The sequence below is a fragment of the Vitis riparia genome, chromosome 4 (assembly GCF_004353265.1).
Source record: "Vitis riparia cultivar Riparia Gloire de Montpellier isolate 1030 chromosome 4, EGFV_Vit.rip_1.0, whole genome shotgun sequence".
NCBI classification, from domain to species: Eukaryota; Viridiplantae; Streptophyta; class Magnoliopsida; order Vitales; family Vitaceae; genus Vitis; species Vitis riparia.
In genome coordinates this window covers 12376683-12520861 of record NC_048434.1, presented here as the reverse complement: position 1 = coordinate 12520861, position 144179 = coordinate 12376683, and the positions used below count along the sequence as shown (strand labels likewise).

General features: G+C 36.2%; 2 protein-coding genes, 1 long non-coding RNA gene and 1 other non-coding gene across 6 annotated transcripts; 1 reads left to right on the top strand and 3 right to left on the bottom strand.

Moving 5' to 3' along the window:
- Positions 1-58261: 58261 nt before the first annotated feature.
- On the bottom strand, positions 58262-98799 carry LOC117912501 (bifunctional TH2 protein, mitochondrial). Of its 3 annotated transcripts, none has more exons than XM_034827092.1 (7): positions 98364-98798; positions 97830-97938; positions 71406-71705; positions 70847-71261; positions 70461-70727; positions 58670-59319; positions 58269-58551 (listed from the first exon to the last, which is right to left on the bottom strand). In XM_034827092.1, exons 1-6 carry the CDS (start codon positions 98729-98731, stop codon positions 58907-58909), a joined length of 1872 nt encoding a protein of 623 aa, XP_034682983.1. In that variant the 5' UTR covers positions 98732-98798; the 3' UTR covers positions 58269-58551; positions 58670-58906. The 3 variants fall into 3 exon arrangements, with proteins under 3 accessions (XP_034682985.1, XP_034682983.1, XP_034682984.1); XM_034827093.1 differs by having other exon boundaries at positions 71406-71696; XM_034827094.1 differs by lacking the exon at positions 58670-59319 and having other exon boundaries at positions 58262-58551; positions 98364-98799.
- Positions 98800-113939: 15140 nt separating this feature from the next.
- LOC117912071 lies at positions 113940-114952 on the bottom strand. Its single transcript, XR_004650970.1, has 3 exons — positions 114833-114952; positions 114344-114638; positions 113940-114219 (listed from the first exon to the last, which is right to left on the bottom strand). It is a non-coding gene; the product is annotated as an uncharacterized LOC117912071 (long non-coding RNA).
- A 1046-nt stretch (positions 114953-115998) lies between these two features.
- On the top strand, positions 115999-117883 carry LOC117912098 (microsomal glutathione S-transferase 3). The gene is made up of 4 exons (XM_034826563.1): positions 115999-116214; positions 116393-116468; positions 116953-117125; positions 117547-117883. Exons 1-4 carry the CDS (start codon positions 116102-116104, stop codon positions 117620-117622), a joined length of 438 nt encoding a protein of 145 aa, XP_034682454.1. The 5' UTR covers positions 115999-116101; the 3' UTR covers positions 117623-117883.
- A 3619-nt stretch (positions 117884-121502) lies between these two features.
- On the bottom strand, positions 121503-121584 carry TRNAS-AGA. Its single transcript has one exon. It is a non-coding gene; the product is annotated as a tRNA-Ser (tRNA).
- Positions 121585-144179: the final 22595 nt, after the last annotated feature.

The window sequence follows — 144179 nt, the reverse complement described above, 5'->3', positions numbered from 1 at the left end:
GACCACATCTTGTCTCATTCCTCCGCTTTTGTTAATTTCAGTCATTACAACCGCATGTCATTCTTCATTCAGTTTTAGGTGATTTATATCTTTGCAACCATGTCCCATCTCTATCCTCAATTTTAGGTCTTCTGGGTCATTATGACTGCATCCCGTCTCATTCCTTAATTTTAGGTGATTTTAATCATTACAACCACACCCCATCCCCTTTCTCAGTTTTAGGTGATTTTAGTTATTATAACCTTGTTTCATCCTTCCTTCAATTTTAGGTGATTTCGGACATTGCAACCATGTCCTGTTTTGATCCTCAGTTTTAAGTGATTTCGATCAATGCGAGCACATTCCGTTCTTCCCTTCAATTTTAGGTGATTTCGATCATTACGACCATGTCCTATCCTTCCTTTATTTTTAGGTCATTTCGATAATAACATGCGTGTTTCATCTCCTTTCTCAGTTTTAGATGATATCAGTCATTACAACCGCGTCCCATCTACTTTCTCAATTTTGGGTGATTTCTATCCTTGCGACCATGTCCCATTTCCTTCCTTAGTTTTAGGTGATTTCGATTATTGGGTCTCATCCCGTCTCCTTCCTTAGTATTAGGTGATTTTGGTCACAATGACCGTGTATCATCCTTCTTTCAATTTTAGGTGATTTTGGTCATTATGGCCTTGTCCCAACTTGATCTTTAGTTTTAAGCAATTTCGGTCATGGCGACTGCCTCTCATCCCTTCTTCAGTTTTTGTTGATTTCAGTCATTGCAATCGCACCTCGTCTCCCTCTTCAATTTTGGGTGATTTTGATCATTATGACTGCGTCCCGTCTCCTTCACCGTTTTAGGTGATTTCGATTATTGGGACCACATCCCATCTCCTTTCTCAACTTTAGGTGATTTCGCTTATTGCAACTGTGTCCCATTTTCTTCCTCAATTTTGGGTGCTTTCTGTCATTATGTATATGTCTCGTCTCTTTCCTTAGGTTTAGGTGATTTCTGTCATTGCAACCTCATCCCGTCTCCTTCCTTAGTTTTAGGTGATTTTTATCATTATGATTGTGTCTCATCCTTCCTTTAGTTTTATGTATTTTTGGTCATTGCGACCGTGTCTCGTCTCGATCCTCAATTTTAAGTGATTTCTGTTGTTGCGATCGCCTCCCGTCTTCCTTTAGTTTTAGGTGATTTTGATTATTATGACCACATCCCATCTCTTTCCTTAACTTTAGTTGTTTTAGGTCATAACAACAATGTCTCATCCTTTCTTCAGTTTTAGGTGATTTCGATCATTCCGACCATGTCTCGTCTCCATCCTCCGTTTTAGGTCATTTTGGTCATTATGACCATGTTCAATCTCTTTCCTTAATTTTAAGTGATTTCTATCATTGCAACCACATCCCGTCCCCTTCCTCAGTTTAGGCGATTTTGGTTATTATGACCGTGTCTCATCTTTCCTTCAGTTTTAGGTCATTTCGGTCATTAAGATCATGTCCGATCTTGATCCTCAATTTTAAGTGATTGCGATCATTACGAGCACATCTTTTTCTTCCTTCAGTTTTAGGTCATTTTGATAATAACGATCGTGTTCCGTCTTCTTTCTCAATTTTAAATGATATCATTCATTACGACTGCATCCTATCTGTTTTCCCAATTTTAGGTGATTTCGATCATTAGGACCCATCTCATTTCCTTCCTCCGTTTTAAGCGATTTTGGTTATTATGACCATGGCTCATCCTTCCTTCAGTTTAAGGTAATTTTGATCATTGCGACCATGTCCCTTCTCGGTCCCCAATTTTAAGTGATTTTGGTCATGGCGACCGCCTCTCGTCCCTCCATCATTGTGTTCACTTTGGCCATTGGTTTCAGTCATTGTGACCACTGATTCGTTCCCAATTGGTGTCTCAGCTGATTCATGTCCTCTCAATGGTTGAAATGAAGGAGTCACAAGTACTCTAAAAAGGTGATATCACTGTAAAGTGGCACCATCCCCGGCAACGACGCCATTTGATACGTTCCCAATTGGTGTCTCAGCTGATTCATGTCCTCTCAATGGTCCTTGACAGTAGTACCATTTGATTCGTTTCCAGCTGGTGTCCCTTGATTGTGGTCCTCAGAAGGGAGTAATCAACAAAATTTATAACCTATTACACCATGTACTAGGATAGCCTTAGCTAGCATAGCATAGTGGCTCTAGGGTCATTCACTGTGATGGGTTTTCACTTCACAATTGATATCAATTCAAAGCTGAATTGGTGTTTTTTCATTTCAAGGTTAGCTTTAAAAGAAAACAAAAACTTTGGTTGAAAAAAGGGCTTAGTTTTAAGCTAACCAAAAATAGTAATGGAAATTACTTACTAAGAAAAGTGTTTCTTGAAGTTTCAGATCACTAGGCTCAGATTCCTTGTACAAAAAGGGAGTTTCGGTCACTTGTTTCTTTTCCTCGCATTAGAGAATTAACATATAGTTAATTCTCTAACCGGTGCGGTACAGATGCTTCCCTTTAATGGGTTCAAACACTAAATCCCTCTCACTGATGCATCTTACAATGACTCATGCCTCTCACCTAGCATTTACCATTCAAGGTGATCCTTAACCTTGGATTACCCGTCAAAAGCTCGCAAGAGATAACTAATGGATGTCTCCTTAGAGTCCAAAAGCTTACCAAGTGTTGGCTATTCTAGAAAATCCTACCTTCAAACCACCTCCCAAAGGCTCGCAAGAGATAAACTAGTGCATCTCAATGGATGGAGATCACTTGCCTTACCAAGTGTTGGCCCAGGTGATTTAAAGGCGTTTTAAGTTAACTAAAAAGATAAAAACCATTAACGGGTCACACTTTCTCTTCATTAAAAACTAAAACAACAAAACTTCCAATTTATGCATTTGGAAACTTACCCGGCTTTCTTCACTCCAAGAGACAAAAAGCCTAGCCTCTCATCCTCTGAGGAAAAATCCTCAGAGTTTGATTGGCTAGAAATAAAAAGAACGAGAAAACAAAAATATGAAGGAAAAAACAGAGCAAGTGCTCTATAAAATATATTTCTTCCTTTCGCCGATTACATGATGATTGTGTAAAGAAAATTACAAACTATATATAAGAGGTTATTCACCCTTTGTTCTGACTTAATGACTAAGGAATCCTATGATAGGTGGGTTACAAGGAGAGTTTGGGGATTTAGACATCAAATATCTAAAGCAATATATCTCAAAATGTCGGTCACAAATATCAGGAAGCTTCAGGAGAAATTCCACAGCAAGAGGGCTGCGAAATTTCGCAGCAAAAGGACACCATTTTCGCAGCCCAAGGCTAATTTCGCAGCCATGCGAAATTTTCCTTCAGCTTGGAGTGATCGGCTTCCAATGGTTGTAACTCCTTCATTTCAACTCCGAATCGTGCACCATTTGAAGCATTGGATTTCTAACTTCCTGAGCTTCGAAACAAAATATAGTATACATAAATTGAGCTCCATGAAGTGCTCCAAAAGTGACTGACAGTGACTGTCCTCTAGAATGTTTCATGGCAGATTTCTCTTTGCTTCCCCTCCTTGCATTCCGGATTTGCTCATGACAAAGGACTTTAAAGCTTCAATACTTTGGTTCTTCATGTTTCTGAGCTTTCCATTGCTTTGCCATGGATTCTAAAGAACTCTCCTCAATCTTGGATTACTTTGGTGATCAAATTACTAACAAAAACACCAAAACTTACACACTTTGATTAGAAACGATTGCAAAGGTCCTTAATATGTTAATTGGGTTAAAAGGTAATAACTACTACTCAAAAGTATTTAAAAGAGTTAATTACAAGCTATAAAATAGCACTTTTTGAGTAGTAATCAACCACATACCGTCTCTTTCCTCAATTTTAGGTGATTTCGGTCGTCTCCTTTTTTTTAGTTTTTGGTGATTTTAATTATTACGATCGCATTCTTTCTTCTTCCTCAACTTTAGGTGATTTTGGTCACTACGATTGCGTCTCATCCTTCCTTTAGTTTTAGGTGATTTTAGTGATTGTGATTGTCTCCCATCTCGATCCTCGATTTTAAGTGACTTTGGTCATTGCAACCGCATCCTATCCTTCCTTTAGTTTTAGGTGATTTCGATCAATCCAATCGCATCTCATGTCTTTTCTTAGTTTTAGGTGATTTTGGTCATTGCGACCATGTCTTGTCTCCTTCCTTGATTTATTTTATTTCGGTCATCACAATCGCGTCCTATCTTCTTCCCCAATTTTAGGTGATTTTGGTCATTAGGAGCACATCATGTCCTTCCTTCAATTTTAGGTGATTTCAGTCATTATGATCACGTCTCGTCCTTCCTTCAGTTTTAGGTTATTTCGATAATAATGACCGTATTTTTTTTCTTCTTTCTCAATTTTAAATGATATTGATCATTGCGACCATGTCCTATCTACTTTCTCAATTTTGGGTGATTTCGGTCATTACGACTGTCTCCTGTCTCTTTCCTTAGTTTTAGGTGATTTCGACCATTACTACCATGTCTCATCTTCCATTAGTTTTAGGTGATTTTAGACATTACTATTGTGTCTTGTCTCGTTCCTTAGTTTTAAGTGATATGGGTCATTACGACTAACTCCCGTCTTTCCTTTAGTTTTAGGTTATTTTGGTCATTACGATCGTCTTTCATCTTCTCTCTTAGTTTTTTCTGATTTCAGTCATTGCAACCATATCCTTCCTTTCATTGCGAACACATCCCATCATTCTTTTAGTTTTATATGATTTCGGTCATTACAACCACGTCTTATCCTTCCTTCAATTTTAAGTGATTTCGGTCATTACGACCACATCCTGTCATTCCTTCAATTTTAGGTGATTTCGGTCATTGTGACCACGTCCCATCATCTTTGTCAATTTTAAATGATTTAGCTTATTGTGATCGAGCCCCATCTTCTTCCTTAATTTTGGGTGTTTTCCGTCATTACGCACGCATCTCATCTTCTTCCTTTAATTTTAGGTTATTTTGATAATAATGACCGCATTTCGTCTCCTTTATTAATTTTAGATGATATCGGTCATTACAACCATGTCCTTTTTGTTTTCTCTATTTTGGGTTATTTCAGTCATTGCGACCACGTCCTGTCTTTTTCCTTAGTTTTAGGTGATTTCGATCATTGGGGCCCATCTTGTCTCCTTCCTCAAATTTAGTGATTTCGGCCATTACTATTGTGTCTTATCCTTCCATTAATTTTGGGTGATTTCGGATATTGCTTTCATATCCCGTCTTATTCCTCAGTTTTAAGTGATATGGGTCATTGCGATTGACTCTCGTCCTTTCTTCAGTTTTAGATTTTTTTACTATTACTACCACATCCCATCACCTTTCTCAAATTTAGGTGATTTCTTTCATTGCGAGCACATCTCATCCTTGTTTCAATTTTAGGTGATTTAGGTCATTACAACCACGTCTCGTCCTTCCTTCAGTTTTAAGTGATTTCAGTCATTACGACCATGTCTTATCCTTCCTTCAGTTTTAGGCGATTTCGATCATTGGGACCGTGTCTTGTCACCTTTGTCAGTTTTAGATGATTTAACTCATTGTGACCGAGTCCCATCTCTTTCCTTAATTTTGGGTGTTTCCCGTCATTGCATACGCATTCTATCTCCTTCCTCAGGTTTAGAAGATTTCAGTCATTGAGAGCCCATCCCGTCTCTTTCCTCAGTTTTAGGTGATTTTGGTCATTACAACCGCGTCTCATCATACCTTCAGTTTTATGTGATTTTGGTCATTGTGACTGTGTCCCGTCTCGATCCTCAATTTTAAGTGATCTCAGTCATTGCAACCGCCTCCCATTCTTCCTTCAGTTTTAGGTGATCTCGATCACTGCAACCACATCTTATGTTTTTCCCTAATTTTAGGTGATTTCGATCATTTCGACTGTGTCCCATCTCCTTCCTCAACTTTAGGTGATTTCTATCATTTCGAGCACACCTCATCATTCCCTCAGTTATAAGTGATTTCACTCATTATGACCACGTCTCATCCTTCCATGTGTTTTAAGTGATTTCGATCATTGCTACTGTGTCCCATCTCGGTCCTCAGTTTTAAATGATTTCGGTCATTGTGACCTACTCCCATCCTTCCTTCAGTTTTAGATGATTTCAATCATTGCAACCACGTCCTATCCTATTTCTTAGTTTTAGGTGATTTCAATCCTTGTGACTGTGTTTTGTCTCTTACCTCAGTTTTAGGTGATTTGGGTACTTGCGGCTGACTCCCATCCTTCCTTCAGTTTTAGGTGATTTTGGTCATTGCGGCCACATCCCATCTACTTCCTTAGTTTTAGGTGATTTCGGTCATTAAGACCGTATCCCGTCTCTTTCCTTTGTTTTAGGTGATTTAGATCCATCCCGTCTCCTTCCTAAAATTTAAGTTATTTGGGCTATTACAATCGTGTCTCATCCTTCCATCAGTTTTAGGTGATTTTGAACATTGCTACCGTGTCCCGTCTCATTCCTCAATTTTAAATGATTTTGGTCATTGCAACCGACTCCTATCCTTCCTTTAATTTTAGGTGATTTTGGTCATTATGACCGTGTCTCGTCTTCTTTCTTAGTTTTATGAGATTTCGGTCATTGCAACTGTTTCCCATCATCTTTCTCCATTTTATGTGATTTCATTCATTGCGAGCACATCCCATCTTTCTTTTAGTTTTAGGTGATTTCTATCATTATGACCGCATCCTGTCCTTCCTTCAGTTTTAGGTGATTTCGATCATTACGACCATGCCCCATCCTTCCTTTAGTTTTAGGTGATTTAGGTCATTATGACCGCGCCCCATTTCCTTTCTCATTTTTAAATGATTTCATTCATTACGACCGCGTCCCTTCTCTTTTCTCAGTTTTAGATGATTTTGGTCATTACGACCCATCCCCTCTCCTTCCTCAATTTTGGCTGATTTCCACCATTGCATCCATGTCCTATCTTTTTCCTCAAATTGAGGTGATTTCGATCATTGCAATCGTATCTTGTCTCCTTCCTCAAATTTAGGTGATTTTGGTCATTACAACTGCGTTTCCTCCTTAATTCAGTTTTAGATGATTTGGGTCATTATGACCATGTTGATTCGTGCCCAATTGGTGTCTCAGCTGATTCATGTCCAGCTGGTGCTCCTTGATGGAGGGAGTAATCAACAAAATTTATAACCTATTACACCATGAACTAGGGTAGCAAAGAAAAAGCTACTATAGCATAGTGGCTCTAGGATCGTTCACTGGGAAGGGTTTTCAAACTGAAAATGATACTAATTCAAAGTGAATTGGTGCTGTTTCATTTCAAGGTTAGCTTAAAAAATAAAACACAAACTTTGGTTGGAAAAGGTTTAGATTTAGACTAACGGCACAGCAAGTAATGGAAATTACTTATGAAGAAAAACATTCCTTGGAGATTTAGGTTCACAGGAGAGGTTCCTCATGCAAAAACATAGCTCCGGTCAGTTGGTTCATTTCCTCGCATTAGAGAATTAACATAAAGTCAATTCTCTAACCGGTGCTGTACAAATGCATCCCTTAATTGGATTTCAGCTCTAATTCTCTCTCACTGATGCAACTTGCAATGGTTCGAGCCTCTCACTTAGCCTTTACCATTCAAGGTGATCTTTAACCTTGGACTTCCTTTCTCAAGCTCGCAAGAGATAACTAATGGATGTCTCCTTAGAGTCCAAAAGCTTACCAAGTGTTGGCAATTCTAGAAAATCCTACCTTTAAGTCACCTCCCAAAGGCTCGCAAGGGGTAAACTAGTGCATCTCCATGGATAGAGATCACTTGCCTTACCAAGTGTTGGCCCAGGTGACTCCAAGGCATTTTAAGTTAACTAAAAATATAGAAACCATTCACGGGACACACTTTCTCTTCATTCATAGCTGAAACCACAAAGCTACTAATTCTTGCACTTGGAACCTTTCCCGGCAACCTTAGCTCCAAGGAACTAAAGGTTTAGTTACTCATTCTCTGGGGAAACTTCCTCAGAGAGTGCATAACTTAGTAAATGAAAAATATAATCAAAGTGAGAAGGTAAGGCAAAGCTCAAGCTCTGTATTTTTCTTTCTTTCAAACTTTTACAAAAGGTTCGTCACCCTTAGAACAGGCTCTCTGGGCTCTATTTATATGAATATTACAATAATAGTTATTACATGGATATTTAGCCTTTTTCCTAACTTAAAAGCTAAGAAATCCTATAATTGGTGGCTTATAAGGAGAGTTTAGGGATTTAAACAACAAAAATCTAATGAAAAATATCTCACAGTTTCGGTTACAAATATCGGGAAGCAGTAAGGACCATTTCGCAGGTGAAAACGTGGTCTGCGAAACGTCGCAGACGCACAAAAAGGGCTGCAACATCACTTCGCAGCAAAAGGCTGATTCCGCAGTGCTGCGAAGTTGGCTTTCAGCTTGCAGTGTTCAGCTTCCAATGGCTGTAACTCCTTCATTTCAGCTCCGAATTGTGCACCGTTTGAAGCATTGGATTGCTGACTTCCTAAGATTTAAAATGACATATAGCATGCATAAATTGGACTTCAGGAAGTGCTCCAAAAGTGGCTGACATGACTGTCATCAAGAATGCTTCATGGCAGATTTCTCTTTGCTTCCCCTCCTTGCATTCCGGATTTGCTTATGGCAAAGGACTTCAAAGCTTTGGTTCTTCATGCTTCTGAGCTTTCCATTGCTTTTCCATTGATTCCAAATAACTCTCCTCAATCTCATATTGCTTTGGTGATCAAAAAGCTATCAAAACACCAAAACTTAACACAATTTGATTAGAATTGATTGCAAGGGTCCTTAACATGTTAATTGGGTTAAAAGGCAATAACTACTACTCAAAAGTGTTTAAAAGGATTAATTACAAGCTATCAAATAGCACTTGTTGAGTAGTAATCACATGTCCCATCTCAATCCTCAGTTTTAAGTGATTTCGGTCATTATGACCACCTCTCGTCCTTCCTTCAGTTTTAAGTGATTTTGATCATTGCAACAGTTTCCCATGTTTTTTTTCTTAATTTTAGGTGATTTCGATCATTTCGACCGCATCCTGTCTCCTTCATCAATTTTAGGTGATTTCGATCATTGCGAGCACATCCTGTCCTTCCTTCAATTTTAGGTGATTTCGGTCTTTACTATCGTGTCCCGTCTCAATCCTTAGTTTTAAGGGATTTCTGTCATTGTGACCAACTCCTGTTCTTCCATAAGTTTTTGGTGATTTCTATCATTGAAATTGCATGCCATCTCATTTCTTTGTTTTAGGTGATTTTAATCATTAAAACAGTGTCCCGTCCTTGCCTCAATTTTAGGTGATTTGGTCATTGCGACTGACTCTCATCCTTCCTTTAGTTTTAGGTGATTTTGGTCATTGCAATCGTGTCCCGTCTTCTTTCTTAGTTTTTAGTGATTTCGATCATTGCGACCACATCCCATCTCCTTCCTCATTTTTTAGTGATTTCTTTCATTGCGAGCACATCCCGACCTTCCTTCAATTTTAGGTCATTTCAGGCATTGCAACCACATCTCGTCCTTCCTTCAATTTTTGGTGATCTCAATCATTGCAATCGCGTCCCGTGTCTTTTCTCAATTTTGGATGATTTTAGTCATTATTACCGTGTCCTATCTCCTTTCTTAGTTTTAAGTGATTTCTTTCAGTACGAGCACAGCTCGTCCTTTCTTCAGTTTTAGGTGATTTCAGTCATTGCTACTATGTCTCGTCTCGCTCCTCTCCTAACTTGGTTTTAGGTGATTTCGATCATTGGGACTCATTCCATCTCCTTCCTCAATTTTTGGTGAATTCAATCATTACAATCGCATCTCATCCTTCTTTTAGTTTTAGGTTATTTTGGTCATTGCTACTGTGTCTTGTCTCGCTCCTCAATTTTAAGTGATTTAGATCATTGCGATCGATTCCCGTCCCTCCATCAGTTTTTGTTTATTTTGGTCATTGATTTCAATCATTGCAACTGCCTCTCATCTCTTTCCTCAATTTTGGGTGATTTCAGTCATTGAGACCACATCCTGTCTCATTCTTCAGTTTTAGGTGATTTCGATTATTACACCCTCATCTCGTCTCCTTCCTTAGCTTCATGTGATTTCGGTCATTACTCATCCTTCTTTTAGTTTTAGGTTATTTCAGTCATTACTACCATGTCTTATCTCGTTCCTTAATTTTAAGTGATTTAAGCCATTGCGACCGACTCCTGTCCTTCCTTTTGTTTTGGATGATTTCGGTCATTTCAACCGCATCCCATCTCCTTTCTCAGTTGTAAGTAATTTCTTTCACTGGGAGCACATCTCGGCGTTCTTTCAGTTTTAGGTGATTTTGGTCATTGATTACTACTCAAAAAGTGTTATTTTATAGCTTTTAATTAACTCTTTTAAACACTCTTGAGTAGTAATTATTACCTTTTAACTCAATTGACATGTTAAGGACCCTTGCAATCGTTTCTAATCAAATTGTGTAAAGTTTTGGTGTTTTTTATAGCTTTTAGCTGCACCAAAGCAATCCAAGAATGAGGGAGAGCTGTATATAGTTCATGGCAAAGCTTTTGGAAGCTCAAATTCATGAAGAACCAAGCTTTGGAGCTCCATAGCCCTTTGCCAAAGTCGTTCAAAGTATGCAAGGAAAGAACAACGGAGAGAGGAAAAAAAGAGTGAAGAAAACAGAGGATAGCAGCTGCAGTCTTCCTTTGCACTTTCCGAAGTCCATTTTCTACATTCTATATACCATTTCAAAGCTCAGGAAGTCAAGAATCCAACACTTCAAACGGTGTACGAATTGGATCTGAAATGAGGAAGATATGGTCTTTGCAAGACAACTGCATCCAGCTGAATGACAAATTCGCATCTTGCGAATTTGGAACTCCAATGTGCGAAATTAAAGCCTACCTTGTGAAATGGAAATGGAATACAGCCGCACAGTCACAAAGAAGCCCAACTTGCGAAAGTGATTTTGCAACTTGCAAACTTGGAGCTCAACATGTGAAAATGGATTCAAAGTTGCGAAATCAACTTGCGAGATTTTCGCAAGTCACCATGCAACGTGCGAAATCTACATGCGAACTAGGATATTTGTGCACCAACTCTTTTAGATCTTTTCTTCAGATATTTTTGTATAAATTTCCATTCTTCTCCTTGTAATCCACCAACCATAAGATTTCTTAGCTAGGAAGGTTGGAAAAACTTCTCTATATATATATTCCCTTGCATCCATTGTAAAAGATATAGATATATAAGTATATAGAATCGACGAACAGAGCACTTGCTCTATTTCTTCTTCATATTTCTGTTTTCTCGTTAGTTTTTTTCCTAGCCAATCAAACTCTGAGGATTTTTCCTCAGAGGACGAGAGGCTAGGCTCTTCGTCTCTTGGAGTGAAGAAAGCCGGGTAAGTTTCCACATGCATAAATTGGAAGTTTTGTTGTTTTAGTTTTTAATGAAGAGAAAGTGTGACCCGTTAATGGTTTTTATCTTTTTAGTGAACTTAAAACGCCTTTAAATAACTTGAGCCAACACTTGGTAAGGCAAGAGATCTCCGTCCATGGAGATGCACTGATTTACCTCTTGCGAGCTTTTGGGAGGTGGTTTGAAGGTAGGATTTTCTAGAATTGCCAACACTTGGTAAGCTTTTGGACTCTAAGGAGACATCCATTAGTTATCTCTTGCGAGCTTGTGAAGGGAAGTCCAAGGTTAAAGATCACCTTGAATGGCAAGTGCTAAGGTGAGAGGCATGAGCCATTGCAAGTTGCATCAGTGAGAGGGATTTTAATGTTTGAACCCATTAAAGAGAAGCATCTGTACCACACCGGTTAGAGAATTAACTATATGTTAATTCTCTAATACGAGGAAAAGAAACAAGTGACCGGAACTCTCCTTTTTGTACAAGGAATCTGAGCCCAGTGATCTAAACTCCAAGAAACACTTTTCTTTGTAATTAAAATCAGTTACTATTATTTTTGGTTAGCTGAAAACCAATCTTTGTTCAAATGTCTTTATGTTTTCTTTTAAAGCTAACCTTGAAATGAAAAAGCATCAATTCAGTTTTTGAACTAATATCAATTGTGAAGTGAAAACCCATCTCTGTGGACGATCCTAGAGCCACTATACTATGCTAGCTAAATGCTACCCCGGTATATGGTGAAATAGGTTTATAAATTTTGTTGATTACTCCTGTCTAAGGATTCAGATCAAAGCACATCAATTGAGTTGAATCAATTGGAACACCAATTGGGCATGAATCAGTCATTACGACCATGTCCTGTCCTTTCTTTAGTTCTAGATGATTTTGGTAATTTCAACCGCATCCCATCCCTTTTCTCAGTTTTAAATGGTTTCGATCATTGTGACCATGTCCCGTCTCCTTCCTCAATTTTGGGTGATTTTGGTCATTATGACATCATCTCATCTTCTTCCTCTATTTTAGGTGATTTTGATCATTGAACCGCATTTCATCTCCTTCCTCAATTTTAGGTGATTTTTGTCATTACGACTAGGTCTCATCCTTCCTTCAGTTTTAGGTGATTTTGATCATTACGACCGTGTCTTGTCTCGATCCTTAATTTTAAGTGATTTCGATCATTGCAATCGTGTCCCATCTCGATCCTCAATTTTAAGTGATTTCGGTCACTGCGACCGTGTCCTATCTCCTTTCTCAGTTTTACATGCCCTCACATCACTTACATTGTATATGACTTAGATGCATTAAGAGTTGTACAAAAGATCTAATCACAGGATCCTTGTAGAGTGATGAACTATAGTTGGTTCATGGATTTGGGTTATCCATCTAAGACTGTAGTATACTACCTTCGAATTAAAGGGATAGCTTGTCTTGGCTGTCATGATGGTTTCCCCATGGTGAGTGTACTAGTGTGATGCGCATTGGACAGGACCTATGGTGAATCATGACACAAGGCCATCAATTGTCTTGATTCACCAAGCTACTATACTGCATTGACTTTCAACCTTGAGAGGAAATTGAGCCTGTGCCAAAGTTAATAGGAGGTTTTGACCTATGGGTGAGATCCTAAAGTGGTCATATATCCCAATGAATTGGGTCACTATTGATGGAAGCTAGTGACAATAGGTATTCTCAATAGAGGCACCATGATATCTCATGGATTGAGACAGTGTGTCCTCTTAGGTGATCCAAAGGACATGTGATCTAGAAGACTATGGTCATAGCATTTCCTTTAGTGGAAATTTGACATATGCTCTTTAGAGCTAGAGTATGTCAATTGATCACATAATAAGTGGGGTATGTAACTCAAGGATTGGAGAGGTAATCTTGATAAGTGATAGTACTACCTTGTTAGATTACAAACACCAACTCATGGAGAGTTTGCATGCAATAGATAGTAGGTCACAGACCCCGAGCTTCGTCTCGTTGTTATTTACATAAGATACTGGGGTGTAGTTGATTCTCTTTAGTGGAATGTTGAATCAACTTCATAATTGGATTCTGAGGGAGCCAATACTCCTATGGGTCCCAATGGTCCTCATTTTGAGCTCATATACCATGATGACATGGTTTGTGAGTGATGAATTGGCTCTTGGTTCATCCTTGTGCATAAGGGCATTTTGGTAATTATACAAGGTTGTACAAGGGATAGTGAACAAGTTCTCTAGATTGGGCTAATTGATTAATTAGATGGTCCTATATGATTAATTAATCAATTAGGACCCGTTTTAGGCTAGATTAAGTGACCTAAGTTATGGACCCCGTATTTTTCACGATGCATTCCCACTTGATTGGCGAGACTCGCTTTTAATTTATTTGGTGAAAATATATCATTTTTAGAAAAGACTTGGAGTCGCCACTTATTTTTGTTTTATTTTTTAAGAGAAAACAAAATAAGAAAGAAAACCTTAAGTGTGACTCCTTATTCGGAAAAGACGGTCTGTGAAAAACCAAAACCAGGTTTGGGGATCAGGTTACTTATTGGGAAGGTACGATAAAACCCATAGCACCCCTCTAAGCCCCTAAAAATTGGGTCTCTACTAAATAAGGTGAAGCAGACATGACAATTTACTAGGAGATCAGTGGATACCAAAATGATCAAGGTTCAAAAACAAATCATGATAACGAAATAATAAACAAAGTGAGGGTGAGAGTGTACCTTGGTAGCTGATAATAAAGCGTTGTCATGAAAACAAGGTTAGTGTACAATGACAAGTGTAAAAAAAATCTCACATAAAACCAAATCAAAATCAAATAAAATCGATCACACAATTTACTTGAATTATTTTCGAAAGATTAATTATGAATGTCAGGCCCCCACGCCCAATTTATTTTGTTATGAATTAATTCTCATAAATTCCATTATTTTGGAATTATGAAGACTTATTCATTTTTATATTTAAAAAAAAATTGAAAAATGGGAGTTTTGAAAATTAAAATTGAAATTTGGGATTTAAAAAAAAAATTTGAAGATGGCATTTTAAAAAATTAAATTTGGAAATAAGAATTTTAGAAAATTTATTTGAGAATGGTATTTTAAAAAATTGGAATTTTGGAATTTTGGAAAATTTATTTGAAGATGGTATTTTAAAAAATTGGATTTGGAATTTTGGAAAATTTATTTGAAGATGGTATTTTTAAAAAATTGGAATTTTGGAAAATTTATTTGAGAATGGTATTTTAAAAATGGAGAATAAAAGTTAAATTTGGAAATTATAATTTTGGAAAATTGCATTAAAGTTTTGTAAACTAAATTTAAAATTAGATTTTGGAAAATTATTTCAAAAATGGATGCTTTGAGAATTGAGATTTTGGAAAATTATTTGAGAATGGAAGCTTTGACAATTAAATTTGAAAATTGGATTTTTGATGAACCTAAACACTAGAAAAGAATGAGAAGTTGTCAATTAAATTATTGAAAACTGGATTTCCAAAAAAACAATTTTTTAGACGTGGGCTTTGAGAATGGCCTAGGAGAGTGGCCATACATGGCTACGTAGGAGCTATGGTATGGCCAGATGGTGGGCATGGGTGAACCGTGGGCTGCATAGGAGTTGGGGAATGGTCGTATGGTGGCCATGGGTGATCCATAGGTGAGCCATGGGCTGCATGGGAGCTGGGTTCTGTGGAGAATGAACAGTGGAGGAGGTAGAGAGAGAAGTGGGTTTAGAGGGTTAGATAATGAGTGGGACTGTAGGTGGTAGATACGATGGCTGCGTGGGGGCTTTGTGGGTTGCATGCGGACTGTGGGATGGCCTTGAGGAGGTGCAAGCTGCATGTGTGAGCTGTGATGAGGTGTGGGTTGTGGGTTGTGGGTGAGTTATGGGTGAGCATGTGGTGGCCATAGCAGCCATGGGTGAGTTGTGGGTGAGCATGTGGTGGCCATGGATGCCATGGGGTGCATGTGGACTGCATGTGGGCTGTATGTGGAGGGTGTGTAGTGGTTGTAGAGGCCGTGGGATGGCTGTGAGCACTGTGGTGAGGTGTGTGGTGAAGTGTGAGCTATGGATGAGTCATGGGTTGCATGGAGCTGAGGGATGGTTGTGGGTGAGCATGTGGGCTACATGGTGGTGTATGGAGGCCATGGGTGAGCTGAAGGTGAGCATGTAGGCTGCATGCATGGTGGTGTGTGGAGGCCATGGGTGAGCTGAAGGTGAGCATGTGGGCTAAATGGTGGTGAGGGATGGTTGTGGGTGAGCATGTGGGTTGTATGGTGGTGTGGTAGGATGATGGGGGTTGATAGCTTTGAAACAGGTGTAGTTTGATTTCCTTTGCTGGGAATAAGGCAATTTGACAAAAGAGATAATCCCATGTTGACATAGAGGGCAGGGGATAGACCCAGGTGGGCCCACCGTTGCAGCATTGAGTTAACCCAGGCTGAACTTAGTGAAGCTGGGAAGCGAGTTCCAATAAGCTTTATCCCTATTCTTGAGATCAGAGAACATGTGTGCAACAACACTTGGGTGAGTTGTTATCTTACTGTTATATAGCTCTTTAGATGACCAGTTCATAATAAGCTCATGCATGCGGTATTGTACAGTTAGTATAGACATGACTACATCACCACACAAATCAGCAAGGCGTTCAAAGAGGGTTCCCCCTAAGCCTTTCTTCTCAACTTCAACACTCTAAATGGTTGCAGGAAGATGAAGATAGTCTCATGCAAGTATACACCTCGAACCCTTTAGTAGCGTTATCCAACTTGATATCTTAAGTTTATACCCATACACTCTCACTGGAATTCCTTTATTTCCAACTGCAACAATTGTCGTGTGACTTCAATACCCAATCTTTGCCCAAATGAGAAGCAGAACAAACCAAAGGATTGAATGAGTTAGCTACTATTACAACTTCTGCAAAATGTTGGGGTATTGAACAAGCTTAGATTGCGTTCCCAAGAATCTCCCTAAGAGTGTCAGTGGCACAGAAATGCAGAACCAGATGGATAAGAGTATAAAATACAAGGAAATAGGAATAACACCCATACTTTTGCTCCATCATTCAGAAGTTCCTTTGATAGTTCTCCATAGACATATGCCAACATACCCAACAAAAAGAATAGTGACAACCGCCATGCCTGTAATATGAGAAGACAGACCCATGAGAATTGGTTGGCGCTCCAGGTTTGCTCCTTATCAACGATGGGATCAGCGGAGAGAGTGTGGATCTCAACGAAAATGAATAACCTTTGGGTTTCAGATTTTTTGATGAAGAGGTCGTGATGGTTCTCCCTTTGCTTGTTCCACCATTCTTGGAACTCAATAATTTTGTGGTTGAGACATACAAAAACGTAGAAAGAAATACAAAAAGAAAGAAAAGAAAGAAAAAATGAGAATGTGCTTGGATTTTGGGATTTCTTTCACTGCACCATTTTCTCTTCCTTCACTTTCCTATTTTTTATTTTTTTTATTTTTGCTTTAAACCTTGAGTCAACCGCATGCATTGTTGGTTATGTGAAACTTCCAAAATACAATCTCTTCTCACCGAAACCTTTAGAAGACTGTGATGATGGCCATATTGATGTCTTGCCCTTGACTAGTATGCCAAAGAGGAAACAGAGGTATGATAAAGGCACTAGCAGGCATCTATTTGATGTTCAAACCAAGAACAAACCAAAAGGATGTGCACAATCTAGCACTCTCGAGAGAGGTAGGTACCAAAAAAATAGAGAATCAACAAAAAAAAAAAAAAATAGAGCATGGATAGAGAAAAGAAAATGAAATGACAACCCATCGAACGAAACCTTGTTTCATGCTGTAATCAACGTGCTTAAATAGGTGAGTGAAACCAAACACATTTTAAGTGGAGATAAAAGCATGGTTAGGCATCTCACAGGGGAATCAAAACAGAGCTGAAGAAATATAGCCAAAACTAGACATAAAATACATTAAAAAAAAATCTCAGACTCCACAATCATGCACAACATATAATGCCCACCATCAAGCTTCAAAATGAACCCAAAATCAACAGGAGGTAGGACAGAACAATCTGAAGTAGAGAAGTATGAAGCATGTTGTAATCATACCTAGACAAAACCGGTGAGCTCCTCCTTTTTCCCTTCCTTCTCAAAGTCTCCTTCCTCTTCTTTCTTCTCCTCAAATTTGAATGCTCTCTCCTTCCCTCAGGCTTGCGATAAGATATAAGGCTAACCAAAATGATGGCCACCCATCCTTTGACCATGATCTTAAACGTAATACTTCTTCAACTGATCCACGTTGGTTGGCTCTAAAAATTGGTTTCCATTTAGGTCAGTCAACCATGCAGCCCCTTCTGGAGTTAGCTCTCAAATAACATAAGGACCACTCCAACTAGGTTTAAACTTCTCCCTAGGGTCTCCAATCAAACCTCTAAGAATCCTCAAAACCAAACCCCCTTTCTGTAATGGTTTGGGCTTAACCCATTTCCTAAAGGCACAAGCCATCTTCCTCTGGTAAGCTTGCACATGATCCGCTGCTCTCAATCTTCTTTCGTCCATAAGGTTAAGCTGATCAAATCGAGCCTGAACCCACCCTGCCTAAAAAATCTATTACTCAAGGGCCACTCTCAATGAACCCATTTCTATCTCAACGGGTAAAACAACCTTCATACCGTACACCAGGGAGTAAGGTGTAGCTCCTGTAGAAGTGCGAAAAGAAGTACGGTATGCCCATAAAGAAAAAGGAATCTTCTCTGACCAATCTTGATAAGTCTCAACCATCTTTCTCATAATCATTTTTCTATTCTTATTTGCAACTTCTACCTCTCCATTAGTTTGTGGCCTATATGCAAATGATTTATGATGTTGAATGTCATATTTCTACAATAAGGTTTCATCTTCAGCTCTAAAGTGTGATCCCTATTTGAAATCAACTCATGAGGAACTCTATAATGGCAGATAATATGTGAGCTGATAAAATTGGCAACTCTAGCATATGTCAACTTTGCATATGATGCAACCTCTACCTACTTAGTAAAATAATTTATGGCTACTAAGATGAACTCATGGCCATTGGAAGATCTTGGTGAAATCTTTCCAATGATATCAATACCCCATACTGAGAATGGTCATGGCGATGTCAAAGCATGAAACTTTGAAGGCGATATATGAATAAGATCTGCATGCATCTAACACTTTGGGCATCTCTGAACAAACTGGCAACAATCAATCTCCACAGTCAACTAAATATAGCTAGTCCTCATGATCTTATGGGCTAACATATGCCCACCCATATGCAGACCACAAATTCCTGCATGAACCTCTCTCATCACTTGATCTACAGAGGCTCAATCCAAACATAAGAGAAGCATACCATCGGATGATCGTCTGTATAATGTCTGGTTCGCATGGGATACCCAGTTGGGTCATTTAATCAAAAACATTTATAAAACCTATGACCTCATACTAGTGTAGCAAAGCTACTATAGTATAGTGGCTCTAGGGTCGAACTCTGGGATGGGTTTTCATTCTACCAGTGATATACTCATGATTAGAAATTAAATTTAATGATTTCCTTTATCAAAAACTTAAAGCTTAAAAAGAAAATAAAATTTGTTTTGAAAGTATTTGAAACTAAATTAACATAAACTAATTAAAAATGGAAGAAAGAAAGTTTCTCGGAGCTAAGGATTGCTAGGATCAAGTTTAGAATGCAAAGTGGAAAATTCCGGATTTTTCTCCTCGCATTGGGGATTTAACCTATAGTTATTTCCCGAACCGGTATAGGTTTAACAATGAAGATTTAATCCATAAAAATCAATAGAAATGGTAGTCAAGGTCCATTAATGGCTTTAGACACTATATGGGTCTTCACCTTGAACCACTTTCCAATGGCTCGTACATGATAACTAATGGACTAATATGGATCTAGCAATAAGCATCCATAAAGACCTGAAGCTTACCATGTATTGGCCATTCAAAGTGATTCTAAGGGATTTAAAGCAAAACTTTAGATTAAAAAGCCATTTATGAACTTCAACTACCTGAATTTAATGCACGAGCATTTTCCAACTTTTCATCTGGACTTTTCACCTAGCTTCCTTCACTCTAAGAAACCAAGAGTTTAGCCTCTCATCCTCTGAGAAAACATCCTCAGAGGTTGTTTGGCTTCCAAGAAAGAGAAAATAGTAACGAGAAAATAGAAAATAAGAGTGCTCTGTATATTGCTAAGTGTTAAGCTTAACACTCGGGTTACATGTCTTCAAGAGGTGATTTCCACCCCTTATATAGTTTTTACAAAAGCAAAGCTTTTCATTGGCTTGCTACAAGGAGAAGAAAGGAAATTACATCAAAAGAAACTTAAGAAAATATCTAAAGTGGAGTCGGCAAAAACAGAGGAGATTTCGCACAGATGTGCAAAATTCGCACACCATTCAGAAGGGATTTCGCACAGGTGTGCGAAATTCGCACACCATTCAGAAGGTGTGCGAAATTTTCGCACACCTGGAGCAGTTCTCTTCCGAAAGTCATAACTTCCTCGTTTCAGCTCCAAATCATGCACGGTTTGAAGCGTTGGATTCTTGACTTCTTGAGCTTTGAAACGGTATATAGCATGTAAAAAATGGACTTCGGGAAGTGCTCCAAAAGTGCCAAAGAACACTGCAGCTGCTGACTTCAGATTTCCTCCTTGCTTCTCTTTTGATTTTCTTTGCTTCTCTTTGCTTTTCTTCTTTGGTTGGCTTGTCTTAATGATCCAAAAAGATGTCAAAACACTAAAACTAGCCACAAATATGATTAGAAGTCATTGCTAGGTCCTTAAAATGCCAATTGGAATAAAGGTGAAGAATTACTACACAAAAGTGCTTAAAACATAATGACTTAAAGGTGTAAAATGGCACTTTTGGGTAGTAATCAATGTCTCCCCACAAATCATAAATCTAGTGGCTAATTGCCTGAATGCTCTTCGATCCTTGGTTGTCGCAACCTTAAGGTATGTGCCAGATCTGAGAAACTGATGAATGTCATGAAACCATGGTAAGTCATCCTAAACCTCGGTCTCATCAATCAAGTGACAATAAGCGGGCGCAGATCTAGTCTCAATCAGCAAGGGACAAACTACACATTAATTAGAATGTCAACTGTAGAAGCTAGGGTAGTTAAGGCATCATCAAACTGATTCTATGCCCTAGGGAGATGAATGTATTTCAACTCCTCAAATTTTTCAATCAATAACTCTAAACAGGCATGGTACGGCTTTAGCTTCGCATCTCTAGTCTTCTAGTCACCTTGAACCTGTCTAAGTACCAAATTGGAATCACCAAGTACATCCATCTGTGTGATGTCAAGCTCTAATGAATTCTCTAAATCGAGGATACTACTTCATACTCAACAATATTATTTGTGGTGGGATGGTAATCAGAAAATGTTAAATGAACAGATCTCGGAATGCGATCACTCTGGGGAGATACCAACAAAACACCTATCCCACACCCCGAATGATTAGCTGCTCCATCGAAGTACATGCGCCAACTTGATAAACTAGTCATAGCAACAAACTCCTCATCTAAAAAATCATCATCAATCGGCCTACTCTCGATCATTGGTAAGGACATTAAATGATCTGTAACAACACTCCCTTTAATGGATTTCTCAGAGACGTGTTGAATATCAAATTCTGTAAGAAGCATTATCCATCTCATTAGTCTACCAACCAAAGTAGGCCTATCAAACAAGTATCTCAATGGATTAAGACAGGAAATCAAGTGTACTGAATACTCTGTCATGTAATGTCTCAATCTCCTAGTAGCCTAAACTAGTGCTAAGTAAAGGTGCTCAATCATAACATATCTCATCTCATACTCCAACATCCTCTTACTAAGATAAAAAATAGCTCGCTCCTTCCCTGAGTCATGAAGCTGAGCTAGCATACATCCTAAGGCCATGTCTGAAACTGACATATATAAAAGAAGTGGATGTCTCGGCATGGGAGGCACTAAAATAGGAGGAGAAAGCAAGTACTCCTTAATCCTCTTAAATGCAAGCTGGCAATCATCATTCCAAACTATAGGCTGGTTTTTCCTCAATAGACGAAAATTGGGCTCACATGTGTCTGTTAATCTGGCTATGAATCAACTAATGTACTGTAACCTGCCTAGAAAACCCCTAATCTCTTTCTCAGTCCTTGGCACAGGCATGTCAAGTATGGTTTTGATCTTATTTGGGTCAACCTCTATGCCTCGCTCACTAACCATATGCCCCAGTAATTTCCTAAAAGTGACTCCAAAAGTGCACTTCTTGGGATTCAACCTCAATCTAAATTTTTGAATCCTCTCAAAGAATCTCTCTAAAGCCACTAGGTGATCTGCTCTACCTCGGGATTTCACAATAATATCATCTATATAAACTTCAACATCCTTATGCATCATATCATGAAATAAAGTAGTAGCAGCCCTCTGATAAGTGGCTCCTGCATTCTTCAACCCAAATGGCATAACCCTATAACAGTAGGTACCCCACTCAATAATAAAGGTTGTCTTCTTCATATCCTCTGGAGCCATCAAAATCTGATTATACCCTGAAAACCCATCCATGAAAGACAACATCGAATGGTCTACGGTGCTATCAACTAATAGATCAATGTGTGGGAAAGGAAAGTCATCTTTAGGGCTGGCTTTATTAAGGTCTCTAAAGTCAACACAAACACTAACTTTGTCATCCTTTTTGGGAACAGGGACAACGTTAGCCAACCACTCTGGATACTCAACCACTGATATAAATCCAACACTGAGTTGTTTCTGAATCTCCTCTTTCACCTACAAACTCCAACGTGGGTGTAATCGCCTTAATTTCTGCTTAATTGATCTAGCATGTGGATGAAGGGGCAAATGATGTTGAACTATAGAAGGATCAAGGCCTGGCATGTTCTCATATGACCATGCAAAGACATCTAAGTATGACTTGAGCAAACAAATAAGTCTATCCTTCTCATCAATGGATAGGAGTAAATCAATCTTCAGCTCTCTAGGCTGATCATCTGTGCCAAATCAACAATCTCAATGTCCCTTATAGCAGGTGAAACTCTCTCATCTATGGGATCAGAGTCATTTATATCAAATATTTGTGGAGTGGGTGAATAAGGTGCAAGTAACTAAACATCATCACAAGAGATAGATGAATACTTGTAAATGCTCAAATCCATAACTGAATCATAAAAAACATAGTCAAAGTGGGTGAAAAATCCCAATAAAATGTCAAATGAAAGAAGTGGGTCCACAGAGTTGGACGCTCTCTCAACTGGGCCAATAGTGCCCTCATACATATTAATAGTAGGAATAACAAAAGCTGAAAGCTCATGAGTAGGAATAGTCTAATCCTCCTCAACAATCTCAATGACAGATACTCCAAAAAGCTCTAATGGCGAGAAAGGCTCGTGTTGAGCTGCATCAAGGAATTGATTGATACCCAACATGTCCATCTCATCACGATACTCATCATGAGGAACTACTCCATCAATCATATCCGCAGGCTCAATGACTACTCCACAATCAGTAGTCTTATTTGGGAAGTTGTGGACCCGCTCCCGATCCACCAACTGGCGCGACTCGCGATTAAAATATACATGTAGAGAAAAAGTGTGGTTTTTGAGTTTTGGAAAATTCGTCCCCTTTGAGGAACGATTTTGTTTGGAGTCGCCACTTACTTTTTATTTTTATTTTTGAAATTAGGAAAATTAAGTAAGAACAAAAACTCCTCAATGACTCTAGTGAAGAAAAACAGTCTACAAAACTCGATTTCTGGGTCCTAGGATCAGGTTACCTATTAGGAAGGTACCTTATGCGAGGTAGCACCCCTTTAAACCCGAAGTTTGGTCTCTACTAGTGATTGGGTACATTGGAGCACATGGGTCAAAGATCAGTCAATCCCCCCAGGCTGCATGGATGACAAGACTCATACAATCCTAGTTAGTATTCGGCACGCATAGGAGATTAACAATCAGAACAATGATATGTACCTGAGGTCCTTAGCCATGCGCTATAGAAAATGGTGAGTCAATAAGCACAAGCACACAACATATGCAACCACTAAATCTATTAAAATTTAGTCGTATTTCTACTTGAATTAAGAGAATTTTTAGCCATGAACCAACCCTATATATGTAACCTCTAATCTCCACCAAACAACCACCAAAGTGTAGCCATGAAACTTCATTACATGGCTAAAACTTAGCTATTCTAGTTCCATTGATTTTCAGCTAGGAATTAACATCTCTTCCACTTGAATTTCATCCACTAATAGCCACAAATTTCATAACTCTTCATAAAAAATTCAACTACCAAAGATCAATTATATGGTGGCCTTAAGGGTGGTTATGGGTGCATGGTGGTGGTGAGGAGGCCATGGGTGAGCTGTGGTGAGATGGGGTTGTATGGGGTGGCTTTGGATGAGCCGTGGAGACCATGGGTGAGCTATGAGGTGTGTGGGCTGCATGTGGGTGAGCGTGTGAAGGTGAGGTATGCATGGGTGAGCTGTAAGGAAGGTGCGAGCTGCATGTGGTGGCCATGGTGGCCATAGGGTGCATGTGGACTACCTATGGGCTGTGTGTGTGCTATGAGGAAGGTGCGGGCTACATGTGGTGGCCATGGGGTGCTTGTGGACTACCTATGGGTTGTGTGTGTGATGTGAGGGAGATGCGAGCTGCATGTGGTGGCCATGGTGGCCATGGGGTGCCTGTGGACTACCTATGGGTTGTGTGTGTGTTGTGAGGGAGGTGTGGGTTGCATGTGGTGGCTATGGTGGCCATGGGGTGTGTGGACTACCTATGGGTTGTGTATGTGCTGTGAGGGAGGTGTGGGCTGCATATAGTGGCCATGGTGGCCATGGGGTGTGTGTGGACTACCTATGGGTTGTGTGTGTCTTGTGAGAAAGGTGTGGGCTGCATGTGGTGGCCATGGTGGACATGGGGTGTGTGTGGACTACTTATGGGCTCTGTGTGTGTTGTGAGGGAGGTGCGGGCTGCATGTGGTGGCCATGGGGTGCATGTGGACTACCTATGGGCTATGTGTGTGTTGTGAGGGAGGTGCGGACTGCATGTGGTGGCCATGTGGCCATGGAGTGCGTGTGGACCACCTATGGGTTGTGTATGTGCTGTGAGGGAGGTGCAAGCTGCATGTGGTGGCTAGGGTGGCCATGAGGTGCGTGTGGACTACCTATGGTATGGGTTGTGTGTGTGTGTTGCGAGGGAGGTGCAGGCTACATGTGGTGGCCATGGTGGATATGGGGTGCGTGTAAACTACTTGTGGGTTGTGTATGTGCTATGAGGAAGGTGCAGGCTACATGTGGTGGCCATGGGGTGCGTGTGGACTACCTGTGGGCTATGTATGTGTTGTGAGGGAGGTGCGGGCTGCATGTGGTGGCCATGGTGGCCATAGGGTACTTGTGGACTACCTATGGGCTACATATACCAGCATGTGGTTGTGGTGTTCATGATTATTGATCTGTACATCTTAAATGTCTTTGAAATGTCTTTACTCAAAAACCTCATTCTGAAATATCGGAAATGTCTCTCAAAAACCTCCTCTTTACTTTCTCTTAAATGTCTTTTGTACCAAGAGCCCCCCTCATCATCTGTACCACCTCATTATTCTTCCCTTTTAGCCTTGGAATGCCCCCACCATCAGCCTCGAAACTCCATATCATTCAACTCCTCCTTCTAGTCACGAGGTGGGCAGTTGCCCCTCATAAATCCCCCATTGCTTATCCATCAAGAATCCACATGGATTCGGGGTGGCCTGCAATGCACCTGCAAACTGGTCAAGCTGGTTGATAAAAATTCTTAAATTTTGACAAAATGTTCCTTGAAGATTAAGGAATCCAAAAAAAAAAAAAGAAATTGTGCGCCATTTTGAGCTCAAATGAGGGAGAAATGACTAAAACAGGCCAGAGTGCTCCAATTGCGTTAGGCCTCAGCCAACAGCCCCGATGAACCGATTAAGTTGGTTGAGAAAAATTCTCAAATTTTGACAAAATGTTCCTTGAAGAGTAAAGAATCCAAAAAAGAAACGGTGCGCCATACTAAGCTCGGATGAGGGAGAAATTAACTAAAACAGGCCCAGATGAACCGGTTGAGAAAAATTCTCAAATTTTGACAGAATGTTCCTTGAAGATTAAGGAATCCAAAAAAAAAAAAATGTTCAATTATGAGCTCGGATGAGGGAGAAATGACTAAAACAGGCCAGAGTGCTCCAATTTGGATGGGCTTCAGTGAGCTGCCCCAATGAACCTGTTGAGCTGATTGTGAACCGATTGAGAAAAATTCTCAAAATTTGATAGAATGTTCCTTGAAGAGTAAGGAATCCAAAAAAAAATTGATGCGCAATTATGAGCTCGGGTGAGGGAGAAATAACTAAAACAATCCAGAGTGCTCCAATTTGGATGGGCTTCAACAAGCCCCAACTGAATTGAAGTTTTTTTTTAGAGACCTTAACCTCTACTCTGTAGCATGATATGAACCAAGGAATTGGCCATGATGGCATTTCATAATGGACCAAACGCTCGCACTAAATTGAACCATAGGTGAACCCACGTGAGGTCCGAAAAGTATTGAGCCCAACAAGGGCTCCATGGTCGTGACATACAAAAATTGGATGCAGACGACACCTCCAAGATACATGCAAGTATCAAGGGATAGAATTAAGGGTCTACAAATAGAATTGACCATGACGGCATTTCATAATGAACCAAACGCTCATAGTAGATCGAACCATAGGTGAACCCACATTAGGTACGAAAATCGATTGAGGCCAACAAGGGCTTCATGGTCATGACATACAAAAATCGGGTGTGGGCAACACCCCCAAGATACATGCAAGTATCAAGGGACAAAATTAAGGGTCTACATATAGGTGTCAAGGGACAAAACTAAGGGTCTACAAATAGGTGCCAAGAGACAAAATTGAGGGTCTACAAAAGCACAAGGAGAATAAGTTGGCTCGATCCGGAGATGGTGAAGCGATCATCACAGAAGCTGACATGTCAGGGATCTCATCACCCTTCTGCATCCGGTGGAGCATATGTTGAAGCTCATCCACTATACTATCATCAGCACACATCTCCTCAACGTGAGGTTGAACCTTTGATCCCCTAACAAAGTAATCGGCTAAACTGAAAGTGTAAGGATGAACAGGATAATCAAATGGGATGCCAGACAATCAAGCCCTCGCCCTATCCCTATGTAGTCATGCCATATAACGAACATCATCCTATGAAGGGGTGAATCCAAGTTCAAAAGGAGTATCATGATCAATAGTAGTCACAAACTCACTAGATCCATGTTGGCGTCGTCCTAATCCAAAACCAGGTAGAAAGGACATGTCTCTCATCATATCGAGGACAAGGGTACTACTATGCTGGTCAAATGACATGGCCACGAAATCTCTGCAAAAATCCTGAATCTCAAGGGTCTATACCTCATCAAATGTGAATCTTGTTAGAAAAAAATCATCATCACTATGACTGACCTGCAATACTGGCTCAGATGATGAAATCATGTCTCTGGTAGATTGTACTATAATAACCTGTCCATCATGGATAAACTTCACCTTCTGATGAAGGGAAAATGGAATAGTTCCAGCCTAATGAATCCAAGGTCGGCCCAAAAGTAAGTTAAAGGATGCAGGAATCCTCAAAGCCTGGAATAATATAAAGAATGTGGTCGGGCCGATCAACAAATCTATAGTCAAGGTGCTCATGACCTTCCTCTGAGTGCTATAATAAGCTCTCACTATCTATGTGGAGGGACCAAAATCTAAGGGTGCAAAGCCGAGGGCAACAGTAAGGGCTAATGGACAAACATTCAAGGCAGAGACATTGTCCAACAAGACGGATGTGACTCTGTGGCCTGTACAAACAATTGTAATATAGAGATGATGAGTATGGTCAGAACCCTCCAATGGTAGATCATCAGTAGAAAACACAATGCAAGTGGCCCTATTGGTCTCAACACGTATCTGACTCAAGTCTCAAATAAGTGCATTTCTATGGGTACTAGAAGTGGCCAACAAACTCCAAATGGATATCCGAGCCTGGGTGCTCTGTAGCTGTCTCAAGATCTCATCATCTTCCTTCCTAGCCTCCTAGAGAGAATCCATACCACCAAATGGTCTAGTAACTAGAGGTGCAGCCTGAGCTATCCTCCCACTACGAGTCATAACTGTACATCAACATCCTCAGGCCATAGAATAAACGGGGTAAACATGTCCTCATGCCCGACATCTGATGGTGTAGAAGGAATCAACTATAATGGCGCTCTATCCGGGATCAAACAAAATGGTGCAGGGATCGAAAAATTTGATGTAACTCCTACAATCTCATAACCATCATCTAGAACAATCATCTCAGGCAATCCATCATCCCAACTTAGCATATGTATTACATCATCCTGAACAAAATCCATGTGATGAATACCACCAGTAGGCGGAGGCACTGAATGTGTAGTGTGAGCAGTTAAAGGGTTCGTGGTCACACTTTGTTGCCTCAATTTAACCAGACCTTGATCTATCAAGTTTTGAATAGCATCTCTCATAGCAAAGCAGTGATCAATGTCATGTCCTAGACCCTAATGGTAAGCAAAGTGAAGGTCCAACCTAAACTAAGGTGGCATAGGCTGAGGTGGTGGTCTTAGTGCCAATGCAGTCAACAATCCTTCCTCTACAAGCTTCTAAAAAGCTCTACTCAAAGGCATTCCCAACTAGGAAAACTGTCACATCTGTCTCTTATGCAGGTGGAGCCCTAAGCTGGGGATGATAATAGGTGGCCTCTGTGTGGCCTGAGTAGCATAAAATGGTTGTGAAGTTGAGTGTAGATACGTGGGAGACATAGGTCTAAAAGGAGCAGGTGACCTATACTGCACATGGGGTGATGGCAGATAATAAACTCTGGAAGTCTGCCCAACTGTCTGATAATATCTAAGGGGCCTTGGTCTGGCGGCACTGATGGCACTGACGTCCCCTGATCTCTGTCCAATAGTCGGTTTCTTCCCCTTCGAGTTTGAAGGAAAGACTCAAGCCACAATCCTCTAGCAATACCCTCCTCAATACCATATAATGTCTACACCAAATATCCAAAGTCCATGTGTGGGAATCCCATCAAATGTCTAGCAAATCGAGGCTTCAAGCTCCTCATAATCATGTTGATCTGACCCCTCTCAGATGGCTTATCAATGATCTAGGCAATCTTCTCTGTCCAATGGAAAATGAATGATGTGACTGTCTCATCAGGCCTCTGCCTTAAGGCCTCCAACTCCCTCCATGAGATATCTATGATAGTGTTAAATTCAAACTGTCGTAGAAACTCCTCAGCTAAATCATCTCATGTACAACAGCGTGACACATCCAAAGAAGCAAACCAACGCTGGGTCGCCCCACTAAAGGACAAGGGGAATAGCATAATCATATGAGCCTCATCCAAACCGTGGGCCCTCATCACAGTACTATATAGTCTCAAATGGATGTGGGGGCACCCAATCCCCATTGTATCACTCGATCTTTGGCATCCTGAACTTGGTCGACAGATTGACCATTGGTAGTCCATCAGAATCATCCCATACCATCCCTCCATATGATACTCTCAACTGTCTCATCCTTTGCTCAAGCCTATCCATGCATGTATGGGCATCCTCCGAGGTCGGAACAACCACCATGACAGGCGGTGGGGCAACCTCGGTCTGACTCTGTAAAGTGAAGGGTGTAAGTTGTGGAACTGTCTGACCAAGTGGGGAAGGTGGTGGTATTTGAGTGTCATGTGGAGATGTCTAACTAGGCAGGAGAGGTGGTTGAATAGTGGGACCATACTGCACACTCTCATGAACTGGAACCTATTGGGCCTGCTACCCATCCATCATCTGACCAAGACTAGTTATGGCCTCATGGATTGAAGCCATAGCAGCAGCAAACTGATCAACTGTAACCACCTACGAATCCATATATGTCTGATCTGACTGGTCTGACTCGAATCCAAGAAGTTTAACCCAGGTCGAATGTATCAATTCTCCTACAATAGTGGAAATACTAGATAAGATACGGTGTAAGGGAAACTCTACAAGGAATGTCTATCAACTATACAGGAAGGTAACCTAGAAGTATTTAGATTGATATCCAATTCTAAGCAAATATCTAAGAGACTACTATGAAGGTAACTAGACCTATCACTACTAACCCGACTCTGAAGATCCACAGATGCACCCACATGTAGGAAGGGAATCCTAATGGGGCCTAAGCTTAGCATATAAGGATAAGGTGGCTCTAAAAGGGAAAGAGTGGATTTTAAAGGATCCCTAGCAGAAGCGATCGTACCCTCTGACGGTAGCAACCCTCTGCAAGCCTCTGAAGAGACGGGGCGCTTCCATGCAAGGTGGTCATCACCTCCACACATGCACTACCTCGACATCCCAGGGGGTTTCCTATGGTGAAAACTCTCGCAACTCTCAGCACTCAATAGTCAACTAAAGTGCACAATGAGTGGTGTGGGTGTATCTAAAAATCCTATGAAGCTAAAACAAAAAAAAGAAACACACTAGTCACACAAATATCCATGAAACCTAGCTCTGAGCTATACAAGTCTTCAAAGATCAGACTCCAATCATCATTAGTGTGTCGGCCACCTCTAGAATGCTCCCAAACATCGATATAGCCCATCATTAAACCCTAATCCTAACCACTAGCTCGATCAAAGAAACAAACACACACAAGGCCTCACACTTGCGTAAGAGCATAAATGAAGGAAATGATCGAAACCAGAGGGTTGGAGGTAAGGGGATAAATGTGCGACCTACACAGACAAACAACATGCAAACACACAGGAAAAGAGCAGTCATGCAACAAACAGTCAAGCAAGGTGTAAATATATCATCCATGTCCACAAACAAGCTAAACGAGAATATGACAATTAAGATGGATAGCAATAAGGATAGCACACTCAAAGATGATCAAGATAATATACAAGCAAAAGAGTCAACACTAAGACAACAAAGTGAACATACATGTCAAAGTGAGCAAGATAATCATGGCAAGAGCAAAATCAATATGCTAATGACAATAAAGAGAATCAATCAATGCTATTAGCACATTAATGTCCCAAATGAATATGACAGTCAAGCATAGGAAATCATCACATCAAACTCTCAATGTGCTATGAACACTCAATCATAGAAAAGCATAAAGAGAAGGTATTCATCAATCGACTAATCAAACACCATATTTGCCTCAACTTAAGTTCGAGCTTGATCTTCTATGAAACCAGAGATTTTGGGTTCGATCCCTAGTGGAGTCACCAATTTGTGGACCCCACATTTTTCACGATGCGTTCTCGCTCGATTGGCAAGACTCGCTTTTAATTTATTTGGTGAAAATATATAATTTTTAGAAAAGACTTGGAGTCACCACTTATTTTTGTTTTATTTTTTAAGGGAAAAAAATAAGAAATAAAACTCTAAGTGTGACTCCTTATTTGGAAAAGATGGTATGTGAAAAAACCAAAACTGGGTTCGGGGATCAGGTTACTTATTGGAAAGGTATGGTAAAGACTATAGCACCCCTCTAAGCTCTTAAAAAATGGGTCTCTACTAAATAAGGTGAAGCAGGCATGGCAATTTACTAGGAAATCAATGGATACCAAAATGATCAAAGTTCAAAAACAAGTCATGATAACGAAATAATAACAAAGTGAGGGTAAGAGTGTACCTTGGTAGCAAATAATAAAGCATTATCATGAAAACAAGGTCAGTGTACAATGACAAGTGTAAAAAAAAATCTCACACAAAACCAAATCAAAATTGATCACACAGTTTACTTGAATATTTTCGAAAGAAATGTTATGAATGTCGAGCCCCCACCAAAGCCCAATTTATTTTGTTATGAGTTAATTTTCATAAATTCTATTATTTTGGAATTATGAAGACTTATTCATTTTTATATTTAAAAAAAAAAATTGAAAATGAGAGTTTTGAAAATTAAAATTGAAATTTGGAATTTTTTTTTAAATATTTGAAGATGGCATTTTAAAATTTTAAATTTGGAAATCGGAATTTTTAAAAATTTATTTGAGAATGGTATTTTAAAATTTTGGAATTTTGGAATTTTGGAAAATTTATTTGAGAATGATATTTTAAAAATGGAGAATAAAAGTTAAATTTGGAAATTAGAATTTTGGAAAATTAGATTTAAGTTTTGTAAACTAAATTTAAAATTAGATTTTGGAAAATTATTTCGAAAATGGATGCTTTGAAATTAAATTTGAGAATTGAGATTTTGGAAAATTATTTGAGAATGGAAGCTTTGACAATTAAATTTGAAAATTGGATTTTTGATGAACCTAAACACTAGAAAAGAATGAGAAGTTGTGAGTTAAATTATTTGAAAACTAGATTTTTTTTTTTTAAAACAATTTTTTAGACGTGGGCTTTGAGAATGTTCTAGGAGGTTGGCCATGCATGGCTACGTAGGAACTATGGGATGGCCAGATGGTGGGCATGGGTGAACCGTGGGCTGCATAGGAGTTGGGGAATGGTCGTATGGTGGCCATGGGTGAGCCATGGGCTACATGGGAGCTAGGTTCTATGGAGAATGAACAATGGAGGAGGTAGAGAGAGAAGTGGGTTTAGAGGATTAGATAATGAGTGGGGCTGTAGGTGGTGCATATGGTGGTCGTGTGGGGGCTTTGTGGGCTATTTGCGGACTGTGGGATGGCCTTGAGGAGGTGCAGGCTGCATGTGTGAGCTGTGATGAGGTGTGTGGTGAGGTGTGGGTTGTGGGTGAGTTGTGGGTGAGCATGTGGTGGTCGTGGCGGCCATAGGGTGCATGTGGACTGCTTGTGGGCTTTATGTGGCGGGTGTGTAGTGGCTATAAAGGCTGTGGGATGGTCGTGAGGGCTATAGTGAGGTGTGTGGTGAAGTGTGAGTTGTGGATGAGTCGTGGGCTGCATGGAGCTGAGGGATGGTTGTGGTGAGCATGTGGGTTGCATGGTGGTGTGTAGAGGCCATGGGTGAGCTGAAGGTGAGCATGTGGGCTGCATGGTGGTCAGGGATGGTTGTGGGTGAGCTAAAGGTGAGCATGTGGGTTGCATGCATGGTAGTGTGTGGAGGTCATGGGTGAGCTTAAAGTGAGCATGTGGTTTGCATAGTGGTGTGTGGAGGCCATTGGTGAGTTGAACGTGAGCATGTGGGCTGGATGGTGGTATGTGGAGACTATGGGTGAGTTGAAGGTGAGCATGTGGGTAAGCTGAAGATGAGCATATGGGTTGCATGGTGGTGAGAGATGGTTGTGGGAGAGTTATAGGTGAGCATGGTAATGTGGTAGGATGATGGAGGTTGATAGCTTTGAAATAGGTGTAGTTTAATTTCCTTTGCTAGGAACCAAGCAATTTGATGAAAGAGATAATCCCATGTCGACATAGAGGGCAGGGGATAGACCCAGGTGGGCCCACCATGGCAGCATTGTGTTAGCCCAAGATGAACTTGGTGAAACTGGGCAGCGAGTTCCTATCAGCTTTATCCCTATTCTTGAGATCAGAGAACATGTGTGCAACAACACTTGGGTGAGCTGTTATTTTACTATTATATAGCTCTTTAGATGACCTGTTCATATTAAGCTCATGCATGCAGTATTGTACAGTTAATATAAACGAGACTTCATCACCACACAAATCAACAAGGCGTTCAAAGAGGGTTCCCCCTAAGCCTTTCTTCTCGGCTTCAACACTCTTGATGGTTGGAGGAAGCTGAAGATGGTCTCTTGCAAGTATACACCTTAAACCCTTAGTAGAGCTATCCAACTTGATATCTCAAGTTTATACCTATACACTCTCACTAGAATTCCTTTATTTCCAGCTGTAACGGCTACTATGTGACTTCAATACCCAACCTTCGACCAAATGAGAAGCAGAACCAACCAAAGGATCGAATGAGCTAGCTGCTATTGTAGCTTCTGCAAAATGTTGGGGTATTGAATAGGCATAGATTCCATTCCCAAGAATCTCCCCAAGAGTGTCAGTGGCATAGAAATGCAGAACCAAATGGATAAGAGTATAAAATATAAGGAAATGGGAATAACACCCACACTCTTGCTCCATCCTTCAAAAGTTCCTTTGATAGTTCTCCACAGATGTACACCAACATACCTAGAAAAAACAACAATGACAACCGCCATGCCTATAATCTGAAAAGACAAACCCATGAAAACTGGTTGGCACTCCGGGTTCGCTCCTTATCACGGCGGGATCGGCGGTGGGAGCGTGGATATCAACGAAAATGAACAACCTCTGGGTTTTAGATTTGTCGATGAAGAGGTCGTGATGCTTCTCCCTTTGCTTGTTCCACCATTCTTGGAACTCAATAATTTTGCAGTTGAGACATACAGAAACGTAGAAAGAAATATAGAAAGAAAGAAAAGAAAGAAAAAGTGAGAATGTGCTTAGATTTTGGGATTTCTTTCACTGCACCATTTTCTCTTCCTTCACTTTTCCTTTTTTTTTTTTTTTTTTGCTTTAAACCTTGAGTCAACCGCATGCGCTGTTTGTTATGTGAAACTTCCAAAATACAATCTCTTCTCATCAAAACCTTTAGAAGACTATGATGATGGCCATATTGATGTCTTGCCCTTGACCACTATGCCAGAGAGGAAACAGAGGTATGATAAAGGCACTAGCAGGCATCTATTTGATGTTCAAACCAAGAACAAACCAAAAGGATGTGCACAATCTAGCACTCTCGAGAGAGGTAGGTACCAAAAAAACAGAGAATCAACAAAAAAAAAAAAAAAAAACAGAGCATGGATAGAGAAAAGAAAATGAAATGACAAACCATCGAACAAAACCTTGTTTCATGCTCTAATCAATGTGCTTAAACAGGTGAGTGAAACCAAACACATTTTAAGTGGAGATAAAAGCATGATTGGGCATCTCACAGGGGAATCAAAACAGAGCCGAAGAAATATGGCCAAAACCATACATAAAATACATTAAAAAAAATCATCTCAGACTCCACAATCATGCACAACATATAATGCCCACCATCAAGCTTCAAAATGAACCCAAAATCAACAAGAGGTAGGACAAAACAGTATGAAGTAGAAAAGTATGAAGCATATTGTAATCATACCTAGACAAAACCAGTGAGCTCCTCTTTTTTCCCTTCCTTCTCAATGTCTCCTTCCTCTCCTTTCCTCTCCTCAAATCTGAATGCTATCTCCTTCCCCCAAGCTTCTCCCATGTCTTTCTTATATTTGAATCTCTTTCTCTACCTCTTTGCCTCCTCATCCCTTCCCAAAAAGAGAAATCCCCTCTTCCAATCTCCAGTCCACTTACCCGATGGTTTTCTCCATTTCCCCACCAAAATCCTTAATTTTCCTAAGCATCATTTTCTTCACCCTCATTTTTTTCCAAAAAAAAAAAAACCTTTTTTTTTTCATGCAGTCCACCAACTTTTTTTTTTTAAGTAAATAAAATAAAATGAATACAATAAAATAAAATAAAATAAAAACATAAAATAAATAAATAATGATAATAATAATAATAATGATAAAATAATCAAAAATAAAATATAATGGCAAGAATAATAATGACAACAAAAATATACAATGACCATATAGATATAATAAATAAGAAATGAATCAATAAATAAATAAGAAAGGTAAATAGATATAAGTACGTGACACATATTCATGCCAGCTACATAAGCCATGCAAGCCATACAAATGATTTAGGGGTGCCGGAGCAAGCCCCAAAAGGACTAGGCATACCTAAATGGGCCAGGTGCGCTTAATGGGCCAAGTGTGCCTACTGGGCCTAAATAAGTCCAAACAAATTGTCATAAATGTGTATCTAGTATTCAGAATGACTCAAAGAGGTAAGATATGTGAGTAACAATAGGCTTCCAAGAAATGTTATAAAGTACTGAAAGAGTACTTAATCAAGGTATGTGTCAAGGGGACAAAATGGAGGGTCTACACAAGCCTTAGTGGGCTCAGGTCACTTAAGCTTAGTAGGGGAACCCCATAAATACCCCATTAGGCCTAGGGTTTCCATAACCTTTAGAGAGACTTTGTCTTCCATTTCTAGAGATAGAGAGAGATAGCGAGAGCCAAAAGATCATCATTTCCAAATTCCACACTTTGGAGCGTCAAGATCGTGGTTCGAGTCATTGGGCAAAAGATCTTGGGTGTACGAGACTTCCGGATTCATTGTTCTTCATCTTCTTCAAGAGGAATTGATTTGGGAACATCCAAATCAAAGGTAAAGTTCTCTAATGGCTTTCCACTTGATCCTTGATTTGTAAAATTATGATTTTGCTTATGTTGCATAGGATCTAGAGGCCTAGGGTACTTTTGCATGCACCTATACGATCCAGGTTAAGGGAATGGAGAAATCCAGGGTTCCTAGCATAAACTAATGGGAGGTAGTCCCAATTTTGAGTTTAATTTGACATCACTGTGTAGTCATGGATCTCAAAGTAAGAACTTCCAAGAATCCTTCTTTCTTCTTTAAACATCATAGAATCTCAAAACAAAAAAAAAAACCTTCAAGGTTGTTTATTTTCTCTTGGGACATTATAGATGGATACAAAAAACTAATAATGTTATAATAATAAAAATTATTATGCTTCTATAAAGAAGCTTACAACCCATCTATTGAAAAGAAAATATTTTTAGAACCAAATAAAATCTTATACCCCTTATTGGGTGTACAACCCAATCTAGAGGACAATAATCAAAGATCATATCACAATTATAATCAATCAATCCAAATATATTTATATATTTAATTGAATGAATAAAAACATCTCATCCATTCATCTCTTAGGGTCATGGGATGAATAAAACAACCCTGCAAGATAGAGTTGACAACCTAGAACATATTTAGCACACCCTATAACAAATTTAACATGATAGAACCTACCTTAAGGCTCTGATACCAGTTGTTGGGAACCCTATATTACTTCATTTCTATGCCCTGGATCATGTAGGGTGCATGCAAATCCATCCTAGGCTCTCTAAATCTATCGCAATGGATAAACAAGTATTAAAAAACAATATGGATACCATAGATCTAAAGAATAAAGCCACATACCTTTGATCTGGATGTTCTCATATCAATTCCAATCAATATAGATAACTCCAACGTCATAATGGATCTCGTAAACCCCATGATCTTCTGCCTGATGACTCTTCCTTATGTCTAGGCACTAAGATGGTGGAAATCTCAAGGGTGGAGACTAAGGTTCTCTCTCTAGACTAAAGGAGAGAATGGCAAGACTTGGAAACCCTAACCCCTAATGGGGTATTTATAGGCTTCTTATAGATTTTAAGTGACTTAAGCCCACCATGGGCTTGGGTCACTTAATATATCCCAAAAAGGTTTCTAATTGATTAATTAACCATACAAGACCCTAATTAATCAATTAGCCCAGTCCAAACATACCAGTCACTTATCTTTGTGCAATCTTACATAATTACCAAAATTCCCTTATGCACAAAAGTGAACTAATAACTCATCCAACCCTCATAAACTGTGCCATCAAGGAATGTGAGCCTAGAGCGAGGACCATTGGAACCCATAGGAGTATTGGATCCCTCATAATCAAATTCTAAAATTGACTCAACATCCCACTATAAAGAGTCAACTGCACTCTAGTACCTTATGTATATTACAATGAGACACAAAGTGCTCAAGTGTACGACCTACTATCCACTACATGCAGACTCCGCATGAACTGGTGTCCGTAATCTAACAAGGTAGTGTTATCACCTTTCAAGATTACCTCTCTAATCCTTGAGTTACAGATCTCACTTATTATGTGATCAATTAAGATACTCTAGCTCCAAGGAACATATGTCAAATTCCACTAAATGAATTACTGTGGCCACAGATTTCATGATCACATGTCCTTTGGATCACCTAATAGGACACACTATCTCAATCCTATGAGATATCATGATGCCTCTATTGAGAATACCTATTGCCAACAGCCTCCATAAATAGTGACCCAATCCATAAGGATATATGACCACTTTAGGGTCTCACCGATAGGTCAAAGCCTCTTGTTCATTTTGGCACAAGCTCAATATCCTCTCAAGGTTGAGAGTCCATGTAGTATAGTAGCTTGGAGAATCATGAAAATTGATAACCTTGTGTCATGATTCGCCGTAGGTCTTATCCAATGTGCATCACATACACTAGTGCACTCACCATGGAAAACTCATCCCAACAACTAAGACAAGTCATCCCTCCAATTAGGAGGTGGTGCACTATAGTCTCTATTGGATTGCCCAAATATATGAAGCAACTGTGGACAACTTATCTACTTACAAAGAACCCATGACTTGTATCTTCTGTGCAACTCTTAATGCACCTAAGTCATGTATAATGTAAGAGACATGGGTTAAATGCTCAAATCAATGTTAATATACCAAAGGGATAGCAAGGGGATAGTTAAGTCTAACTTTGTTACATCATGTCTTGCTTTTAGGGGCTCAATCCCAACACATTTTTTTCTCCTCTAATAAAATGCATGTTGAGTGATATAATACCTGAACTAACTTTGGTGTTTTGTGATAGCATTTAAGTTATAGATCCAGGTACGCATGTTATCCTTTCTTTATGATTGTGGTTTGAATCCTTGTTTGGCATGTTATAATTAACAGATTTTTTAAATCACCTTATCCTACTTAGGTATCCTCAATCAACTAACTAATTGTCATACTTCCCTTAACTTAACTTGTAGAGACCACGTTAGGGCTTAAAGGAGTGTTATCTCTTTGAAGGTACCTTCCCGATAGGTAACCTGATCCCCGAACTCAAACTCGGGTTTTTTTTAGATTGCTTTTCTCAAAGTCAGAAGTCATTTTTTAGGGGTTTTATTTATTATTTTATTTTCCCCTTAAAAAAAATAATAAGTGACGACTCCAATTTTTTATAAAAATCAGTTTTTCACTTTAAATAAGCAAGTCTCGTTGTCAAGTGAGAATGCACATGAAAAATGCGGGTCCATAACTACCTCCTAATTGGAGGGATGGCTTGTCTTGGTTGTCGAGATGGTTTTCCCATGGTAAGTGCACTAGAGCATGTGATGCGCATAGGACGGGACCTATAGTGAATCATGACATAAGGCTATTAATTCTCATGATTCACCAAGCTACTATACTACATGAACTCTCAACCTTGAGAGGATATTGAGTCTATGCCAAAGTCAATAGAAGGCTTTGACCTATGGGTGAGATCCTAAAGTGATCATACATTCATATGAATTAGGTCACTATTGATGGAAGTTGTCGGCAACAGGTATTCTCTATAAAGGCACCATGATATCTCATGGATTGAGATAGTGTGTCCCTTTGGGTGATCCAAAGGACATGTGATCTAAAAGGCTATGACCATAGTATTTCCTTTAGTGAAAATTTGACATACACTACTTAGAGTTAGAGTATGTCAATTGATCACATAATAAGTGGGATCTATAACTCAAGGATTGGAGATGTAATCTTGATAGGTGATAACACTACCTTGTTAAATTACGAACGTCAGTTCATGGGGAGTCTACATGTAGTGGATAGTGTGTCACAGACCCTAGGCTTTGTCTCATTGTTATTTACATAGGATATTAGAGTGCATTTGATTCTATTTAATGGAATGTTGAATCAACTTCAAAATTGGATTTCGAAGGAGCCAATATTCCTATGGGTCCCAATGGTCCTCACTCTAAGCTCATATATGAGGGTTGGATTAGCTTTTAGTTCACTCTTGTGCATAAGGACGTTTTGGTACTAATGTGAGGTTGCATAGGGGATAGTGAACAAGTTTTCTGGATTGAGCTAATTGAATTAATTAGATGACCTTGTCTAGTTAATTAATCAATTAGGACCCATTTTGGGCTGGATTAAGTGACCCAAGCCTTGGTAGGCTCAAGTCACTTAAGCCTAGTAGGAAAACCCTATAAATACCCCCTTAACTTAAGAGCTAGGGTTTCTATAACCTTAAAAGAGACTTTGTTTTCGACCTCCAGAGAAAAAGAGAGATAGTGGAAGCCAAGAGATCCTTCCTTTCAAAGCCCACACTTTGGAGTGCTAAAGATCATGGTTTGAGTCATCAGGTGAAAGATCTTGGGTGTACAAGACTTCCAAATTCATTGTTCTTCTTCTTCACCAAGTAGAATTGATTTGAGAACATCCAAATCAAAGGTAAAGTTCTATAATGGATTTCCTCTTGATCCTAGAATTGTAAAAATATGATTTTTGCTTCTTGCATAGGATCTAAAGGCCTAGGGTGGTTTTGCATGCACCTATTCAATCCAAGATAAGGAAAAGGAGAAATCTAGGGTTTCCAACAACTATAATCATGTTTATGGACCCATAGCACCCCCTTCTCATCATGGTCCTCGAGATGTTGCCCTAGCATAAAAGGCACTTGTAGAGGAGAATGAGCTCTGAGCATTGGAGTAAGGCACTCCCATTCAAGAGGCAAATTTTCTTGAGCCAACTTCTCACACTCACTCCAGTCATGGTTGTGTTAGTTCTTCACAAGCTTCACATGATGCATCTACCTCGATCGACCCAACTTCCCAAAAGATGTTGGATTCTATGACCCGTCTTCACTTAAGGATGGACTCACAAGACACTTAGTTCCATGAGACCCACGGTCAACCTTCTTATATCAAATCTTGGATCCACTCTCAAGGCGCCTCAAGCTTCGTTTCTACTCTATCTCCTTCAGATGCTTATTTTGCTATTTTTTATATAATATTGATTTGGATTGTTCTATTATTGCATATCTCTTGTATCTAGAATCATTTTTTTATATTTGTATATGATATTCATGTTTTATTTTTCTTTCTTTTTTGCTTTCTTGTTCATATTTTATATACTTTGTCATTTTTGCGATAAAAAATGGAAGATCATTAACAATATTTGACTCATTGAAATAAAGGGAGGATATTACTTTTGACAAAAAGGGGAAAGATATTCTTTAAAGAGATATATATTGTTAAATTCATTTTTTATTTTTTAAATTATTAAGGGAAATTAATTGAAATATTAGAGGAAACTAAACTTGAGACATTAGAGGAAACCAAATCACCTATTGAAAGCATGCCTTAAAAGTTTAAGAGAGATACCTAACACGGATGTTTATTGCAAGATATTTTTGGTTGAATTGTCTATCTCTCTAAAACTATTCTAAGTCATAGAACCTTCTTCCTATGATCTTCATTGCCTATTTTCTGGTTGGAGATAGATCTATGTGCTTTACTATTAATTTATTGTGTCTTATCAAGCTTTTATTTGTTAGCATCTTAGATCTAAGCAACAGAAGTAATAGCAATTTTTAAAAAATTGATCCTTTAAGGTTAAAGAACTAACCTTTAGGTTTGAATGTTCCCAAACCTTAAAATCCAAGTGTTGGAGACGACCTTGAAGTTGTTGGAAGTCTTGTAAACCCACGATCTTCCGCCCGATGACTCAACTTTGTTCTTGGCGCACTTCCAATGGGGAGGAAAAGAGGGTGAAGGCTATGGCTCTCTTTCTCTCTGGATGGAGGAAGAGAAAAGTTATGGAAACCCTAACCCTTAGGGGGTATTTATAAGGTTCCTAATTGGGCTTAAGTGGCTTGAGCCTACATGGGCTTGGGTCACTTAATCTAGCCTAAAATGGGTCATAATTGATTATTTAACCGAATAAGGCCTATTAATTAATCAATTAGCCCGATCTAAAGACCTTGTTCACTTACCCTTATGCAACCTTGCGTAATTACCAAAACACTCTTATGCACAAAAGTGAACCTAGAGTTAATTCGACCCTCATAATCCATGCCAACAAGGTATATGAGCTTAGAGTAAGGACCACTAGGACCCATAGGAGTACTAGATCCCTCAAAATCCAATTATGAAATTGATTCAACATCCCACTATAGAGAATCAACTTAACTCTAGTATCCTATGTAAATAATAACAAGACACTACGTGCTTGGGTCCATGACCTGCTATCCATTGTGTTTAGTCTCTCCATGAACTAGTGTCCACAGTCTAACAAGGTAAAAGCTATCAGCCTTTCAAGACTAACTCTACTATCCTTGAGTTACAGATCCTCCTATTATGTATTCAACTGACATGTCTTAGCTCTCAAAGAACCTATGTCAAGTTCCACTTAAGGAACTACTATGGCCATAGTTTCCATGAACACACCTCCTTAGGATCACCCAAGAGGACATAGTGTCTCAATCCCATGAGATATCATGGTGCCTTTATTGAGAATACCTATTCCCATTGGCTTCCATCAATGTGACCAATCCATAAGGAATATATGATCAGCTTATGATCTCACCCGTAAGTCAAAACCATTGCTAACTTTAGCACAAGCTCAATATTCTCTCAAGGTTGAGAGACAACATAATGAAGCAGCTTGGTGAGGCCATGACTATTGATAGCCTTCAGTCATGACTCACTATAAGTCTTATCCAATGTGTAACCAAATGTACTAGTGCGCTTACCATGGGAAACTCATCCCGATAGCCAAGACCAACCATCCCTCTAATTAAGAGGTGGTGCACTACAACCTCTAATGAGTTGCCTAGACCCATGAACTGGTTGTGAACAAGTCATCTATTTGCAAAGAACCCATGACTTAGATCTTCTGTGCGACTCCTAATGCACCTAAGTTACATACAATACAAAAGATGCAAACAAGAATGCTCATAAAGTATAATACATGGAATAAGGATAAATAAAAGTGAAGTTGGAACATCATTAAATAAATAACGAATTCCAAATTTATTACATCATGTTATGCTTTAAATGGTTCTATCTTAACACTATTATGTTTGGTTGATTTGCATGCATCTATATTCTTCTCGAGCTTTGCTTTGTACATTGGTGTCACTACAAGAATTTGTTCCTTTTTTATACTTTCACAATGCATCAAGAAAAATCTCCAACTATCTTGAGTTGCTTTTTTTACATTACTTTATCCCACACATTGCTTTACCTTAGGTATAGTTTTCTATGTGTGAAAATTACAAGTTTGGGATATAAGTACTATAAGATGGTGAAAAGCATTCCCTTAAGTTATTTTTAATTGAGCGTTAATGTGTTATGTAAAATCCTTTATGAGAGTTCGAGTGGGTTTATGTAACGATATTTTGTCACAAAATTGCTAAAGGGGGAGAAATTGTTAGTACATTGAGTCTTGTTTGTATGTTGGCGATTTTGTTCTTTTTAATGTTTGTCCATGGAAGTCCTTTTAGATAGTGACATACTCTTTTGTTTGCCCAACTGGGAAGTCATATATACGCCTAAAATGATTTTACTTGTGATAAGTTAGGCAATATGATGTATAAAGAACGATACTTTTTAAATCAATAAAAAATGATTTTTTGTACAAGTTAAATGAAATAGGGGACACTCAACGAGCAAAAACGCTCAAGTGTTAGGACCACTCAAGCTTTAGGACTGCTCAAGCGGTTAGCACTGCTTAAATGCCTAAGGCACTCAAGCAATGGTTAAGTATACTCGAGCACTCATGTATTTTCTATCAAGCTTTAGAGAATATTTTTTAGAACTTTATGCAAATTGGATTTGGAAACCTATTCATACCGAACCTCTTCGAGTTATTTGCCTATAAATACCTCTCCATAACCCCTTAAGGATAAGAGATCTTAATTTCTTTAAAAAGAGTTTCATTTAGGAGAAAGTCTAATGAGTAGTCTTAAACCTCATGGGTTTTTATCTCTCTAATTAGTGTGGGGATTTTCCACGTAAAAATCCTTGTGCCTTATTGTGTATATTTATTATCTTGTTTACATTGCATATAATTGAATGATCCTTAACTTCTCGTAGGGAAAACGTTAGTTATCATATACAAATAAATTTTTAAATACACCCATTCACCCTTTCCCCCCCCCCCCCTCTCCCTAGGTGTTACCTTACAAGACTTCCGAGTTTTTCAATTTGGTTCACTTTTTTCATATACCTTGTTTTGGATTGTTTGTTATACTTGCTTACTAGGTTATGAATGAGTACGCTAGCATTTGTATAAGTTGGCTAAGATATTTTTATGGAGAATGATTTCGACCTTAGTATATTCTAATGTTATTTATAGGGAACATAAAGGAAATAAATGGAGAATAATTAATAAAGAAATAGCACATAAGAAGCTTACGAAAGAAAATAAAAATAATTATAATTTTTAATGTATATTCAAAAATGATTTGCTTGCTTCATTTATTTATTTATTTATTTATTTTTGGATAGGTAAATAGGTGAATATAATAAAGAGCGCTGGTAAAAGGCGCAACCAAGTACACACATAGTATACAAAAAAAGGCTTAAAGGCTAGCAAGAGAAAAAGGATGCAAAGCTAATACAAACCACCCACACAACATCTAAGCCCAACCCCTTAGAAAGTTGGCTAAACCCTAAGAAGGACAAGAAGCTATCGAAGAGCCCTTTTGAAACCACAAACCATCATCTAATCTAAAGAACAAGACCGAAACATCAAAGTGAGAGAACTAAACCCCCATTGGTTTCCTCTTTTCCCTTGACTAAGAGAGGAGAGCAATTGTAATTCACTAGACATTCAAGCTTTCAAATTCCCTTTCCAGATGAGAATATGAAGATTTCCTACTTCCCCTTAAGACCTTAACCCCACATTCTTTTCTTGACTCTATTTTCTTCAAAAGAGCAGTGATTTCCTTTCCAAACTCCATCATTGGGCAACCCTAAAAAACTATTGAAATCGGTAAATTTGTTGGTTATAATTGCAGAGCTAAGCTCCTCCCCCTCTAACCAATCAACAACCTCCAAAGCTTTTTTGAACTTCATCTCCTTAGCCCTACCCACCAACTCCTTACTTGAAGGACCCTTCCCTTCATTCCTTGTGAGATCCAACAGCTTTCTATCTTAGAGCATCATTCGACGTAGTTGAGATCTTAAAGAAGAAAAAGTCCCTAAGGGAGATGACACCCTTTCCAGACCAACCAACCCAACATCAAGAGTGAAAGGCCTAAACGAAGAAAAATAAATCAAAGAGGAGAGGCCCTACCTTGAAAGCTAACTGCTTCATTCAAAAGGGCTTTATTTACCCCCAAAACCCACCCCCCAGACTCTAGACCACCACCGTTAGGAGAGGATCGTCGAAGAGTACCAAAAAGGAAGCAACATCACTAGGGTTCCTTTGACACCTTTCTTCGGAACTTAAACACAAGGTTCCTAAAGGCAAGGGCTAGAATACTAATGACCCAAACTTGGGAAGCCTAGTCTGACTTCCTTTAGTCAATAAAGAAGGGGCATTGGGAAGGCCCAAGAAGAGCCCAAGTGTCTCACCAACAAAAACTGGCCCTCTAGTCTCCCTTTCCTCTAAGGGGGTTGTAGACCCTCAATTTTGTCCCTTGACACTTGCATGTATCTTGGGGGTGTCACCCGCACCCAATTTTTGTATGCCATGGCCATGGAGCCCTTGTTGGGCTTAATCGATTTTCGAACCTCACGTGAGTTCACATATGGTTCGATTTAGTGCGAGCGTTTGGTCCATTATGAAATGCCGTCATGGCCAATTCCTTGGTTCATATCATGCTACAGGATAGAGGTTAAGGTCTCCACAAAAACTTCAGTTCAATTGGAGCTCGCTGAAGCTCATCCAAATCTAGAGCACTCTGGCTTGTTTTAGTCATTTCTCCCTCATTCCAGCTCAGAATTGCACATCGTTTTTTTTTTTTTTTTTTTTGGATTCTTTGTTCTTCAAAGAATATTCTGTCAAAATTTGAGAATTTATCTATATTTTTAGACCCTCAATTTTGTCCCTTGACACTTGCATGTATCTTGGGGGTGTCACCCGCACCCAATTTTTGTATGCCACGGCCATGGAGCCCTTGTTGGGCTTAATCGGTTTTCGAACCTCACGTGAGTTCACATATGGTTCGATTTAGTGCGACTATTTAGTCCATTATGAAATGCCATCATGGCCAATTCCTTGGTTCATATCATGCTACAGGATAGAGGTTAAGGTCTCCACAAAAACTTTAGTTCAATTGGAGCTCGCTAAAGCCCATCCAAATCCAGAGCACTCTATCTTGTTTTAGTCATTTCTCCCTCGTTTGAGCTCAGAATTGCGAACCATTTTTTTTTTTTTTTGGATTCCTTGCTCTTCAAGGAATATTCTGTCAAATTTTGAGAATTTTTCTCAACCAGCTAAATCAGTTTGAAACCGGCTCAGCCGGTTCATCGGGGCTACTTGCAAACGGCTCTGAATCCAGAGCACTCTGGCTTGTTTTAGTCGTTTCTCTCTCATCCGAGCTCGGAATTGCACACTATTTTTTTTTTTTTTTTGATTCCTTATTCTTCAAGGAATATTCTATCAAAATTTGAGAATTTTTCTCAATTAGCTCAGCTAGTTCGTCAGGGCTACTTGCAAAGGACTTTGTTTTTGGCATTTTTTGGAGCCCTTTTTCTGGTCGGTTCGAGCCCTAGTGCTCCAGATGGGTTTATATGATGGTTTTAGGTCTGATTTGGACTATTTTATGGGTTGATTACAACCCACCTTGAATCGATGTGGATTCTTGGTGGGTAAGCAATGGTGTAATTTTAAGGGGCAGTTGCACACCTCGTAACTAAGGGAGGAGTTGAATGAGCTGGAGTTTCGAGGTTAATGGTGGGGGATTCCAAAGATGAAGGGGAAGAAAAATGAGGTGGTGCGGATGCTTAGGGGTGAAAACTGGTATAAAAGGCATTTCAAAGAGAGTGTGAATGAGGTTTTTGAAATTTTGGATGGGGAGATTCTACTAGGGTACTACTGAAAGTGTGGGGAGATTCTTGGCATCTCTGAGGGCTTTGCATCTAGAAAGAGAGGAGAAGATTTTGAGAAAGTGTTTCAGAGAAAAAAAAACCAAAGGTTTTAGGATGGAGGGATTCTGATAGAGCGTTTCAGAGAGGAAGAACTACTGCTCCCACGACATCTCAATGATAAGAAAGAGAGTTTTCAAGGGGGTTTCGAAGCAGAGAGGAAAAAAAAAGGCTAAAAGGGGAGAAAAGAAATGAGGAACATAGACGATAGATTTGATTTTGAAGGTCTCCTTACAATAGACCACATGATCCAATAACCCTTTTCTTCATCAGAGGACATCACCTAGTGATCATATTGAATCCAACATGGCCATTTGGACAACGAGGATGTTTGTTTGCTATTTGCACCATAGAAGGACACATGAAGTTGTATTGTGCACCATTTCGTGAGTTCCAAACCACATTCTGGAAAGTTGAGAGGAAATCATCCACATCAAATTTTGGAAGCCACAACATCTGGGGGGGTTATTGAGACTTGAGAGGAACTTTTCTGGCTTTTTGACATCTTTGATCATTTAATCCACTGAAATTAAGAAAATCAAAGATCATTGGTGAATGAGGTTGTGGTATGGTGCCTAATTTTCGGGTGCAAGAGCCTTAATTTTAAGTTATATGTCATATTCGATCATCAAAGGCAGAAGCAATAGATGACGGGGGTTCAGATTCTTCCATCCATATACCATTGATGGCGGTGATGATGACAGGGTCTTGTGGCGTGTTATCAAGGCCATCCAAAAAGAGAGCTCCGACCTGGACTACATCATCTACACCAATGACCATGATGCTTCTTCTAATAGCTTGATGGCTCATGTCGTTCAACGTTTTGGTGGAGTTTTTGGAGAGGAAGATGCAACAAAAGAGCCATCATCCTAGCGTGCACCACCAAAATTGTAGAACCATCACACCATCGACAACCTCTCTCCATCTTCATGCACGAATTGATCGCTCGGTCATTGGGACGCACTCTCTACTGGAAAACCAATAGAACCAGCTATCATCTTCACATAAAAGAAGGTTGCCATGTTGAGGGGCTGCCACTTTGAAACCATTGTTGGTATCTCTCCATCACAAAGGAGCTTCGGCATGCACCGCTTCATGGGAACACACATAGGTGAGTTTTTTTTTAATATAATATAGAGTCATGAATGTTTGGATGCTAGTGGCTTGGCTTTTTTTTATATAAAAATGAATAAATAAAATAAAAATTCAAAGTGAGATTGATGTATATACACATGGCCGACCATGAGATGTTTCAAGTATGTTAGTGGTTTGTTTCATTAAATTAAAAATTAAAATGGATGTGGTGGGTCACAGTATTATTGGTTTGCATTGTTATAAATTTAAAATGAAAGAAATGAAAACTAATATCCATGTAGCTTTATAATATTCATGAAATTTTGTTTGTTTATTTATTTTTTTCATTTTCATAAAGTTATTTGTTGTAAATTTTGAATATCCATGTTGGTTTATATTTTTCATAAAATCATTTGTTGTTAATTTTAAATACCTATGCTAATTTATATTGCACCTTAAATTTTAATTTTTAGTTATGGTCTATCCATGTTAATTTGCATTGTTCTTAAAATTATTAATTGTTATTTTGGTTGATCCATGTTAATTTTTTTATGGTCCTTTGAATTTTTAGTTTTTAATTTGATGGCCTATAATTGATCTTTGGTAGCTGAATTTTTTTTATGGCAAATTATGGAATTTATGGCTATTAATCAATGAAATTCAAGTGGAAAAGATGTTAATTCCCAAATGAAAATCAATGGAATTTGAATAGCTAAATTTTAACCACGTAATGAAGTTTCATGGTTGCATTTTGGTGGCTGTTTGGTGGAGATTAGAGGTTACATATATAGGGTTTGTTCATGGCTGAAAATTCTCTTAATTCAAGTAGAAATACGACTAAATTTTAGTAGATTTGATGGTTGCATATGTTGTGTGCTTGTGCTTATTGACTCACTCTTTTCCGTAGCGCATGGCTAGGGACCTCAAGTACGCATCATCATTCTGATTGTCAATTTCCTATGCATGCCGAATACCAACTAGGATTGTATGAGTCTTGTCATCCATGTAACCTGGGGGGTTGACTAATCTTTGACCCATATGCTCCAATGTACCCAATTCACTAGTAGAGACTGAACCCCGGGCCTAGAGGGGTGCTACCTTGCATGAGGTACCTTCTTAATAAGTAACCTGATCCCCGGATCCAGAAATCGAGTTTTGCGGACCGCTTTTTCTTAACTGGAGTCATTGAGGGGTTTTTGTTCTTACTTAATTTTACCCATTTAAAAAAAAAAAAAAAGTAAGTGGTGACTCCAAAAAAAAATCGTTCCTCATTGAGGACGAATTTTCCCAAACTCGAAAACCTCATTTTCTCCACATATTTTTAATTGCGAGTCATGTCGATCGATGGATCGGGGGAGGGTCCACAGGGGCCAAGTTGACAAGGAACATTTGAAAGGCCCACTACCTCAACAACCCCCCACACCCCCATCCCCTTCTCCTCTTCTTTTGTAGAGTTCTTCCAGTCTTCCTTCAAGACATAGCTATCACCTTATCAGAGAATCCTCCTTCCACTCTTTGGCATGTGACCTAACCACACCTTCTTCTCCAATTCCCCATTCACTATAACTTAGAGAAGGCCCCACCTCGCTCCTCTAGGGAGGGATCTCCCACCATAACTAAACCACCAAAACAAAGGTTTTCACCACCACCTACAAAGAACTTGGAAATTTCCATCCTCTAATCCCAACCAAAACTCTAACCCACTATAGGTTCCTACACTCTATCGTGTCCTCATCAACAGCCACAAATCTTCTATAAGCTTCTCCTAGTTGTTTAAACAAACTTTCCCCCAAAGATGCAAGGGAAGTCTCAAGATCCTCACCTAAACTTCATGCTCACCCCTATCCTCCTTAAGGTACTCGACAAAGGGGTTCCACCACTATAAGAAGAAGTTTTTACCCTTGAACCATTTCACACCCGAATGAAGCACCCTTTCAACTTCACCAACACCTTCAAACTCAAAAATGATGAGGGGCCCTCCCAACAAAGCAAAATGGAGCTTCCCTGTCAATTGTCAGCTAAACTACACCCATTTTCTCAAAACACCAAGGTCTGAGGGCTAATCAGACCTTCCCCCCAATCAATCTTCTTACATGACTTTATTTTAAAGCTTCCTCATTTTTGTCGCCACCTCCTTCTCAAATTTAATCCACACAGCATTATAATGCTCAATAGAACTGCAAGACCTTATGTAGACCCTCAATTTTGTCCCTTAACACTTGAATTTTATCCTATGGGTGTCACATGCACCCATGTTTTCATATGACCCTGCCATGGCCCCCTTTTGGCCTTGATCGGTTTCTAAGCCTTGTGTAGGTTCATTTGCGGTCTAATGTAGTAAGGGTGTGTAGTTCATTTTGGAGTTCTGTCACGGCCAATTTCCCTAGTTTTTCACATCATGCTATAGGGAAGGAAGTGAGGCCCCCAAAAATTTCAATTTAGTTGGAATTCATAGGAGTAGGTCCGAATTCGGAGCACTTGGGCTTGTTTTGATCATATCTCCCTCATCCGAACTTGGAATCGCGCACCATTTTTTTTTATGGACTCCTTATTCTTCAAGGAACATTCTTTCAAAATTACAATTTTTTTTTCTCAACCAGCTCGACCAGTTCCCAAAGTTTCTGTTTAGGCAGAATTCATTGAAGTAGTCTGAATTCGAAGCACTTGGGCTTATTTTGATCATATCTCCCTCATCCGAACTCGGAATCGCGCACCATTTTTTTTTATGGAATCCTTATTCTTCAAGGAACATTCTTTCAAAATTTCAACTTTTTTTTCTCAACCAGCTCGACCAGTTCCCAAAGTTTCAGTTTAGGTAGAATTCATTGAAGTAGGTCCGAATTCAGAGCACTTGGGCTTGTTTTGATCATATCTCCCTCATCCGAACTTGGAATCGTGCAACATTTTTTTTTTTATGGACTCCTTATTCTTCAAGGAACATTCTGTAAAAATTTCAAATTTTTTTCTCAATCGGCTCAACTGGTTCCCAAAGTTTCAGTTTAGGTAGAATTCATTGAAGCATGTCCGAATTCGGAGCACTTGGGCTTGTTTTGATCATATCTCCCTCATTCGACCTCGGAATTGCACACCGTTTTTTTTATGGACTCCTTATTCTTCAAGGAACATTCTGTCAAAATTTCAAAAATTTTCTCAACCAGCTCGATCGGTTGGCATCCTGTTCAGCAGGTTCATCGAGTCAGCTTGTATGGAGCACTGATTTTGGTAATTTTAGAGCCCAATTCCTACATGGCTTGGGCCCATGGGCTCCATATCAGTTTTGGGCTGTATTTTGGATCCATTTTGGGCCTTATTTTGGATTCCTTGCAGCCCACCATGAATCCATATGGATCCTTGGTGGGGAAGCAAGTTGAAAGCTTAAGATAGTCAGCTTGCATGGAGAATGAGGAGGGGAGTTAATGGGGAAGCTGATTCCAAGACTGACTGGAGCTCTTTCCAAAGCTTGAAGGAGAGAAAAATGAAGAGGCTTTGATGGCTGGAGGTCTGGGACTATAAAAGAGGAAAAAAAATCATATTTGAAGGGACGTCTTCATTTTCTAAGAGGGGGGACTTTGTGGAATCGTGGGGGAGGAATTTTATAAGAGGTTTTTGGAGGGTTTCTTTTCGTGAGTGGTTTGAGGGACTGGAGTAAAGAGGTCCTCAGAATTTTGGGGGTCTCGGATACGTTTGGAGAAGCTTTGCGAGCTGAGGGAGCAGATCCTCTATTTTTAGAAGAAAAACAGAGTAAGGAAATACTGCTCGTGTATGGATCGAGGTTGCTTCTCTGGGCCCCGCTTGAAAGTGGGAATCTTCTGACATTTGAAAGGCTCTGCACATGAAGGAAATAATGAGAAAGAGGTCTGAGTTTGGATCTTTACCAGGTAAGATTCATGAGGAAATTTCAGGAATTTCATCTATTTGATTGAATTGTCTTTTTTTATGCTCAGCCAATCTTTGGATATCATCTTCTGATTTAAGTAGATTATTCCAGCTATGTGGATTGTTTTAGACTTACTGTGTATGCACTCATGCTCCCATTCATGGATTTCAATATTCTTTGTGTTTAGTTGATGCATGGGTGTCGGTTTCTTTAGAATCTGATTCATGCTATGTAAGGGTTGGGCTCACTGCCACTCTTAACTATTGCCATCCCTCAAAGTATTGCATGAAATGAGGATAAGGATGAAGGCCGCTTGGTTACTTTTTTTTGGCACACTCGTTCTGTTGTGTTTTCTTATCTTTCCTCTGTTTGGGAATGCATGAGAATTTGGTATGATAGTTGTGGTTTCCTTCAGATTATCTCTCTATTCATATGTTGGTGAATATGTCTCTCCCATTGGTTGATTGATGCTTGATGTTGTTGGGTAAGGAGAGGAAGGCCCGGGCTGTGAGACCCTTTTGTTTTTTATTAGTCAAATGTTTTCTAGGTTCAGTACAGTTTGGATTTAGATGGGATTTAGGCCCACCTCTGAGTGTTGTTTTGGTAGGATATCTCAATTGAAATGTAGGAGGGTCTTGATATCATTGGTTTGCTTGTTGAGAAAAGGGGCCACCATGGCCACTTAGTGTGCTAAGGGTAGTGACCTTTGGGCCGTTCAGATCTCAGTTCCAGATTTGCCCACTTGGGGCCTAGTCTTTACTTGAGCATGAATGAGTGGTTAAAGCCTAGGTTGTGCATGTGAGGAAATATTGAATAAAATTCTGATTTCATGTTTGTTTTGAATTTGGGAAATGGGAAGGATATTGATAATTGATTTGGGAAACTCAAGCCATTCATGTCACATTTCAGTTGATTAAAATCAAAAGACAAAGTAAAGCTTAGGCTTGGATTACTTGAAGTCAAAGTTCTCCTTAACTTAGGATTTGGGTGGAGGACTTTCATCCTCCTCGTTTTGTCAATGGATGAGGTCTCCATGGCATTCTTTGTGTTGGATTTAGGGGTTGTCCATCTTGGACACCCGGTTTAGACTTGAAGTCAAGGGCACTTGGTTGTGTATGGGAGGGTGCCCTCAGTCATCATTGCCTCCTAAGGTTTAGTTTAGTTTGAGAGGGTGGCCTTCATTTTAGTATGATAGGGTGGCTCTATGGCAGCCTCGATTTTGAAGCACTTTGCATTGTTTTGGCCAGTTCTCCCTCATCCGGGCTTGGAATTGAGCGCCGTTTTTTTTTAGATTCCTTATTCTTCAAGGAATCTTCTGGTAAAGTTTCAGATTTTTTCTCAATCGGATGAACCGGTTGGGAACCGGTTCAACAGGTGGCTTGGTGGCAGCCCCGTTTTATAAACGCTTTGCATTGTTTCGGCCGGTTCTCCCTCATCCGGGCTCGGAATTGAGCGCTGTTTGTTTTGTTAGATTCCTTATTCTCTGAGGAATCTTTTGGTAAAGTTTCAGATTTTTTATCAACCAGTTGAGCCGGTTGGGAACCGGTTCAACTGGTTCTGCTAGGTAGCTCCAGTTTCAATGTGTTTTGACCCCCATTTTTGTTGTGGCTTGGGCCCTTAGGCTCCAAGGCACTTGTAGGCCACCTTTAGGGTCTGAATCCATATTTGGTTTGAATTAATGTGGGCCCACCTATGAGTTGAGGGTATTATTGGCTAGGAAGGTCGGGGGCTTATTGTGAATGTTTGGCTTAGGCACATTTTGATGTTTGATTAAAAATGCTTGTGTCTATTGATTTGCCCCTATTTGCAGTGCTTAGCTAGGAACCTGAGGTACGTACTTGACTTGTTGGGAATTAGATTCATTTGCATGCGTGGGGCTTGGATATGTTTGCTCGTTGTGTGTTTATATTGCTTGACTAACCTCTTATGTAGCACTTGGCTAGGGACCACAGGTACGCACCTTTTAGCTTTGATTTGTGGAGACTAAGTGCACGCTAGATACTGAGCAGGTTCATGTGATCCATGTCATTTGTTTAGCCTGATTGATTGATTGATCTTTGACCCATATGCTCCCATGTACCCAATTCATTAGTAGAGACCGAGTTCCGGGCCTAGAGGGGTGCTACCTCGCATGAGGTACCTTCCCAATAGGTAACCTGATCCCCAAACCCAAAATCTAGTTTCGTAGACTGCTTTTTCCATACTGGAGTCATTAAGGGTTTTTGTTCTTACTTGATTTTCCCCTTTATAAAATAAAAATAAAAAGTAAGTGGCGACTCCAAACAAAACCGTTCCTCACCGGGGACGGATTTTCCAAAACCCGAAAACACACTTACTTTCCTATTCTTTTAAAAAGTGAGTTGCGTCGGCCCGTGGATTGGGTGAGGGTCCACACCTTACCTTTACTACCAAACCCTATTTCCTTTGTCACCCTCATAAGGGGGCAACACCTTCTTAGAAGAAGCAAAAAACTCCTCCACCCTACATAGGGTCGAGGAAACACCAAGACTTCTCAACTTGCTGGATAGAATCTTCCACCCCCTTAAAAACCCTCTTCTTTCAAGAAACACCAAGAAGAACCTCTTTTCCTCCACTAACCAAACAGAGCAAAATAGAAATTGTCTTGCTCTATTACTATGCAACTCTAACAAATAATGTTTGCCCCCCTTTCCCCCAAACCTTTCTAAAGGGTTTTGCATCGTTAATAACACAACAAGTCTCAACCTCTTCCACTAGCAAAGCCAAACCCTTTCTACCAAACCTAATCCAAGAAGAAAAGTTTGGACTACTTTTGTAAATCTTCCCAAGAACCTTCCCTTTGACCTTATCAATTGAAATCTCAATGGTTTTCGAATCAACACTAAACCAACACTTACCATTGGGAGAATCCATTGTCATTGTTCATTGTTTTCTTTGGTGACTTACTTAATTTGATAATGAAAGTATTAGAGTGGTGTAAAAGTAAAATGATCTAGCAATTTCAAGGACAAAATTTTTGTAAGGAGAGGAGATTGTAACATCTCAACCTTAAGTTTGGATAAATGCATAATTTGATTATTTAAAAAAAATGGCTTAGTTAAATATAATAGGGCTTTAATTTTAAGTTTTGGGCTTGAAATGTACACATTGATTTTAGGCTCATAGAAAATAAGAATAAACAAAAAATGGATGGTTGAATTGTCTTTTCTCTGTTAGAAATCCTATAGATCTATGTTTGGCTATCTCTCAATATTTTGTATAGAAGTTACATGGCAAAGTTTCAAGATCATTCTTCAGATCAATTTATATACCTCAAGGTAAACACATCTAACCTTGATTCAATATTTGGATTGATTTCTTTTCAGTAATTTGAAGTAAATAATTTTAAATCACTTATTTATTGAAAATCTGAATCTAATTTAGGTATTAGATGATTTATTAAAAAAGAAAGAAATTTAGTTAGGAAACCTTGGTCTAGGGTTGAACCTTGTTGCATTCGAAAGAATTAAGGCATTTTATGGTCATAGCATAACACTATTTTACATATATGTTTGAAATAGTGTCGTAAACCATTTTATACTTTGTTATTTATTTTTCTATGCTTTAAAATTATCAATACGTTTGAATTCTCTAAAGTAGATTAAGTAATATTTTTTAAAAATATATTTAAATTATTTTATTTATTTATAAAATAAATTGAAAATATCATATGATTTTGTTGATTATTATGTAAAAAATCTACTTTTTAATTATTATGAATTATTGATAATGTTTTTTTAAACTCTGGTTTGGTCAATAGTTGACCTTCATTTTTCTTAGTGAGGATATTGATGCACAATAAGGATACTATTGGTCTTTAATATACTAATGATTGAAAGCTATTCTATTCAGCAAGAGGAACAAATTGAATCTAGTTATCTACTATAAGTCTCACTATTTAGATATAGTATTATTAGTGGTGGGTTAAAGTAAAACATTGGTTTATGAAATTCTTTTGAGCACAAGTTGATCATGTTAAAATGTATTATATTGTTTTATCTTTATATTGAAAGTGTTGAATTGTTCAAAAAACTTAAATTTAATAGCTAATTACTTCAACTTCTTATACATTTAATAAGGTTATTAATTTAGTACATAAACAATAAGATTTTACTCTTATGAAACATAGAAAGGTCCAAAACTGGAACTTTCTTTATCAAATCCAAGCACATGTACCATCTCCACTAAAATTAATTTTAGTTGGAACTTGATACCAATTGACTTCTACATTTAGGACTATTCAAAGTAGAGATAGAAATGGTTCCTATCATCGTGCTTTAAAGATTATATTTTTATTAAAAATAATGATAATTTTGATATTTTTGAAGTTTTCAATTAAATAAAACATTTGTTTCATTTTTCTCAAAATCGATCACGTGAAAAGTGCGAGTCCCTTATCCATATACTCTTCAAAAATACATCCAACCTTCTTTATCAACTGCTTTTAGTTTACTCTTCCATCTCCATCAATGTCCACCTTCTTTATCAACTTGCAATCCTCCATCCTCCTCTCTTGCTTCAACTCCAACGATGACAACACCTATCTTAGCTCCTCAACCAGGCTGCCAGCAAGCCGGAGAGCCCCAATCAGATCAAGAACCAAAGTCAGGACTGGAACTGATACCCGTCAAAGAGAGCTTAAAGTTTGAGTAGGAACAATACATCGTCACTTCATCTCTCTTAACGTGAAGTGTAAATTTCTGGTAGGATATTGATATAATGGAGCCATTTTAGGATTTTGTTCTTCTTTTCGTCTTCCATTTTTCATCCTCTGGTACAAATTAAAAGCTTGGTGGTGATGTTTATGGTACGCAGGGTGCAGACCACACATCCCTCAGCATGATTACTTGGCAGTTGCCCAATTCTTTATTGTTAAAAAGCTAAAAATATATTTCGGGCTACTCATTAAGCAAGAAGTCCAGGCTATACTTATTTTCTATTTATATTTCTTGATTTGCATTAAAATATATATATATATTAAATGCCATCAACAATTCATACTAGTATAAATAATTTTTTAGAGGTTAAAAAAGGGAACACATTCAGATGAAGTAGCAACAATATCAGCAAGTTATCAAAATTAATGACTTGTAGAGACTTTTCACAAGTAGCACCAATGGAGGATTGATCCATTAACTTCTACTTAATTCTTCATTACCAACCTATCTTGAATCAACTTCACTTTCAAATAATTATATATGGTATATAGATACCAGATTTTGCATATCGATATGATGTTGCATGAAGACATGAACAATGCGGTATGAATTCATACACAAACATGCATGGTGTTAGACATGACAACCTCCTAAAACCTAGAAATGATATCATAATGTAAATTTGTTAGTTGTTAGTTGACCACATTGATCAAAAGATTCTTATTCGTGCTTTTGGAACAAAGTTATCAAATGTTATCATGACAAAAGTATAAAATAATAAATAAATAAATCCACAATAGGCCCTATAACAGAAAACCACAAAGTTCTTCCCATATTTCTAATAAGAACAGAGCATAAAAATAAGGAGGAAGTGTCTTAATTGATGCTTGTCCTATTTATAAAGCAGCTAAAACATCTTTCTGATACATCAAATGACATTACAGTAAGTGTTCTAAGACTAAAAGCTTTCATGGGGAAACTTCAAGATAATATAAACAAAGAAATAACAGTCAGTGTTCCTGACTTATACAATATGAGTGAATCACCAAATTTACTTGATTTCATACTAGTTATATAATAAATTTTATTTGATTTTTTAATGTTAATTTTACTATATATAGAGTGTCAAAATATTATTTCATTTTATATAGTAAATATTTTAGAATTATTTTTATAAAATTTTATTTATTAATAATATTTTTAATATGAAAGTTTAATAAATAAATTTACTACTTAAAACTAATAATGATAAAAATGTCAATTTGACAATTTAGAAAAAATTTATGTGCTAATAATATTTTTAATATGAATGTTTAATAAATAAATTTAGTATTTAAAAATAATAAGGATAAATTGTCAATCATCTGATTTAGAAAAAAATTTAACTTTATCAAACAACCTTAATACTTAAAATAAAATTTTCAACTTAAGAATAATTTAACTTAAAGTTATTTTAAATTGTTAAATATTAAGTATTAAATTTTACCAAACACACTCTAAATTACGAGACCCAAAATTTAGAACATAAAAGAATGCCAACTAGATTATAAGCTCCTAAAATGTTCAGAAAATGGAAATAAAAAAAGACCTATAAATGAACTTTATAGTTCACATGTTCTTATAAATCAATGACATGAAGCAATCATGTTGTTTAAGAGCCAACCATAAATTAACAGTGCCATAATTAAAATATACATATGGATGGATTAGATGGGTAATTAGCATACAAAAGAAGACTCATCTTAGGGCTATTAATTATTATAAATGATCAAACTGAGATTTCTAGAAACTAGAGATTAAATGTTACAATGTTCATACTCATATTGTCAGGAACCGGAACTCTTGAACTGTATTAATTGGCCAACTACCCAAAAGCTTTAAGCTATGTGATAATAAGCGAACAATCCAATGTTAAGGTAATAGTTATAACAATATGCCATTACACTTCTTTTTCCTTTGTGTTTTCTTCTCTCTAATTGAGGTTGAGGCAAAGACATAGAACCAAGAGAGGAAAAACAAATCAGTTATATCTTTTATGTCATACACAGAGCTCAGTACAAAACTTAGTCCTAGAATCAACTATCAGATTCTTCAAACAAATTCTCCATTCAAACAGAGTGCACCATAACATACAACTAAAAACTGTTAAAAGAAAGCAAATTCTGAGAGACGTTTGAAAACAAACTTAAAAGTTATACCAAATGAATATCATCTCCGGTTGGCTGTGTCACAGATGGCATACTTCAAGAATAGGGTTCCCAACCTTGACCTGGAAAAACAAACCTCAGATTCTGTCAAATTAGCTATATGGATGCATGAGTCCAGCATCTAAGTATTAATACCATATCCAAGTCAAAGTATTCATGGTCGAAAAGCACAAAATTTCCAAAACAACCATTAAAACAGGGACCAAGAAATGAATTGTAGAATCTTAATCACAGAATAAGGAGGAATCATGTTTATATATACTTTTAGGAAGAGATCAAGGAATAGCTCACAGGAGCTCATCCGGTTTGACATTAATGTCATTGAAATCCATGTACTATAGAAACTGCCATTTCTGCCAAATATCAAATGGCAATTAACCTATGAAAGCACAAATATAGAACTTAAATTTGAGATATTTATATTAACAGGCAAACTGGTAGGACTCCCTCCTCTTCCTTAATGTTTGCTACCTCGAACCTATCAACACCTGAAAGTTTTTACATAAAAAACAAATTAAAAGAAGAAAAAAAAAGTCAGCAAGAATATAGAGCATAAGAGAGAGAGAGAGAGAGAGAGAGAGAGAGAGAGAGAGAGAGAGAGATTACAGGAGATCATAAATAACCCCACTTGTTATTAGCATATCAAGCCGGAACAGATTGATGTTTATATCTGTGAATGGACAATCCCATAGGAACACATGAAGGGAAGAGAAAAGTTGATATGTGACCTGTAATAAAACTAGCCACCCACTTGTATCTGTGTGTTCCATTATATATATATAAAGATTTCTTCCTTTATCCTAATTACCAAGAAGACAAGGGCATGAGAACAAGAAAATGACTCTACCACCCCAAAATGAAGGCATGTATTTCAGCCCAGCTAGAGACTGTGTAAAGAGTTCCGGATAGCCCCTTCCAGGGAGAGGAATTTCCTTCAACATATTCTTTCTGTTTCTTAACCAAGAAATGAAACAATGGAACAAACGAAACTCCAAATTGACTGCCCACTCTCTTTAGACTTGAGCTTGACCCAATCACTATGCCTACATCTGCATTAAGCAGGCAAAGTAAGTCACCCACAGAGTCTCCAATATAGACAGTCAAGTTCTTTCTGTCATTGCTGCAGTTCTCTAGGATATTGAGGAAAGCTTTAAGCTTGTCAATGGGAGACTCCACATTTTTAACAATTTCACCATTGGAAATAGACTCCTTGAAAGCGAACTCATTTGCATGAACATTCAGAACATGTAAACCCCCTGCCCAATGAAAACAAACAAATAAATAAATAAACAAAATATGACTTTATGTGTAGATTCATCACATAATCTGCAAAAATAAATTTCATGAATTTTTAGCTATAATATTTAGCTCTAAATTCTAACTAAGCATATCCACTTATGTTTGCTGTTGACTGATGTATATGTATACATATGTTATCCTCAAAGTTCCAAATTTTTAAGGTTCACCATCCTTCCTTCCCCACTAAAAAAGAAATTAAACAAAAAAAAAAAAAACAAAGCTAATATATTAAATAAAAAATTTTATTTACTAATCACCATCATTTTCAATGTCAACATTCAAATGAAAATTCTTTAATATTCATTGTAAAAATAAACTTACTTGACTTCTAATATAGTATTTGGCAACAAGAATGTAGTTTTTCATATATGATTATTTTGCCTATTTTTCTTTTTAATGATCAATTTTTAATTTTTTTTAGTACATTTTAAATAATTGATATAATAAATTCTTTTAACAAAAATAAAAATAAAATTTTGAATTTGATTTTTCCTAAAAATTATGGAAAATAGTTGAAGATATATGTATCATTATATCGTTAAATCATGTATTGTATTATTTATCATATATGTATCATAAGATACACTTTAAGATAAGATACATAAAAAAATGTACCTAATTGTTGTATTGTATTATCGTAAATTTTCAACAACTATGTATGGAACAACAAAAACTCAATTGTTTTCCTACGTTGCTGGAGGGTAAAGAGGAATTTTCCTAAGTAATGAGACATTTTTAAAGGTTTTTTACTATGAGAAGATTTGACAAATTATGATGAGATTTGAATGGCTACAATTTGTTTGTAAATAAAGTAATTGATTTGTATGGTTGTATATTATATTTATTTCCTTATTCCTTCCCTAGAAATCTGTCTATAATTAGGTTCCTTGATTTAGTCCTAAATTAGCTATAGCTTGGTCAAAAAGTTTTAGTCATCCTTTTTGAGAATCAAGTGTGAGAAATTATTCATTCCTTCATCCACAATTAAACAAAATCCATTATGTCCAATGATGAAAGTTTCAGAAAATATCATCGATATTTCAACAAAATATTTTCTATTGGTACACCTTGACATAATAAGTAGGGTGGATATGTGGAGTGGGTGAAATTTCGAACTTTTTTCTTGTTTGTCGCAGATTTATTGGTGAAATACCAATATTTTGCCAATGTTTCAACTTTATCACCAATTTTTCAGCTGCCACGTCAACACCGCTACCCTTTTCCCACTTTTAAATGTCGAAATTGTGGGCCTAGCCCAAAGCGTACCATCCTAGGCCTCACCTAAACGTGCTCAGCCCATGCTGCTACATGGTGAGAGGTAGGAAACTGTCTTATTAAATAGGGCATTTTTTTGTTTCACACTTTCAATGTGGGATCTGTTTCTTAAAGCTATGAAAAATAAATGGCCCTCTACGCAAAGAATTGAACCTAGGTCTTGTGAGTGAAATGTTTGGCCCCTATCATCAAACCAAGTGCGCTTCAATGTTATTAATTTACACACACATACATATATTAATAGTTTTAAATAAAAAATACTTATATATTTTATCATTTTTTTTTATATCCTTCAATATATGCAAACTAATTATGTTTATATATGTATGTATATATGTTAATTCCTTCCTTAAAACAACTTCAATTTATGTATTATTGTTTCTTCTATCATTTTTATGAGTTTTTCGTAACATTTCATGAGTTTTAATCCATTTTCATCGTGTCGATATTTTTAGTCAAAACTTCCCACCAATAAATCTTGATATATTTGTAAAATTCAACTATTGATATAACCATTAAAACTGACATTTTCATCTTTGATTATGTCTATGGAAGCATTCTTGATATTTCCTCCTATCAAATTAGAAATGGCTTAGAACACTCTTTAAGGGAGAGGTTGTAGCCTTACTTGAAAGAATTCAAGGGGGTTAGTTATGGCATGCATGAGCACACCTGAGGCACACCAAAGAGCCTCTATGGTCAAGTGCATGACTCCACCACACACCCACTTGCACAATATCTTAGGTAAGGCATAGGAGCGTTCATGGGTTCCTAGTGGGCAATGCAACACATATCGACCTAAGGCAAAACTAATATCATAAGACCCTATAGTGCATGATGAAGCAAGCTCTAATATTAATCAAAGGGTTCACTTATGCCAAGGAAATTGAGGGCATGGTAGAACACATTAGCACGTGGGTACATGCAAGTAGACTTGGAAGAGGAGCATGCGAAGCACATAATTAAGCTGCCACTCATTAGAGGCATGTTTGGTTGAGGCAAATGCAAGAGATTGTTTGGATGACATGTGCATGTAGTTGTGGTAGTAATAAGACAAGTTGGGAAAGGTTTCCTATACTCTTTGTTTTGTTATGCTTGTTGGCTATGTTGTTTGTGTGGGTTGTGCATATGGGTTGGTTAAGCCAAGTCTTAGCACCATCACAAAAAGTGAAATAAATTTGTGGCATTGTATTTTATTAGAATATGTGGTTATTTTTGCAAATCTAATTATATTTCTCCTTTATTTTCTCTAATTCGATTGTATTCTATACTTTAGGCAAGTTTTAGATTTTGGAGTAATTCTAGGAATCACATATTTTAAGGATAAAATCTGATTTAGTTTCATATGTTATTTTTCTATACAACTTGTTCATATATTACTTGTCATCCATCTGATTTAGAATGAACAAATTATTTAGAAACATGGTTTTCATTTTCATGTAGTCAAAGTTGGAAAAGAATTTATGGTTATTCCCTCTATGAAAAAGAAAAAAAAAATAATAATAATCTTTGTTGGCCTTCATTACTAGTTTTTCCTATCCTTTTCTTTTCTTTTTTTTTTTTCTTTTTTTCTTTTTTTTTTTGTCAATTTTGCTTGACCATGTCCGAAATCTTTGAAAATACCTCCACAAATATCTCTTCATTTCAAACTAAAGCTGTCACAGATCTAGACAATCCAATGTTCCAAATTACAACAAAAAAATTGAATGAAAAAATTTTCTGAGTTATCCTAATCAGCGAAACTTTTTCTCACAAGTAGAGGAAAGATTAAGCATTTTTGTGGTACCATTAAGGAACTAAAGAAGTTTGATTTATCTTATAAATTATGGGAAGTAAGAATTTCACGATTATGTCATGGCTGCTAAATGTGCAACTAAAAATTGGTAAACAATTCTTGTACCTCTCCTCAATCAAAGAAGTTTGGGATGTCGTCTTGCAAACCTATTCAAAGAAGGGAAATGCTGCTCGAATTTATGAGTTGAAGAGTATGATTCATAATACAAAGTAGAAAATGTCACTGTAACAACCTACAACAATACCTTGAAAGTTTAGCATTAAGAGTTGGATCTTCATTAACACTTTGAAATGGAATCTACAGCAGATGCATCAATATTGACTAAGATGTTGGAACGAGATCATGCATTTGACTTTCTTGCTAGTCGTAAGCTTGATTGGATAAGGTAAGTAGGGTACTTGGAAAAGAACCTTTTCCATGCTTAAGTGAAGTTTATTCTTAAGTATGTAGTGAAGAAAGTAGAAGTTTCACGTTAGCACCAGCCTCACAAGAGAATTTGCCATCAAAGCTACTCAAAATGGTAAACCTAATGGTCCTTTGGGTTCCTTCAAATCACGACAAAAGAGGGCTAGAGAAAAAGATTATAGATGGTGTGATTATTGCCACAAGCTAAGACACATGAAGGAGACATGCTAAAAGTTGAATGGAAAGCCACCACTTGGTGATAAAGGAAACAAATAGCTTTTAATGCTTATTAGAGTGTTACTATAGAGATCCCAAAACCAAAAAGTGCTACTCAATCCTTAGTGAAGTTTATATAAGATGATGGGACAGTTTGGGAATTCCACTAACTCATCCGCTCTCTTAGCACAATCAAGTAATATAAATCCCTTAGTGTTTGAGAATTTATGTGATTCTCTAACTTGCAGAAATCAATATAGAGTTGTAGGGATTTAGGTAAAATAAAGTAGTTTCCTAATTGTAACACTTTCCTAATTTTCATGTAATTAGTAAGGTTGTCCCTTGATTGTGGGGGATTGATAGGATTGTGATACGATGTCAAACCCTCTTTAAATAGGTTGTAGGTAATTTGTATATATAATTTTCCTTTGTAAAGGATTATTCAATATAGCATAAAATATTTTTTTTCCTCATATGGTATCAAAGCTCTCGCTCTTTGGTAAAAAATTTATGCAAAATCCTACGTCTTTTCTTGCTGAAAAAATTTTATGAGAAATTTGATTCTCTGAAAAATCCCTTCCTGTTGTCCATTATTCAGTCCTGATTATTATTCAGCCATGTTTGAAACATCTGAACTTAACCCTATTGCTGTGATTACTGAAAACCAATCTAGAGAGATGCAACAAAACTCTCCAAAAGAGGAGTTGCAGAATATTCAATTGTCATCTATTGAATGGCAGAAACTACTTACAATGGTCACAAGTGGTGAAGACTTTTCTGAAAGGAAAAAGGAAATTATGTCATTTGATGGGAACCAGACCTACTTAGAATGATCCTACCTTTGTCAAATAGGATGAGGAAGATTCCATGATCATGTCTTGGTTATGGAATTCAATGTTGCTGGAAGTAAGCGGTACTTGTATGTTTCTAACAAGAGCAAGGGAGATTTGGGAAACAGTTAGCCAAACCTATTCCAAGATGCAAGATGTAGCCCTGATTTATGAAATCAAGACAAAAATAACAACCAAACAAGGTACTCTTTCAATCACTGAATACTATAATGTCATGAAAGGACTTTGGCTTGAATTGGACTATTATCAAAATTTTCAAATGAAGTGTAGTGAAGATGCTGCTATGTTATTAAAGAGTGTAGAAAGGGAAAGGCTTTTTGAGTTTCTTGCAGGACTTAATCTTAAGTTTAACCAAGTCCAAGTGCAAGTTTTAGGAAAAGAAACTCTACCCTCATTGTAGGGTGTTTTCTCAATAATTCGAGCCAAAGAAAGCCAAAGAGGTGTCACGCTTGAATCACAACCCCAAAAGGGTCTACCATGGTTTCCACAAAAACAAGTGATGAAGGAATCAAGAGGGATGCTAAGAGACAAGGAAGCGCAACTGAAACCGTTAAGAACGAGTCAACAAGGTTGTTCAACCATGATGGAGTATGGGGCACTTATTGTAAGAAGCCTTGTGACACTAAAGAAACTTTTTTTTTTTTTTTTTTTTGATAAGTAAACAAGATATGCATTAGAAAAAGGTTAAAAGCCACAGAGCATACAGGGAGTATACAAGGCGGCTAAAGCCTCAAAAAGGAGCCACAAGACCAAAAAAAAAGGATTACCTCCCCTTAAGTGGATGCTACCCACTCCAAAAAGCCTATTAGGGAGAGAGACTCCTCGCCTAAATACACTTTGGCCCAGCTCCATAAGTTACAAATAAAAAAATTCTTTAATTTCTGGATATTCAACACACCCCCCCTAAAAACTAGCCTATTCCTCTCCTTCCAAACCGTCCAAAAAATACACAACGATATGGATTTCCAAACCTTTTTCCTTTTCTTCCCTACAAATGGGCCCCTCCAGGTAGTTAAGATCTCCTTTACAGTTTCTGGGAAGACCCATTTAACATCTACTAACCCAAGAATAATATCCCACAGAGCTCTAGCCACTATACAGTGTATAAGAATATGATTTACATTTTCTTCTTCACAACCACATAAAAAGCAACAATTAGGGAGTTGCACTCCTCTTATCTGGAGCCTGTCTAGAGTGAGCACCTTCCCCCACGTCGCCTCCCAATCGAAAAAAGCAACTTTAGTTGGCACCCTATCCACCCAGATGCTCCTTGAAGGAAAAACTATGTCATTAGGGTTGTCCAACAGCCTATAAGCTTCCTTGACCCTAAAGAGACCATTTCTTCCTCGCCTCCACATAACTGAATCTTCCTCCAAAGAAGGCCTATGACCCCTCAAGATGTGAAGCAAATCCCCAACCATATCCAACTCCCAATCATTAAAGTCTCTCAAAAAGATTAGGTTCCAACCTCCTTGACCAGAATTTTGGTCCCACATCTCCTCAATCGTTGCGTCCCTATGCGCGGCCAGAACAAAGAGGTGAGTGAAACAATGGGACAGCGGTGTGTCCATGCACCAAGTATCTTTCCAAACTTTGATTTTGGAGCCCTTCCCAACTAGAAACACTAGATTATCCCAGCACCAATCAGATTCTTTCAAAATCTCCTTCCAAACCCCTACTCCAACCGCCCCACTAGCCTTCTTTGACCTCCATCCATGATCCTCTTGCCCATACTTCGTTGTGATCACTTGCTTCCAAAGATTATCTTTTTCACAAGCAAACCTCCAAATCCACTTACCAAGCAAAGCTCTATTCAGCATGGCTATTTTCCTTAAGCCTTGCCCTCCCTTGTTATTTTCTGTGCAAACCACATCCCATTTAACTAGATGAATTTTCCCCTCCAAGTTTCCTCCCCCCCATAGTAAGCCTCTTTGAGCTTTCTCTACTCTTTTAGCAACAGACTTGGGCATTCGAAAAATAGACATTTGGTATATTGGCATTCTAGCCAAGGTGCTTTTTATAAGAGTGATCCTCCCCCCTTTGGAAATGTACTGCCTTTTCCAAAGCGCAAGTCTCCTCCTAACTCTCTCTTCCACTCCATCCCACATAGAAGTAGCCCTATTAGGAACCCCTAGAGGGAGTCCCAAATATTGAGAGGGTAAGGATCCCATCCTGCACCCTAACTCAACTGTCAGCTCATGAATCTCCTCCATTCCTCCAACTGGAATGATTTCGCTTTTGGCTAGATTAATTCAAAGGCTTGAAGCCGCTTCAAACCAAGGAAGAATCCAACTTAGGTGAGATAATTGCTCCTTACTTGCCTCATAGAACACTATTGTGTCATCAACAAAAAATAGGTGGGAGATATTCAAAGAGGGTCTACTACCACCCCGAATGATGCATCCTAATAAATATCCCCCCTCCACAGCTCTCCTGATGAAGACGTCCAACACTTCCATTCCCATAACAAAGAGATAAGGGGATAGAGGATCTCCTTGTCTAAGCCCTTTAGTGCTAGGGAAAAAACCAGTTGACACTCCATTAACAAGAACTGAGAATTTGGCAGAGGACACGCAACTCCACATCCATCCCACCCACTTAGCCCCAAAGCCCATTTTTTGAAGGACCTTCATTAAGAATTTCCAATTGATGTTGTCATAAGCTTTTTCTATATCCAATTTGCATATAAGGCCCTTCTCTTTTCTCTTCTTGTGACACTAAAGAAACTTGTTGCAAACTCCATGGGAAACCCCAAGGAGTAGGCCGGAATGGTGGTTTTAGGGTGGACAGCAAAGAGGACAGGCTCACTTGACTCATGCAGAAGGTCATCCTTATGAGAATTTCAATTCAAATAGCTAGGAGACTGGAGGATTCAATAAGGAGGAGATAGAGAGACTGAGAAATCTCCTTAATTCCCTTGAAAAAACGAATGGATCGTGTTCATTTGCACAATTAGGTAAGTTTCCTACTTCTTATGCCCTTAGTGCCTCAAACACACTCCACAATGATTCTTGGGTCATAGACTTTAGAGCAACCGATCATATGACTTGTTCTTCTCAGTCATTTATCACTTATAATCCTTGTCCTAGTAATAAGAAAATCAAAATTGCAGATGACTCTTTCACTACTGTTGCAGGGTAGGGAACCATTACTTTATACCCCTCTCTTCCACTCAAAAATGTGTTGCATGTTCCACAATTGTCTATCAATCTTTTGTTTGTTCATCAAGTTACTAAAGATTTGGATTGTAGAGTGACTTTCTATCCAACTTACTATGTTTTCTAGGATCGGGTTATGGGGAGGATGATTCAACTTGCAAAGGAAAAGGATGGATTCTATTTCCTTGAGACAAAGGGTGGAAGTTGCAACCAGCCTTCACATTCCTATTTATCCAATAATTTTTCCTTCAATAAAGATGACATTTGCCTTCAACACTTTCGTCTTGCACATCCACCATTTAGTTTACTCAAAGATACGTTTCCTTTACTATTAAAAAATGTTGATGTTAGCAATTTACATTGTGATATTTGTGAGTTTGCTAAACATCATTGTGTTTCCTTTCCTTTGAGTAATACAAGAACATCTTCTCCATTTTCTTTGATTCACTCTGATATATTTGGGGACCATCTAAAATTCCTAATGTTTCAGGTGCAAAGTGGTTTGTCTCATTTATTGATGATTACACAAGGGTAACATGGGCATTTCTCTTGAAACAAAAATCCAAAGTGAGTGAAATTTTTCCAAATTTTTTCAAAATGATCAAAAACCAATTTGGGGCATGCATTAAGAGGTTAAGGAGTGATAATGCAAGGGACTATTTTAATCAAACCCTATCAACTTTTCTTCAAAAAGAAAGTGGTGTTCATCATTCATCCTGTGTAGATACTCCACAACAAAATGGGGTCGTTGAACGGAAAAATAAACACTTACTTGAGGTTACACAAGCACTTTTGTTTCAAACACATGTTCCTAAATCTTATCAGGGAGAAGCCGTGTTGACGGCAGCATACTTAATAAACCGAATACCCATGGGTTCTAGGATTCAAGAGTCCTATGAGTGTTTTTTCCAACCATTTTCCAGATTCTCACATCACTTGCAAGCTTACTCCTAAAGTTTTTTGGTGTGTTAGCTTTGCGCATATTTATGCCCATAATCGGGGAAAGCTTGACCCACGTGCCTTGAAGTGCATCTTTGTGGAATATTCCGCCACAAAAAAAAAAAAAAAAGGATATAATTGTTATCATCCACCTTCAAGGAAATTCTTTATCTCCATGGATGTTACTTTTGCTTAAAAACAATTCTTTTTCTCCACTCCTTATCTTCAAGGGGAGACAACCACTACAGAAGATAAGGATAAGGATCAGTTTCTCTTCCATCAGGTTCATCAAATTTTACTTCACCCCAGCAGCTACTATCCTCCTTCGTGTTACCAGAGTCATTTCTTGCAACTCCAAGCAACAATCAGCCTGAAATAGAGCCTAAAACAGAAATTCCAACCTCGCTTTCTGCTAATGCTCAGCCACTCCAAGTGTACTCTAGGAGAAGGATGTCAATTCCTCCACCTTTGCAAGTTCAAGAATCCAATTCGCAACCAGATATGGAAACATCTCCTACTATAAATGATCTAGGTGGCTCCCATAGCACTTAGGAAGGGAATTAGAAATTGCACTCAACATCCAATATCTCATTTTGTTTCTTTAGACAAACCATCTCCTCAATACAAGAGTTTTTTTCATCCAAGCGAATTCTATTCAAATTCATCAAACTTACCATGAGGCACTTAGGGATAAGAATTGGAAAAATGGCATGAATGAGGAAATAAAGGCATTAAATAAAAATCAAACTTGGGAAATAGTGGACCTTCCTAAAGGAAAAAAGATTGTGGGGTGTAAATGAATGTTTACAGTAAAATATAAAGTTGATGGGTCTTTAGAAAGATATAAGGCAACATTAGCAGTCATATGGGTTTGATTATCAAGAAACTTTTGCACCTGTGGCAAAAATAAATACCGTGTGTGCTCTTATCTTTGGTAGCTAACTTTGACTGGTGTTTACAACAATTTGATGTGAAAAATGTATTTTTTGCATGGTGATTTGGAAGAAGTGTATATGGAGACACCACTGGGTTTTGACCAGTTATTTGACATGAATAAAGTTTGCAAGTTGAAGAAAGCTTTGTATGGGTTAAAACAGTCTCTAAGAGCATGGTTTGGAAGATTTACTAAAGTAACGTTGAAGATGAAGTACAAACAAAGTTAAGGAGATTGTAGTGCTTTATTTTTAATCATTCTCTATATTTGCAATGACACTTGCCACCTAAGGGGAGGCCCCTTGATATCTGAGGCTTCGTTTCTTGGTATGTTTGGTAACTGGTCTCTTGTTTTAGAGCCATTTTTTTTTTTAGGCTTCATTCCCTTTTCCTCTTGTAGATTACTTAAAAGATATTCATCTTTTTAAAAAATAATTATACAAATATAGAGAATGATTAAAAATAAAGCACTACATATAAAAATTATTTTTAAAACATATTTACAAGCATAGAAAACAAGTTAAAAACATTTCAGGTTCTCAAACAAACTTTTATTCTACAAAACATCATAGAACAGTTTTCAAAAACTATTCTCAAAAATTGTTTTGCAAAACTATTTTAAAAAAACACTTCCTAAACAAGGCCTAAGTTGCTTTCTATTTTTTTCTTTTCTTTTTGATAGGTAAAATTTTCTTTCTCCGATGCTAGCAATTGCATTTGGCCCGTTTTCTTTTGTCCCCATTGGGACTCAAACGTGGAAACCCGTATCACTTGAGCCAAGCCTTAAAATTGAAGCTTGAAAATCTTCAATGTAGACTATACAAGTAAATATGCACTTGTTATATATGCATTCTTTTAATAATATTTTGACTTTCAATCCATTGTATATTGTTCATATTTAAGAATTTCCAAAATTTTCAATTTAAATTTCCATGATTTGACACTAATCCCCATTATTTCTACTAGCTTAAAATTGATATAGAGAAATTGTTAATATCTCCATGCTACTAGATCTTTGTTATATTTTTTAATCAAGTTTTACACACATGGCAATTAAAAACCATCTCCAACCTAACCAACACCCCCACCCCACACCCACAACAAAAGCCACCATTAATGGGAATAACAAAAAAAAAATATTAAGTCGATTTCATACTTTACATGAACTAGACACAATGGTAATGCAAATTCATAGATAGTTACAAAATTTGTGTTCTTTAATGCATTATGTAAACAAAGTTTCACCTTGACATGACAAAAGAAACATATTAAGATGGGCAACTCAACAAAAGAGCATTAATTCTTTTACTTAGAAAAATTGGTGCAATAACATGCAACTTCATATCAATATTGAAACTCGGATGTACAAAGCAATCAACAGAGCATTAGATTAAGAAAAATTGATTCATTGGGCATAGTGCACACCAGTTCCATATAATAGCTGCAAACTCAATATATTCAACACCGTCAACAAATGTCTACATTAAGGTCCTAAATCTGCCATTTCTATCAGGGAAGAAACATACCTGATGAAAATGCTGACCTGATAAGATCACCACACCAACAATATGAAAGTATATGGACATCTGCAATCAAACTTTCATTCTTTACAATGTTCTGAAAGAAACTTGCACAACCATCTTGAAGAATTAGACGTTCTCCAGCTCGTTTTATGTCATCAAGATTTAGACCCTTAAGTACTCCAGACTCAATCACTCTAGAGTTTGCCCTTTTTTCAAAATCTGAAAGCTGCTCAAGTGCTTTACACAGGCCTTCATAGTCAAATTCCTCCACTGGAAAACCAAATGAAGTTGGAATTGTAAATAGCAGAGCATCAATCCAACTCAGTATCCTTAATTCATGGAGTTGAAACTTTGGAGTATCATAAAGATAGTGCAGCTGATGAGTGTACCTTTCTCAGATGGCAGAATGTTTTCTATACATTGCTCATACTCTTCAGTATACTGCTTGGATAGAACACCCCATGTGTTCCTCAAGTCAGCTGAGGACATCCGAATAATTTGATTTTCAGATTGATTCTGATCAAACTTTGGTGCTGTTATTATTGCAATCTCTGCCAAAATGGCAGAAGAGTCAACAACTGTACATGTCAAATCAAAATCAGAAAATAACACAAGACGATCTGCTGCAGGGTCATGCCCTTTAGTTAGAGGAACTATAGTGTACTGATCAAGCAGCTGAGCACAGAAGAACTCTATTTCGAGTTTCATAGCTTGGTAATAAAGCTTTTCTATGATGTCAAGCTCTTCGCCTGTCAAAGAGACACTTAGTTTATCCAGCAAGTCCTCAGTTTGTAAAGCTGAACCCTAAATTCAAAGAACAAGTTAGTTAAGCTGCCTGAGTGAGAAAACCATTTATGTAAAGTATACTTCTCTCAGAATGGCGTCAGCAGAGATTTACAGTTAGACAATTTTAAAATAAAATAAAAATGCTCACTGCTAAGTACAAACCTGGAAACCTTCGGAAGAATAGTTGTCAATCCACTTCTTGTAAGGGTGAGTGCTTTCACTAGGGTGTAGAAGTGCCTGAAGCTCCTTACCCAGAAAGGCATACAGCCTCATGCAAGGAGTCATGGCACCTAGAGTATAAGCTGCAACTTTTGTTTTCTCGAAAGGCGTCGCTAGTTTACCAGGGCCTTTTACTCCTTCAATTTTCCCAGAAGCTGTTGCCAGCAAAAAGTCTCTGTATTTCACTGTTGCAGAGTTAAGAGAGCTCTCTTTGGACAGGTCAAAACCCCATTCCTGTATAAACTATGCATTAAATAAATGGAATAATTTATAGATAGGTTAAAGAATAGACAAGGCAAAGTTTATATGAATACAGAACTGAATTTTTTTTTTGTTGGAAATAAACCAATTCTTTGCATAAAAAATGAATACAACAGTACATACGCATATAGAATTGAAATTAATTATCATATAACTCTAACAGCTTGCCTCTGAATGTTCTGCAGAACTGGAATTGCTCTATTGTGATTTAGATAGCATTTGAATAATAAACATATGGTCAAGAAGAAGAGCAACTGTTAGAAGAAAAACAGTTCTTATCAGAATGTAGGGTTTTTAGTGGAGTCGGTGTGAAGCACCATGATCCAAGAAGAAAATTAAACATGAACTTAATATCAACTAAATAATCATTCAATTTAAAAACTATACGAAAGCTTCTTATAGTTGCTAGGTCAATCATCCATCTAAATTACCTAGATTTGCATGTCTTGGACACAGTAAAAACTTTATATAATTAACACACAAATTAGACCAGGTACTCTAGTAAAAAAATCTTGTTTTAGGAGTAAAAGTATAACTCAGTGGCTTCAACTTGTTCAACAATCTAATGGCTTTTCGAAACTTTAATTTTATGAACCAAAAATATGATAGGCAAACAAAAACTTTGATAAAATGCGCCCAACAAAATTGGGGGTGCACCCCATGTACACAAGGTGTAACATGAGGTTACAAAAAAATGGAAAACCAAATCTTCCCATCAAAAAACAGCAAAGCTATAACTAGCTTTTCTTAGCAGGTTCAGTTTGAACTTGCCTTATTCTATCTTTATTTTTGTTTCATCAGGGTTTTCTTTTCTATTGCTTTCTTTAGTCTGGTTCTTTTTCTTTTTTTTTTTTTAACCTTCTTTTGGGACTTCCTTTGCATCATCTTTTATACATTTCTCTTGCAAAAGGTAAAAAATTGGAACTGAATTGAAAGGCCTTTAAGAGGCAAAAGAATAGGGGATTATTTGGTTCCTTCCATGGAGAGCATAATAATAGAAAACAGTACAAAAACTGTTTCAATGAGTCTTGCTACAAAACCTTCTTTGAAAAAGATGAAAGTTGAGAGTGTTTTCAGAGAAAACATGTTCTATATAGACAAAACATAGTTATACTAAAAGACACCAGAAAGAGCAGGGCCAGAACTGGCACACAGGCAGTACCTCAGAGAATACTAATGATATCCTCAGAAAATGCGATCTTCTTATCTTCAAAAACCTATTTCAGATGGGAATCAAGCAGGCCCCAGGTTGTCCAAGGAGATAAGAAGAGGCCTCTGTTGTTATCATGTCAGACAGCATTGTTTGGAATGTTGGCACTACAACTATCCATTGAAAGAGACTAAAGATATGCTGAAAGACTTGGCAAGGAGGCCAGACCATGCTAACTACCCCATAGAGATGTTTCTGCCCTTTCACCTTCTCTCTTTAGGGTTGCTTTGGTGCTTTTGCATGTCTGTTTCAAATTATAAGAGGGAATGGATCCCCCGAAGAGATGATTCTCTCTTTTCACCTTTTCTCTCTTGAGGGTTGTGGTTGCCTCTGCGCTTTTGCATCTTTGTTGTAAATTATAGGAGGAGCTGTGTTTCTATTTGTTTTTGCTTTTTTCTTTTTTCATCAAGGATGCCTTGATCTTCAAGCCTGTTGTAGTCTTGTCATCTTTATTAAATTTCAGCTTCTCGTTTAAGTTAAAAAAAAAAAAAAAGTTAAAAGAACAATGAAAAAGGAAATCCAACCCAAAACATCACCTCTCCTTGAAACAAGTGGGCAAATGCTCAATTATTGTCATTAATGACCCTAGGCCATTCTGAACTACCAACCACTCCAAAATAATTCTATTAATAAGCACATAGTAATTGCCTCAACAATCACAGGCAGCAAGTGCAGTGTTTTAAAATGCTAAAAGCAGCCTTAAGATGTTTTACTTAAATGAGGTGAGGCATAAGCCTCGACTTAAACAATAAATAAATAATCAAAAAAATACTAATAAAATCACATAAAAAAATGAAGTAACAAAGCTATAGAATTCATAATAAGACAATTCATTGTATGTCATGATAGACTAATGGTTTCTAATTTGGTTTGTCATTCTCTCTTCCAAAATTCAGCATTATTTTGGCTCAATCATATAGTCTTCATTCTTCAACACCACGATCACTATAACAAGTAGGATCCTCTAAAGAATCATCATGACATCTAATTTCCATATCATCCTCTCCATCAATGTTGAAGTCCACCCATTCTTCTTCTTCATCCACCAACTACAATGGTCTCTTTCCTTTATCTATCAATAATAGTTATTGTAGAAGAGAGATGGAAGAATAAAAAGTAGAAAATTCTTTTCCTCAATTCTTTTATGTATAGAGACTCATACATATATATAAAAAATCCTAACACCAAAATTAGAAACTTTCTTAACCCAATTACCTAATTCTCTCTACAAAATCTCAACTTCCCTAATTTCGTTCTCCCACACTCCCTCTCAAGTTGATGAATAGATGTTTTCCATTCTCAGTTTGGATACACTTGCTTGAAATTTTGTACTGCTTAAACCTTTTGTGAGTATGTCCATAAGTTGGCAATTGGTAGATACATAAAGAGTCCAGATCAATCCACTATCTTTTCTTCTTGATAAGATATCTATCAATTTCTGTGTTTCATTCGATCGTGCTACACTGGATTATGTCCAATACTGATTGCAAATTTACTATCGTAGTAAAATCTTACTGGCCCATCCCATTTAATCTTCAAATCCTCCAAAATAATCTTAAACCATAGTAGTTCACAAACTCCTTGGGCCATTGCTAGAAATTTTGCTTCTACACTGGACCTTGTCACTGAACTCTATTTCTTACTTCTCTATGTCACCAGATGCCCACCAAGAAAGGTGCAATACCCAATACTTGATCTTCTATCAACCATAGATCCAACATAATTTGCATCTATGTATGCTTCAAGTACTTGTCTTGAGCTTCATTTAAATAGGATGTCTTTTCCTGGAGACCCCTTTAGGTACAGTAGTACTCAACTAGCAACTTACAGATGAACCTCTTTTAGATTGGCATGAACTGACTAATCACACCCACAGCATATATTATATTTGGTCTTGTGTGAGAGAGATAAATGAGTCTTCCTATCAGACATTGATACATTCCCCTATCTACCACAGTATCTTCCTCAACCTCTCCAAGTTTATGATTAGGATATATTGGTATGCTTGCTGATTTACATGTCAACTTCCCTGTTTCCTTAAGAAGGTTCACTACATATTTTTGCTGAGAAATAAAAATTCCATATTTAGAATGTGCAACCTCAATTCCTAAGGAGTATTTCAACCTTCCTAACTCTTTAATCTCAAATTCTTTGGTCAAGCATTGTCTTAAAGTTTACCTCTAGTTCATTATTTCTCGTCATGATGATGTTGTCTACATATACCAAAAGAGTTGTAACTTCCCCTGAATCGGAATGCTTGATGAACAAAGTATGATCTCCCTAACTTTATTTGTATCCAATGTTTTTCATCACTTTTGCAAACCTTTCAAACCACACCCTTGTACACTATTTCAGCCTATGTAGAGCTTTCTTCAATTTACACACCTTTTTAGTGCCTAGGTCACTGCCAAATCGATGAAGGACTTCCACATAAATCTCTTCTTTCAAATCTCCATTTAGAAATGCATTTTTGACATTGAACTGTTGAAGATCTCAGTTATAATTTGTTGCCAATTATAACAAAATTTTGACGGTATTCATCTTGACAACTAGAGCAAATGTTTCTAAATAGTCCATACCCTATGTCTGAGTGAATTCTTTAGCTACTAGTCTTGCCTTGTACTTCTCTAATCTCTCATTTATTCTATACTTAATAGTATAGACCCACTTACATCCCACTAGTTTTTTTTCCTACAACAAATCTACCACCTCCCAAGTTTTATTCTTCTCCAGGGCCTCCATTTCTACATTCATTACTTGTCTCCAATTTTTTTATTTTTATTTTTTTATAAGTAAAGCAAATTGTATTAAAACAGAGGCGAAAAGCTACAAAGCATACAGGGGGGTATACAAAGCAATTAGCACCTCTCAAAACAAAAAGAAGACCAACAGAGTCTCACCACCCCTTAATTGGACGCTAACCACTCCAAGAACCCTATAAGGGATAGACGTGCCTCTCCAATATACAATCTAACCCAGCTCCATAAATTACAAACAAAAGAATTCTTAAGCTTTTCAATATCTAACACTCCCCTCCTAAAAGCTAGTCTATTTCTCTCCTTCCAAACCGTCCAAAAAATACACAACGGTATGGATTTCCATATCTTTTTCCTTTTCTTCCCCACAAAAGGGTCCCTCCAGTTAGTTAAGACCTTCTTTACAGTTTCTGGAAAGACCCACTGCACACTTGATAACCCAAGGACAATATTCCACAGAACTCTGACCACTATACAGTGTATAAGTATATGATTTACAGTTTCTTCTTCACACCCACACAGAAAGCAACAATTAGGGAGTTGTCATCCTCTTTTCTAGAGCCTATCAAGAGTGAGCACCCTCCCCCACGTAGCCTCCCAAGCAAAGAATGCAACCTTGGTTGGAACTATAGCCACCCAAATACAACTTGACGGAAATACAATGTCATTGGGATTGTCCAACAAGCTGTACGCTTCTTTGACCCTAAACTTTCCGTTTCTTCCTCCCTTCCAACAGACTGAATCTTCCTCCATAGAGGGCTTGTAACCCCTCAGAACATAGAGCAAATCTCCTATCATATCCAACTTCCAATCACTAAAATCCCTCAGAAATCTTAGATTCCAACCCCCTTGACCGAAATTCTGATCCCACATCTCCTCCACCGTAACATTCCTATGGGAAGCCATAGCAAATAGATGAGGGAAATTTTGGGACAGCGTTGTACCAGTGCACCAAACATCAGTCCAAAAACTGATTTTGCTTCCCTTCCCAGCTATGAACACCATGTTATCCCAACACCAATCAGTTTCCTTCAAAATTTCCTTCCACACCCCTACTTCGAACGCCCCATAAGCCTTCTTTGTTCTCCAACCATGACCTTCTTGTCCGCCATTATCATTAGATAACGTGGTAGGAATATGAATATTGTTCAAAATTGTAAGAAAACTTTTATAAGATGGAAACAACTTTTCAAATGACACAACATGGGAAAGTGGATATAAAGGGCATTTAGTGCACTCCCCCACTCCCTTCCTAATGGAAATAGGGAGATTTTGATCTATAGATTTTTCAAATTGAAGTTCTAACTCAGTTTGTGTGGAAGGATGAGAAACTATTACCTCATTTCCAAAAGCCAATTCAGATTCTTGGACTCGTATAAGTTTAGGGACTGCAACTTTCTTCCTTGAGTACACTTTGTCAACCATTCGATACTCAGGAACAAGCTCAAGTTGTGACGACTCGGGTTCAAAGAAGAGGGGTACGGATGCTGGATCAGACGACTTGAATTCAAAAAAGTGGGGTACAGATGTTAGATCATACATTGGACCAGAGACTATAGGAAGGTGAATGAAAAAGGGACCAATGAGATAGGAATCCTGATCCTTGTCTTCCTTGATGGAATTCTCCCCCTGAAGATAACGAGCAAGAAAATAGGACTCACTCTCAGTGACAATAACATCTGTTGAGACAAAAAACTTTTTAGATAGTGGATGGTAACACTTATACCCTTTTTGAGTTGAGGAATATCCCACAAAAATATATTTGACAGCTCTTAGGTCCAATTTTCCCTTATTTGGACTCTGAACGTGCACAAAGGACACACACTCAAATATCTTAGGAATGAGATGGTTTGTGGTCTCATATTAACATAAAACAATGAAAGTATATACATGGGACTCATGAAACCTAAGACTCTAGAAAGTAATCTATTTATGAGATGTGTGGTGGTTAGGACAGCTTCCCTCCAATAAGATTTAAGCACATATTTTTGAAATAAAAAAGCTCATGTTATATCGAGAAGGTGGCCATTTTTCCTCTCAATAACTCCATTTTGTTGTGGTGTGTTGACACATAATGACTCATGAATTATTCCCTCATGTTGAAAGTATAGAGTTAAGACTTAATTGAAATAATCTGACATCATCGAACCGAAACCTTTAGATAGTGACATCAAACTGGTTTTTATCATGTTATGAAAGTTTGGAAGAACAAAACTTATATCAGATTTGTGTTTTAAGTAAGAAAATACAAAAGACCGTAGCACAACCATCGATAAAAGACACAAACCAACGTACCACAAATATATTAAGAACAAGAAAAGGACCCCAAATATCACTATGAACTAGATGAAAGGGCTCTGGACTTCTTTTATTATTACTGGTGGGGAAGGTTGAACGCTTGTATTTGACAAATTCACACACATCACAATCGAAACTCTCAATATCTAATTTCCTAAATAGAAAACAAAACACAATCTTAGGAGTTCTAAATGATGGATGTCAGTCTAAGATGATGAAGACAGATTTTTCTTTATTGACAAGATGGTTCTCAAAAAGAAAAGATACGAATGACTCGCTTAATGTCTCAAGGTACTATAGCCCGTTACATTCCTTAGCAAGTCCAATCATCTTCCCCAAGTCTTAGTCCTGAAATACACGGTGAGTAGGGTAAAAAGTCACATTGCAACCTAAATCTTATGTAAGCTTTTGCATAGAGACAAAATATTAATGGACAACTTAGGAACATGAAGCACATTTCTAAATGTGTAGGACTAATTTAGACATCTACACCTGCAACAGTGATTAATGAACCATCTGTTGTAGTTATTTTCCTACTATTTGGACAAGGGTTATAGTTGTTAAATTGGTGTGATGAATGAGTCCTGTGATCTGTAACACCTAAATCTAAAACCTAAGAATTAGCAAAGGTTTCATCCAAGAATTTTAATCCAATTGATAGGGAACTTACCTGGAGGTGACAGTAAGCAAGTACCTAAAGATTTCTTACTTGAAGGCTTCTCAAGAGTTCCCAACAAAGCTCTCAATTTTTCAATCTTCTCTTGATTGAATCCACCTTGGTCCAAGGATTTTTTTTTTTTCAACTGGTTGAACAAAAGACAAGTTTACTTACGCATTATCCCTTTGTTGCCCTCCATTGTAACCCCACTCTTTGTTAGATGTGGTTGGCTTACCATGAAGTTTCCAGCATTTCTCCCATGTATTTCTAGGCTTCCAACAGTAAATGCACCATAAGTTATCCCGATTATCACAATTTGAAGCTCTTGATCAATCAATCATTTTGTTATCAGCAGTGTCAACCTCCTAATCACTCCCTTTGTTAGCAACCATAACCCAGCCCTCCATATTCTAAGGTTCAAGCATGACACTTCACTTGCTTTCTTCCACTCAGATAATAGAGATAGTCTCATTCAAAGTTGGAAGCTCTTTGCTTGGAATTTGAACTCTAACTTAGTCAAACTCAGCATTGAGACCAACTAAGAAATTATAGACTCGATCTTCTTCGATATAATTCTTTAGAATTGTTGCATTCTCAGGACATTTTGTCTTAATGCATTGATAGTGATCAAGTTCTTGCCATAGGTTTTTCAACATACTGGCATACTTTATGATTGTCTTGTTTCCCTACTTCGGTCTTGACTTTAATGTTGTACACTTGTGTTGCATCTAGTGCTTTTGAGTATGTCTAGTGAATTTCATCCTAGAAGTCTTTAGCAATTGTCAAGAACATACAAGTGTCACTAATTTCAGGTGTCAATAAGCTCCACAACCATGTTATAATTGTTGAGTCTTGTTCATCCCAGGCATCAAACCGAGGGTCTCCTCTCCTTGGCCCCATTCCCAGTAGATAACTTAATTTCTTTTTTCCCTTCAAAGAAGTACAAACAAGTTGCAACCATTTGAAATAATTCTTCCCAAAGCCTATATGTTGCTTGAATATTCTACAATTCTCCTGTTTTGTGACTAGTAATCACTCATTTATATTAAGCAATGAAAGTGGTAGTGCCTGATACCTCTAACATTTTTCCTTCCATTTTTCTTTCAGCTTTAAATAGCCAAATTAGTCATAGCCCTACAATAGTGTAGGGTTGTGTATTTACCTTTGATTATTTATTAAACAATGACAGTGAGATCCTAAGCCAACGGCAACGGCAACGGCGAGAGGTGATAGCGAGAACTCCCAACACAATCAGGAAAGGTGAAAAGTCTTTAGTAGTGCGAAGCAAAGACACATAGTGGAGGATGACGATACTGAGATGACAACAACGATGAGGCACAAGGATGGCAGTGATGGCGCAACAGCAAGGTGTCCTTTTGGTGACCTTTATAGGTTGTGCAAGTTGTGCCAAAGATGGCCCGAAGACGATGGAGACACGATCTCAATGGCAACGGGTGGGGATGAAGGTGACAACACGATTCTCTTATAATTGTGGTATGACGATGTGATGACTCCAGTTGCTTTGCTACATTTGCGATTTGGGTTTGTTGCAACAATCCAACTCAAACAAGAGGGAACTTTAAGGTACACAATGAAGGACGACTAGTCTTCAACTCAACAATAAAGGCTGAAAAAAAAAAATTGTTTCGCTTCCAAGATTTACGAGCCTAATGTCACAAGATGCTTCAAATGGCCCTCCCCATAGGCTTATATAGGAGGTAGGAAGCTTCTAGAGACCCCTGGAAACATCTACAATTAGCTACAAAGTGGAAGAGCATGGAAGCTTCTAGAGAGGGCTAGAGATGTCCACACATCTCTACACTTGGCTAGGAGAGCATTGGAATAGTGTGGGGTGTTCTAGAGTCTTCCAAGGCATCTTGTACATAGACTAATGTAGGAACTTTTAGATTATTCTTGATTTGTAAGGAACCTTCCAAGGTTCTAGAGACTTCCTAAGGTGCCTATAAATAGGTAAATGCCTCATTTGGTCAAGGCACCACCCAAAATCACTTCCTAACCAAGTGAGCTTCCAAGCATTGTATAGCTTCCTTTGAAAGCAATAAAGCTTTCATTCTTTAAGTGTTGCCTACTACGCCCTCTAAAGCTTCTAAGTCGGGTGTCTTAGCCTAACAAGCTAAGCATCAGGAGTAAGGCTGACTTAGCAAGATAAAGGGTTTTGGCTTGTCTAAGTGCCACACGAACTTAGGAAAAGACTAAGTCCATGACACTAAGCTCTAATACCATGTAAAAGGGAGATGAAAGAATAAAAAGTAAAAAATTCTTTTTCTCAATTCTTTTTTGTACAAAGACTCACATATATATGTATAAAAAATCCCATTACCTAAATTAGGAACTTTCCTCACACAATTACAACAAATCCCTTTGATCACGGGATCACCTAATTCTCTCTACAAAATCACAACTTCCCTAATTCCATTCTTCCAAAATTATATGTTAGTATCAAATTATATGACTTATTGGATTGAGAATTAAGTATATGTTAACTTATAAATCATGTACTCAGGGTAGATAATGAAACACACCTCCTCCCTTAGCTTTTGATTTTGTACTACTTTTTCCCTTGTTTCCTTGTTTCCTTCGTATCTTGGCCCTGTGCACTTCCACTTCCTTGCTCTCCCTAAAAAGATCAACATCAAGATCATCATCAATCCTTAATATATTTCGACCTACTTGATTTTCATCTTCTTTCTCAACAAGCCACTCATCATCTGATGGCACACAATCAATAAGGAACAGATCATCATCTTTAAGTGCCTTTAGCTTCAAATGCCAAACTTTCAATCATTTATTGTACATAATGTATACCAATGAGTTAAGCTTTTTTGTTGTCAAGTGATTTCTTTTCTTTGTATGCACCTATTAAAGGTTAAATAATTAAAATAAAGTCTAATCGTCTAAGATAATTAAAAATTCATTAGCATTTTAGTATCATAGTTTTTATTATTATGAATACCTAATTGAATGAACTCCAATTATGCTCACATCCAGATGCAAAACCCAGAAGAAGGAAGAGAAGAGGAGAGATCCCAAACCCCCACGAAGAAATAAGGAGAATCGACATACCTACACACCTCTTCCTACAAAGCTTCGTCAGTAATTGCCACTCTTTCCACCACCTCGAAGGCCTCTAACAACGAATCAGCCCTCGACATCCCTCCAAAGGGATGTTCGTCACCCCTTTCCTCCCAAACCATACCCATTGAAGACCCCACTGGTGCCCTAGATCTAGAGACTAAAGAATCTGGCCCTTTAGAAGACACTTCTCCCACTCCTCCACCAGTTTTAAGACCAAGGCCCAATTCCTTCTCCTCCTCGCAACCCGCATGCTGCCCTTTTAAAGCAATTAAAACATTAGGCCTAAAAGCTTCAACCTCCCGACCCAGTAATAACTGAGGCTCCACTTGCCTCTGGGCCTCCACAAGACCCAAACCAAGAGGCCCACAACTGCAACCGACCTAAAAGCAGAGGACTATTAGAGTTTGACACGTCAACCCCTCTCATTTGGTCTCTACGATGTAGGCTACCTTCCCTAACCCCCTCCTCAATCCCTTTGTCAAAATCCCCTGCGGGCAATGCACCAGAAATGCCTCCAAAGGACAACACATCATGTACCAGGAGTTGTAGCTTTGACTGCTCCACCACTTCCTTTTGACTCCCAAAGCACGCAGCACGTTGGACTTCCCCCATCTTTTTCTCCTACCATTGAATCACCCACACCGCAACTTCCCATCAGCATCACCTGCACAAACCAAGGTGGAGTTTCCCACCACAATTGAATGGAATAACACCCCGACCCCACCACAATCTGAGCAGTGCTAGGTAAATCCCTTCCAACCAGCTTCACCAAGATCCTTGCCAATTGCAGCTCAATCAAAAAAGTTGTGTCTTCATCCACTGCAATAAAGCCTCCACACCCATCACCAATTTTTTTAAGCACCTCCCGACTCCACAGATGGAGTGGGAGACCCACCTCTTTAGCATAGGTATCCTTGTGGAAGCACCCCACCTCTGGGTTCCATCTATCCAAAAAAAGGAAGTTCTCCTTAATTCCCCTTTTGCCTTTGGCTAGTACACGCTCAACCTCACTTGGCGACTCAAACTCAAACAGCAAGCGTCCTCTGCCTAGCACAGCAATGCTCAGTCTCCCCTCTAAAAGCCAATGTTGATGCGTCTATCTCCTTACAAAATCCAGCTCAGGGAAAGGAGCTGAATAATTACCCCACCAGACACTATTTCCCATGTTCCAACCTTCCTCGCATTTCACTTTCCCCCAACTCTAACCGGATTGAATCACCTATTCTTCTCGGTTTCGCTTTAACAGCATCTGCATATGTCCTTGTCTCCACCCCCTTCTCCCTGGAAGGAACCTCTGGAGCCCCCTTCTCCCTCAATGAAACCTCTGGAGCTCTAGTTTCCTTTAAGCCTCCAGCATGGACCACTCCAAGGCCTCTCAACTTCTCCGCCAGCATATTCCAACCACCGGACAGCCCCTTCCCTTATGGGAAAATGATGCTGAATTTTTTTGTCTCAATATATCAGACAGAGCATTGAAGAAACCTTCTCGCCTCATTTGAACAACACTCCATCCTATACTTCCTTCCCCCCTCCTCCCAGTCAAGAACCCATCTTCTATTATCATTCTCTCTGCAACAGGCCTCAACATCGTCCAATAAGCAGCGTAAACTTGCCTCCCCAAATCTGATCCAAGAGTAAAAACCTCTGCATCTCTCCCAAATACACCCTTTCAGCTTCCCTCCCACATCCTCAACCAAAAGCTCAAACGACTTAGACTCCACAACAAAACAACTTCATCCACCCTTGGCAACTTCCCTCATTGCCAACTTTGCCTGTTTAAATGGATTATTTCCTCTATTGAATGGATTATCCTCCAAGAACCCACTTACTAATAGCAGACAAGTTCTTCAACCTTACATTACATCCATCCTACTCCCTTAGCTTCAAGAAGAGCAAGAACATGCATCTATAGCCATCCCATGACCAGCTGACTAAGAGAAAGCTAACTTGGTTTCACCAAAGTGGTCTTTAAAGATAACCCGTAAGACCAATTCAATCCAGTCCCAGCACCTATTAGAATCAAATTCCAAATGGGCTGAAGACCTTAAGGATTTCAAGTCTATAAGTTTGGTGGCTAATAAGCTCAAAAAGGTGGCGAGTAAAGTGGTCTCCAAATTTCATAATGCCTTTATGGAAGGTAGGATAAATCCTTGATATTGTGCTTATAGCAAATGAAGCAATTGAATCAAACCTAAAGAACAACAGTTTCGAGGTGCTATGCAAGCTTGATATTGAGTAGGTGTATGACCATGTTAATTAGGACTTTTTACTTGAGGTGTTTTTAAAAAAAAATAATAAAATTAAAAATAAAATAAAAAAAAGAGGGTTTTAGGCAAAAGTGGATCAATTGGATTAAATGGTGTGTTTCTTCACCAAGGTTCTTGGTTATAGTCAATGGTACCCTGTCGGGATCTTCTTTCATCGTATTTGTTTGTGCTAGCCATGGAAGCGCTCAATTGTCTTCTTAGAAGGGCAAAGGATGGTTTTTTTTACTAGTTTCTAAGTGAACAGTAGAGATGAAGAGGGATTAGAGGTCTCTCATCTATTATTTGTCACACATTAGTGTTTTATGGGGCCTCTCACGCCCAAATGACCTACTTAAGTTGGTTGCTCATGTGGTTGGAGGCCATTTCTGGTCTAAAAAACAACCTAACCAAGAGTGAGCTCATTCCGATTAGGATGGTGGAAGACATGGAAGAGTTGGCTTTTGAAGTAGGTTGCAAAGTAAGTGTGCTCCCAATCACTTATTAGGGGCTTTTGCTAGGTGCCTCTCATAATTCTTTGGCAATTAGAGATGGGGTAGAAGAAAAGTTCTATAAAAAATTAACAATGTGGAAAAGACAATATAATCCCAAAGGGGGGAGACTAATGTTAATATAGAATACATTGGCTAGATTGCCAATCTACTTTATGTTTCTATTCTGAATGTCAAGGTTGGTTTGTTTAAGGTTGAAAAAAATTTTAAGGGATTTTCTATAGGGAAGTGGGCCTTAACGAGCAAGTCTCATTTAGTGAAGTGGGCTATTGTTTGTTCAGACGGGAGGAAGGAGGGTCTAGGAGTTAAGTGCCTTCATTCACACAACAAAGCCCTCCTTTGTAAGTAAAATTGGTGCTTTGTAACAAAAAGGGAGGTCTTTTGGAGACAAATTAATTGTTGTAAATATGGGGAAATTGAAACATGTTCCACAGGGCACCCGTTTAATAAATCAGGAAAAAACGAAGCGCTTACAGAGAGCGACCGATCTCCATAGTTGACTCTGAGGGAAGCTGGTTTAGTCAAGAAGTAGGCATGGGCAAGGGGTAAGTGTCAATCTCATATTTCTTTTTTTGCATTACACAATTGGTGCTTCAAGGAAGTGTGAGGTGAGTATAGCGTTGGGCTATGGAAGGCCCTACGGAAGTTATGGGAGTCATAGTTGTTCAAAACTTATAATACACGATAAGAAACAATGATATGATACATTTTTTACGAAAATCAATACGTATCACAATCCATATCTTATTTTAAAGCATCTTATGATACATAGACAATACGTAATACAATACGTGATATCACAATACAACAATACATACATTTTCAACTATTTTCTATAATTTTTTGAAAAAAAATCAAATTAATTCTTTTTTTTTCTTGGTTAAAAGAATTTATTATGTTAACCATTTAAAATATACCACAAGATTAAAAATCAATCATAGAAAGTAGAAGTAGGTAAAATAATCTTATATGAAAAACTACGTTCTTATTGTCAGAAGCTATATTAGAAATCAAGTAAGTTTATTTTTGCAATGAATATTAGAGAATTTTCATTTGAATGGTTTAAATATTGACAATGAAAATTACATTCCTATTGTCAAATGCTATATTAGAAATCAAGTAAGTTTATTTTGCAATGAATATTAGAGAATTTTCATTTAAATGGTTTAAATGTTGACAATGAAAATGATAATGATTAATGAATAAAAATTTTTACTTAATGAATCTAGTAGATAAGTTGGAACTTTGAAGATAACACATAAAGATACACACACATATACATACATACATATATATATTCTTTTTTGGTGGAAAAGGAATGATGATGAACCTAAAAAGTTGAAACTTTGAAGATAACACATAAAGACACACACAGAGACACACACACACATATATATACCTAGTTAGAATTTGGAACTAAAAATCATAGCTAAAAATTGAAGAAGATTATTTTTGTGGATTATGAATCTATATATTAAAGTTATATTTTGTTAATTTGAAACATTAACATTCAATGTTTTCATATAATATGATATAAATTAACTCTTTAGCTCCTACATATATTTATACCTAGTTAGAATTTGGAACTAAAGATCATGGCTAAAAATAGAAGAAGATTATTTGTGGATTATGTGATGAATCTATATATTAAAGAATATATATACATGTATATATGTATATATGTATATATATTCTTTTTAGGTTGAAAAGGAATGATGACAAACTTAAAAAGTTGGAACTTTGAAGATAACACATAAAGACACACACACACACACACACACACACACACACATATATGTATATATACCTAGTTAGAATTTGGAACTAAAAATCATAGATAAAATTGAAGAAGATTATTTTTTTGGATTATGTGACGAATCTATATATTCAAGTTATATTTTGTTAATTTGAAACATTAACATTCAATGTTTTCATATAATATGATATAAATTAACTCTTTAGATCCTACTATCTTACATAAAATTGGATATATAATACTCTATACTTCATACTTTCACCAAATATTCACACATACATATTTTTCTATTTATTTTTCTCTATATAAAAAAATAAAAAATAAAATAGAAAAACAATACACAATACATTTTACAAGTTAACAACTATGGTGGGAGTTTGTTAACTATCGAATGTCCTTCTAGGTGGACAATGGGAGAAGGGTTAAATTCTGAAAAGATAAATGGTGTGGTGATGAGCCTTTAAGTGTTTCTTTTCCCTCCTTATTTGCCTTAGCTAGCTCCAAAGAGGCTTGGGTGGCAGACTTGTGACTGGATTCCTAGTTTTTTGAGGCATTTCAACTATTGGGATATTGATATTATAGAGTGTTTTTTGGCAAGACTACAAGATAAGGTGATAGTTAAGGGAGGGAGGAGGATAAGGTGTGTCGGTTAGGGACAAAGAGTGCTACCTACTCTATTAAATCCCTTTAAACTAGCCTTAAGGTAGGAAGATTAGTGTCATTCCCAATAGGTGGTGTGTGGAACACATGGGTTCCACTTAAGGTGTGCTTTTTTGCTTAGGAGGCAACTTGGGGAAAGCTTTGACTCTCAACCAACTACAAAGGAGAGGTTGGTTTTTGGCTAATAAATGTTTTCTATGTCAAACTCGTGAGGAGTCAATAGACCACATCTTTTTGCATTGTGGTAAGGCAAAGGTGTTGTGGAAGCTTTTGTTCTCTCTTTTTTAAGGTTTATTGGGTGATGAATTGCACCACAAGAGAGACTTTGTTGGGTTGGCATGGATCTTTTGTTGGAAGAAAGTGGAAAAAAGTTTGGAGAGTAGAACCTTTATGCCTCTTACGGAAAATAAAGAAAGAGGGAAATAAAAGATCTTTTGAGAAGATGAAGCTCTCTGTTCAAAGACTGAAAACCTTGTTTATGTGCAACTTGTTAACTTGGACCAAACTGTTTATAGGCAAAACTTCAATGTCCATAATTGATTTTATTGATTGGTTGAGTTCAGTTTGAAAGAGAGTAGTTTTTTGTTTTCCCTTTCCTTTTTTCAGTGCTTCTTGGTGATCATTATATACATTGTGCGTACTTCGGTGCACCCCTTTTTTTAACTCTTTTCAATACTAATTCTATTTACTTATCAAAAAAAGAAATTAACAACTTCCCAATTGAAATTAGTGCGGTTTTCTCTAAGCTAATTTTCAGACCTAAAATAGCCTCAACCACATAAGTGTCCAACTCAGAAATTCCTACTAGTTAAGGTTAGCGTTACAAAAGATTAAAGTATCATCAACAAATAGAAGATGGGTCAATTCCAACCCTTCTCCTCCTCTTTTGCCACCTTGAAACCCAAAAAGAAGCCCACTTATTTAACCCCTCATCAACATCTGCCTAAGCCCCTCCATGGCCAAGATAAATAAGGAAAAAGGGGATCTCCCTACCTCAACCCCTTGAAACTCTTAAACCAACAAGAGTCCTGTTAACCAAAAATAGGAAATTTTGTTGTTGAAATCAAGGTTTTAAAAACCGGTCTAGACTGACTAGTCCAATCAGTCAAACATCGACTAGTAGCCTCTCTGATCCGAATGGTTGAAGTAAACCGTTTATGAGTTGGATCAGTGTTGAACCGTTTGAACTAGCAACTGGGCCATCGAACCTAACGATTCACATAGTTCCCTTGGAATCAATCAACTATTGTTTAAGCAAAATGACATTAAGCTCCCATGTCCACTTGGCCCAACATTACTTACTACCCAACCTAGCAACTAGCTTACAAGCCAATGGATGTAGCAAGGAATTTGTATAGCACATATAGTTCTTATTCTTCCAATATGAGAATGATTATTAGATAAGGAAAAGAAACTTTGCATGCTAAGGGACTTGAGTTGTGGATCTCCAATTGTAAAAATAAGTATTGGACCATTGAGCTCTGCAATATTTTTAGTTAATATTGCAATAAACTGAAATATATAGCAATATTAATGCTTTTTTCAAATTTTTATCATATAAAACCAATGTTTTCAAAACCGGACTGGTCATTGAACCAGAAAAGTTTTCGGTTCACAATTCATTGGTCGAATCAATGGTTAAACCACGGCTAAATCAGTGATATCATAAATATATAATTTTTGTATTACATAAAAGTAAAAGTAATTATAAAAATTAAAAATATGTATAATTTAAAATTTTAATAATATTTCATCTTTAATATTTGATATTATCAAATTAAATTATGATAAATTTAAATATAAATACATCAATATTTTTAATTTTATTTAATAAAACATATAAGAGGAAAGGAAAATTATAATATTTAATTTTATTTAAATGTCAAAAATTATATATCTAATTATTTTATAATTTTAAAAATTATTACATTATTTAATTTATATTCTTTTCATATTTAACATTATAAAATAAATATACTCTTAAATATTTAGGTTTATTTAAGAGTTTAAATTAATGACAATAAATATATAAACAAAAACAACATTCGAATATTAGATTATATACCATGTACATTAATTTTCACAAACACCACAGGTGGCCTAGTGGTAGTTCTCCCTTTTCTCACAATAATTGCAGCCCAAGTTCAATTCCCCATCTTGCAAGTTGGTCTTTGGGCCTAGTGGTAGTGATCCCACATCAACAATTTAAAGGAATATTAATTGCCTTAAATTATTGGTGAGTTGGATGCACGTCTACAATGCTTACCATCTAGCCTAAAGGTCGTACAAGCCCATTTCAACGACAATTTTAAGACCCACCGATTCTCACCTAACTGCGTTGTTTGATCTGATTGGCAATTGGACTTCCAATTCAAACAGTTAGATCCCGGTTTGATGTAACAGCAAGCTAAAATCGAATGAAAAAGTGCTCAATCAAATGTCCAACCAGTTGGACCAGTTAGTCCTGTCCGGTTTTCAAAATATTATATAAAACTATTAAACAAATATAAATATTTACATTTACATTTATTTTTATAACAATTACATAATGATAAGTATGAAAACAATAGAATTAATTAATATAATAATTTTTAAAACTTTAATTTTAAAATAATAAAATACATAAATATATTGATAAAAGTAAATATTATAATTTTCTCTTCATCTTAAATATATCTTCATACTTAAATATTATACATGTTTTATTTAATAAAATTTAAAATATTTATACATTTATATTTATCTTTATCATTTAATTTGACATATCAAATATAAAAAATGAAATATTAATAAACTTTTTAATCATATATATTTTTAATTTCTTGTACTAATTTTTTATTTTACATAATATAAATTATATATTTATGACATCACTGGTTTTATCGCAATTTAACCATCGATTCAATCATCAAATATTAAACCAATAACTTTTTCAATTCAATGATTGGTTTGGTTCTAAAAACATAGGTTAAAGTTCATCATCTAATCTAATTGGCCCACTTTTGGTCAAAACCCATCTTTTCCATGGTTGCTACCAAGAAGTCACAATTAACATGATCTTACACCTTTTTTATATCCAACTTACCGATGGTCCCACTATTGGAACCTTTCTTTATCCTTGAATCAATAGTTTCACTTGCAATAATGATAGGATCCAAAATTTGTTTACCCTCTACAAAAGCATGTTGAAAGATTGAAACCACCTTATCCACCACTTTTTTTAGCTTGTTTGGCTAAGACTTTGCTAAAAGTTTATATAACACCTCTTTATTCCATTTGTTGGGATCTTGTTTGAGGGCCTTAATTTTCATTGCCAGAACATAGTTATATGTGCCCCTTATACTATATCTCATCCACCAACTCGACACAAGATCATTGAAAACATTGACCTTGAGCCACATATTTTCAAATCTGAAAGGAGATTTGTCGCTCCTCATCTGATCCCCATCCAAAATAATGGGGGAATGATCAGATGTAAGTGGAAGGAAGCACTAAATGAAGCCCGAAAAGTGGTCATCCCACTCCAACACTAGAAACTAATCCAATCTTGAGGAAAACCAATTTCTTTGGACACCACACCATGTGAAAGAGAAAAACAACAAATACATATGTGTTACCCATCAAACATATACATACACATACATATGTGTGTGTGTGTGTGTGTGTGTGTGTGTGTGTGTGTGTGTGTGTGTGTGTGTGTGAGAGAGAGAGAGAGAGATTGTATAAAGAGCAAAACAACAATTTTCAGTACCCTATTTTAGATTCTAGATGTTTAAAAATAAAATGTTACAATATAATTATCCATAAATTACATTAATATGGTAAGAATCAAGCAACAAATTCAAACACCCTATTTTAGATTCTCAAAATTCAACAAAGTTACAATATGATTTACCATGAAATACATAAAAGTAGCTAAAAGTAAACCATTTGATTGTTGTGAAAAGGCAAGAAGAAGAAAAGAAAACTAAGTATATTATCTTATATATGCCATTGTATGTAACACTCAAAAAACTCACAATCTAGTTAAAACAACAAGGAATATAAGGTGAACTAGGGAACAACATGTTATGAAGTAGAGAACTATGGGTTTCTTCTTCACTATTTAGGAATAAGCAATGCATGAGCTGATACAGGTTAGTCTTTACTTCTAGCACCATAAATGCCGCTCAAGCTCCAATTATTAGCTGCTAACAAGGAGATTTCAAAGTGAAATGGGTGACAACAAGAAGTGGGTGAGGTTATAGAGAGCTAATTGAAGGTGTCATGGAGAGAATAAAGTGGTCTGGTGGTTGAAAAAACAAGTGAAGTGGGTGAGTGAGTTGAGAAGCAAGGGAGGGATCTTTGAGCAAGACAAGAGCTGATTGAGATCTTGTGGAAAAAAGTAGACCTAACAGAAAGGAGGTAACAGGTTTTGTTAAAATGTCTGTTATGCATCTTTCAACATAAGCATGCAATCCTTGCTTGTTCTGAACATGCCTAGAAAGGAAGCATGTTCAACTTTTAGAATTTTGGTTCCATCCAAACACCCTTAGAAGTCATCTTGGTGCTCAGAACATGATTTAATTATTTTAGAAGTAATCGTAAAAAAAGAATGGGTGAGAGAGAGAGAGAGAGAAGGCGAGAGAGAGTGCGATGGTGAGGAGGGGGAGGAGGGGCCGGCGCCGCGAAGCAGAAGAAAGGAGTGCAGCTTCATAGTGGAATCCAAGGCATTCGAGATTATCGGGGAAGATAGAAAAGGAAAAGTCCAGGTTATCATTGTGGAGAAGAAGGGAGGGGTTTCGTCATGGGTGCGATTGGGAGCGTACAGTCTAGGGTTTTTCTTGGAAGGCCTGGATCTCTGCATAAAGGATGAGAAAGAAGCAAGATGGGGAAGGGAATGGAAGGAGCAGGGCCGAATGTATTCCATGTCATGAGGAAAAAACGAAGCGGGGGGATTTATTCGGCTAGGGGTCTCTAACCTAGAGAAGAAATGGTTCTGCATCTTCATCCCGAGAGGCAGAAGGGATAAAAGGGGGTGGATGATCATGGCGGAGAAGCTTAACCAGATGGTAGGCTCTTTTGGTAGCAGACCAGAAACCCAGGAAGGAAAGGACATGGGTAAGACTGTTGGGGGGAGATCGTATGCATCAATAGCAAAACGAGCACTGGCGGGTAACACAAACGCAATCGTAGTGAAGGTGAAAAGGGAGGAATCAATAGAATTGCTAAAGAAATTGAAACATTGTGTTGTGGCGAGCAGGAAAGACAACTCAGGGGGAGATGATGACCTTGAGAAGGTGGGACAGCGTTGGGCAAAATCGTGGGAGCTTAAGGGTAGCTTAGGGCTGGCTAGGTTGGATAAGGGGAGGATTTTGCTGGACTTTGAAGACTTGGAAGAGGCCCGTCGTGTTGTATCCTCAGGAAATCGCATGATGGATGGGATTCAGTTAGGGCTGGATTTCTGGAGTCCTAGGAGTGGATGTTGGACAGAGGAGGAAGAGACAGGGGAAATTTGGGTGCGATTATTTGGACTCCCTGTTTCGCTGTGGAGCCCAGAGGTCTTGAAGAAGGTGGGGGACGAATGTGGCGGCTTTATCACAGTCGACGACCAAACGAAAACGATGGGCGAGCTCCAGTGGGCTAGAATATTGGTGAAAGGGAGAGGCGAAGCTAGACCGAGTGTCCTAGAAATTGAAGTGGAGGAGGAGGTCTATGTTGTATCTTTATGGTGGGAATGTCGTCCGATGATAAGGAGGAGTTGCAGACAAAGTGAAGGACGTCACAGCAGTGAGGATAGGGGTAAGGAGATCTCACGCGCGAAGAAGCGAGTGAGGAAGGGGTGGGTGAGTGTGGGTCTCGAGACCCTGCACCCGTCAGATGATGGGACGGGTGAGCAGGGGATTGGATTGGGTCGGGTTGTATCTCAAAGCCCGACGTCCAGGTCTTGGGCTCCAACTGGTGCATCGCACCTCTTAAGCCCATCTGTGAACCCAAAGCAGCCAAGAGGGGGTGGTGGGCCTAGCTTGAAGAGTGGAGTTATGGGCTTGAAAATGAAGGGTGTGGCTGCTAGCCCAGAAGCAGGCCCGTCGCATAGGCGTGATGAAGTGGGCTGCTCTTCTGTAGGCCCAAAGTCTCCAAAAGCCCAGTTGCCAAACAAAGGTTCTGATTTAGTTGTAAAGCAAAGGGCAGGCCCAACCTCCTCAGCAGCCCAAGATCAAAATAACCTTCAGAAGAAGGATTCTCTGTCGACGGGACCAGCTCCAGGTAATCCTCATGTGCCCGAACCTTTTGTTGCACGGGAGACTGAGGATTTGAGAAAATTATATGGAGTGGTTGGGACATCAGAGACGGATAAGGCGGTTAAAGAGGAGGCAATGAGGTATGGAATGGGATTGTGCTCTTGGGGGAAAAGGGTTTTGGGGACCTCTCATCTCAATTCTTTTACTTTTGATCGGACTCCTAGGGGGGAGTCTTTCGATCATTCTGGGGACTGGAATGAGGATGATCGGGATGATAATACAATGTGGTTAACGGTGTATGAGGGTTGTCATGAAGGAAGCAATGGAGGTAAGGAACTGGGAGCAAATATAAGTAACAGAGATAAGGGAAGGGGGATTTTTGGGATAGGAGATATTTGTGATGCCCAAATAGAGAGAGGTGAGCAGGAGGGCAAATGGGAGGAGAGTGGTTTGGCTAAATTCAGCCAATTCCTGGGCTTCTCCACGGAGGGGTTGGAGAAGGAAATCCTGAATTTCCTGACCAAAATCAGAAAAAGAAGGGAGAAAATCCATAGTAAAGAGCTACTGGAAAAATCTAAGTTCGAAAGGGAGTTAAAAAGATTGGAATGCTCCATTAATTATGAGGGGGGAATTAAACAGAAAGGCTCGGTACAGGGCAAAGGGCGCCAGATAGTGATTGCCCAATGAAGATGAAAATTCTGAGCTGGAATGTGAGGGGAGCAAATGATAGCTCTAAAAGAAAAGTTATTAAGACGTTCATAAGGAACCAGAGGGTGGACGTAATCTGTATTCAGGAGACAAAAATTCAAGCTATGTCGGACAACATTGCGAGAAGTTTAGGATCCGGAAGATTCCTAGATTGGAAAGCTGTGAATGCGGAAGGGGCTTCGGGAGGAATTCTGATATGCTGGGATAGAAGGACTGTGGATATCCTAGATTGGGAAGAGGGTCAGTTTACGCTATCTTGCAAATTTCGGAACGTAGAGAATGGGGCTATATGGATTTTTACGGGAGTGTATGGTTTGTTTTCCAAAGTGGAAAGGGATACATTATGGGATGAGTTTGGGGCAATCAGAGGGCTGCGAGAAGACCCTTGGTGTATAGGGAGGGATTTTAATATTACTCTGTTTCCGCGGGAAAGGAGTAACCAAAGGGGAATAAATTCAGCAATGAGGAAATTTGCTGAAATTGTAGATGAGCTGGGGCTGGTGGATCTTCAACGGGGCCTGACTCCATTCAGATTTGAAAATATGTGGCTCAAGGTAGAGGGCTTCAATGATCTTGTTCACAGCTGGTGGCAAGGAATTGAGGTTAGGGGCAGTGCTAGTTACAGATTGGCTACTAAGATGAAGGAAATCAAACAGAAATTGAAAGCTTGGAATAGAGAAGTCTTTGGACAGCTAGAGAGCAACAAATCCTTAGCCTTGCAGCAGGTGGAATTCTGAGATAGGGAGGAAAGTGAAAGAATTCTGACTATGGAGGAAACAGAGCTCAAGAAAGAGGCAAAGGATAATTATAGAAAATGGGTGATTATGGAGGAAACGCATTGGAGACAGCTCTCTAGGGAAATATGGCTGAAGGAGGGGGATAGAAACACGGGTTTCTTTCATCGCATGGCAAGCGCTCACCGTAGAAATAACTCTTTGGAGAGAATAAAGATCAATGGAGTGTGGCTGATGGAGGAGAAGGAAATCAGGGAAGGAATAGCTAATGAGTTTCAAAGTTTGCTTTCAGAAGATACGGGGTGGAAGGCGGACATAGGGAATCTTCAGTTTGATCAGATCAGCCTACAAGAAGCTAAGAACTTGGAGAGGCCTTTCACAGAAGATGAAGTCCATGTGGCTTTGATGGAGATGAATGGGGATAAAGCCCCCGGTCCGGACGGCTTTACTATGGCATTTTGGCAAAGTTGTTGGGAGTTCATTAAAGAGGAGATTTTAGAAATGTTCAAAGACTTCTATGATCACAGTTCTTTCCTTAAGAGTCTCAACAATACTTTCTTGGTATTGATTCCCAAGAAATGTGGGGCCGAGGATCTTAAAGATTTCAGACCTATCAGTCTTTTAGGGGGGCTCTACAAGTTGTTGGCTAAAGTGCTAGTTGATAGACTGAAGAAAGTAGTAGGTAAGGTGGTCTCCATTTCTCAGAATGCCTTTGTGAGGGGAAGACAAATACTTGATGCCTCTTTAATTGCAAATGAAGTGATAGACACGTGGCAGAAACAAAAAGGAAAGGGTATTATATGCAAATTGGATATAGAGAAAGCCTACGACAGCATCAACTGGAAGTTCTTGTTGAAGGTGTTACAAAAGATGGGCTTTGGGTCTAAGTGGGTGAGGTGGATGTGGAGTTGTATATCCTCAGCTAAATTCTCAGTGTTGGTCAATGGAGTGCCTGCAGGTTTCTTCCCTAGCACTAAAGGACTTAGACAAGGGGATCCTTTGTCTCCTTACCTCTTCATTATGGGGATGGAAGTGCTAGATGTTCTTATCAGGAGAGCTGTGGAGGGGGGGTTCTTATCAGGTTGCAACATAAGGGGTGGAAGTGGTCCTCCAATGAACATTTCTCACTTGTTTTTTGCTGACGACACAATTATATTCTGTGAGGCCAGACAGGATCATCTAACTCACTTAAGTTGGATTTTATTCTGGATTGAGGCGGCTTCAGGGCTAAGGATTAATTTAGCCAAGAGTGAAATTATTCCAGTTGGAGAGGTGATGGAGATGGAGGAGTTGGCTGTTGAGCTAGGCTGCAGGGTGGGGTCTTTACCCTCTCAGTACTTGGGTCTTCCTTTAGGGGCTCCAAACAGAGCGCCTTATATATGGGATGGGGTGGAGGAGAGAGTAAGAAGGAGACTAGCTCTTTGGAAACGGCAATATATCTCTAAAGGAGGAAGAGTCGCCTTAATAAAAAGCACTTTGGCTAGCATGCCAATCTATCAAATGTCTATTTTCAGAATGCCTAAGATAGTGGTTAGAAGGATTGAGAAACTTCAAAGGGATTTTTTGTGGGGAGGGGGACATATGGAGGGAAAAGTTCATCTGATTAATTGGGAGGTGGTATGTACAGACAAGGATAAAGGTGGGCTAGGCCTTAGGAAGCTAGCTTTGTTGAACAAAGTTTTACTTGGTAAGTGGATATGGAGGTATGCCTGTGACAAAGACAATCTGTGGAGACAAGTGATCAAGGTGAAGTATGGGCAGGAGGGTCTTGATTGGAGGCCCAAAAAGGCAAATGGGGCGGTTGGAGTAGGGGTTTGGAAGGAGATTTGGAAAGAATCAGAGTGGTGTTGGGATAACATGACATTCCGAGTAGGGAAAGGCAACATGATCAGATTTTGGACAGACGTGTGGTGTTCAGAAGCTTCATTGTCTCAGTGTTTCCCTCATCTCTTTGGTATGGCTGTGCAAAGAAATTCAACGGTTGAGGAAATGTGGGATCAAATTTTAGGTCAAGGAAATTGGAACCTTCACTTTATGAGGGATTTCAATGATTGGGAGCTGGAGTTGGTTGGGGACTTTCTCCACATTTTGAGGGGTTTCAAACCCTCCTTGGAGGAAGACTCAGTTCTGTGGAGGAAAGGAAAAAGTGGTCAGTTTAGGGTCAAGGAAGCTTATAGTTTGTTGGCGAAGTCTGATGATATAGGTTTTCCTTCAAGAAGTATTTGGGTGGCAAGGGTGCCAACTAAGGTTGCTTTTTTTTCCTGGGAGGCGACATGGGGGAAGGTGCTAACTTTGAATAGACTTCAAAGAAGAGGATTTCAACTGCCAAACCGTTGCTTCTTGTGTGGCTGTGAGGAAGAAAGTGTAAATCATATCCTTATACATTGTACAGTGGTTAGAGCCTTATGGGATATTGTTCTTGGTTTAGTTGATGTGAAATGGGTTTTTCCAGAAACTGTAAAGGAGGTTTTAGCTAGTTGGAGGGGATCGTTTGTGGGAAAGAAAAGGAAAAAGATATGGGATGCCATTCCGTTGTGTATTTTTTGGACGGTGTGGAAGGAGAGGAATAGATTAGCTTTTAGGGGGGGGATATTGAATGTTCAAAAGTTAAAGAATTTTTTTGTTTGTAATTTGTGGAGTTGGGCCAAATTGTATGTAGGTGAGGAGGCGTTCTCCCTTATAGGCTTCTTAGAGTGGATAGCTTCCACTTAAAGGGGTGTGTTTCTTTGTCTTTGTTTTTTGAGGCATAAGTTGCCTTGTATACTTCCTGTATGCTTTGCGGCGTTTTGCCTTTTTAATGCATATCATTTACTTATCAAAAAAAAAAAAAAATTATTTTAGAAGCTCCCCTGAACAGGTTCCAACTCCAATCTTCAAAACTAAACATGTTATAACAATTGTTTAAAAATTATTCAGGACATATAACCAATGAATATCAGTATACATTGGTCCATTCCCAGGCACTCCAATCTCGTGAACCTTTAAGAAGCATGCAACTCCACCCATCCATGCTTCTAAGCAACTACTCATTTATTTTCCATGTTTGCCAAGTTCTCAACATAATTTCATGTTGACATCACCAAAAGTGCAATAAATCATGCAAGAGATAACTGCATTTCATTCCATAAATAGCATACAACTCAAAACAAAGACCATTAAGACAACATAGGAAAACAAGATTTACCAAATAGACAGATATTCAATATGAGAATGAATAAAACAGAACACAAAAAAGAGAGATCATTCTATCCTACCTTAACAAATGAATCATGCATTTTCAGCTCCTCCAATACACTCTTCCTTAGCTGGCAGATCCCTAAATTTGCATCATCATCATCTGCACACTCCTCCGCCAACTCGTATCTAAAATCCCAAAAAACAAATTAAACTCCCCCAATTCAATATCCTAGCCTTCCTCAGTTATCAGAAAAACTAAAACGAAATAAAATCTTGAATCCTATGATTCAAACTTTTCTTTCACATTATTTCCCACATTTTTCTCTGCAAATGAAGGAACAAAAATACAAAATAAAATTCAAACACCCACAATTAAATAATTTCAACCTCCTCTGTTTCTCAGAGGAAATCTTAAAAAATATAAAATAAAATACAAAATAAAATAATAAAATAAAAAAATTGAATCCGTGTTATTTTCCTTCATATAACAAAAGCATAAGATTCATGTTTTCCTTTCACTTCTTTCCCACATTCTCGGCAATCAATGAAACCCTAAGAAATCAAAATTAAAGAAAAAGTAAATATGAAATATAAATAAATAAATAACTCACGCCTGAGCGAAGGCCCTGAGAAAGTGAACATCCTGAGCAATATAATGCCGGAAAGACTCGAGCTTGAGATTCCCGGAAGCCAAACAGACCACGAACGGAGTGTACATAGCGAAAATCGATTCTTTCCGGAACTTGATCCAGAATCGACGAGCGATTCCCTCCTCGTTGTCGACAGTGGTAATGGAGGGCTTCGGAATCGCCGCCATGGGAGGGGGTGACGGCGATTTGGAAGTGGAATTGGTGGAGTAATGGCTGGAAGGTAAGCGGAGCGAGTTGAGCAAGTTGAGTGGATCGGAGCGAGTGGGAAGGAGTCGAGAGGAGATGATAAAATTGAAGAGAATGGGTTTTGGATCGAGAAAGAGGCGCATCAGGGAGAAGGCGAGGTCGGTGGAGTGGTGCTGAGGTGGCGACTACAGACGTCTAAACTATGAGAAAATGTTCTCCATCTTGGAAAACCTTTTTCTAATGCTTTTTTCTTAATCTTTAAATTCAAAAAATTGAATAAATAAAGAGGAATTTTGGTTACAAACCCCCTGGTATATCCGGTACGTTTGGTTGCTTAACAGTACGAAGAAAGGAAAATAAAATAAAATAAAACTAAAAATAATAATTTTTTTTATTAAATTATTCTAAAAATAAATATTAATAAAAATCAAATATAATTAAGATTATAAAAAAAATTATATATTTTCAAATTATTTAAAATAAATGAAATAAATTTTAAATAATATATAAAAATAATTTATTAATTTTAAATTTTTTTTCCTTTTTATTTTTTATTTTTTTTTCTAAATTTTTGAGAACCCAACATAGTCTAAATCTTTAAATTTGAGTTTTATATGATAGAATCAATAATAAGATATAAAGTATACATAAATAAATAATACAAAGAAAAAAAAACAAAACCAAAAAAAAACCTAAATATGAAGAATGGGATAAAACATGGAAAATAGTATTATTATTAAGTTAAAATAAAATTTCGAACTTAATTACTTGTCTAATGTCAAAGTGAAAAAGCAGCTTTCAGGCCGCGTGGAGAAAACCCCAAAAGATATATATATCTAACATATATATCTTGCTTTAAGAACACGTGTGGTCCTTTTATTTAATAATCTTTAGATTTGAATGGTAGAATATTTAAATTTTAAACTTAAAATGGTTGAATTTTAATCATTATAATTGGATTAAAAAATTTATATAATACCAAAAAAATAATGTTATTTTCATAGATAGATGGAAGAAAAAATAGTTAAACTTTCACTAAAAGTATCTGCTTATTTTGTTTATTAAAACAAATAACAAATACTTTTAACATTTATTTAAGGAAACATAGAACATGCACATTTTAGCATGCTATTTCTTTAAATTTCTATTTTAATTGTAAAATTTTGGAGAAAATCATCAAGTTAAAAAAAAAATAAATGAAGAAAAATAACAAATGTTTTAATTCCATCAATTTTTTTTTATTATCATTGCAAGAAGTTGGAAATGATGAACCCATCCTCACTCCATACTCAATAGTCAACCCTTTTTTATTTTAAAATTTTCATTTTATTGATTTATTTATTTTGGAGTCTCATTTTTTTTTAAGGAACATATAAAAAAAATCTAAATAGTTGAATCTTAGTTTTATATATGAAATATTTTTATGTAATTAGGTTCACTAAGACGACATCTTTAACCATTCATGTGACAACCCGTCCTTGTAGGTGTCACCCATGTAGGATAGTGTCTCCCCTCTAATCTAAAGACTATGTCAAAGCAGCACAAAGAAGCAAATTAAAGGAACTATATATTCATTACCCTTTTGAGATATCCTTAAGGGACCAAAACTTGTACATACCTAAAGAAATAGTTAAATGTTAGTAGTATATCCAAAAAGCACTAAAAAGGAAAGGGTAACAAGGGCTATCTGTCTTGTTAACTGTCCTCAGAACTTGCTCAGTATCGGGTTATATTAGGTCCTTATCTAAAAAATTTAAGGAACTACAAAATGAGTATAACTCAATGAATGATTATATAACGTAGGTTTTAGGATGGTCAATCCAAAATATAAAAAGGAGTTTCATCATGCATGTAACACTCAATGTAAATAATATATAGTATAATAATCAAATAGGCATACAACATCAGATAACTTGATAATAAATCAAACACATGCATGATCCACGACTACAATGCTACTCCAACTCTCGACACATCCCAATATCATGCAATATAATTGTTATAGTGCCCCTTTCTTCGTCGAGATATATCACGTATACATCCACATATGACATATGTCTCACATATCATGGTGCCTTATAGACATAGTGCCCTTGCATTTCTCTACATGCGATACAAACTACTCCAATGCCCCTTCATTTCTACAGCATGATATAGGTCTAAGGTATATTGCAATCACATCCATAGTAATAACGTAATGTACCATAATGACAATACCAATGATTTTCAATAAATATTACATACTAGGTAGGCTCCCAAGAAAGATTGGAGAGGTCATAATGGTTCTGCTTAAAACCCAACCTCTTTAGACAGCTTCCCTAAGTTGTACTCATCACTTCATTATCACCAAACCATATTAATTATTTATATACATATATATCGAATATACAAGGAGCACATATTATTATAAACATAGCATTTGACCAACACATTTTAAAATCATATCTCATGATATTTAAAAATAATAATAAAAAATAAATTAAACATGATATTTTAAAAAATAATAATAAACCATGTAAAATCATACACTATAAGATCACTCACCTTTTAAACCTTTGGAATAGCACTACCATAGGAGTTTTTTCATGTTTCTCTACTTTCCTTTCTTGGTAGGGGAACACCTTATTTATAGGAAACCAAAGCAAGAGAACATATAGGTGACTCGTCACATGGCCTAGCTAGGTGTCAATCAAAGGGAAGTGTTTAGTGTCTCTCTTATTGCATGAAGATGACACATGACATGTGCTTGATCCTTGTAGCTACTTGGCAGGTAAGATAAGCTCATGAGTCAACATGCTTAAATAAGGTGCATGCAAATCTATCCTAGGCTCTCTAAATTTGTCGCAATAGAAAACTAGGTATTCAGAAACAATATTGATAACACAAAAACATACATCTAGAGAATAAAACCACATACCTTTTATCTAAATGTTTGTAGATCGTTTCTAGTTGATGTAGATTACTCTAAAGTTGTAATGAATCTCGTAAACACTTTGATCTTCTGCTTAACGACTCTTCTTTATGTTGAAGACGATGGAGAGATGATGGAAATCTCAAAGGTGAAGGCTAGGTTTTCTCTCTGAACTGTAGGGAGAGAAAGGTAAGACATAGAAATCTATCTTAGGCCACTGTTGATTAATTATAAAGTGAGGACTATTGGGCCTCATAGGAGTACTGACTCTCTCAAAATCCAATTCTGAAGTTGATTCAACATCTTACTACAGAGAATCAATTGAACTCTAATATTTTATATATATTACAATGAGACACCAAGTGCTTGAGTTTATTACCTACTATCCACTATATATAGTCCCCCCATAAACTAATCGTTTATAGTCTAATAAGGTGAAAGTTATCAACCTTTCAAGACTACCTCTACAATCCTTGATTTATAGATCCTCCTATTATGTTATCAAATGAAATATTCTAGCTCACTAAGAGCATATGTCAAATTCTATTAAAAGAATTATTACGAGTCCACATATTTCATGATCACACGTCCTTAGGATCACCCAATGGGACATTGTCTCAAAGTCTATGAGATATCATAGTGCCTCTATTGAGAATACCTATTGTTACCGGCTTTCATTAATAGTGACCCAATCCATAAGGAATATATGATCAACTTACGATCTCTCTCATAGGTCAAAGTCATTGTTAATTTCTGCACAAGCTCAATATTCTCTCAAGGTTGAGAGACTATATAGTATAACATATTGGCGAAGTTGTGACTACCTAATAGCTTTATGTCATGACTCACTGTAGGTCTTGTCCAATATGTAACCATACACGCTAATGCACTCACCATGGAACCACATCACAATGGCCAAGACCAGTCAGCCCTCCAATTAGGAGGTCTCACTATAACCTCAAATGGATTTCCTAAGTCCATGAATCGATTGTGAACAAATCATTTACTTGCAAGAAACCCATGACTTGGATCTTCTGTGCAACTCTTAATATGCCTAAATCATGTACAATGTAAAAAATGTTAGACTAGAATGTTACTAGAGTATAATGCATGGAATAAGAATAGATAAAAGTGAACCTGAAATATCATTAAATGAATAATGTATTCCAAATTTGTTACATCATGTCATACTTTTAAAGGCTCTATCCTAACAGGTGTCACATGATAAATGCGACTTAGTGTCCTCTAGGTTGCATGCATTTCGACACCTCATGCTTATTTGCATACATTGCAACACCTCATGCTTAGTTACATACTTTTGACATGTCCTACTTGGTTTCATGCTCTTTCACACCTCATACTTGGTTGCACGCTCGTTGACACCTTATTCTTGGTTGCATGCTTTTGAAACCTCATACTTCTGCTTGCTTTTGAGACCTCATACTTGGTTGCATGATTATTGATACTTCATGTTTGGTTGCATGTCTTCCAAGATCCTTAGTTGCATGGATTGTGATGCCTTAAGCTTGGTAAGGGATAGACAAAAAGGTCATGATCTTGCTTGCTTGGTAAAAAGATGGTTTAAAAGGAAACTTCAAAAGTATTATTACTAAAACTAGGTTTTTTACAATTTAAGTGAATTAAAATGTTAGAGCTAAGCCTTTTTGCAATCAAGTAGATTCAGTCATTGCAACCTCGTCCTTAGGCATTTAGATGATTTTGATCATTGCAACAAAATCTTAAGCCCCTAAGGTTATTTTGCTCATTGCAAATATGACCCTTGCCACTCAAGTGACTTTGGGCCTCAGTGAATATATCTCTAATCATTTTGTTGATTGTGGTCATTACAACCAATGCACTAATGACAAAAGTGACTTGATAGATACAAAAGCATCCATAGCCACTATGGTAGTATTGGTCATTGCAAACTTCTCCAAAGCTATTGAGGTGATTTGGGACTTTCTAGTGCATGCCTATCCACTTAGGTGATTTAGGTTATTGTGGAAGAATGGAGTGTCACCAAGGTTGTTAAGATTTACCCCCTAAAAGTAAGACATGATGTAACAAAGTTAGACTTAACCATCCCTTTGCTATCCCTTTGGTATATTGACATTGATTTGAGTATTCAACTCATTTATTTTACATTGTATATAACTTGGGTGGATTAAGAGTTGTATAAAAGATACAAGTCATGGGTTCCTTGTAAGTAGATAAATTGTTCACAGTTCAGTCATGGATTTGGGTAATTTAGTAGAAACCGTAGTGCACCACCTCTTAATTGGAAAGATGACTTATTTTGGCTATCGGGATGGATTTTCCATAGTGAGTGTGTGCACCAGTGTATGTGATGCACATTGGACAGGACCTACAATGAATCATGATGCAATACTATCAAATGTCATGAGTCACCAAGCTACTATACTACATAGACTCTCAACATTGAGAGAATATTGAGTATGTACTAAAATCAACAAGAAGTTTTGACCTATTGGTGAGACAGTAAAGTGATCATATATCCCTATGGATTGAGTCACTATTGATGGAGGTTGATGACAATAGGTATTCTTAATAGAGGCACTATGATACCTCATAGGATTGTGATAATGTGTTCTCTTGGATAATCCAAAGGATATGTGATCATGAACTATGTGGTCACAGTAATTCCTTTAGTGAAATTTGACATATGCTTCTTAGAGCTAAAGTATGTTAGTTGATCGCATAATAAGTGAGATCTGTAACTCAAGGATTTGAGAGGTAATATCGATAGGTGATAACACTACCTTGTTAGATTATGGACACCAGTTCATAAGAAGTCTACATATAGTGGATAGTAGGTCATAAATCCAATTTGCATCTTGTTGTTATTTACATAGAGTACTCAAGTGCAGTTGATTTCTTTAGTGGAATAGTGAATCAACTTCATAATTGGATTATTAGGGAGCCAATACTCCTATGGGTCCCAATGGTCCCTACTTTAAGCTCATATACCATGATGACAATTTATGAGGGTTGGATTGTCTCTAGGTTCATTCTTGTACATAAGGGTGACCGGTCTTCTTTGTTGTCCAAATTACTAAGCCTTTTTACATAGCAACTCTAGTAAAGAAAAAATAGAGAAAAAGTCACTACGACTTTTGTACTACTTTCTATATTGTCCTCATGGATTGGCTTATGGAATTTGTCAATATTGGGATAAATGAATCACTTTTATTTGAATCCATAAGTGAAAAATAATATATGAAGTAATTTTTATGAAGTGAAACTAAGTAAAGGAAGTTAAATTAATAACAAAATAAATATTGATATTTAATTCAATTGATTCAAGTATGGGGCTTTCCACAATCTAACTTAAGGTATAAAGATAGAGACAACAAAGGTTTCTTAAGTAAAGTGATCCTAGGGTTTTGGGATCCTTGGCCGGTAGCGATAAATTTGAGTTTTATAACTCAAAATTGCATCTGAGACTTGATTTTTCATTTTTTAAAACGGATTCCTAAAACCATAAAATAAATGAGATTGATTATTGGTTTAAGGTTTGACTTTTTAACCATTTCTCCTCCTTCTAACTTTGTTTTGGGGCAAATAACAATAGGGAAGACTAAGATAGCTAATGATCAAGAGTTACCAAAAATCACTAGTATCAGGTAATAACCTACCATATTATTCCCTAAACTAACTCACAAGGATAGGATAAAAAAAATTGATAAATTGTAACCTAACCAATAATAAATGTCATTGTTATAATAATTTACCCATTGTTCTTATAAGTTTCTAACCCTTAGGTTTTCATACTTCAAGCCCCAAGTTGGCTTTTTAGCCTCTCACGGGGGTGATGTTACATTCATAATCCATAATAGGGTAAAAATCTATCATTTGAATCAAAAGAAACTAAAAACAATATATTCAATAAAGAAGTAAAAAAAAACAAACCAAAGTTCTTGTTTTCTTCCACCTCTAATGTCAAACTCTTCGGAAAAAGATCCAAGATTCCTAAACCCTAGAACTGAGAGAGTTTATATAGTATCATCAATGACTTAACATGTGGCACACTCTCATTGGCCACTTATTACAAGGAAAAGTCATAAATAACCTAAAAAGCTTAAAAAAAATTACGAGTTCTTAATGAGTACAAAGTGTTTTGAATTGAATGGAGGCATTTGAAACTTGTGTCAATGTGTCTCAGGGCTCAAACTTGATCACCAATGGCTAAGTTCAAAATTTGGGTGAGTTCCAAATCAATTTTGAACTCATAAATGGAAGGAAAAAGCTCAGTTCAAAATCATAATAAGGAGTTCGAAATTCATAGGGAATTTCAAGCTCACCCATTACCCACCTAAAAACTCCATGTTTTCAAGTTCGAATCACGTGCCTCTTACTTGAAATAGGTAGTAGGATTTGAACTTAGCATTTTCCAAAATCTTCCTTGCATTCCTTTGAGTTTTAAATGGCCAAAAACCATTTCGAACTGAAGTTGTCAATTTAAAACTCAACTTTCATCTTTGACCAATTTGATTAAAATGTGCATAACTTCCTCGTTTCAAGTTTAATTTGTGCACTATTTGAAGTGTTGGATTCCTTACTTCCAAAGATTTGAAACAATATATAGTTTTTCCAAAATGGACTTTGGTAAGTACTCCAAATGTCACCTCAAATTCAAAGTACATGTTGCCACTAGATTTTAAGTTCCAAATTTCCACGCAAACTTGATGAATCTTGCTTCATGCCTCATTGTCCATATTTATATGCTTTCTCTCTTACTTCATAATGATCAATTCTCATCTCCCAAACTTGTGACATCCTCTACATGCATTTCTTCAAACTCCATGAATCTTGACTCACTCAATTCCTTATTTAACCTTTTCTTAATCTTTCAAAATCTAACATGGTTTCAACTTGTGCTATTTTCTTCCCTTAAACATGAAATAAATCTCTAAAATAAAAGTTAAACTCATGACTAGAGCCTTAGCATTGATTTAGGTCAAATTGGGTGATTTGAGTGTCCCTTGATGCACAAATCATATCGAATATGTGTTATTATAGCACATATTTTGGCTCCAATTAAAGGGTGTTTTGATAACTACGCAAGGTCACACTAGGGATAGTGAACAAGGTCCTTGGTTTAGGCTAATTGATTAACTAGATGACCCTATGTAGTTAATTAATCAATTAAGACCTATTTTGGAATAGATTATGTGACCCAAGCCTTGATGGGCTTAAGTCACTTAAGCCCAATGGACAACCCTATAAATACCCTTTTATGGGTTAGGGTTTCCTAATGACTTTTGGTGAGAGTTGTCTTCCACCTCTAAAGATAAAGAGAATATATATATATATAGCCTCCTTCCTTCCAAAACCCACACTTTTGAGTGCTAAGATCGTGATTCGAGTTATCGGGTGAAAGATCTTAAGTGTACGAGACCTTATTGGATGAAGGGCAACAACACTTGGACGTGCATAGGTCGCATGCACGAGAAGCTCATGGGACGCGCACAAGTCGCGTGCATAGGAATAACACGAGACATGCATGTATGCAACAACTTGAGGAAAGACTTTCCAGTTTTTCCAAGCATGTTCTTCATTAGATGGATTTTGATATCGGAACATCCAGATCATAGGTATGAGTTTCAAATCTCTAGATTTATAGTTATTAATGGTTTTTATTGTCCTTTTATTCTACTACGATAAGTTTACAAATGCCTAAGGATATATGCATGCATTTTATGAGATCTAGGGTATTGTAACAAAGTAATACAAGGTTCCCAATAGAGGTGATTTTAGTCTTTGGTCACTATAACAACATCCCTAGCCATTAAGTTGAATTAAGTTGCTTAGGTTGCGTCCTTCTCCACTTAAGTAGATTCAATCATTTGAACCTCATCCTTAGTCATTTAGGTTATTTTAGTCATTATGACCAAATCTTAAGTTATTAAGGTGATTTTTCTAGTTGTAAATATGCCATTAGCCACTCAAGTGACTTGGGTATTTATGATTATATCATTATCCATTCAAGTGATTTTGGCCATTATTACATAACCTTAACAACATAGGTGATTTGATTGTTACAAAAGCATTCATAACCACTATAATAGTATTAGTCATTGCATCTTTATTTGTAGCCATTGATGTGATTTGAAACTTTCTAGCACATCCCTAGTTATTCAAAGCGAATTAAGTCATTAAGGTTGCTTCATTCTCTATTGAAGTGGATTTGGTCATTGCAAGCTCATCCTTAGCCATTAAGGTGATTGTGGTCATTACAACCAAATCTAAAGGCATTAAGATTATTTTGCCAATTGAAAATAGGTCCCTAGTCACTCACATGACTTTAGGTCATTGTGAGTGCATCACTTGCCATTCAGGTGATTTTGGTTATTACAATCACAACCCTAACCACATAGGTGATTTGATTGTTACACAAGAATCCATAACTATTATATTGGTCATTTCGCCCTTGTTCATAGCCACTGAGATGATTTGGGACTTTCTAGTGCATCCCTAGCCACTTAGGTGATTTGGATTATTGTGAGAAAATGAAGTGTCTTTAAGGTGATTTCGGTCTTTGGTCACTATGGCAGCATCCCTATCCATTAAGGTGAATGAAGTCATTCATGTTGCATCATTCTATATTAAAGTGGATTCGAACATTGCAACCTTTTGCCTACCATTTAGGTGATTTTGGTCATTATGACCAAATCCTAAGCTATTAAGGTTATTTTGTGCATTGCAAATATGACCCTAGGTACTCAAGTGACTTTGGGTATTTTCAATGTTTCACTAACCACTCAAGTGATTGTGATCACTTCAACCACAACCCTTACCACACATGTGATTAAATTGTTATGAAAGCTTCCATAGCTACTACGGTAATAATCATCATTACGACCTTGTCCACAACCACTAAGGTGATTAGGGATTTTCTAGTGCATCCACAACCATTCATGTTATTTGGGTCATTGTGAAAGAATGGAGTGTTATCAAGGTGATTTCGGTCTTTTATCACTATGACAGGTTGCCTAGCCATTTAAGTAGATTAAATCATTGGGGTTACTTCTTTCTCCACTTAAGTAAATTCAAACATTGCAACCTCATCCCTAGCCACTAAGGTGATTGTATTCATTGCGATAAAATCATAAGCTATTTAGGTTATTTTGTTCATAGGTCAAATCCTCCTATTGATTTTGGCTTAAGCTCAATTGTTGGGAACCTTGGATCACTCCGTTCTCATACCTTAGATCTCATATGGTGCATGCATCTATCCCTAAGGCTCTCTAGATCTAACGTAACGGAAAAAAATGGCTTAAAAAACCATTATAGAATAAAGATCTAGAGATTTGAAACTCATAAGTAATCGGGATGTTCCCAAACCAAAATCCATCCATTGAAGAACATGCCTAGAAAATAGGAGTCTCTCTCCCCAAGTTGTTGTCCACGTGTGCATCCCATGTGATTCCCGTGCACATAACCTGTGCACGTCCTATGCAATTCCCATGCAAATAACCTATGCTTGTCCTGTGTGGTTCTCATGTACTCGACCTGTGTGTGTCCGGTGGGCTATAACCCTGCATCCAAGGAGGTCTTGTCTGCTCAAGATTTTTCGCCCGATGACTCAAACTACAATCTTGGCACTCCAAAGTGTGGGCTTTGGAAGGGAGGAGACTATGGCTATCTCTTTCTCTAAAGGTAAAAGACAACTCTCACCAAAAGTTATTAGGAAACCTTAACCCATAAAAGGGTATTTATAGGATTACCCATTAGGCTTAAGTGACTTATGCCTATTAGGACTTGGGTCACTTAATCTAACCCAAAAAATGTTCTAATTGATTAATTAACCACATAGGGTGATCTAATTAATCAATTAATCCAAACCAGACACCTTGTTCATTATCCCCTCTACAACCTTACAAAATTAGCAAAATGCCCTTATGCACAAGAATGAACATAAAGTCAATCCAACCCTCATAAACCATGTCATCATGGTAGATGAGCTCAGAACGAGGACCACTAAGACCCATAAGAGTATTGGTTCCCTCAGAATCCAATTCTGAAGTTGATTCAACATTCCACTAAAGAAAATCAACTGCACTCCAATACTTTATGTAAATAACAATGAGATGAAGCTCGGGTTTGTGACCTTCTATCCATTGCATGTAGGCTGCCCATGAATTGGTGTCCATAATCTAATAAGATTACCTCTCCAATCCTTAAGTTACAAATCTTACTTATTATGTGATCAATTGACATACTCTAACTTTAAGGAGCACATGTCAAATTCCACTAAAGGAATTATTGTGGCTGAAAATTTCATGATTACATGTCATTTGGATCACCTAAGGGGACACATTGTCTCATTCCCATGAGATATCATAGTGCCTCTATTGAGAATACTTATTGTCACTAGCTTCCATCAACAGTGACCTAATATATAGGGATATATAACTACTTTAGGGTCTCGCCCATTTTGGTGCAAACTCAATATTATCTCAAGGTTGAGGGTCCATGCATTATAGTAGCTTGGTGAATCATGACAATTGATAGCCTTGCATCACAATTCACTATAGGTCCTGTTCAGTATGCATCACATACACTAGTGTATTCACGATGGGAAACTTATCCCGATGGCCAAGACAAGTCTTCCCTCCAATTAGGAGGTGGTACACTATAGTCACTACTGAATTGCCTAAATCCATGAATTGACTGTAGACAACTTATCTACTTACAAGGAACTCATGACTTGTATCTTCTATGCAACTCCTAGTGCACCTATGTCATGTATAATGTAAAAAAACATAGGCTGAATGCTCAAATCGATGCATATACACCAAAGGGATAACAAGGGGACAATTAAGTCTAACTTTGTTACATCATGTCTTGTTTTTAGGGGCTCAATCCCAACAAACTCCTACTAGCCCCAAAAGTAGATTAGACACTATAAAAAGATTATGCTTCATAGTCATATGACCTTCCTGTACTATCTCACAATAAGGTAACACTCTCTCTTTATATATTTCCTCTTCTAGTGGTACTTTAGTCCTTTAGACTATGCCACCATTCCATTGTTATCACATAACAGTATCTTAGATAATATAGTTGAGGAAACACATAAGCCACTTAGTGTACGCATACCTAGAGGTAGACCTGTGAGAGTTCTCAACAAACTCAAAGTTTAATTTTCCAACATGAAAGGAGTACCAACTCATCGCAAAAACTCACAAACATATAATCCCTCATTCTCCAGAGATACTAGAGTATATGTTTGACATTCACCCAAAGTTCTAATTAGGAAATTGACTAATATCCACTCATTATTTCTACAGTAAAGCAAATATTTGGTTTAACACATAACATTGCATACTTAAGGCTATCCATTACAGAGGGATTAGATACCATCTTAATGTGATCTATTTCCATAGATGTCCAAGGACATTGATCATAAGAAAGAAAACTTCAAATCTAAAGAGTAGCAAACCCTTCTTGGAGTTTTGCATCATGTACTTGACTAAAAGGTCATCTATGTAGGTGACATGACATAATTTTCCTATTCTTACAGTCCTAAAGGACCTTAATCTCAATAATATATTGCGCCTTCTTCTAGATTTTCATCTAGAACTGAGTAGACTACCAGATCTTGACTGATGACAATATCCCTACATCGTATCCGATGAGTAGATTGTCATGTACCTGCAAGATCTTAGAGAATCACCATGCTTCCCTATGCCTTCTTGTACACACAAGGCCTTTGCTACGAAAATGTTTGGTTGTTATATCTCATAAATGAGACACACTGCAATAGATAGGAGTAATTTGATGGATTTGACTATGGCCACTATTGAAAAGGTTTTACATAGTTGAAAAAAAAGTTTCAAACTATAACCTTTAGCCACATAAAACTCAAGCTTTCCATCTAGTCCTATGTTTTTCTCGTAGACCATCTTATACCTATGAGTTTTATCCCTTTAGGTGCTTCTATAGGAACCCAGACTATGCTAGAATACAAAGATTCTAACTACTTCTTCATAGCTCCTTACCTTAAATGAGCACAAACATTACTCACCACTTCATCATAATCTGTGAGATATAAATCTCCCACTAAATTTTATTATGGATATAGTAACTAATTGCATAGAAGCTAGTTTAGGTAAAGCTAGTTATTCCTAATGAACTAACCTAACAAAAGGAAAAAATGGCACATCAAAGTGGTATTGGATGGATCAGAAGACCAAGTGTCTAATACTTATATCTTTGGAAAATGTGTTGTAATAGCAATACATGTTTATTACTAGAGACTTTGATATTCTCTTTTTAGTTTGCAATGGTTATTGGTGATAAGGGTAGATCAGTTTTGAGAAGCTACTCTTAGGATTGTTATGAACATTAGTATTCATATAATCATGGAGACCTTGCCATTTTCCTTCGGGGTGGCTAAGGGGATTCTCAAAGATCATAGGGTGTTTGCATGAAAGTCAAAGGTTCTTTAGATTCTTCTATCAAGAAGAAGAAGAAGAACACTAAATAAGGAAAGTTTAAGAAAATGAATAAAAGAGCAAGCTCATGGGCAAGTGATTCCTTTGACCTTTCAAGACACTCGTAAAGGAATGTCTAGTTTACCTAAAAGAAAAAGAAAAGTATACATCGTTTTCTCATTTTGAATGTTTAGTGGTGGATTTCACCATTTATGGTGGATAGATTCCAGGCCTACTGTCTATATGTCCTTATAAGAAATTCAACAAATGAGAAGGTTAAATGATGGGATTATACTTACCTTAACTTCAAATGTAAGGTTAGTCATGCAGGTTAGTGGAAGGTAATATCTTCTCATTTTATATGTATTCCATTATCACTTTGCCAAGTTATGAGAATAGTTAGATCTTAGGATTAGACCTAGCACTAATTAAACATTTGGTATTTCACCTTCAATTGTAGTAGATGGAAAACAATATAGTGGCCATTCATTACTCTCCATGCTTCAGTGATTTTGTGCTCAAGCTTGATTAATGCGGACAACAAGGAATGTTGCACACTTTACCTACAAAATTCCTTCACCAACCACAAAAGGTTACATCATACTTTTCTCAGAAATCTAAAATTTTTTAATATCCCTATCATCTTAGCAATGAAGTATATGGATCTTATAATCCATAGTTGATATATAAAAGCACTAAAGATCATCAACAATACATACATAGGCTAATAAGATTCCACCTTACATTGTAGTAGTTGGAAAAAAATACAGTGGGCTTTCATTGCACTCTAAGCTTTTGTGACTTCCAACATGAGCTCAATTAATGCTAAGAGAATTCATAATCAGTTTTCCTCAACCTACACATGCCATGAGTTTTATTGAATTACTTGAATATGAATGACACCCTCAAACATAACCTTTTAAAAAAAGGAACATTGAATATTATTAAAAAAACATTTTAATATTTTCACTTTTAAAATTCAAACAAATTAATCTTTGAAAGTACTTGCCTTCAATTTAACTGTGTTGCTTTTAAGTAGACTTAGAACAACTAACCTGTGTCATAGATATGAAGCGTAAGCTCTTCATAAAGTAAGATGTCGGTGGCCTTTAGGTTGTTGCAATGGTCAATTAGAGGTGAACATACAGAGTGCAAATAGTTGAAAGCAAACAAACATTTATTATGGATTCCATATCTATTGTTGTTTTTGCTAGCAGAATCATCTACCACATGCACAAACACAAAATATGGGAAATGGTAGTGTATTCATATCATTTTTCTTAAGTTGTATCACATCACATGATTTACTTAGTGGTTTATTTGGGAGCACTCTACCTAAAAAAGGAACCATATAATAAGGAATTTGTTAATGTCACTCCTAAATGAAAAACAGGTATGTGAAAACCAAAGTTGGGTCCGAAGATCATATTAGCTATCGAGAAGGTACAACGATGACCGTAGCACCCCTCTAAGCCTTAAAAATTAGGTCTCTATAAATAAAGGTAAGACAAACATGACAATTAACTAGGAGATCAATGGATACCATAATCATCAATCAAATAACGAAAGCAAGTCATATATGAAGAATAAATAAATGAGGGATTAGGAGTGTACCTTATATTAGCATCGAGTGACAACGTGCTTTCATGAGAAAAAAGGATTAGTGCACCATAATAAGTATGGAATATCTCATGCAAGTCACGAAGCAAGACAAGATCAATTAATCACTCAATCAACATAACAATTAAAACCTAATATCAAATAAAGACATCATGTATGTTGGGCCTCACCAAGGCTCAATTTATTTTTGTATGAATTATTTTCATAAATTCCTTTTTTTTTTTGGATCATAAAATTTATTCATGCTTCTTAAAAAAAAAAACAAGAAAATCAAGAAAAACTATGAAATGTGTTTGCTAGAGGAAATATGACAGTAATGTTTATTAAAATTGGGATTTTAGTACCTAAAATCCTGATTTTAAAACTGGGTTTATTTCAATTGAAAACCGTTTTGAAAATTCAATTTTAAAACCTATAAATTCTCACCAAGATAGGAAAAGTACACCAAGAGGAAGGAAGGGTCGCGGACTTGAGAATGGTGCACCAAATGTGGCAATGGTGGAATGGGGCTCGTGGGTACAGTTGAGACTGCAATGCTGGTGTTGGTGGTGCTACTGTTATTTTTTCTTAATTCTCCTGATAGGCATTTCAACTCCCTTTGGATTCACACATCCAGAATAGCCTTCAAAAGACAACTGCGCTAATGTACCAAGAAAGTATCTCTCAAAATTAGTTGTTGTTGTCTAACCTTTCATCAAAGCAAGATTAATGGTTCCTACCTAAAGCAGCCTTCCCTATTTTCATCAACTGAGGCCTTTACTAACCATAGGGAATACTCCATATTGTTCTCAATCTGATCGTGGACGAATTCGGATGAGATGGTTCTCCAATAAACTCAGTTTTCTGTGTAAATCCATGGTTAGGTGGTTCCCACAGAGGTTTGCGTAGGGTTCTGCGGAGCACCAACTAGTAGGTTCATAGTAAACGCAAAATCATAATCAAAACTGTTACAAAATTCTTCATGTATTTCAGTATTGTCCGCCCACACACCATAAACTACTCCTTGATTCAGGTTGGTGTCTTTTATCTCCCAAGTTTCAGTGTTATCGTGCTATAAAGCTCAAGACCCAGTCAATGACAGCAACAGCAGATAAAATAATAATAAGTCCAAAGTCATCTCAGAGATCAACAAAAAGATCAAATGTCTGGCTTAACATCCACACTCAAACTAAGCATCAATATTGCATAAATCGGTAGAATAGAAAGCAGGTCTATGGAGAAAATAGAGACATGAAATCCAGGTTAATACTTACCTTATGTTCCTCCTCTCAAACAGTAATCTCTTTCACTTTTTGCCTCCTCCATGAAGCAAGTCAGCTTTCCTCATGGTTCTCCCACTGCTCAGTTCTCCTCTTATTTCCTCTCGAACTCCCTTCTCCAACACCCCCTGCCCACAACTCGCACTCAAAAATTTCCTGGAAATCAACAAGCTCACTAGCCCACTCCCCTGCAGAGATTGTCTCCCACTCTCCTCTCTACTCCCCTAAAAAACATGCTCTAAAAAGGTCGTGAAAAAGCCCCCACAAAAGGCCAAAAACGGCTCAAAAAACACAAAAAGGAGCAGACAGCCAGGATAAGAACACGTGTCCTCATCCGAACCAAACTGTCCAAAAGGGCTCTAAAGCTCTATAAACACAAACTCCAAAAAAACGATGCCTCCGATAATCACACTTGGACCCAAAATAATCCTCTAATATTCTCCAAAATGTAGTTCAAAAATCAATAATGAGCAAAGCATACATGGACCACTATAGGACGATGAAAAACTAAGCAAAAATGATCCTAAACACGCACTAAAAAAAAAGAGGTGGGACGGGAGAAAAAATAATAATAAAAATATGTATGTACTAGAGATAAAATAGAGGATGTACAATTTTCCTAAATCTTAATTTTTGGAACACAAATATTAAATGACGTTGTAAATGAGTGTGAAAGGGTGACTCACTCAAATGATTCTATTTTTTGTCCTACCTTGAAAGAGAGTTTGGAAAATAAATATATAGTACAAATAAAATATAAAGACCGGATGGGAGGCTCTCCCAAAAGCAATCCCAACCAAATCAAACTCATGACCCCGACAAACCATTCTCAATTTGCCTTCAATCTAAATATGGCGGTGGAAGATTTGCTTAAATGAGTTTGAAACATTATTTAAAAAATAATGTATTTACCTTAATTCTATTTTTTTCAATTATTTTCTTTTAATTTTTTTTCTTTTCAAATTTGCACGATAAATTACTAAAATATGAAAGTTTTGTATTACATTTCCATAAATCCCAATTCTCGGGACCCATATGGTAAACGACATTGAAGATGAGTGTGAAAAGGTCACACCAATGATTCTATTTTTTTATTCTGCCTTGGAAAAGAAGTCAGGAAAAAAAAAAATATAGTATAAATGAAACACAAAGATCGGGTGCGAGGCTCTCCCAAAACAACCCTAGCTAAGTTAAATTCACAGCCCCAGCCAAGTCAAATCCACAACCCCTCAAAACCATTCTCAATTTGCCTTCGACCTGAAGATGGCAGCAGAGGATTTGCTTCCCAGAGAATACGGATATGTGGTTCTTGTTCTCGTTTTCTACTGCTTTCTCAATTTCTTCATGGCTATCAGCGTAGGCAAAGCCCGGAAGAAGTGTGCACTTGTTTCTTCTGATTTCTGATTTCTGATTTTGATTTTAGTATTTTAGTATAATTAATTATGAGCCCAGAAAAACCTTTATGTGATATTTGATTTTAGTTGTTTTTCTTATTTTTTTGTTAATTTTTTTGTTGGGTTCCCTCTCTCTCTCTCTCTCTCTCTCTTTTGGCAGGTATAAGGTGTCTCTCCCTAACCTGTATGCGTTGGAATCTGAAAACAAGGATGCCAAGCTCTTCAACTGTGTCCAGGTTTGATTCCTTTCTTAGGGCTTGTTTGAATATGAGGAAAAATCAGCAAAAGGAAAGAAAAATGCTAGAGAATATTTGGAAAGTAATTTTCTGCTGTTTGTTCTTCTTTTCCCAAGTAGGGCTTTAAGAATAGGGTTTTTTTTTTTCATTGAGATTAATGTTTTCAGGGAAATAATGTTTTCTTTCATAGATTGGAACAGTGAATTGTTCTGTGTTTTCCTTTTCTAAAACAAAATCAATATTACCAAAACATTTACTCATTTGGAGAGTTTAAAATCATTATAGATTAATGGTCATAAAATAATTAAGAGAGATGTTTCTACATTATCTAAGTACATGCATGAAGTACCAAAGGAATTTGATAGACATAGCAATTAGAGTTTCTACATTTTATGTACAAACTACCACTGTTTCCTATTTTTAAAAACAAAAATAGGAAATGTGTCCCAACGAACGCTAAACCTTTGTATTTTTATTTTTTCAGAGAGGGCATCAAAATTCACTGGAAATGATGCCAGTGTTCTTCGTGCTGATGATATTAGGAGGAATTGGATATCCTCTTACATGTGCTGCTCTTGGATCCCTGTACATTGTCAGTCGATATTTCTATTTCACTGGCTATTCCACCGGCAATCCTGAAAACCGATTGACGATCGGGTTTGTTTTCCTTATACTTCAACACTGCTTTGAGTGGAAATAATGTGTTTAAAATACTCTGAATTCTGTTGCTTGGAACAAACTGAACTCATGTTGAAAATGATATGGTAGACAATTTGGAATGTTTGCTTTAGTTTGAGTCCCCCAATATAATTGGGTAATGTTTGGATGAAATTTAACTTGAAAAGTTTTCTTGTTTTTTGTAGCATCAAGGGCAAAGGGTTTAAAGAAAACTTTTTTATGCTCAAGTTCAGATCAATGCCAAAAAGGACTCATATATGAAGTTCCTATTTTTATCAAGAATTTGGCTCAAAACTATCTTTGTTTTCCCCCCCAAACTTAATTTTGTTCTTGTTTTGATGTCTATGGTTATTCAATCTGGATTCTGATTAGATGCTTCTATGAATATTTCTTTGTTCAGGAAATTTTCATTTTTGGCGATCCCGGGGCTTATGATTTGCAACATTTTGTTTGCTATCAACCTTGTTCGTGGATGAATCCTGCAATTTCGCTTTGATCCTGCACACACTCACTCGTACGCTCCCCGTTTCTAAGAACTTACTTTTGGGTGGTTTTATTTTGTGGCAATAAGACAAAGGAGAAGTGTGATTTTGTGGTAATGTAGTTGTAGTAGTATAAGCTACTTTCTAGTTTGGATCCATAGAAACTTTCTTGTGGATGTTTCCAATTTTGCTCACTTTTTGAATATATATATGATGCTTGGGGACTTTGAATTCTAATGTTGCCATTAAGGAGAAGCTTCATGAATCGGTTCATTGATTCACTCTACTATTTTCCTTAAACTACTTATACAGCTTTTTCTCTGTAGCTTGTGGCTTTGTAAATGATTGAGAAATGCCCAATGATGAGATGGTAGGTTGGACTTGGGTGCTGAAAAGTATTTTAAAGATTTTGAAACGGTGAAACCTCTAGAAATATGGTGGTTGGATGGTCAAAAGTGGATCTTAATTATGAAATTTTATAGTACTTGGTTAGGGTAGTCTACTTGATCAAGGCAAATACTAAGAAGCGTGATCCTAGTAAGTGACACGTGATCCTGAGTTCGAATTTTACCATTAATGATACTTTGAATTTATTTAGTGTTGGTTTTACGTGACGGTCAACACCTTGATATTTGAGTCTCCATGAAGAGTCCCAAAAGCTTGGCTATGGAAAGTTCCTCGATTTATAAAAATAAATAAAAAATGAAAAATTTTAGCAAGAAATTTTTTTAATATATATATTTAAAAAAAATGAAGATATAATGCCTCTATTCTATATGATATCATGACCTCAATTCTAAATTGTTAACGAAATTGTTGCAAATGGTAACAAATTAAATGCAAATTATTAATTTTTATATTTAAAAATGCATCAAGTTATTGAAAGCATTATCATAATCTTATCTATATGACATGAAAATTGAACAAATAAAAAATAATTAAATGAGTTAAAGGTTGCACATACTCGAGCTAAACTTGTTAATTTCGTATTGTTTGTTCTTTTGAGTTATTTTAATATGTGATATTTAGTTATATATATATACTATATTTCCATATGCTATAAGTATTGATTGAATAGGCAACATTCCCTTTTAAGTACTAGATGGACTACTTTGGCTCTTAAAATAATTTCCTCATTTATTTCCTTCAAATAAATTACTGTCCTATTTAGATATATTTTCTGTTTTTTATTTTTAAAATAATTTTTTTTTATATAAAAAGTATTTACCTCATTTATTTACTTTTAAAATTTTAAAAGTGAAAGTAGTAAATTTTTTTTTATATATTTTAATTTTTTAAACTAGTTTCTAAAATAATTATAATTATTTTTTATTTTTAAAAATAGAAAAATATCCAAACAAAATAACAATTTATACAAGCCTAGTGAGGTGGTCAACCCTCTTCTTCTTCTTCCCTTTTTTATTTTTATTTTTATTTTTATTTTTATGTGGTGATAGATGAGTTGACCTAACCATATAGCAAACAAACAATCACTCAAACCATAAGAATTGAACAAGCCAATGATAAATCATATAGGGATTCGAATTTTTTTTTATTGATGTGTTTAAATATTATCAAGGGAAGAAGGAACATAGGAAGCAACATCATGATAATAAGACATGGAAGAAGGCAAAAGAAACTTACATTTTGGCAATGTTTTTATAATAGAGAACAAAAAACAGTTTTTAAAAAATAAAAAGTCGGAGTGTTTAGCAAAATGTTTTAAAAAATAATTTTTTAAAACAAAAAAGGGAAAAGCTTATCTAGATGAAAGAATTTGTATTGTTTTTAAAAACATTGTCTTAATTTCATTTTTTTTAAATTTAATTTAGAATAATACTAAATCAATTTCAAATTAATTTTTATTTAAAAATAAAAATTAAATCTATATGAGTTAAAGATAAAAAAAATTTAATTATGAAATAATTTTTTTATTCTAATGAAACAAAAATTACTATAAGATAAAAATAATTTTAATATTCATTTTTAATACAATTCAAACAAGTACTTTTTTATTTTTATTTTTTTAATTTCTTGTTTGGCCATGATCTTTTATGCTTATTTTTAGGAATTATTTTTAAGTAGAAGAATCAAAAAAAGTTTTTTAATGTTTTATAAAATAAGGATATTTGATAAGTTCTTTTTATAAAATGATTTTAAAAATAAAAAACAAAAAGACTTGTTTTGATAAATTGTTTTTTTTTTTAAATGTTTTGATTTTGCAAGAACATGCTAAATTCAATTTATATAATATTAATTAATTAAATTTAATTAAAGTCTTATTGAAAATGAAAATAATTTTGTAATTAAAAATAAATAATTTTTAGTAAAAAGTAATATTATATTTTTAGTAGAAAATTATTAGACTTGTTAATGAATCCAACATATTAAGTCTTATTTAATTTGGAGTTCATTTGTCTAGTGAAAAAAAATCAAGGAAATAATAATTTTATATAGAAGAGAAACAATAGAGTTATTTATTCATAATTTTTTTTTTTTATGTTAATGAGTTTATTATTTAAGTTTTAAATTATTTTTAAAAATTAATATACTTTTTAACAAATCAAATACATTAATTCTTTAATTTATCTAGGGGAAAAAAAAATAATGATTCTATGTAGAAAAGAAATAATAGTGTGTGTATTTCTAAAAATTATTCTCTGTTTCACATTATTTTTAAAAATCGGAAATAGAAAACAATAACCAAACAATATTATGAATTTTTAAAACTTGTTTTCTATTAAAAACTCCGCTAAATAGGAGTTTAGATTTGGAATCCGATCATGGTCCACACCTTAATTTTTTCAACTTATGATCATCATATTAGGATCTTCAAATACATATAATTGGAGGGAAAGTCAAATTGAGTGCATTAGTATTAGAATTTCCAAGAAATCGACCAGCATAGACTTTGGTTAAAGGTCTTCACTCAAGAAGATCTACACTTATTTTGCATTAGCATAACATAAAACTTAAGAAGTATAGCTTAGGCTTCACATTTGCTTGTTCATGTAGAAGAACATCCAAACATTCTTTTTCAAGCCTAACAAAATAACAACAACAAATTGCAAGAAAATATGCCACCCAAGTTTCTTTTTCTTTTTGATGCATGGTTGAAATTGTCCTCTGTCCACAATTTCTAGAAAACTTCAATAAATGTAACAAAAAAGGGTAATAGAAGCCTAAATTGTAAACATAAAACAAGCCTACATTATTATAATGATTATCAATCTTGTGATTCAAATTTCAAACCTGCTTGATGGAGTTTTCAAAGACTTATTATCTCAATCACAAATTGAGTTTTCCATTCAGCACAACTTAAATTACTTCATGGACCTTGCTTGGAAGGTTTATGAAAGTGAACCATTCATGCTGCAAAATGAACTTGAGGAATGGCAATATTGATTTGAAATAAACCTCGCATTGCATTTTTGTTGATAAAGGAGAAAACATTGGAGATAACTTAAAGAGACTCTAAGCAAAAAAAAATAAAATCCATAATAATACCAAAACACGGTAAAAATAAAATAAATAAATAAATAAGAAAATAAAAAGTTACCACTTTCCATTTCTTGAAGGAACGGTGGATGACAAGGACTCACAGTGGAGGTGAGGGGAAAGAAAAGAAAGAAAGAAAGAAAAATAAATAAATATGAATATAAAGATAAAATAAAATAAAAAAAGTGAGAATAGGCTTGAAAGAATTTTGGGATGTACAGCTATCAACATTTTTTTTTTATTCAAAAAAAGTATGTATCTTTACTTTTAAAATTGTATTAGAGAAATTTTAAATTCTAAAATTAAAAAGAGGCTAACAACATAAAACGTAGAGAAAAAATTCTACAAGATAGACATTGTCGAAAATGACAAAAACCGTGGACGGCAGGATTCGAACCTGCGCGGGCAGAGCCCACATGATTTCTAGTCATGCCCGATAACCACTCCGGCACGTCCACATTGCTGATCTCTGTGGTTAAACCATTTTATTTAACTATATTTATTTTTAATACACAGTATTATTTGCATTTCTGGTAACTTTAAAAGTCATCCCACTTTGGTTATAGTATAAAGTCATTACTTTATCCGACCTGCTTCTCCACTTAAGTGGTATTAAATTATATGCAAACCTCTCCATCACTCAAAATAGTGAGATATTTGATAAAATTTTAAATTAACGAGCATTAAGTCTATTTAGTGAAACCCTAAAAAAAAAGTCAAATCGATAAAATTTTAGTATTTAATCAAAGAAACTTCTTGATAAAGTGATTTCATATTCAAGAGGATGGTCGATTAGAGTTTCAAATTGATGAAAAATTTTCTTTTTTGTCATATTCTTTTACATTTTCTTAAAAGAATTTAATCACAACCTTTCATCCTTAGTGTTCACCACCAAAGGTTTAGAAAGACCAATACTAGAGTTTACATGGGTCTACCTTGAGCTGGGATAAAAAAGAGATCCAACAATATCATTTGGGACTGCCTAGAACAAGAAGAGATTAAATGCTATCCAACAGTCTAATCACAATGCTTTTTTCCTCAACTTTATTTTCAGGACATGGAATCTATATTATAGTAATTGTATCAAGCAACACAGAACGGCAATCTCCACCCAACATCATCATCAATTTCACTCCTATGGAGTATTATTTAAGCATGTATATAATATTTCCTCCGCTAATTTTTCATTGTTTCCTTTTTTAACCCTACTCTTTATTGTTATAAGAGAGATTAATTACAAATAAAAAATAAAAAAATTCAATGCTGTATCAAATCACAACTAGAATTGAAGGGTGAAAATATCAATTTTGACAGATATATCGATAACTTGATTTTATGTTTATATTAAGAAATATCGTGAATATTTTAATACAAAATATTAAATGAAAATTGATAAAAAAAAACTCATAAATATTATAAAAACTCCAAAAAAAAATGATAGAAAATAATAATAATACATATATTGAAGCTATTTTAACAAGGAAATTGATATATATGGAAAAATATATTATATTTAGTTAGAATATATTTAAAAAATAATATATATATATATATATAAGTATTTTTATTTTAAAATGTGAATAATTTTATATATATAAATTTATACCGATCTTGTATTTAATTATTATAATTAAAGTTAACGTATTTATAATAATTTTATTTTAATCAATTTAAAACTTTGTAATATATATTTATATATCTATATAATTGCATACAATATATGTAATAAAAGACATGGTTAGTGTATTGATCCGGGCCTTGCATTCCATGTGCAAAAATAAATAACTAAAAATAAAGAAACAAACAAGGAGAAAGTGAGTTGAGCACATATATTGATGAAAACTTCAAGAAAGAAGATAAAATGAGTTGTAACATGAATAACTTATTATTAAGTTATTAAGTAAATTAAGAGGGTGTTTGTTTTTTAGTTTTTTTGTTAAAATCAATTTACTTTCAAATTTTAAATTATTTGTTTTTCTATTTTTTTTTCATGACTTATTACAAAAAAAAAAAAAAAACTTTCAATGTTGTATCAAATCACAACTAGAATTAAAGGTGAAAATATCAATATTGACAGGTATATCGATAACCTAATTTTATGTTTATATTAAGAAATATCGGTGAATATTTTAATATAAAATATTAAATGAAAATTGATAAAAAAAAACTCATAAATATTGGAAAAACTTTTAAAATGATAAATAATAATAATAATAATACATATATTGAAGCTATTTTAACAAGGAATTTGATATATGTGGAAAAACATATTATATTCAGTTAGAATATATTTAAAAAAATATTTTATATATATATATATATATATATATATATATATATATATATAAGTATTTTTATTTAAAAATGTTAATAATTTTATATATAAATTTATATTGATCTTGTATTTAATAATTATAATTAAAGTTAACTTATTTACAATAATTTTATTTTAATCAATTTAAAACTTTATAATATATATTTATATATCTATATAATTGCATACAATATATGTAATAAAAGACATGGTTAGTGTATTGGTCCGGGCCTTGCATTCCATGTGCAAAAATAAATAAATAAAAATAAAGAAACAAACAAGGAGAAAGTGAGTTGAGCACATATATTGATGAAAACTTCAAGAAAGGAGATAAAATGAGTTGTAACATGAATAACTTATTAAGTTATTAAGTAAATTAGGGGGTGTTTGTTTTTTAGTTTTTTGTTCAAAGCAATTTACTTATTATAAATTTTTAATTTCAGTTTTAAATTATTTATTTTTCTATTTTTTTAATGACTTATTATAAAATTTCAACTTAATAGAAAAAGCCAAAATATTTGATTTTTTTTTTTTTTTAATGAAAAAGGTAATACTTTGGTTTTTCTTTACTTTTTAATGTTTAATATAAATAAAATATTACAAAAAAAATAATAATTGAATACTTAACATTATTAGTTTAATTTCTTTTAGAATTAAGTAAACAAACAAATACCACATAAACAATTTAATATCACAACTTAAAATTAAAAATAATTTTACAAGTATTAAGTCAAAATAATTTATTTATTTTTAATCTCAAATTCTTTTTGTCTTATTTGTCCACATCTAATGAAAATATAGATAGCTATAACTTCAAATCCATAACTCATTTTTTTCTAATAAATATTTTAAGGTTACTTTATAAATCTATAATGCTTTAAGTATAAATGTTTAATAAACAATTTATTACTATTTTTTAATACTATAATACAACAAAATTTGTTGTGTGCATGAACTATTATATGTCCTAGGTGTGAATGGTAACAAAGTCACATTTTGCTTGAGAACCGAGTGGTATTACGAGGTGGAACAGTATTTAATCACTAATTTAGTCTTGACTTAGTCCGAATTGAATTTCCTATGAACGACTTAGTCAACCTATATAGCAGTGTTTAAGGGCAGAAAGAGCAAAAGTCCTATGTTGATCCACTTGTGGTGGTCCTTGTTCAAAAAATTATTTGAATTGATTAAGGGCAAGGTTGTGATTATTTTCTGTGACAATGAGTAATATTATAAAGGAATTAAATAGAGCTAGTTCTTCTAGATCTCTTAGGTCTCATGATAGTTCTGCATCTTCATCAGATAATTCTACATATAATTTAGTAAGTTCTTCATATGAGTTGAACAGATCTACAAATTCATTACCTACATCATTAGTTGCATCATCATATAGTCATCACATAAAATTTAATAATTTAAAATTAGATGAAGAAATGAGTCAAATTGAAAATGAACTAAAAAATTTGTCAACTATGTCAAACTTTGTTTCAAAAATTCCTCTTTTTGAAAAAGAGTTTGAGTCACCTATTTTCTTTCATCATGATAAATCTCCTTTAAACATAAATATCATTAGAAAAAGATTTATTAAAAGAAATCCTTTTATTCCTGATGTAGAATGAATTAAATCATATTATTTTTCTCCTTATAATAATGCAAAAAGAAATTATTTTCAACAAATTCCTCCTCAAGTTAGAAACGCTTTAAGAAAACAATATGAAAAATATATGCAATAAGTTAGGATAACAATTCCTTTTTTCCATTGGTTTTTCAAATTTAGGAAACCCCTTAAAGAATTGCAACATTAACCTCAAGAAAAGCACTAGAAAATTCTCCACATAATAAAAATTTATTAGATCAACAAAACTTAAATCAAGAAAAATCGAGAGAAGAGTCAAGTGAAAAATCAAAAGAAGAGTAAAGAAAACAAAATTTAATCAAATTTTGTTTTCTTCTGCCCCGAGAGAGGTGGATGAAACATCAACATCAAAGATAGAAAAAACAACAAGAGAAATTAATGAAGTACAAAAATTAGAAAATAAAGAAAAAACCAAAATAATCAAAACAACAAATGTAATATCTTTAAAAGTAGATAAACAAATATTTTTGATGTTATAGACAAAATAAAAGATGAGGAAACACAAAGAAATTATTTACAAAACTTAAAAAACTTAATTCTCACGGAAAATTCAAATAAAACTCAAGAAATTAAACCTACTCAATACTCAATGGATGAAATTTTTAATAGATTTAAAAAGATTCAAAAGCCTATAACTATTGAAAATTTGAAAAAAGAAATACAAGAAATAAAAAAGCAAATAGATCAATTAAAACAAGAAAACGGACAAATAAAACAAGAAAATGAACAAATTAGAAATATAATACAATACAAACAAGATTTTGCTAAAACATCTAATAATTAAGATCCAGGAATAATAATACCTGATAAACAAACTCTTATAGAATCATTTATAAATACAATATCAAAAATAGATTTTCAAAGATGGTATATAAATGTAAAAGTCATGATTGAAGATTTTGAAGTAGAAATGGTAGCATTAATAGACTCAGGAGCCGATATGAATTGTATTCAAGAAGGATTAATTCCTACTCAATATTATGAAAACACAGGACAAGAACTTTTTGCTGTAAATAAAGGAAAATTAGATATAGAATACAAACTTCAAAATGTTCATATCTGTCAAAATAATTATTATTTTAGAACTCAATTTGTGTTAGTAAAAAATATGATTGAACCTTTAATCTTAGGAACTCCTTTTATTACATTACTTTACCTATTCCAAGTAAATGATGAAGGTGTCAAAACTACAATATTAGGAAACACATCAAGTCCAAAGTGATTCAATAAATAAGAGGATAAATTTACTTCAAAGAAAACAAGCACATATAAATTTCCTATCAAAAGAAATTCAATATAAAAAAAAGTAGAAGAACAACTTCTAGAAGATAAAGTTCAAAAGAGAATAAAAGAAATTCAAAACTTTATTTCCAAAATTCTCAAGTGTTCAAAATTCAAAATTTAATCTTTAAGTTCCTAAAGTTTCCAAAATTCCCAAATTCCCAAATTTAATTCTTTAAGTTTCCGCTACAAAATTTTCCACAACTACACAACTCTTAAAATTCCAAGGTTTCCAATTTTGAAAATTCCGGATTTAATTTTTTTAAGTTTTCATTTCCAAAGTTTCCAAAATTTCAACAATTCAGGATTTTTTATTTTTTTTTAAGAGTCCGTTCCCACAATTTCCAAGATTTCGAAATCTCCAGATTTATTTTTTTAAGTTTCTGTTCCCAAAATTTCCAAAATTCTTAAAATTCCGAATTTAATTTTTTTAAGCTTCCATTTTGATGGTCATTTGGTGGAAAGTAGAGGTTACATGTATAGGGTTGGTCATGACTGAAAATTTTAATAAATTTGGAATTTGCAGATGTTGTGGGCTTATGCTTATTCATTAACCCTTTCTCGTAGTGCATGGTTAGGGGCCTCAAGTACGCATCATTATTCTGATTGTTGATTTCCTATGAATGCCGAATACCAACTAGGATTGTATGAGTCTTGTCATCCATGTAGCTTGGGGGGGAATTGACTGATATTTGATCCATATGCTCCAATGTACCCAATTCACTAGTAGAGACCAGATATCGAGCCTAGAGGGGTGCTACCTTGCATGAGGTACCTTCCTAATAGGAACCTAATCTTCGGACCCAGAAATCTAGTTTCGTGGACTGTTTTTTTCCTAACTGGAGTCATTGAGAGGTTTTTGTTCTTACTTATTTTTCCCCATTTCAAAATAATAATAATAATAATAAGTGGCGACTTGAAACAAAAATCGTTCCTCATCAAGGACGGATTTTTCAAAACTCGAAAACCACATTTTCTCTACTTATTGTTTTCAATCGCGAGTTGCGCCGGTCAGCGGATCGGGGGAGGGTCCACAAATAGGCTTATTTGGAACTTTTTCTCCTACTACATTAGGAGATTCTGTGTGGGTTTCCTGGACGAGGGAGATGGAGGGGGTGCTTAACGATTCGGTGAAGTTTGAGACAATGAATGAGCTATTATGTATGATTCTTAAAGACAAATGATCTATTGCTTTTCTTAATAAAAAAATGTTATTCCTGCTGAAGGGAGGGACAGAGGAACAAGGATGAAAATATCAGTAATCACGGATATATCAGTACTTCGATTTTACGGATATATCGGAGATATATCGGCGGATATTTTGGAAAAAAATATCGGTAGGTTTAAAATTGTGAAAAACTCATAAAAATGTAAGGAAAACCTCATAATAATATAATTAGAAGTATAATAGACATTTTAAAGTTATTTTATTGAAAATTTTGATATATGTATAATATGATTTATCATATTTGATAATAATATCGTATGCATCGATAAAAATATGAATTTATAAGTGTACATTTATTATTAAATTACATATAATATTATGATATTTGATTATAATATGTCTAATTTTAAAATATGTATTAATATTAAAATTATGATCCATTTAATTCAATTGTATTAAAAAATATAAAATAAATTATGATATATATATATATATATATATATAATTTTTTAATATTTAATTAATTATTAATGATATTAAAAACATTATAAAGAAAATTATATAATTTTTATATTTTTGGTAATCAATTAAAAGAAAATTTTGCATTTAATTATAAAATAATTATAATTAATTTGCTCTTTAAAATATTCTTTTAATATTTTCTTTATTTTAAGTATATATAAGTTTAGTGTACAATATATAACAAGGGCAAGTTAGCCTGGATGGCAAGTGGAGTGTACCCCAAACCTTTTGGTTTGGGGTTCAAATCCCCTCAGAAGTAAAAGGAAAAGGCACTATAGCACATTGACTTCACTATAGCGTGTTTGACTTTCGTTGACCCGCGTTGACCATGCGATATATCGGGAAAAATCGTCGATATATCACAAAATATTGCCGATTTCTCAGGATTTATCCCGAAATATCATCAAACCGATATTTCTCCATGAAATATCATCAAACCGATATTTCTCCATGAAATATCGTGTCGATACCCTCCGATACATGATATTTCGGTGATATATTGCCGAAATATCGCCCTCTTTAGTTCACTGTAGCAAGAGAAATGGGTGTGGAGAGATCCCCTTGGGTGAACAAAAATTCTTATGGAAATTGAGAGTAGGAGGTGCTCTTTTAGTTCGCCGAAGGTTGGTAAAAAGGGTACCATGTCCAATTCAAGCAAGGAAAGAGAATTGAAGAAGTTTATTAGCACCATTAATTATGACGGCGTTGCAAGTAGGAAAATAGAGATTGGGAAAGTGGGTATGCAAATTTTTGTAGCTCCTAAATGAAGCTTAGAATTTTGTCTTGGAATGTTAGAGGCTTGCATGATCTAGATAAGAGGAAGGTAATTAGGTATATGGTTAGGAAACTCAAACCAGATGTGGTTTCTTTTTAGGAAACAAAGATGAGGGAGATGTTTGACGGGTTTGTAATATGTTTGGGGTTGGCAGGAACTTGGGTTGGGTGTTTTTAGATGCAAGGGGTAAGACGGGAGGGGTTGGAGGTTGAAGTGGGATTTTTTTCTATTTTTTATCGATTTAGAGACTATGTAGAGGGCTTCACTTGGGTGTTCTCTGGCTTATATGGACTTTTAAAAGGAAAGGAGAGAAAGGAAATGCGGGAAGAGTTAGCCACCATAAGGGGGCTTTGGGATGAGTCGTGGTGCTTAGCAGGTGACTTTAATGTGGTGTGGTTTCTAGTCAATAGGAGTAACTGTAAGCAGATGACATTGGCTATGAGACAGTTCTCCAACTTTATTGACAAGTTTGAACTTGTAGACCCGCCTCTAGGGGTAGTGGTTACACTTAAAGTGGAGGGTAGGGTAGCTTACTCAAGGCTCGGTTGAACTGTTTCTTATTCTCTAGTGAGTGAGAGGATCTTGTATCTAGGGCGATGCAACATTTATGGCCGAGGCAAGTCTCTGATCATTGCCCTATTTTCTAAGATTGCGTTAGTGTAAGAAAAGACAAAAAATCCATTTAGATTTGAACACATGTGGCTAAGGGTTGAAGACTTTGCTGATAGAATTAAAGAGTGGTGGCAGACTTATAATTTGAGGGACAGTCCCAACTTTGTGCTTGCCAAGAAATTATAAGCTTTGAAAATCAACTTGAAGAAGTGGAATAAAGAGGTGCTTGAAAATGTTTCAACTAGGAAGGGTGCTGCTTTAGAGTAGATAAACTACTAGAATAATGTACAAAGGCTAAGGCTTTTCTCTTAAGAGGATAGGAGAAGTCAAAGGACAACTAAAGAAGAATATGGTCATTTATCCATCCTAGAAAATACCCTTTAAGAGGAAAAAAATCAAGGGCCCTTTGGTTGACACTAGGTTTTTTCATTGCAAGGCTATTGCAAGGAGATGAGGAAATTTTATCAGTAGCATTACTATTAGGGGTATTCGCCTGGAAAAAGTTGAGGAGCTTAAAGAGAGGATTGGTTCCTACTTCAAAGCTATGTTTAAAGAACTGATTCCATGAATAAAGAGGGATTGGATGGTCCATTTTTAGAGGAGGGGGTGACCAAAGCAATGTCAGAATTGGGAGGTGAGAAAGCTCCTGGGCCGGATGAGTTTTTGTTGGCCTTTTCGAAGTTTTGCTGGTCTATAGTTGGTGGGGAAGTCCTAGCTAATAAACTGAAAAGGGTGATTGACAAAGTGGTGTTGTATAACCAAAATGCATTTGTGAGGGGTAGAAATATTCTAGATACAACCTTGGTAGTAAATAAAGCGATCAACTTGGGGAAACGAAGTTCCAATACGAGGCTTGTTTGCAAGCTGGGCATAGAAAAAACATACAATGGTGTAAATTGAAAGTTCCTTCTTTCGGTTGTTTTAGTTAGTGACACTCCCACAAATTTCTTCTCGACATATAGGGGGCTGAGGCAAGGGAACCTACTTTTACCTTACCTGTTTGTTTTTATTATGGAAGCATTTAACAAATTAATTGTTAAGGTTTAGGAGGAAGGTTTTATTAGAGGTATTAAGATAGAAGGTAGAAGGGGAGAAGGGGTTCAAGTTTCTCACTTATTATTCACAAATTATTTGATTACTACTAAAAAAATACTCTTTTATAGCTTGAAACTAACTATTTTAAACTCTTTTGAGTAGTAGTTAATACATTTTAACTCAATTGGCACATTAAAGAACCTAGTAAGGGTTACTAATCAGTTTTTGGCAAGATTTGGTGTTTTTGCTAGCTTTTTTATCATTGAAATAAGCCAAAAATGAGGGAGAATTTTGTGAAATCTATGACAATGCAAGTTAAAACTCAAATACATGAAGAATCCAAGCTTTGGAGCACTTCATGACCATTTGCCAAGCCAATCAGAGATGCAAGGAAGAAAATCAGAGGAAGAAATCCAACAATCAGCAGTTTCGCATGGCTGTGCGAAATTTTGCACACCATGCGAAACCACTTGAGGCAGCCAAGGATTTCGCACACCATGCCAAATTTCACATGATATGTGAAATCTTCCCGTGCATCGACTCCATTAGATTTTTATCTTCAAATATTTTGTATAATTTCCTAGTTTCTCCTTGTAACCAACCTAAATATTTTCTTTTATATCTTTTTATATATCTTTTAGGTAGCTTATATATAAGGTGAGAGACGGAGGGATGTAATTATGTATGTTTTTTCATAAAACACTTGTAAATTCCCGTAGTAAGAAGTACAGAGAGCTTTTGCTCTGCCTTTCCTTCTCATTTTTGTTTTCACTTTTCTTTCTAGCCAAACAACCTTTGAGGATAATTTCTCAAGGGATGAGTGGCTAGGCTTTTCGTTTCTTGGAGTGATGGAAGTTAGGGGAAGGACCTGAATGCAAAGGTGGGAGTTTTCTTTGCTATAAATAATAGTAGTTGTTAACCATAAATGGTTTTTATTTCAAGGTTTAGCCTTAAATCCCTTAAAATCACCTTGAATGGCCAATACTTCGTAAGCTTTTCGGATTCTATGGATGCTTATTGCTAGATCCATGAATGTCTATTAGTTATCATATACGAGCCATTGGAAGGTGGTTCAAGGTGAGGGTCTTTAATGTTTGAAGCCATTAATGGGAAGCAATTACCATTTCTCATGAATCCTTTGGATCAAATCTTAATTGCTAAATACAAAACCGGTTCGGAAGATAACCATCCTTTATGTTGTTTTCTCCAACACGAGGAGAAGATTCAAACTCTCCCGTTTTGTCTAAGGAACCTGATCCTAGTGACCTAAAGCTTCAAGAGACCTTTTCTTTATAGTTAATTTCACTTATTGTTTTTGCTTAACTTAAAATCAATCTTTGCAACCACAATTCCATTTTCTTTAAAAGCTAATTTTCATAAGAAAAAACACCATTTTATTTCCTTCATTTAAGTCAACTGTATGATGAAAACTCATCCCTGTGGACGATCCTAGAGCCACTATACTATGTTAGCTATGCTACCCTAGTGTGAGGTGATTTAGGTTTTATAAATTTTGTTGATAGCACCCATCTGAGCCAGAATCAGTTGACATGACTGCAATGGGAATGAATCATTATTCTCTCATTTTTTGTGAGGATAATGAAGATCAACTGAAATATTGGAAGTGGATTTTCACTTGCCTCGAGTTGATTTCGGGATTAAAAATAAACTTGCGCAAAAGTGAAATCATTCTAGTAGGAGGCTTGGAGGATGCGGACAAAGCTATTGTGTTGTTTGGGTGCAAAATGTGGAGATTTCCTACTTCTTACCTTGGTTTACCCCTTGGAGTCCCTCATAGATCAATTAGTATTTGGGAAGTAATAGAGGAAAGATTTAAGAGGAAATTGGCTACATGGAAAAAATAGTACCTATCCAAGGGTGGAAGACTCGCCCTCATTAAGAGTACTCTCTCAAGCCTCCTGATCCATTTTATCGCTCTTTGTAATCTCTTAAAGTGTGAACCAAATTAGAGAGAATTCAAAGGAACATTTGGTGGGGGAATACAAAATGAAGGAGGAAGTTTTACTTGGTAAATTGGGTAGAGGTATTTAAGGATAAGAGGCATGGGGGATTGGGGCTAAGGCCTTAATTAAGCCTTCTTAGGAAAATGGTTATGGAGATTCTCCCTTGAGAGGGAAAGTTTTTGGTGAAAAGTCATTCATGGAAAATTTGTAGAGATGGAGGAGGGTTGGACCACTAGAAAAGGCTGGAAAAAGTTCGTGCTTGAAACCATCATCCGCATTGGAAGTGGTAAATGCACAAGATTTTGGTGGGATAGTTGGAGTGGGAAGATTTAAGTTGAAGGATGTTTACCCAACTTTTTTCAGGCTCACTTCTCACAAGAAAGAAATAGTAGGTTTATGGGGAAGGGAATGGGGTGGATTTTGGGAGGTTTGTTTTAAAAGACCTTTCCAAGATTGGGAGCTAGAGGAGGTGTCTTGGTTTTTGGAACTACAAACAGAATAGGAAAAAATGAATTTTTTTTTATATTCTATTCTATATTTCAAACTGTATACGCGACATCCTCTTTATAGAGGATTTTTCTGAACACCAAAATAGGAAACAACTTAACAACCTAATAATATACAATTGTCTAACAAATTACATAAATAAAAAAAAAGAAAAAAAATAAATCTACTAATATCTTGCACATTTAAATCTCTAATATCTTGCTAATTATCTCAACCGATCCTATCTTTTTCAATACTCTCCCTCAAGTTGGCTTGAAGATATCTTCCATAGCCAACTTGCCAATTAGTCTGTCAAATTGCTTTGTAGAAATTCCTTTTGTCAGCACATCTGCTACTTGCTCAGTAGTAGGAATATATGACATACATATCAATCTATTCTCGAGTTTTTCCTTAATAAAGTGCTTCTCTACCTCCACATGCTTTGTTCAGTCGTGAAGTACTGGATTATGAGCTATTAAAATAGTTGCTTTGTTGTCACGGTACAATTTCATTGGCAAGGTACTTGAGATCTTCAATTCTTCCAATAGTTGTATAATTCACAACACCTCACAAATTCCAAGAGCAACTGATTTGAACTTTGTCTCTCCACTACTCCTAGCCACCACATTCTGTTTTTTGTTTCGCCAATTGACAAGGTTACCTCTAGAGGTTGAACGCCTATCTACTACACTCCCAGCCCAATCTGCATCTATAAATGCTTCAACCTATAGGTGCCCACGACCTTTAAATGGTAAACCCTTTCTAGGTGACCCTTTTAGATATCTAAGGATTCTATAAACAACATCAAAGCGTTTTTGTTTGCATGAACTGACTCACCATGCTTACAATAAAAGCGATATCCGGATGCATATATGACAAGTAAATTTGCCTCCTAACAAGCCTTTGATACTGATCTTTATCCTTCACTTCATCATTTTTGGAGGAGGACAATTTTATGTTGGGTTCAATAGGTGTTTTGGTTGGTTTATAGCTTAGTTGTCCTGTTTCACCAAGTAAATCAAGCACATATTTATGTTGGTTTACAAATATACCTTCTTTGGATCTTGCAAACTCCATTCCAAGGAAGTAGTTTAAGGCTCCCAAATCTTTGATTTCAAATTCTACTGCAAGTCTTCTTTTCAATCTCTCCAACTCTTCTTTGTTACTACCAATCAAAACTATATCATCCACATAAAGAATCAGAATAGCAATCTTACAATCTTTACTGTGTTTATAGAACATAGTATGGTTAGCTTGGCTCTGATAGTAGCCACAATTCTTTACAGCTTTTCCAAATCTCCCAAACCAAACTTTAGGAGATTTTTTGAGACCATATAAGGATTTTTTTAATTTGTAAACTTTATTTCATCCAAGCTTCTCCTCGAATCCAAGTGATAGGTTCATAAATACTTCCTCTAGATCTCCATTTAGGAAGGCATTTTTTATGTCTAACTGGTGTAAGGGCCAGTTTATCTTGGCTACAAGAGCAATAGTTTCCTGGTAATCAGTGTCATAGGTTTGAGTAAATCCTTTTGCTACTAGTCTCGCCTGGTATCGTTCTATGTTCCCATCAACTTGTGATATTGGGAGCTTCAATTCTCGAAGGTAGAGATTGGTCATTAAAAAATTGTCACCATTGAGGCGAATTGTGGTAATCTGAATAGGATGGGATTAGATATTATGGGTTTGGGTTGCAGGTTTAGTTGTTGGGTTGGAAGAGGAAACAAGTGGGTCAACTAAGAAGAAATGTTAGACATGGTTGTTGGTTAGAAAAAGAAATACGTAGAAAAAAAAAAGTCGCAAGGGTTTTTTTGGGTGAATTAGGGCGGCTCTAATAACATGCAAACAGAGTAGGAAAAAATGAATGTATTTTTTAGTTCTATTCTATATTTCAAACTATATACACGACATCCTCTTTATAGAGGATTTTTCTAAACACAAAAATAGGAAACAGCTTAACAACCTAACAAGCGCTCTAACCGATTACAAAAAAATAAAATAAAAAATCTCCTAATATCTTCTAAATTTATATGTCCTAATATCTTGCTAATTATCTCGGTCGATCCTATATTTTTCAACAGGAACACATTTCATCTTCAAAAGTGTAAGAAGGAGAGTACAATTTAATTTGGAAAAATGATGGGAGGGGAAAGTATAGTGTCAAGTGGTACTATAATTCTCTAAGGCTTGAGAACAATCTTTTATTTCCAGCTAACAAGGTTTGGGGATTAAGCTTGGGAACAGTGTGGGGGAAGATATTAACTTTAGATATGTTGATGAAGAGGGGATGACCTTTGGTTAGTTGATGTTTTCTTTATAAAAACAGTAAAGAGTTCGTTGATCATATTTTGATTCATTGTGATAAGACAAGACAACTTTGGTTAGTACTGTTAACAACTTTTGGTTTGGTTTGGGTATTCTCGGCTTCAATGAGAAATCTTCTCCTATAATGGAAATTTGAGGGACAAAGGAATAAGAAAAGAGCAGTTTGGCGGTTGGCTCCGATTTGTTTATTTTGGTGTATTTTGGGACGGTGCAATCGAAGGATCCTTAAAAACGAAGAGGTGTCGGACCAAAGGCAGAGGGTTCTCTTTTTTAGATCACTTATGGAGTGGTATTAATAGATGATAGATGTGGAGATCCCCTCTCATGTGAAGTTTCTAGAGACTCTCTATTGTGACTACCTTGCTTTTTTGTAGATTTTTTCTTTATTTTCTAGTGCCTGGGTTGTTGTTGTTGTTTTTTTTTTTTTTTTTGTATACTGCCTGTATAGGTTGGGAGGGTCTTCTTGTTTTTGGCGCTTCTTAATACAAGCGTTTGTTTATCAAAAAATAAAAAATAAAAATAAAAACTTAAGTTTCTTGAATTGAGTTACCAAGACTTTTTGATCTTGGATTGGATTCTTTGTTTTGCTCTAGAATAGTGTTATCTACATGTTGTAGAAAAAGAGGTAAGAATAGTTAGCTCAAGTTGTGAGGTTGAAGGGATAGGTTTTTTAGGAACTTCTTGAAACCATAAATCACATTCTTGTATGTTCTCTCCCTGAATGATTTTTTTTGGTGAAATACAATTAATTTTCAAAGAAGGTGACATCCAAGGTGACATAGAATTTCTTAATAGTAGGAGAATAGCTCTTGTGACCTTTTTGTGTGGGAGAATATCCAAGGAAAAAACATTTGTTGCCTTTAGGGTCAATTTGTTCATATTATGTTGTTGGATGTGGATAAAGGCACTGCATCCAAATATTTTTAGTGGCAAAGTGGACATTATTTGGGTTTTTGGATAGACTTGGAGCAGTTTCTAGAGAGGTGTTTGAAATTGAAGAGTTCTATAAGGCATTTTGTGGATAAGGTAGGTGGAAGTAAGAACTATTTTGCCCTAAAAATGTTTGGGAACATTCATGGTCAACATAATGGATCTAGCAACTTCCAGAAGGCGCCTGTTTTTTCTATCAAATACTCCATTTTATTGAGGAGTATCAACACATGAACTTTGATGTACAATTCCCCAACTCTAATGATAGTTTCCTATATTTATGTTAAAGTATTCTCAAGCATTTTCAAATCAGAATACCCTAACTTTTGCTTGGAACTGGTTTTGGATCATTGTGTGGAATTTCTAATATACAGAACCAACTTGAAAATTTTCTTTTATAAGGTAAACCCAAGTTGTTCTAGTGTCATCATCAACAATGGATACAAACCATCTAGTTGTTGTAATGTTATTGATTCTAGAGGGACCCCAAATATCATTATGTATGAGAGTAAAAGGATGAGATGCTTTGTACCCTTGAATAGGAAAATTGGTTCTTACATGTTTTAACAACTCACAAATCTCACACTGAAGAAACTTGGCATTGGTATTATTGAATAAATCAGGAAATTGTTTCTTTAAATACAGGAAATTTGGATGTCCAAGTCCATAGTGTCACAACATAATTGTACTATAATTATTTGAAGCATGAAAGAAACAAGAAAAGGAGCACTACAACAACTTAGGTGTTTTTTTTTCCAAGATTATTAGGAACCTCAAGAAAAAAGAGTCCAACGCGTTCTCTAGCATTGTCAATCATCTTCCCCGATTCCAATTCTTGAAATTCATAGTGCGTTGAATTAAAATTAGTAACACAGATCAAATCATCTGTAAGCTTACTTATTGACAACAAGTTGTAAGTTAAATTTGGAACCAACAAGATAGATTTGAGTGTTAAATCTTCAATAATGAATTTGATCATATTCCAACCACCTTAGACATAGAACCATTAGCAAGATGAATTATAAAATTTTCAGAACATAAGTTGTATGTGTGGAATAAATCAGCATTGCCCATCATATGATCGGAGGCCCAAGAGTCAATTATCCAATGGTTATTCTTCTCCTTTTGGGAGTTCAAGGTCATTGAAAATTTGCCTTTATGAGCCAATTTGTAAGAGAGATTTATTGGTAAAAGATGTTCGATGGGTGAGAAGTGTTTTGAAGTGGAGAAAAAGATTTTTAAGGTTAAGTTTGAAGGCATCCATAGGCATCCATATATATATAAGTATTTTTTATTTAAAAATGTTAATAATTTTATTTATAATTTTATAGTTTTCTTGTATTTAATTTCTATAATTAAATTTAGCTTATTTACAATAATATTATTTTACTTTATTTATAATATATATATATATATATATATATATATATATACACACACACACACAACACTAATAAATTTTATTTTATATATAAATTTTATTTTATAAACTAATATATATGATGCAACTTATGAAACCAAGACCAACATAGCTTTACTGGCAAGTGACTTTAGTTCCATACAAAATACCAAGGTTCAAGTCCTAGTCCCATACTTTGGGATTATAATTTTTCTAATTATGGAAGCGAATCCCACATCAGAAATAGGGAGTAAAATGAAGCTCTATTTAAGAAGGATCCTCCCTTAGCATTCATTATTGAGGCATGAATTGGGTTGTAGAAAGAATGCATGCCTTTTAAAGGCTTAGACAAATTGGGCGGCCACAAGTGGGTCGGATGATTTTGAGGCCCGTTTCAATATCAAAATTTTAAATGAAAGGGAAGTTGATGTGTAGCTAACATGGCACCGATTTATCACCAATATCACTGAAATATCGGTAAATTGTCAAAATATCACCGAATTATCGACGAAAAATGAAGAAAAAAATGGAAAAATCGGTTGGTCGATATATCCATCTCGTATTTGTGTCGAGCCCAGCCGATACGCAATATATTGCTAAAATATCAATGATATAAAACGACATTTTCATCCTTGTTCCATAGTTGGTTTGTGGATTTGGGCAATCCATTTGAGACTGTAGTGCATTACCTACTAATTGGAGGGATGACTTATCTTGGCCATTGGGATGTTTTCCTTATGGTGAGTACACTAGTGTATGAGAAGCACACTAGACATGACCTACAATGAATCATGACATAAGGCTATTAATTGTCATGATTCACTAAGCTACTACACTGTATGAACTCTCAACCTTGAGAGGATATTGAGGTTATGCCAAAGTCAACATGAGGCTTTGACCTACGGGTGAGACCCTAAGGTGGTTATATATCCTAATGGATTGGGTCACTATTGATGGAGGTTGGTGGCAAAAGCTATTCTCAATATAAGCACCATGATATCTCATGGACTAAGATAATGTGTTCCTCTAGGTGATCTAAAAGACATGTGATCTAGAAGACTATGACCAGAACATTTCCTTAGTGGAAATTTGATATATGCCCTTTGAACCTAGATTATGTCAATTGATCACATAACAAGTGGGATTTGTAAGCAAGGATTGGAGAAGTAATCTTGATAGGTGTAGACTCGTATTTTTCACATGCGTCCTCACTCGATGGCAAGACTTGCTTTTTAGTGAAAGACTAATTTTTTGGAAAAAGTAGAGTCGCTACTTATTATTTTTTTTTTTTAAAGGGAGAACAAAATAAGAAATAAAACCCTAAGAATGACTCCTTATTTGGAAAAACATTTCTTTTAAAACTCGAGTCTAAGTCCCAGGGTCAAGTTACCTATCGAGAAGGCATCATAAGTAGTACCCCTCTAAGCCCTAAATAAAGGTCTCTACTAATGAGTTGAGGTAACTATGACAATTGATTAGTAAATGAATGGATACCACAAAACGAGGATGATGATGGTGATGATAAACTAGAACATAGTAAAGATTATTTAAACAAAGATTGTGTATCATATGAGATTAAATAAATGAGGAAGAGGAAAAAGTGTACCTCAAAAGTAAGCTAAGTGCTTTCACAAAACAAATAAGGTTAGTTCACAAGTATATCATAGCAACAATGCATGTCGAAGATTAAAAAATCTCAACAATAGGTGAAAAGAAGTCAAACTAATGAAAGCATACATATTACACAATAACAAGATCAGAACTAAGGCATGAACAAAATAAATCCAGAAAAAATACTTAGAAATGATATTTTATGAAAATAAAATCCATAAATCATCCTTAAAGTATCTAAAATATAACATAAGTGTCAAAACATTTTAATCGATCACCAATTATTCCATATTAAATCAAATTCATCATCAATTTTAAAAACATCTAGTAACATGGCAAAACATGTGAATATACAAAATAAAAAAAATACTTAGAGATAGAATTTTATCATGAAAAAAAATGAGTAACATCTTCGTGGACCCACATTTTTCACGGACTTGAAAAAAATGGCGAGAAAAAGTGATTTTTAGAAAGAAAAAAAAAAAACATGTAGTCGCCATCAAGGTATATGGACTTGAACGAGGACCACTGGACCCATAGGACAATACTGGCTCCTTCAAAATCCAATTATAAAATTGATTCAACATTCTACTACAGAAAATCAACAACACTCCAATACCTTATGTAAATAACAACGTGACACTAAGTGTTTGGGTCCATGACTTGCTATCCATTATATTTAGTCTCTCCATAAACTAGTGTCTATAGTCTAATAAGGTGAAAGTTATCAGCCTTTCAAGGTTATGTTTACCATCCTTGAATTACAGATCCTCTTATTATGTGTTCAACTGACATGTCTTAGCTCTCAAAGAGACTATGTCAAGTTCCACTTAAGGAACTACCATGACCATAGTTTACATGAACACACGTCTATAGAATCACCCAAGGGGACAGTTTATCTCAATCTTATGAAATATCACGATGTCTTTATTAAGAATACCTATTGCTACTAACTTTCATCAACAATGACTCAATCCATAAGGAGTATATGATCAGCTTACAATCTCACTCGTAGGTTAAAGTCATTGCTAACTTTAGCACAAACTTAATATTCTCTCAAGTTTGAGAGATAACACAATGAAGTAGCTTGGTAAAGTCACAACTACTTGATAATCTTAAATCACAACTCATCATAGGTCATGTCTAATGTGTAACTATACACACTAGTACACTTACCATGAGAAACTCATCTTGACGGCCAAGACTAATCATCCCTCCAATTAGGAGGTAGTGCACTACATCCTCTAACGGGTTGCCTAAGCCCATGAACCGATTGTGAACAATGTTGGGAACCTCTAATTATTTCGTTCCAATGCCCTAAATCTTGTAAGATGCATGCACCTATCTCTAGGCATTTTTAATCTATTGCAACATAATAAAATGACAATAAAAACCATTATTAACTATAGATCTATAGACATAATACTCATACACTTGTGATATGGATGTTCCCAAATTAAAATCCATTTGATGCAGATGAAGCCTGAAGAGTTTGGAGGTCTCATACACCCAAGATCTTTTGCTCAATGACTTGAACCATAATATTGGTGCTTCAAAGTGTGGGCTTTGGAATGGAAGAATCCTAAGTTCTCTCTTTCTCTCTCTTTCTAAAGGTGGAAGATGGCTCTTACACCAAAAAGTGATGGTAACCCTAACCTTTAAGGGGTATTTAAAGGGTTCCCTTACTAGGCTTAAGTGACTTGAGCTCATCAAGGCTTAGGTCACTTAATCTAACCCAAACAGGTCCTAATTGATTAATTTACCATACGAGGTCATCTAATTAATTAATTAGCCCAATCCAAAGAACTTGTTCACTATTCCTTGTGCAGCATTACGTAATTACCAAAATTCTCTTATGCACAAGAGTGAAATAAGAGTTAATCCAACCCTCACAAACTGTGTCATCATGGTATATGAGCTTAGAGTAGGGACCACTACAACTCATAGGAGTATTGACTCCCTCAAAATCCAATTTTGAAGTTAATTCAACATTCCACTAAAGAGAATCAACTACACTCTAATACCCTATGTAAATGACAATGAGATGAAACTAAGGTCCATGACCTACTATCTACTACATGCAGTCTTCCTATGAACTAGTGTCCATAATCTAATAAGGTAGTGTTATCTTTTACCAAGATTACCTCTCCAATCCTTCAGCTACATATCCCACTTATTATGTGATCAACTAATATACTCTAGCTCCAAGGATCATATGTCAAATTCCACTAAAGAATTACTGTGGCCACAAATTTCATGATTACATGTCCTTTGGATCATTCAATGAGACACACTGTTTCAATCCCCTGAGATATGATGGTGCCTCTATTGAGAACATCTGTTGCCACCAATCTACATCAACAGTGACCTAATCCATAGGGATATATGACAACTTTAAGGTATCACCTTATAAGTCAAAGTCTTTTATTGATTTCAGCATAAACTCAATATCCTCTCAATGTTAAGAGTTTGTGCAACATAATAACTTGGTGAATCATGACAATTGATAGTCTTAAGTAATGATTCACTATAGGTATTATCCAGTGTGTATCACATATACTAGTGTTCTCACCTTGGAAAACTCATCATGACAACCAAGACAAGTTATCCTTCCAATTAGGAGGTGGTGAACTATAGTCTCTACTCGATTGTTCAAATCCATGAATTGATTGTGGACAACTTATCTACTTACAAGGAACCCATGACTTGTATCTTTTGTGCAACTCTTAATGCATCCAAGTCATATATAATGTAAGAAATATGGGTTGAATGCTCAAATCAATCACAATGCATAAAATGGATAGTAAGGGGATGGTCAAGTCTAACTTTGTTATATCATGTTTTGATTTTAGGGGCTCAATCCCAATAAACAAGTCATTTATTTGCAAGAAACTCGTGACATAGAACTTCCCTGCAATTCATAATGCACGCAAGTCACATGTAATGCAAAATATGTACGCCAGAATACTTACAAGGTATAATGCATGGAATTAGGATAGATAAAAGTGAACTAGAAATTTATTAATAAATAATAAACCCCCAAAATTTTATTATATCATGTCATGCTTTTAAGGGTTCTATCCTAACAAACACAACATATATAAGATTTCTAATTGCATTCACATAAGGAATTGTTGCCATTCTTTTCTTTTCCTCATCTTAGGGCATTGATCAAGGCTCAAGGAGTAACCCTTTTCAATGATGGTGTCAATAGGTTTGTAATTTTGCATTTGAAACCACTCTAGAATGTTCTTAATCTAAGTCCCTTTAGACAAACCAAGAAGCCTTCTTAAGTCATCCCTTAGGATCTTAACTTCAAGCACAAAATTTGCTTCCCCCTTGTCCTTCATATCAAAGTAGAAGACAACCATCATTTGATGACAACAATCATGTCCATTTCAATTTTAACTAATAAAATGTCATCAACATACAAATATAGAATGAGAAAGCCTCTCCCTTATCGGTTTAACATACATATAATGGTCATCTTCCAAAATTTTCAAAACCAATAGAAATAATGGTCTAATGAAAACTAAAGTACGACGACCTAGATGACTTTTTAGGCCATAAATGGAATGCTTGAGACAACGTACTTTATGATATTTTCTTTCGACCTAAAAAATGAAATAGATTGATTTATATAGATCTTCTTAGTTCTCCATTAAGAAATACAATCTTCATAACCATTAAGAAGAGCTCTAAGTCTAAATGTGTGATAACAGTTAGAATAAGGCAAATAGAGGCACATCTCACTACTAAGGAGAATGTCTCTTCAAAATCTATACTTTATCTTTGGGTATATCCTTTCACCATTAGACGGGTCTTGTATTTTTCAACTGAACCATTTGCCTTGCACTTAATTTTCAAAACCCATTTATTTCCAATGGTCTTACTACCAAACAGAAGATCAACCAACTCACAAACATGATTCTTTGCCATGAAACTTATATCTTCCCTCATAGCAACCATCTATTCTACTAACTTAAGTGAAGTAAAAGTTTTTTCACAAGAAGCAAATTCGTTAAGGTCTAATAGAGCACATGTGTAGGATGTCCCTTCAATATCAAAACAAATATGAGAAATTTAGCCACATTTGCTTCTACGTAGCTTCGGACCTCGTGAAAAGCTATCTAGTGGTACACTCTCATTAGGAGGTAAGTTACTCCTACAATCTTTGGCCATTTCAACATATGATTGTAATTCCCTACCATCTTTTAAAGATTGGAATGTTTTTTTTTTTGCAACTCATAGAGTTCAAGACTCTTTTTACTTCATCAATATTGGGAAAAACATCTTCTATAAAATCAACATTGTGCGACTCTATTTTAGTCATTCCACCATCAGGATGTTCATTATACATTACATAACCCATTGAGTAGTCAAAATATTTTATAAAGATATTCTTATTTGCTCTAGGGTCTAACTTTCCATATATGTGAGAAGTGTTATGAATATAACTCATACAACCCCATGGTTGCAAATTCTTTAGATTTGGTTTTGCGTCATTTTGTAGACCCTCTATTTTGTCCTCTTAGCACATGTATTACTAGGTATTTTCTTGTGCTTCTTTCTTGCCCTATAGTCATCTCTTGGTGGCCTTTCAATAGTCATATAGTTTACTCCTTCTAAGACACCTTTAGGGACCCTTGGTTCAGGGATTTATCTAAACCCACACTGTGACCTTGACAGCCCCTCAAGTTTAGTTTAGGTTTCTTCATTTATATGTTTCTAGGCTTAGGTCACTTAGGCACTATCTTTAGGTTAGTTTCACCTAGGTGCAATTATATATATATTATATGTGATTGATATTATTATTATTATTATTATTATTATTAATTACATGATTTCTTATTTTTATTTTTATTTTAATTTTTTGCATGAGGTTGTGGTGGTTATGCATATATGAAATGCTTTGGCAAAAATGAATTTTTCTTTTAATAAAGAAAGGTAAGGTTGTGGCATTCATGCTATTAGAAAGTTTGGATTGGAGTGGAA

Excerpts from the sequence above, each read along its gene's own strand:
- LOC117912098 (XM_034826563.1), top strand. The coding sequence starts at position 116,102 with ATGGCAGCAGAGGATTTGCTTCCCAGAGAATACGGATATGTGGTTCTT. Across the intron at positions 116,469-116,952 it reads AGCTCTTCAACTGTGTCCAG|AGAGGGCATCAAAATTCACT; the intron begins GTTTGATTCCTT and ends TTATTTTTTCAG. Across the intron at positions 117,126-117,546 it reads GAAAACCGATTGACGATCGG|GAAATTTTCATTTTTGGCGA; the intron begins GTTTGTTTTCCT and ends TTCTTTGTTCAG.
- LOC117912501 (XM_034827092.1), bottom strand. The coding sequence starts at position 98,731 with ATGCGCCTCTTTCTCGATCCAAAACCCATTCTCTTCAATTTTATCATC. Across the intron at positions 97,939-98,363 it reads CTCAGGGCCTTCGCTCAGGC|ATACGAGTTGGCGGAGGAGT; the intron begins GTGAGTTATTTA and ends TTGGGATTTTAG. Across the intron at positions 71,706-97,829 it reads TGCATGATTCATTTGTTAAG|TTTATACAGGAATGGGGTTT; the intron begins GTAGGATAGAAT and ends TTTAATGCATAG.